The sequence below is a fragment of the Pleurodeles waltl genome, chromosome 6 (genome assembly GCF_031143425.1).
Source record: "Pleurodeles waltl isolate 20211129_DDA chromosome 6, aPleWal1.hap1.20221129, whole genome shotgun sequence".
Taxonomy (NCBI): Eukaryota; Metazoa; Chordata; class Amphibia; order Caudata; family Salamandridae; genus Pleurodeles; species Pleurodeles waltl.
Genome location: NC_090445.1, coordinates 1,722,156,231 through 1,722,300,409, shown reverse-complemented (window position 1 = coordinate 1,722,300,409; position 144,179 = coordinate 1,722,156,231). Strand labels below are relative to the sequence as shown.

The following is a 144,179-nucleotide window of genomic DNA, read 5'->3' as shown; positions in this document are numbered from 1 at the left end:
CGTGTGTTTGTACATGACTACAAACTAGAAACAAATTTATATAGAAAGCCAACAGCTACAAATAGTCACTTACGTGGCTCAAGTTTTCACCCTGGAGCTTTAATGAAGAACATTCCATATGGTGTATTCATTCGTACCAAAAGAAATTGCTCCTTTGATCCTGATGTGGACCTTCAGTTTAAAGAAGTCAAGAAAAGATTCTATAAGCAAGGTTATCCAGCAAGGTTTATTTAACAGGGAGCAGTCAGAGCCAGTAGCTTATCTCAAACAGACATTCTGATGGATAAATCGTCATTGATGTTGGATAACTCAGATGTTGTAAGTATGATAACTACCTACAGTAAGGAGCGTAATGACATCAAACAAATCATTCAGAGAAACTGGCATATTCTGTTGACTGATGGAGACATCTCAAAGATGATAGGACCTAGACCACAAATTACATTCAGGAAGGCTCCCTCACTTAAAGGTAAACTTTTTAGAAGTCATTTTGTAGACAAAACAATCTATCACATGTCTAGGAACACAAAATTAAGAATTTGTTGAGTGCCTCAATTGCAAAGCACGTAAGACTGGAAAAAGTGTCAAATATGTCAATGGTGCTAGATAATGATTGAACAGAGGATTACATGCGGAACTACTTATGTGGTCTATGTCATCGAATGCAAATGCGGCCTGAAATATATTGGTACAACTTGTCCAGTAAAGAAACGTATCTTGGAACATATACATTCAGTGGAACCAGTGGCGTAGCGTGGGGGGTGCAGGGGGGGGCGGTCGCACCGGGCGCAACAGACTCGAGTGCTAAAATCCACGGGTTAGGGAGCGCAAATTACTTGCCTTGCCCCGGGTGCTGACAACCCACGCTACGCCACTGAGTGGAACACTGAGATGGAAGCTACGCGGTGGCCAAGCACTTAATGGTGTCACAATGTGGAGATTGGCAATCCGCTCGATATTATGGTTTGGCACATGTGCCTTTAAATGAACAAGGAGGGGATCGGAGTCGACTACTGCGCAGACTGGAAAGTAGGTATATCATTAGATTACGGACTAAGATTCCAGAAGGACTCAATACCGATGAGGAACTTCATGTTCCTCTGTAGTAGCTATATAATTGATGCCATGGACTACTGGTAGATGACTATACAAGTCTATATGCCTATACAATGATAATAAAAGGGATCATTGGAATTAATAAGATAACGTGGCACTAAGCCATTATTCAATACTGTTTATGCTTATGGTCATATAGAAGGATATATAGACAATGTGAAATATATATATGAACAAGACACAAATGGCTGATTTATGGTTTGATGGATAATGTAAACCATTTTTCTTTGATCTGAAGATACATTGCAATTTTGTCTAATTAGATCGTATACTGCAAAAGATTGTATTATTGGAATGATATATGGTTTCACCTATTTGGTTTGATTTAATATGGCATTTAAGTTTACATTTCTTGAGTCTCCATTGGTTGTATTTTAATGTTGTCACACTACATGTCCCAGAATGACTCATTAAGGGCTCACTATGGTATTAGTATTTAATGAATACTGAAAAAGGACTCACCAGCCATGAACAAGACTCTTCGGAGTTGAAACGCGTTGGTGTTTGTTGGTATGGATTAAATACTGTGATTTTTCAGGAGAAAAAAAAGGTGTTTGTTGGCATGAATTAAATAGTGTAATTTTTCAGAAGAAACGGAGTGCAGTGGTTTTTTTCCTTGGAACTAGCATTTTGTGTGTTTCTGATTTATGACCAGTTGTGTTCTTTATATATATATATATATATATATATATATATATATATATATATATATATATATATATATAAAGTCTTAGTAAGTTCCTTTTCAAATTAGAAATCACAGAACAAAATAATCAACTCTCGATGAATACGTCTTTTCTTTGTCAGTTTGTCAGTTTATTGCCAAACTATTCTCGACGCTTATATTCTTCATTTCATTTTCTAGAAAAATGTGAGTCAGGACAATAGGGAATAACCCTGGTGTAGACGCTGCATTTTAGCTGTGTTTTAAAGGTCGCTCAGTAGCCTGTAGACAACGTGAAATCTACTAAAGCATGTGTGTTGTAATCTTAGGGTGGGCTGGGGAAGAGTAGACCTTGTGTGTCTCTATGGGATTTTTGAGAGTGGGGTATACCCTAGTCAGGACAGGGGACAGTCGGGGCACTGCATTGGGTGGCTAGTCCTGTTTTTAGACACGCAGGAGACACACCCAGAGAGGGGGACTTAAAACAAGTATTGGCAAAGCCAATAGGTCTCTGCAAAGGGGCAATTGGGTGGGGGGTGGTTTACAGGAGTGCAGTGGGGGTGGTGAATGGGAGGGCAGGTGGGGGTGTCTCCTGCGAGAGTGAGGTCTCTGGGGTCACCCTGGTCACTGAGAAGCCATGGAAAGAGTTGTTAAATACAGGCCTGAAGGAGGGCATGTGGGGTGGGGATGAGATGAAACAGGGGCGGGGCGGGGGTGAAAAGAAAGGACGGGTAACTGGGGGTAAGGAAAAGCAGCAACTAAGGCCAGGGATATGGCACACAGCATAATAACAACAAGAAAGGAACAGAACGGCACAAACAGGGCAAGAACCGAGCGGAAAGGCAGAAACAGAGGGCCAGAAATAAGCATAAAACAAGCATAGAGGCAGAAACAGAGGTTAATAAATGAGCCGAAAATTAGCAGAAAGGCAGAAACAGAGGTCATGAAACAATCATAAAATGAGCCAAAAGTCAGAAACAGAGGGCAAGAAACAAGAAGAACGGCTGAAACAGAGTGGAAGAAACAAGCTGAAAGGCGCAAACATAGGGCACAAAACAAGCAGAAAGACACAAACAGAAGTCAGGAAATGAGCAGAAAGGCACTAACCAAAGTCAAGAGACAAGCAGAAAGACACAAACAGAAGTTGAGCTATGAGCAGAAGGCAAAAACAGAGGGCAAGACATGAGCAGAAAACGAGCAGAAAGGCAGAAACAGAGGGAAAAAAACGAGCAGAAAGGTGGCAATAGAGGGATAGAAATGAGAGGAAAGGAAGAAACGGAGGGCAAAAAATGAGCAGAATGGCGCAAATATGGCAAGAAACAAGCACAAAGGCACATACAGAGCAAGAAACGAGCAGAAAGCCACAAACAGTGCAAGAAATTAGCAGAGAGGCACAACCAGAGGGCAAGAAATGAGCAGAAAGGCACAAACAGAGGGCAAGAAACGAGCAGAAAATGAACAGAAATGCAAAAAAGAGGGCAAGAAAGAAGCAGAAAAGCAGAAACAGGGCAAGAAATTAGCATAAAATGAGAAGAAATGCAGAAATATAGGGCAAGAAACGAGGAGAAAGGCACAAACAGAATGCAAGAAATGAGCAGAAAGGCAAAACAGAAGGCAAGAAACGAACGGAAAATGAGCTGAAAGGTACAAACAGAGCAAGAAACAAGCAGAGAGGCAGAAACAAATGGCCACAAATTAACAGAAAGGCCCCAGCAGGGCAGGAAATGAGCAGAAAGGCACAAACAGAGGGCAAGAAACAAGCTTAAAATAAGCAGAAACAGAGGGCAAGAAATGAGCAGAAAATTTGGGCAGGAAACGAGCAGAAAATGAGCAGAAAGGCACAAATAGAGCAAGAAACGAGCAGCAACGCAGAAGCAGAGGTCAATAATAGAGCATAAAACAAGCAGAAAGGCTAAAAAAGAGAGGGCAAGAAATTTGTAGAAACAGAAGTCAGGAAACAAGGAAAAAGGCACACACAGAAGTTAACAAGCAACCAGAAAAGGTAAGAACAGAGGGCAAGAAACAAGCATATAGGGAGAATCAGAGGGCTAACAACAAGCTGAAAGGCAGAAACAGAGGGCAAAAAACAAGCAGGTGCAAAGGGCCAGAAACAAGCAGAAAGAAACAAGCAGAAAATGAGCAGAAAAGCACAAACAAGTCAATAAACTAGCAGAAAAGCACAAACGGAGGGATAGAAACAAGCAGAAAGTAAGAAACAGAGGGCAAGAAATGAGTAGACAACAAGCAGAATGGCACAAACAGGGCAAGAAATGAACAGAAAGGCACAGACAGAGGGCAATAAACAAGCTCAAAATAAGCAGTAAGGCAGAAACAGAGAGCAAGAAATGAGCAGAAAATGAGGGCAAGAAACGAGCAGAAAATGAGCAGAAAGGCACAAGTAGAGCAAGAAACGAGCAGCAACGCAGAAACAGAGGTCAAGAAATGAGCAGCAACGCAGAAACAGAGGTCAAGAAAAGAGCATAAAACAAGCAGAAAGGCAAAAAATTTACAGAAAGGCACAAACAGATGACAAGAAATGAGCAGAAAGGAGGAAACAGAGGGTGAGAAATGAGCAGAAAGGAGGAAACAGAGGGTGAGAAATGAGCAGACAGGGTAAGACATGTACAGAAAGGGACAAACAGGGCAAGAAATGTACAGAAAGGCGCAAACAGATGACAAGAAATTAGCAGAAAGGAGGAAACAGAGGGTAAGAAATGAGCAGAAAGGAGGAAACAGAGGGTGAGAAATGAGCAGAAAGGAGGAAACAGAGGGTAAGAAGTGTACAGAAAGGGACAAACAGGGCAAGAAATGTACAGAAAGGCACAAACAGATGACAAGAAATGGGCAGAAAGGAGGAAACAGAGGGTAAGAAATTAGCAGAAAGGAGAAAACAGAGGGTGAGAAATGAGCAGAAAGGAGGAAACAGGGTGAGAAATGAGCAGGAAGGAGGAAACAGAGGGTAAGAAATGTACAGAAAGGGACAAACAGGGCAAGAACTGTACAGAAAGGCACAAACAGATGACAAGAAATGGGCAGAAAGGAGGAAACAGAGGGTAAGAAATAAGCAGAAAGGCAGAAACAGAGGAGAAGAAATTAGCAGAAAATGAGCAGAAAGGCAGAAACAGGGCACGAGATGGGTAGAAAGTCAGAGACAAAGTTCAGGAAACCAGCAGAAAGGCAGAAACAGGGCAAGAAATTAGTAGAGAAGCAGAAACAGGGGTCATGAAACAAGCAGAAAACGAGCAGAAAGCCAAAGACAGAAGTGAAGAAATGAGCAGAAAGGCATAAACACAGCGCAAAAAATGAGCAGAAAGGCAGAAACAGAGTGCAGAAAACGACCATAAAAATGACCATAAATGCAGCAATAGTGGGCAAGAAATGAGCACAAATGCACAAACAAAAGTCAAGAAACGAGCAGAAAGGCACAAACACAGGTCAAGAAAGAGGTAGAATAGCACAAGCAGAAGGCAAGAAACAAATAGAAAACAGACAGAGAGGCACAAAAAAGAAAGCAGCCATACGAAAAACTGAGCGACAGGAAAAATAGTGCTCCTAATGTGTGGCAGGTGCGATCTCCCATTGAAAACAAAATGAAAAAGTAGTCCCAAACAAAGGCTACAGACATGGACGCTGCGAATCTTTACAGTAGTTCCCGGTGGTCTTGGGGAAGGCTAGAGACCAATGAAGGCATGACGCATGCGTGGCTCTCACGAACAGGGGTTGCTGTAAAATGGAGTGACGATGGTGCCAGCAAATGGGAAAGCTGTGGGCAGACTGAAGCCAACGATGTAGACCCAGCAGTTCGGTCCCGAGACAAGGCATTCGTGCAGTCTAGAGCCGAGACCTAAAGACGGGTGTATTTGCCCTAGCACGGGTGGGCCTGGCCAGGCCTAAGCGAGGAGATGCAGGGGGAGTGCAAACAGCACTTCTAGTTTGCTCGCACTTAAATGCGAAATGAGGAGAGAAGAAAAGGCCACACTGCAGATTGACACAACAGCCCAAAATGCAGGTACGCCCTTACCTGATAGTGAGGAGCGCATAGCCCCTGGGGGTTGTGTTGGACAGCGTGGTGGACAGCTGTAGGGAAATGCGCAGGCAGTGCGAGGCAACGTTGGGAAGACAGGGAGGAGGGGAGCTGAACATGAAAGGGGGGGCCGCCTCTGCGCTGGCACGAGGCATAGGGGCACACCAAGCAGGACACTGAATGGCGCCAGAACACAGGGGAAGAGCGGAAGAGAGCACACTGTAAGGTGATCGGGCTTGTCACAGGGCGGCAGATCGGGCCAGAACAATTATAGATTTAGCATACAAGCATGGGCAAAGCCAAGAGGTTTCGGCAATGGGCGACCTATTAACTTTGACAATGGGGCAGGGATGGGGAATGGGAGTGCTGTGGAGGTGGTGAACGGGAGGGCGGGTGGGGTGCCTGCTGCAGTGCTGAGGGCGGATCACAGATGGGGCAGCGAGGCAATGAGACCGCGTCTGTATTTGGGCCCCAAAGATAGCCGCACTGTGGGAGTAAATGCTCTCGGGTGACCTGGGTCACTGAGAAGCCAAAGAAAGAGTTGTAAAGTCCAGACATAAAGGAGGGCAGGTGGTTGTGGGGATGAGATGAAACAGGGATGGGGCGGGCTGGGGTGAAGAAGAAAGGACGCCTGGTTGGGTAGCAGGGGAAAGAAGCTACAAGGGACGGGAACATGGCACATAGCATAAGAACAAGAAACCAGCAGAAAGTCACAAACATTGTGTCGCGTAGGCTCTCATTATTCTAATGAGACTACTGGATTTGAGCGGCAGAATCGCCTGCGACGTGGGAGACTGAGTCTGACCCACTACAGGTGACACCTGTTGCTCCAATCCGGGTTCTGCTCTGGCTGACTAGCAGTGCCTCATCTCTACCCAAGGGCGGGATGATTGGGCAGCCAAGCGCATGACACAATTGACTCCTCAAGGAAACCGTGGTCACTCAGGTCTCATCCTTTTCTCTCAGTTACATTAGTCTCACATATACAATGACAAATAGAGGCAGTATAGGTTTCAACAATGCTTTAATAAAGCGACTGCATCTTAGAAAGCAAAGCATAGACTGCAGTAACCAGGACGATACCGCATGACAAGATTAGAATGGTGACAAGGAGAGTGAAGCATAGAAATAACGCTACCATATTGTCACTTAGGGGGTTATTACAACTTTGGAGGAGGTGTTAATCCGTCCCAAATGTGACAGATATACCACCAGCCGTATTACGAGTTCCATAGGATACAATGGACTCGTAATACGGCTGGTGGTATATCCGTCACTTTACCGTCACTTTTGGGACGGATTAACACCTCCTCCAAAGATGTAATAACCCCCTAAGATCGTTAAGAATCGTTCCTACCTAGGTTATGATAGAACACAGTATGTTAAGCTCTAATTCTACCCTTCAGGTTCCCCTTGGAAGACATCATCCCCCATACCTGAGCAAAGGCCTGAAGTCTGCATAAGCATCTGTAGCGAAGCGTTCAGCAATCAGCATACAGTCGTGGTCATCTGGCTGGAATCTCCCTCTAACGTTTCAGGGACAGGGAAGTGTTTTTATCATAAAACAGCTGATGTTCTGAGAAACTGTCCCTACATAAGGATGTGTGTTTTTCTATGAACACCAGAGACAAAACTTTTACTACATTCACCGGCAACCCACCTTACTGCAGCCTTGAAAGAAGCACAGAGTGAGCAACAATGTCTCGTTTGAGAACGTAGTGCTGGCCTATGCAAAAACAGCGAGATAGAAATAAATAAAACAAGACCGCAAAAGTGGACATTCTTAAAATAATAAAGCTGAATAAAATATATCTAGGTTAAAGTGTACAGCGGCAGGCCTAGTATGCAAAAATAATGTGCATGGAGCTATAACTAAAATGGCTACACAACAATGGCAAGAAAATTGCATAACATGAGCAGAAAGGCAGAAACAGAGAGGAAGAAGTGAGCAGAAAAACAAGCAGAAATGCAGAAACAGAGGGCAAGAAATGAGCAGAAAGGCTCAACCAGAAGGCAAGAAATGAGCATAGAGGCACAGAGGGCAAGAAATGAGCATAGAGGCACAGAGGGCAAGAAATGAGCAGAAAGGCATGAACAGAAGGCAAGAAACAAGCATTAACTAAGCAGAAAGGCGCAAACAGGGCAATAAACGTGCACAAAGGTAGAGATGGGGGTAAGAAAAAAAGCAGAAAACGAGCAGAAAGGCAGAAACAAAGGGCGAGAAATTAGCAGAAAGGCAGCAACAGAGGGCAGAGACAAGCATAAAGGCAGAAAAAAGGTAAGAAACGAGCTGAAAGGCAGAAACAGAAAGCAAGAAACAAGCATAACAAGAGGAGAAAGGCAGAAATAGGGTGGAAGAAAGGAGCAAAAAGGCACACAGAGAGCAAGCAGTGAGCAGAAATGCAGAAACAGAGGGCAAGAAACAAGCATGAAGAGAGCAGAAAGGCACAAACAGGGCAATGAACGAGCACAAAGGCAAAAATGGAGGTCAAGAAACAAGCAGTAAACAAGCAGAATGCAACACAGAGGGCCAGAAACTAGCAGAAACGAAGGGGAAGGAACAAGCATAAAGGCAGATACAGGGCAAGAAACAAGCAGAAAGGCAGAAACAAAGGTCAAGAAACAAGCAGAAAGGCAGAAACAGAGGTCCTAAAACGGGTAGCAAGGCAAATACAGAAGTCAAGAAACGAGCAGAAATGCAGAAGCAGAGACCATGAGTTGAGCAGAAAGGCACAAACAGGGCAAGAAACCAGCAGAAAGGCAGAAACAGAGAGCAAGAAACAAGAATGAAATGAGCTAAAAGGCACAAACAGAGGATAAGAAACTAGCAGAGAGGCAGAAACAGAGGACAAGAAACAAGAATGAAATGAGCTAAAAGGCAGAAACAGAGGATAAGAAACTAGCAGAGAGGCAGAAACAGAGGACAAGAAACAAACATAACACAAGCGGAAAGGCAGAAAGGGGAAGAAACGAGCAGAAAGGCAGAAACAGAGAGTAAGAAATTAGCAGAAAGGTAGACAAGGCATGAAACGAGCAGAATGGCAGAAACAGAGGGAAGAAAACGAGCATAAAAAGAGCATAAAGCCAAAAACAAGTTAAGAACATGCAGAAAGGCACAGAGTAATAAACGAGTGGAAAGCCAGAAACAGAAGTGATGAAATGAGCAGACAGGCAGAAACCGAGGGCATGAAAGGAGCATTAAACAAGCATAAAGGCAGAAACAAGTCAAGAAACTGACAGAAAGGCACAAACAGAAGGCAAAAATCAAACTTGAAATAGGCATAGAGACACAAAAAAGAAAGCAGCCTTGCGAAAAACCAAGTGACAGGATCAGCTAGTGGTTTGCCAATAGTGTACTAGCCTTTTATTAGGTGCCCCATTCCATTTGCAGGGATCAAACTAGCAAAGTGTGATATAAAATTCACCTTTCGGTTGTTGCCAGTACATCCTATAGATTCCTCACCGCTGGGGATAAAGTTCGAAGGGAAGATTTTTGTTGAAGAATTCCTGTTTGTAGGGGTAGAAGTTTGGGAGCATGCAGCAAGGCAGTGAAATATTTTCTGTTTTTGATGGGAGAATTGGGGTACCATTGGCCACAGGCAAAGCTGAAGGTCCGGCGACTACATTGATACTCTTAGACATTGAACTACATATGGCAGCAATGGAGGCGAGATTACCATAAAGGAAGGAGGCCGAGCTAGTGAATTTACTAGACTGCAGTGACAGCTACGAAGAGGTACTGCGAGAAACACAACATTTGTTGGGACATCTGAATTTTGTCTGTAGGATGGTGAAAGCAGGAAGGACATTTTCTAGGAGGCCGGGTTTTGCAATGTCAGATGCCCAGCTCCCCTACCAATGGATCAGGATGTCAGCTTAGATAAGGTCAGATTTGAAAAGTGTTACTTTGTTTTTTAAGACATTTCTACTGGGTAATGCTGTGATCCGGGGAAGAGTAACTATGGTAGATTTAAATATTTTCAGATGTAGCGCAGGCTGATGCCTTTGGTCTCTTTTGGGAGGGTAGGTAAACTACGCAGGTATGTCTGCTGGGACGGCATGAGAAGGAGAGGAGTATTGAATTCTGGGAGTTTTTTCCACTGTTAGTGGCACTAATTTGGGGAGAGGGGCCCACTGGCCAACATAAGAGTCACTTCAATGTGCTCAACAAGGCAGAGGTGGCCAACAGGCAAAAGGCAAAGAATGTGAGACTTCTGGAACGACTGCAAAGATTTAGGGTGATCTGCTTTCATCGTGCTGTTTTGTTTTCTAAGCACGGCATGTGCCAGGCACAGATCTTGGCATAGCTGTTGCTTTGCTTCGTTCACAGTAGCAGAGATTCTGCGGGCTGGTGCCAGAAGCAAATGGACGAACGACGATGGTGCCTCAGGAAGGCAGATCGGTCGGAGTTTTTGGCAACAGTGCAGTTAGGCATATGAATGCGGAAGGTGCTATTTTTTAAATGTGAGAGGATGTGGTGCATTTTATCATCAACATGATAAATCAGGGTTTATCACCCGTAACACCAGCAGGCAAGTTGTCTGCATAGCTCTTTATGGCAAATATTCCTGGGGTTATGAACCTTCGGCTAGAGAAAGGGGAAACAGATTTTGGTAGGTCGGGCAAAGGCGAGAGGTGCTCTCGAGGAGCGAAGGTCTGTGATGGAGGATTTGTTGAAGAGATTGGTGGGTGCATTTGTCACCACGTTTCTCATAACTTGAAGTGCTGCTCTTTAAACTGTGCATGTTTGTGTTATTTTTCAGTGTGTTTAGGGTGCCTGGATTGGAGGGGGGAAGTAACAGGCATTTATATATCGGTGATGAAGGGAACAAATGGGGATTGCAGCTATGACTCAAGAAGTCTAAAGTAGCTAAAAAAGAGAAAAGTGAGGGATTAGTGATGGGCCAACCAGGACGTACATTGTGTCCAGTGGAAGAATGGGACAACTTTCAAGGTCTGGGGGGAGCAATGGGTGATATTTTTGTCATGAGAATGCGGACATCTTGACAGCATTTCAGGTGTTAGTTTTCAGAAAGGTGCTGGGGACCATGAGAACGGAAGTAAGAGTTTTTGGGGTGCATTCTTTTAGAATAAGTGAGGCTTCAGAGACAAATGGACTGGATTTCAGTTGTGGTTTGAGCCATTAACGATGAAACAAGATCTGGAGAGAAGAAAAGGTTTTTGGTAGGAGAGGCATGTGGTATGGACTCAGTTGGTGCAGAGATTGGTGTTGATGGGGTGATAAAACACAGTCAGTGGAAAGAGCGAGGTGTAAGGTGAGCAGAGGGGTGGGATGCTTTTGTGAGGTGAAAGATATAGGCTTAATTAAGCATGACATTATAGTCAGCCTAAACTTTGACCAGTGGACATCCTAAATCCCAAAGACTGGAATCGTAAGTCGTGTACTTACCTGTTTTCTGTACTAACACTTTTTCCCCCTTAGGACTCTATGGACTGCTAGGAAAATTGCTGTGTCAACTTTTGACATAGAAACTTGCTACTTACTTGTAAACTGCTTTATCTCCTAAAACCAAACAAAGTTCATTTGATACATATGCTTGATACCTACTTACAACTGTACTTACCTGCATCAAAGTTCTAGTTCTAGCAATAAAGTAACAAAATATATTTTTTCTATATAAAAACTATTGGCCTGGAGTTAGTCATTGAGTGTGTGCCTACTTTATTGCCTGTGTGTGTACAACAAATGCTTAACACTACCTTCTGATAAGCCTACTGCTCGACCACACTACCACAAAATAGAGCATTAGAATTATCTAATTTTTCCACTATCAACCTCTATGGGGAACCCTTGGACTCTGTGCACACTATCTCTTACTTTGAGATAGAATATACAGAGCCAACTTCCTATGGTCACCCAAGCACTGGCCTCTCTGCAGGAGGCATATATTTCAGTTGTGCAGAAAGAAGCTGGCTCTCTATATCATGCACTAAAAAGAAGTACACTGTACAGAGAGTTCAGTGAGTCGTGTTAGGCTTGTGATGTACTCACAGAGGCAATAAATGAGACACACAATGAATAAACTTGAGACAATTTAAAAAAAATAACATTTGCTTTTATATATTGTAAGGAAATGCCTCCTTGGCATGGTTACCCCCTGACTTTTTGCCTTTGCTGATGCCAGTTATGATTGAAAGTGTGCCGGGACCCTGCTAACCAGGCCCCAGCACCAGTGTTCTTTCCCTAAACTGTACCCTTGTTCCCACAATTGGCACGGCCCTGGCACACAGTTAAGTCCCTTGTAACTGGTACCCCTGGGACCAAGGGGCCTGTGACCAGGGAAGGTCTCTAAGGACTGCAGCATGTCTTATGCCACCCTGGGGACCCCTCACTCGGCACATGCACACTGCCTCACAGCTTGTGTGTGCTGGTGGGGAGAAAATGACTACGTCGACACGGCACTCCCCGCAGAGTGCCATGCCCACCTCACACTGCCTGTGGCATAGGTAAGTCACCCCTCTAGCAGGCCTTACAGCCCTAAGGCAGGGTGCACTATACCACATGTGAGGGCATATGTGCATGAGCACTATGCCCCTACAGTGTCTAAGCAAAACCTTAGACGTTGTAAGTGTAGGGTAGCCATAAAAAGTATATGGTCTGGGAGTTTGTCAAACACGAACTCCACAGTTCCAAAATGGCTACAATGAAATCAGGGAAGTTTGGTATCAAACTTCTCAGCACAATAAATGCACACTGATGCCAGTGTGGAATTTATTGTGAAATGCACCCAGAGGGCATCTTAGCGATGCCCCCTGAATACCAGTCCGAAACCTAGTGCTAGGCTGACCAGTTTCTGCCAGCCTGCCACAACCAGATGAGTTTCTGGCCACATGGGGAGAGTGCCTTTGTCACTCTGTGGCCAGGAACAAAGCCTGTACTGGGTGGAGGTGCTTCTCACCGCCCCCTGCAGGAACTGTAACACCTGGCGGTGAGCCTCAAAGGCTAATGCCTTTTGTTACAGCACCCCAGGGCATCCCAGCTAGTGGAGATGCCCGCCCCTCCGGCCACTGCCCCCACTTTTGGCGGCAAGGCAGGAGAGGATAATGAGAAAAACAAGAAGGGGTCACCCACCAGTCAGGACAACCCCTAAGGTGTCCCGAGCTGAGGTGACCCCTGCCTTTAGAAATCCTCCATCTTGAGTTTGGAGGATTCCCCCAATAGAATTATGGATGTGCCCCCCTCCCCTCAGGTAGGAGGCACAAAGAGGGTGTAGCCACCCTCCAGGACAGTAGCCATTGGCTACTGCCCTCCTGACTTAAACACACCCCTAAATTTAGTATTTAGGGGCGATCCAGAACCCAGGAAATCAGATTCCAGCAACCTACACAAAGAAGAAGGACTGCTGACCTGAAAGCCCTGCAGAGACGACGGAGACAACAACTGACTTGGCCCCAGCCCTACCGGCTGTCTCCAGACTTAAAGAACCTGCACAGTGATGCATTCAACAGGGACCAGCGACCTCTGAGGACTCAGAGGACTGCCCTGAAACCCCAGGACCAAGACACTCCAAGAACAGCAGCACTGTTCACCAACAGAAACATCTTTGCAACAAAGAAGCAACTTTTGAAGAACTCACTGTTCCCGCCGGAAGCGTGAGACTTCACACTCTGCACCTGACGCCCCCGGCTCGAGCACCAGAGAACCAACACTGCAGATAGGACTCCCAGGCGACAGCGACTACGGGAGGAACCAGAAACGACCCGCCTGCACCCCCACAGCGACGTCTGCAGAGAGGATCCAGAGGCTCCCCCTGACCGCGACTGCCTGGTAACAAGGAACCAGACGTTTGGACCAAGCCCTGCACCCGCAGCCCCCAGGACAGAGGGGAATCAACCTCCAGTGCTGGAGTGACCAGCAGGAGGCCCTCTTCCTAGCCCAGTCGGTGGCTGGCCCGAGAAGCCCCTCTGTGCCATGCCTGCATCGCCTAAGTGACCCCAGGGTCCCTCTATTGCTTTCAATAGCAAACCCGACGCCAACTTTGCACACTGCACCCGGCCGCACCTGTGCCGCTCAGGGTGTGTTTTGTGTGCCTGTTTGTGACCCTGTGACGGGCCGGCACTGCCAGGCCCGTCCGAGGAGGCAGCCTGTGCTGACGCTGCCACCTCCAACCCGGAATGGAAAAATGGAACAACCCGTCCTCTTGACTTCCGGGGCTAAAGGGGCAGCGCCAAATGATTTGCGTGCCTGGGACCGAAGAAAAGGAGGAGACCCCGGCAGAGAAGAGAGAGAGAGTGGGAGAAGCAGGAGTGACGAGGAAGGAAGATGTCGCAGCAACCAGTGAAGAGCCAGAACGTAAGTGGAGACCGGACACAGACGGAAAGTGCCCCGGAGGTTTCCACCGTTCCTCCAGCGGCGCAGGAGGCGCACCCGCTAAGTTTCCAGCCACGCTTCAGGAGAAGCGTGGCTCACCCAGGCGCATCTAAAGTGTAGCTTAAGGGGGAATCAAGGGTGGCCGGGAAGGAGAGTGGGAAGGAAACAAGAGAGAGAGCAAGAAGAAAACAAGAGGGAAAGCGAGAAGAAAACAAGAGGGAGAGCGAGAAGAAAACAAGAGGGAGAGCAGGAAGGAAACAAGAGGGAGAGCGAGAAGAAAACAAGAGGGAGAGCAGGAAGGAAACAAGAGGGAGAGCAGGAAGGAAACAAGAGGGAGAGAAGAAGGAAATAAACAAGGAAGCAGGAAGGACATACAGGGGAAACTAGAAAGGGGGGAGGGTAGGAGAGAACAAACGAGGACGAGACAAAAATAGAAAAGGACAACAGGAGAATAGAAAGGAAGCCAACAGACAGAGGAAAAACATACTAGAGACAGGAAGTCGTAAAAGGGGTCAGAAAGAGAGAAAGACCCAAGAGGCTAAAAGATAGAGAAGAAGAATAACCCAAGAGGGTCAATAAAAAGAAATAAATGCCTACAACAGGAAGTTGTGAGAAGCGAGATAGACCTCCCAGGAACCAGCAACGAAGAACAGAGGAGAGAAAAATAGGAGACAGAGGGGAAAAGTAAACAAATGAAACTCTTCAGACAACAGAGATAGGAAATAGGGAATAGGAGTAACACAAAGAACAAGAAAAGAACCAGAGAAGAAGGAAAGACACTTACCAATGCTTTCTCTTGTTTTTCCCCACATGCACCTCCTGTGAGCCCTGGAAGAGGGAGAGAAAGAGAATTGAAGTACAGTAGATGTCAGACGAAGACCGAACAGTACAACATATGTAACTTATACGCCAAGCCACAATAAAAAGAATTAAGAAACCTCACCTGAACTCATACCCCACTGCTTTTGTGTCGTCACTGACGTACCTGGTGACAGTCCCCCCCAGGGCTCTACAAAACCCCCCTGGGTCTTCTCCCCGAGGACGCAGGTACTTACCTGCCAGCAGACTGGAACCGGAGCACCCCTGTTCTCCATAGGCGCCTATGTGTTTTGGGCACCCCTTTGACCTCTGCACCTGACCGGCCCTGTGTTGCTGGTGCGGTGGCTTTGGGGTTGCCTTGAACCCCCAACGGTGGGCTGCTTATGCCCAGGAACTTGAACTTGTATGTGCTTTACTTACCTGAGAAACCTAACCATACTTACCTCCCCCAGGAACTGTTGATTTTTGCAGTGTCCACTTTTAAAATAGCTTATTGCCATTTTAACCTAAACTGTGTATATTACTGCTTTAATTCAAAGTTCCCTACTTACCTGTGTGGAGTACCTTGCATTTTATGTATTTACTTCAAATCTTGAATCTTGTGGTTCTAAAATAAATTAAGCGAAGATATTTTTCTATATAAAAACCTATTGGCCTGGAATTGTCTTTGAGTGTGTGTTCCTCATTTATTGCCTGTGTGTGTACAACAAATGCTTAACACTACCCTCTGATAAGCCTACTGCTCGACCACACTACCACAAAATAGAGCATTAGAATTATCTCTTTTTGTCACTATCTTACCTCTAAGGGGAACCCTTGGACTCTGTGCACACTATTTCAGAATCTCTGGGGAACCTTCAGAGGAGCAGAGGGCCAATTGCACTTGGGCAGTGGGTGTATGGTGCAGAGGTAGATCTGAACAATGTTTCGCAGTTCCTCGGGCAGAGTTCTCCTTCTTTTAAAATTTGTTTCTTCTTGAACAGGTCTGCTGTTCGTGGGAGATCTTGATCTTTATTGAAGGCAGGCAGTCCTCCCAAGGCTTTGGAGGTCGCTGCACTGCAGGATGGGCTTAGTGCAGGAATGTCAAGGGCTGCATACAGGCCAGTAGGACTGGGGCCAAGTCAGTTGGTGCCTGCAGTCTTCTCTGCTGATGCGACCCTGTAGTGTCTGGTTCTTGTCGTCAGGACACCCCTGGTTCCACCTAACTACTCAATTTAGGGGTGTTACAAGGAGTGCCAGTTGGTAGCCAATGGGCTACTCACCTTTAGGGTGACTACACCTTTCTTATAACCACTTGCTTAGGGAAGTGGGCATAGCCCTAACCCTATTGGCCTGATTCCTTCCATGCAAGATGGAGGAAAGGTAGTGTTCACTCCAGCCCGTCCACCCTAGGAGTGGGACTGGCATGAAGTGGCCACTCCTCGAAATCTGCCTATTTTTTCCACCAGTCCTGCTGCCAAAAGTGGGGTCAGGATATTGGGGTCGGACTCCTCCACTACGTGGAGAGGCCTGGGTCATATTTCAAAGGCAGCAAGGCCTTTGAAGCTTTCGACCCTGGAATGTCTGTCCTGCCTGGATAAGGTGTTATCTCCCCAGCCCAGAGCAGGCCTTTGTTCTGTGTCCTTGAGAGTGTTGGCTCTCACCTGGGGGGGCAGAATGGTGGCTGCACTGGTTTGTACCAGTTAGTGAAAACACCCGGAGCTGGTAGGTTTTTCAGAGAGCCCCTCTCTAAGGTGCACTCTGAGTGCATGTATCAATAAATCCTTAACTGGATTCAGTGAGAGTTTATAAAAACAGGGCTCTAAAAATCTACTCGCTATGGCAAGTCGTATTTGATCAGGTCGAGCTATGTTTAGGACTTACTTACCCCTTCTGGTGAACTGACAAAGAACAGGTGTTCTATTCAGTCAGAAAGTGGAGGAGCAATAAAAGACTCCTTTAAATATTGTTCTTATCACATTTGCTCTGTTTTCACAGACGGAGGTCAAAAGTCAGTTTGTCTTACAATTAATTTTTCTTCTGACTGCAGGGTTCCAGGACTTTTCAAAGTGAACTGTGTGACCTGCTGTTTAGAGTGTAAAATAACTCACATATTTGAAGGTGCAATCATATGTGAGAATGAAGAAAAAGGTGATTTTGTAAACTATTTGCCCAGGATCACACAATTTGAGACCCGTTTCTGGGTCAAGTACATTACAGTTAGGTCAAGTAGATTATTCAAGTTACTCGACCTACAGGTTTAGTAACCTTTTTATGAGGTTATGAGGCATGTAATACAACTCCTTTGATACTACACATCACTATCTTCAGTGAAGCCATCATGTAGCTGGTGAACTCTTAATGGCCAGTGTCCAGCACATGTACTTAACGGCTTCTCAGGTCACTTGCTATGTCTGAGATTCAACAGAGACATAACAGGGACCTAGTGGCTCATGCAGCTGTGCACACACATGTCACATAATGCAAACCTCCCTTAGGGCTGTAAGGCCTGCCAGAGGGGTGACTTACATATATTGTGTGCAGCGTTAGGGGACATGGCACACAGGCTATGTGCCACGTCATGTTTTCATTTTTCACCAAGACACGCAAATATATGTCTATGGTCACACCCAACCACTGCAAATGGCCGGTATCTTCACTATGTACATTTCTCACAAGACTACAGAACTCACAGCAAAAATCTACATGTCACAAGAGGGATCCAGATTCCTGTTCCGCTGTCAGATGGCACAAAGCCTGAACTTGGTCCTTTGCATTCAGTGACCACACCAGCAGCTTAGAAGACCTCACAAGTGAATTTGAGGTGCTGTTCAATGGCATAGGGTGCCTGAAAGAACCTCCTCTCCGACTGCACTATCAGTTAATCCGTCACCCCAGTTTCTCAGAGGCCAGGCAAGTGGCCTTCCGCCTCTGCCCAAAAATAGAACAAGAGTTGAAACTCCTGGAATGGTCTGGAATCATCGAGAGAGTGTCCGGGCCCACGCCCTGGGTATCACTAATAGTCTTTGCCAAAAACCCAAAGCAGCCAGATGCTGTACGCATCTGTGAGGATATGAGACTGACGAAGAAGGCCATCAAGGAGGAGAGATTCCTGACCCCGACTATTGACGTCATCACTGGGGAGCTCTCTGGCTCAAAATGGTTCTCCAAGATGGAGCTCGGATCCAGTTATCACCATATCCCACTTCATTCTGACTTCCGGTCGATAACCACCTTCTTCCACTCACACTGGCCTCTGGAGATACATATGTCTGAACTTTGATATTTTGAGTGTGCTACAGAGGTATTAACACATACAATCAAAGAAGTCTTGCAAGGTCTCTTGGTAGTCCTCAAGGTAAGAGATGATATTTTGGTACACGCCCCCACACTAGGAAGTCACCTGGTTCGCCTACAAAGTCTCTTTGTAAGGTTGAAAGAGTGTGGCGTAAAACAAAAATGTGAGTTACTAAGGACAGATTTTTGTTCCTTTGGATATCGACTCTCAGAAAAGAGAATTTGCCCAGATCCTGCCAATGTCAAGGACATTCAGGACGCCCCAGCACAAACCTCGGTCTCAGGGGTGCAGAGTTTTCTGGGCATGGTCACGAATTGCACACATTTGAAGAAAAACCTATGTGAGCTCACCAGCCTGTTGCAAGACCTGATGAAAGCCAACAACCCTTGGGCATGGGGTGAAGACCAACAATGTGCCTTTCAAAATACTGAAGACGCTCTCTCAGCTGACGCCACTCTAGCATATCTTGACCCTGAAGGTGAGTGCCAGCTGATGCAAGCCTCAGGGATTGGGCACTTTGTTTACACAGAAGACAGACTGCGGAGAGTGGGCACCAGTTGATGATGCTGTACGGAAGTGCCACTGTCTGTCACAAGTGATCAGCCTCATACTGGCAAGGTGGGTAACCGGGCATCAGCCGGTGGGCCTGTGCCTGAGGCCAGTTAATGGGACGGTTTTTCGTTCCATTAAACAGTGCAACCTGCTTTGGCCGTCTCGGGTGCCATCAAGTGCACAATGTGAAATGCTGTTTAAATCGCTTTTGCGTACATATACTGAGCCTGTCTCCATGCAAATGAAGTCAGGGCTGCTGGCTAATTGCTAGAGTCAGAATGACAATGGGCTGCCCGCCGCCCCCACTCTCTCAAGGTGTGACAGAGCTCCCGATGGGAAGCAGTTACCACTTGCTTTTCAGAGGATTGGGGCGTGGGAGAGGACATGAGAGTTGGGTGGTGGGGGTTGGTGAGAGGCACAGAGGGAACTCTGCAGTTTTATTTTTGTCCCCTCCCCTCATTGGAACAGGGTGGGATGAATTAATCTCTGCTGTTCTTCTTTGCCTGCCCCATATACGTTTCTGCTTTCAACCGGGAGAGGTTGTGGCCTTAGACTTTGTAACTGGGAAACCTGGGCAAATCATATAATTCACCTGAGCCTCAAAAGAAAGTATTCTGGCCTTCTGAAATGTTATCTATTGTTCTTGTAGAGCTCTGCAACACTCCTGTGCCACGTTTATGCTACATAAAGCTGCATGTTTGTGTGGAAACTGGCACTGTGTATATAGATTTTTGAATTTACACACAACCATGATTCCATTTGTTGGCACTTAAGCATGACGCTATCTGCAAGTAAAAGAAAAATCACGCTGCGCCTTTCGCCAGTCTCTGAACTCTACAAGGCCTCTCTCAAGTAGTGCAGACGTGCCCTGCCTATGTTAAAGGGCCGGGAAGAGTGCACAAGCATGAAGCGGGCTCTCGGGGCATCTTAGGGTGAGAGATTCTCCAAGAGCACCCCAGTGCAGGTGTTCCCAGTCTTGAGGAAAGTTACCGGCCCTATAAGCTGTAACATACTGTCATGACCGCAAGCGTTTCCCCACATTCGCTGCGGGTACTAGGTAGAGTGCTTTGGGAAAGGCTACGAGCGTATTTGTTACTGCCCGGGCCTTACAGTGGCCCTGAGAGCCACCCTGCAGGTGAAAGCACCTCCCGCAGGTGAGAGCCCCTGAGAGACCCCCCGCAGGTGAGAGCCCCTGAGAGACCCCCCGCAGGTGAGAGCCCCTGAGAGACCCCCCGCAGGTGAGAGCCCCTGAGAGCCACCCTGCAGGAGAGGGCCCCTGAGAGCCACCCTGCAGGAGAGGGCCCCTGAGAGACACCCTGCAGGAGAGGGCCCCTGAGAGACACCCTGCAGGAGAGGGCCCCTGAGAGCCACCCTGCAGGTGAAAGCACCTCCCGCAGGTGAGAGCCCCTGAGAGCCACCCTGCAGGAGAGGGCCCCTGAGAGACACCCTGCAGGAGAGGGCCCCTGAGAGACACCCTGCAGGAGAGGGCCCCTGAGAGCCACCCTGCAGGTGAAAGCACCTCCCGCAGGTGAGAGCCCCTGAGAGACCCCCCGCAGGTGAGAGCCCCTGAGAGACCCCCCGCAGGTGAGAGCCCCTGAGAGACCCCCCGCAGGTGAGAGCCCCTGAGAGCCACCCTGCAGGAGAGGGCCCCTGAGAGACCCCCCGCAGGTGAGAGCCCCTGAGAGACCCCCCGCAGGTGAGAGCCCCTGAGAGACCCCCCGCAGGTGAGAGCCCCTGAGAGACCCCCCGCAGGTGAGAGCCCCTGAGAGCCACCCTGCAGGAGAGGGCCCCTGAGAGACCCCCCGCAGGTGAGAGCCCCTGAGAGACCCCCCGCAGGTGAGAGCCCCTGAGAGACCCCCCGCAGGTGAGAGCCCCTGAGAGACCCCCCGCAGGTGAGAGCCCCTGAGAGCCACCCTGCAGGAGAGGGCCCCTGAGAGACACCCTGCAGGAGAGGGCCCCTGAGAGACACCCTGCAGGAGAGGGCCCCTGAGAGCCACCCTGCAGGAGAGGGCCCCTGAGAGCCACCCTGCAGGAGAGGGCCCCTGAGAGACACCCTGCAGGAGAGGGCCCCTGAGAGCCACCCTGCAGGTGAAAGCACCTCCCGCAGGTGAGAGCCCCTGAGAGCCACCCTGCAGGAGAGGGCCCCTGAGAGCCACCCTGCAGGAGAGGGCCCCTGAGAGCCACCCTGCAGGAGAGGGCCCCTGAGAGACACCCTGCAGGAGAGGGCCCCTGAGAGCCACCCTGCAGGTGAAAGCACCTCCCGCAGGTGAGAGCCCCTGAGAGCCACCCTGCAGGAGAGGGCCCCTGAGAGCCACCCTGCAGGTGAAAGCACCTCCCGCAGGTGAGAGCCCCTGAGAGACACCCTGCAGGAGAGGGCCCCTGAGAGCCACCCTGCAGGAGAGGGCCCCTGAGAGACACCCTGCAGGAGAGGGCCCCTGAGAGCCACCCTGCAGGTGAAAGCACCTCCCGCAGGTGAGAGCCCCTGAGAGCCACCCTGCAGGAGAGGGCCCCTGAGAGCCACCCTGCAGGTGAAAGCACCTCCCGCAGGTGAGAGCCCCTGAGAGACACCCTGCAGGAGAGGGCCCCTGAGAGACACCCTGCAGGAGAGGGCCCCTGAGAGACACCCTGCAGGAGAGGGCCCCTGAGAGACACCCTGCAGGAGAGGGCCCCTGAGAGCCACCCTGCAGGAGAGGGCCCCTGAGAGACACCCTGCAGGAGAGGGCCCCTGAGAGACACCCTGCAGGAGAGGGCCCCTGAGAGCCACCCTGCAGGAGAGGGCCCCTGAGAGACACCCTGCAGGAGAGGGCCCCTGAGAGACACCCTGCAGGAGAGGGCCCCTGAGAGACCCCCCGCAGGTGAGAGCCCCTGAGAGACCCCCCGCAGGTGAGAGCCCCTGAGAGACCCCCCGCAGGTGAGAGCCCCTGAGAGCCACCCTGCAGGAGAGGGCCCCTGAGAGACACCCTGCAGGTGAGAGCCCCTGAGAGCCACCCTGCAGGTGAGAGCCCCTGAGAGCCACCCTGCAGGTGAGAGCCCCTGAGAGACCCCCCGCAGGTGAGAGCCCCTGAGAGACCCCCCGCAGGTGAGAGCCCCTGAGAGCCACCCTGCAGGAGAGGGCCCCTGAGAGACCCCCCGCAGGTGAGAGCCCCTGAGAGACCCCCCGCAGGTGAGAGCCCCTGAGAGACCCCCCGCAGGTGAGAGCCCCTGAGAGACCCCCCGCAGGTGAGAGCCCCTGAGAGACCCCCCGCAGGTGAGAGCCCCTGAGAGCCACCCTGCAGGAGAGGGCCCCTGAGAGACACCCTGCAGGAGAGGGCCCCTGAGAGACACCCTGCAGGAGAGGGCCCCTGAGAGCCACCCTGCAGGAGAGGGCCCCTGAGAGCCACCCTGCAGGAGAGGGCCCCTGAGAGACACCCTGCAGGAGAGGGCCCCTGAGAGCCACCCTGCAGGTGAAAGCACCTCCCGCAGGTGAGAGCCCCTGAGAGCCACCCTGCAGGAGAGGGCCCCTGAGAGACACCCTGCAGGAGAGGGCCCCTGAGAGCCACCCTGCAGGAGAGGGCCCCTGAGAGACACCCTGCAGGAGAGGGCCCCTGAGAGCCACCCTGCAGGTGAAAGCACCTCCCGCAGGTGAGAGCCCCTGAGAGCCACCCTGCAGGAGAGGGCCCCTGAGAGCCACCCTGCAGGAGAGGGCCCCTGAGAGCCACCCTGCAGGTGAAAGCACCTCCCGCAGGTGAGAGCCCCTGAGAGACCCCCCGCAGGTGAGAGCCCCTGAGAGCCACCCTGCAGGAGAGGGCCCCTGAGAGACACCCTGCAGGTGAGAGCCCCTGAGAGCCACCCTGCAGGTGAGAGCCCCTGAGAGCCACCCTGCAGGTGAGAGCCCCTGAGAGACCCCCCGCAGGTGAGAGCCCCTGAGAGACCCCCCGCAGGTGAGAGCCCCTGAGAGCCACCCTGCAGGAGAGGGCCCCTGAGAGACCCCCCGCAGGTGAGAGCCCCTGAGAGACCCCCCGCAGGTGAGAGCCCCTGAGAGACCCCCCGCAGGTGAGAGCCCCTGAGAGACCCCCCGCAGGTGAGAGCCCCTGAGAGACCCCCCGCAGGTGAGAGCCCCTGAGAGCCACCCTGCAGGAGAGGGCCCCTGAGAGACACCCTGCAGGAGAGGGCCCCTGAGAGCCACCCTGCAGGAGAGGGCCCCTGAGAGCCACCCTGCAGGAGAGGGCCCCTGAGAGACACCCTGCAGGAGAGGGCCCCTGAGAGCCACCCTGCAGGTGAAAGCACCTCCCGCAGGTGAGAGCCCCTGAGAGCCACCCTGCAGGAGAGGGCCCCTGAGAGCCACCCTGCAGGAGAGGGCCCCTGAGAGCCACCCTGCAGGAGAGGGCCCCTGAGAGACACCCTGCAGGAGAGGGCCCCTGAGAGCCACCCTGCAGGTGAAAGCACCTCCCGCAGGTGAGAGCCCCTGAGAGCCACCCTGCAGGAGAGGGCCCCTGAGAGCCACCCTGCAGGTGAAAGCACCTCCCGCAGGAGAGGGCCCCTGAGAGCCACCCTGCAGGAGAGGGCCCCTGAGAGACACCCTGCAGGAGAGGGCCCCTGAGAGACACCCTGCAGGAGAGGGCCCCTGAGAGCCACCCTGCAGGTGAAAGCACCTCCCGCAGGTGAGAGCCCCTGAGAGCCACCCTGCAGGAGAGGGCCCCTGAGAGCCACCCTGCAGGAGAGGGCCCCTGAGAGCCACCCTGCAGGAGAGGGCCCCTGAGAGACACCCTGCAGGAGAGGGCCCCTGAGAGCCACCCTGCAGGTGAAAGCACCTCCCGCAGGTGAGAGCCCCTGAGAGCCACCCTGCAGGAGAGGGCCCCTGAGAGCCACCCTGCAGGTGAAAGCACCTCCCGCAGGTGAGAGCCCCTGAGAGACACCCTGCAGGAGAGGGCCCCTGAGAGCCACCCTGCAGGAGAGGGCCCCTGAGAGACACCCTGCAGGAGAGGGCCCCTGAGAGCCACCCTGCAGGTGAAAGCACCTCCCGCAGGTGAGAGCCCCTGAGAGCCACCCTGCAGGAGAGGGCCCCTGAGAGCCACCCTGCAGGTGAAAGCACCTCCCGCAGGTGAGAGCCCCTGAGAGACACCCTGCAGGAGAGGGCCCCTGAGAGACACCCTGCAGGAGAGGGCCCCTGAGAGACACCCTGCAGGAGAGGGCCCCTGAGAGACACCCTGCAGGAGAGGGCCCCTGAGAGCCACCCTGCAGGAGAGGGCCCCTGAGAGACACCCTGCAGGAGAGGGCCCCTGAGAGACACCCTGCAGGAGAGGGCCCCTGAGAGCCACCCTGCAGGAGAGGGCCCCTGAGAGACACCCTGCAGGAGAGGGCCCCTGAGAGCCACCCTGCAGGAGAGGGCCCCTGAGAGCCACCCTGCAGGTGAAAGCACCTCCCGCAGGAGAGGGCCCCTGAGAGCCACCCTGCAGGAGAGGGCCCCTGAGAGACACCCTGCAGGAGAGGGCCCCTGAGAGACACCCTGCAGGAGAGGGCCCCTGAGAGCCACCCTGCAGGTGAAAGCACCTCCCGCAGGTGAGAGCCCCTGAGAGCCACCCTGCAGGAGAGGGCCCCTGAGAGCCACCCTGCAGGAGAGGGCCCCTGAGAGCCACCCTGCAGGAGAGGGCCCCTGAGAGACACCCTGCAGGAGAGGGCCCCTGAGAGCCACCCTGCAGGTGAAAGCACCTCCCGCAGGTGAGAGCCCCTGAGAGCCACCCTGCAGGAGAGGGCCCCTGAGAGCCACCCTGCAGGTGAAAGCACCTCCCGCAGGTGAGAGCCCCTGAGAGACACCCTGCAGGAGAGGGCCCCTGAGAGCCACCCTGCAGGAGAGGGCCCCTGAGAGACACCCTGCAGGAGAGGGCCCCTGAGAGCCACCCTGCAGGTGAAAGCACCTCCCGCAGGTGAGAGCCCCTGAGAGACCCCCCGCAGGTGCTGACATGTCTGAAGGTGGGTGCTGTGATGCCTCTACTCTTATGTGCCCCTCGGGGTCCCCGCGCTGAGGGCTGTGAGGGAGTCTGCCCCCCTCCCCAGGGCGCACAGCTCGGACCCTGCACCGTCCGAGTCGGGTCGGCTGTGTTATGTGCGCATGCGCACCGGCGATTTTGACAATTTCGCCGTCTGGAACTGCTCCCCTCAACGGGCAGTTCTGTAGCGCATGCGCGATTTGCATTTTTAACGAGGATGACGCGCATGCGCGCTTTGAATTTTGAACGAGGATGACGCGCATGCGCGTTTTGCATTTTTTGCATTTTAACGCTCGGCATCGCCAGGGGCACAACGGATTGCGGTCGGAGCAGCAGTACCGCGGTACAGACTCGTCGGAGCGGCGCTACCCCTTGTTTAAGGTCAGTACTCGTGCCGATTATATATTCTATATATAGAATCTCGGCTTTCCTCTTTCAGTGACTTTCTTTTGTGTCACTGCCCTTCTACTAGTTACCTGTTCCTGAGCTGCGTCACGGCACCTCATTGGGCCGTTAGAAGCAGCTCGGGACGCCGCACGCATTTTGTGTGCACTAAATAAATGTCAGTACCACGATTAGCATTATGAAATGCGAGCCTCTGTTTAGGTGGGGCCAGGCTTCAGGCATAAATGTTACTGTGCCTGTAATTTGGCCTTGCCGCCCCTTGTCCGCGATGAAAGGGTTAAGGGACGGTATTTGTCCGTAATTTTAGCCTTTCACCAAAAGGACAACGGTGTCAGGGCCAAATTACAGGCAGATTAGTTTCCCCAACTGGACTGAAAGGCAGGGGGTCTCTTGTGCTCAGAGGCAGGGAGGGGCAGATAGATAAGACACTGCCTTCTTGCCAGGGGGTCTCCTTCCCTGAATAAATGCAAACGTGGGCAACTGGTAAATCTGCACACATAAAGGGGCTTGAAAACCTGCATTGACTTTAACCAAAGGAGTCACTTGAAGTTTTCTAATAGCAAAGATATTTTCTTTCAGAGAGATACTGTAATGGTGTTCCAAGGTGAGCTGTGGAGTGGGTGGTTTTATTAGACTGTTATAAATAATGTTAGTATTAGGTATAAACTATATATTAATCAAATCTGTATTTGAAAAACACTTTTTTTTTAAATTTAACTGGAATGTATTTGCACATTTTGTAGCAGCCTATATTATGATGTAATTGTATTTATATAACGTTTACTACCCCTGACGAGGCATCAGTTGCATGTTTAAAACAAGGACTTACACATTCACAGTTCTTTCAGGGACATCCTACCTCATAGTACTAACAGGCATTGGCAAAGCCAATAGGTCTTGTCTACGCAAGAGTTATTGGCTTTGCCAATGTGTTTTGACCAGAGTGGCTGCTGTTTAGCATGGCTATAAGTTAGTGGCATAGTGGCGTGAAGTTCATTTAGAGTACAGTGCAGTGGGGTACTGTGCAGTTGTTTATAGTGCATTTGCGTAGAGTAGAGTGGCATACAATAGAGTGGCAGAGTGCAGTAGTGTAGAGTGCTGCAGTGGCATAGAGTGCAGAGTAGACTTGTGTGGCAGTGCAGTGGCGTAGTGTTGAGTGGTGCAGTGCAGAGTTGATTATAGTGCTGTAGAGTGCAGTTGCGTAGAGTGGATTGATGTAGAGTGGCATAGAGTGCAGTAGCGTAGAATGCAGTAGTACAGAGTAAATTGCTGTACAGTGGCGGAGAGTGCAATGTTGCAGAGTAGAAGGTAGTGGTGTACAGTGTAGTTTAGAGTGCAGTGGCATGTGGTAGAATGGCATACAATAGAGTGGCAGAGAGTGCAGTAATGCAGAGTGGTGCAGTGTCATAGAGTGCAGAGTAGACTCGTTGCATAGTGCAGTGGCGTAGAGTGTTGCAGAGTATAGTGCCTAGAGTGCAGTGGCATAGGGTGCAGTGATGCAGTGTAGTGGCATAGAGTACAGTACTAAAGAATAGTGTGGTGTAGACCTCTGACCTGCTTTAGGTCTAGAGCTCACCCCCCACGTCCGCAGCACCACCCTGCTGTCTCGTGCCCCTGACCCCCGCCCACGCTGCTGCTAGCATGTTCGAGGCCCTCCTCCACCCGCAGGCATCCTCCTGCGCCTCATCCCTGGTGTCTAGTGGGCTCTGTTTAAGCTTCACTGGACCCGTGTGCCGCTTTTCGCCGTCCTGTAAGTGTTTTTTCCTTTTGTTTCAGCGCCTTGCCTCCTTGCGCTTCTACCCCCGATGTGCCCCTTCTGATTGCTGTACCCTGATTGTAATTTGTGCCAGAATTGTATTTTGTGACTGTTTTTTGAACTTTTCCTTACTGTTTGTGCCTTGCTTTTTTTCCCTGTTTTTTTTGCCCCTTGGGCGCTCCCCCTTGCCGATCCACCCTTGCCGCTGCCTCCCTGCAGCCCCGCTCCCCTCGTGCCCCCATTCGCCGCTCCCTCCCGCCCCCCAGCTGCTCCTCCCTCCCCCCTCCCTTCTTAATGGCTGGCGCTGCACGTCGTGAGTGAGCGACCTCTGACCTGCTTTAGGTCTAGAGCTCGCCCCCCACGTCCGCAGCACCACCCTGCTGTCTCGTGCCCCTGGCCCTCGCCCACGCTGCTGCTAGCGTGTTCGAGGCCCTCCTCCATCCGCAGGCATCCTCCTGCGCCTCATCCCTGGTGTCTAGTGGGCTCTGTTTAAGCTTCACTTGACCCGTGTGCCGCTTTTCGCCGTCCTGTAAGTGTTTTTTCCTTTTTTTCAGCGCCTTGCCTCCTTGCGCTCCTGCCCCCGTTGTGCCCCTTCTGATTGCTGTACCCCGATTGTAATTTGTGCCACAATTGTATTTTGTGACTGTTTGAACTTTTCCTTACTGTTTGTGCCTTGCTTTTTTCCCTGTTTTTTTTTCCCTGTTTTTTTTGCCCCTTGGGCGCTCCCCCTTGCCGATCTACCCTTGCCGCTGCCTCCCTGCGGCCCGCCCCCATTCGCCGCTCCCTCCCGCCTCCCAGCTGCTCCTCCCTCCCCCCCTCCCTTCTTAATGGCTGGCACTGCGCGTCGCGAGTGAGCGACCTCTGACCTGCTTTAGGTCTAGAGCTCGCCCCCCACGTCCGCTGCACCACCCTGCTGTCTCGTGCCCCTGACCCCCGCCCATGCTGCTGCTAGCGTGTTCGAGGCCCTCCTCCACCCGCAGGCATCCTCCTGCGTCTCATCCCGGGTGTCTAGTGGGCTCTGTTTAAGCTTCACTTGACCCGTGTGCCGCTTTTCGCCGTCCTGTAAGTGTTTTTTTCTTTTTTCAGCGTCTTGCCTCCTTGCGCTTCTGCCCCCGTTGTGCCCCTTCTGATTGCTGTACCCCGATTGTAATTTGTGCCACAATTGTATTTTGTGACTGTTTTTGAACTTATCCTTACTGTTTGTGCCTTGCTTTTTTCCCTGTTTTTTTCGCCCCTTGGGCGCTCCCCATTGCCGATCTACCCTTGCCGCTGCCTCCCTGCGGCCCGCCCCCATTCGCCGTTCCCTCCCGCCCCCCAGCTGCTCCTCCCCCCTCCCTTCCTAATGGCTGGCGCTGCGCGCCCGTGCCTGGATTGCGCCCAGCGCCAACCCCCCACCCCCTGGTCCTCACGCCCCCGCATCCCCAGCCTTCGCTACTCGGCCAGCGAACTCCTCGCCCTCAACCCTGGCCCATCCACAGCCTGCTTCAAGGCCACCCCGAAGCACACCAAAGGACACTTCTCCTGCCGCACCGGCAAGTTCACCTACAACAGAACAACGAAGCCTACAACAACCAACACCAACCACCTGAACTGCATCCTCCTCAACACACGCTCCGCACGGAAGCACGCCATCCAGCTCTGGGATCTGCTCGACACCACCGCCCCAGACGTAGCCTTCCTAACCGAAACCTGGTGGAACGACTCCTCGGCCCCAGACATCGCCATCCCTGACGGTTACAAGAGCACCAGAAGAGACCGCACCAACGGAATCAGTAGAGGGATAGCCATCGCCCACAAATCCACCCTCAAGATCCACACCCACACGGAAGACAGCCAAACACCTTCATTTCCAGAGCCACACGGACCCCAACACTACCCTCAGTGAAACCGTCATATACCGTCCTCCAGGACCAAGAGCCCCCTTCAGCGACACCATCTCCGACCTCGCGAGCACCCACGCCCTCGCCTCAACAGACTACATCCTCCTGGGAGACCTCAATTTCCACCTGGAGAACAACAATGACGCCAACACCGCATCTCTGACCTCCAACCTCGGACTCAGACAACTGGTCAACACACCCACCCACATCGCCGGTCACACCCTTGACCCACTCTTCTCTGCAAGCAACCACATCTCTTTCAGCCACACCTCCGAACTCCACTGGACCGACCACCACTGCGTCCATTTCACCTTCAAGAAAAACACCGAACACCACCGCACCCCACTACCGCCTCACTGCCCCTGGGGAAAAGTCACCATAGAAGAACAACTAACCAGCACCCTCGCCAAAAACCCACCAACCGACCCGGACTCCGCCGCCATCAACCTCCAACAATGGATCCTCAACTGCGCCAACATCCTAGCACCACTCAAGAGACCCACCGTCAACCAAGAAAAGAAAAAAACAGCCTGGTTCACAGACGAACTGATCACCTCCAAACGCAACTGCCAGAAACTCAAGAAAAAATGGATCCTCGAGCGCACACCCGACAGCCTTGCAACCCTCAAGGAAGCCAACCGCGAACACCACCAACTGATCCGACTTGCCAAACGCTCCCACTTCACAGAACGCCTTAACAACAACGCACACGACTGCAAGGAACTTTTCTGCATCGTGAAGGAGCTCTCCAACCCCAACGTCAACGACGTCCCACCATCCCAGAAACTCTGCGACGATCTCTCCACCTTCTTCTACCAGAAAATCGCAGCCATCCACAACAGCTTCAACACCTCACCTCCCCCTGACCCCCACCCCCAACAACTCCTCCCACGCCGACCGCCTCACCACCTGGACCCACGTAGACGTCGCCAAAACCCTAAAGACTATGAACTCCATCCACTCAGGATCTCCCTCTGACCCCTGCCCACATCACGTCTTCAACAAAGCCGACGTCACCATCGCCCCCCAACTCCGCAAGATCATCAACCTTTCCTTCAACACCGCTACCTTCCCGGACAGCTGGTAGCACGCAGAAATCCAACCCCTCCTCAAGAAACCTAAGGCTGACCTCAACGATCTCAAAAACTTCCGCCCGATCTCCCTCCTCCCCTTCCCAGCGAAGGTCATCGAGAAGATCGTCAACGCCCAGCTCACCCACTACCTCAAAGACAACTCCATCCTAGACCCCTCCCAATCCGGCTTCAGACGCAACCACAGCACAGAGACTGCACTCCTCGCCGCCACAGATGACATCAGACAACAAATGGACAACAGCGAACTTCAGCCCTCATCCTCCTAGACCTCTCCGCTGCCTTCGACACGGTATGCCACCGCACCCTACTAAATCGTCTCCACGAAGCCGGTATCCAACACAAAGCCCTCAACTGGATCTCCTCGTTTTTCTCCGGCAAAACACACAGAGAGTCCGACTCTCACCCTTCCGCTCCGAAGCCACCAACCTCATCTGCAGCGTCCCCCAAGGCTCCTCGCTAAGCCCAACGCTGTTCAATGTCTACATGGCCCCCCTCGCACAACTGGCCTGTCAGCACAACCTCAGCATCCTCTCCTACGCCGACGACACCTAGCTCGTCCTCTCCCTGACCAAAGATCCTCACATCGCCAAAGCCAACCTCCACGAGGGACTGAAATCCATCGCCGAGTGGATGAGCAACAGCCGCCTGAAACTAAACTCAGACAAGATGGAAGTCCTCATCCTCGGTCGCTCTCCCTCGGCCTGGAACGACTCTTGGTGGCCCACCGCCCTGGGCCCCCCACCCACCCAGCCACGCACGAAACCTCGGCTTCATCCTCGACTCCGCTCTCACCATGTCCAAACAGGTCAACGCAGTTTCCTCCTCCTCCTGTTTCAACACCCTCCGCATGCTCCGCAGAATCTTCAAGTGTATTCCAACAGAAACAAGAAAGACGGTGACCCAAGCCCTCGTCAGTAGCAGACTCTACTACGGCAACGCACTCTACACAGGCATCCCAACTAAAGACATCCAACGACTCAAACGCATCCAGAACGCATTCGCCCGCCTGATCCTCGACATACCCCGCCGATGTCACATCTCCCACCACCTGAAGGACCTCCACTGGCTCCCCGTGGACAAGAGGATCACCTTTAAACTCCTCACCCACGCACACAAGGCACTACACGACACTGGACCCACCTACCTGAACACCAGACTCAACTTCTACGTTCCCTCACGCCAACTCCGCTCTGTCAACCTTGCCCTCGCCATCGTCCCCCGAATCCAGCGCAAGACCTCTGGCGGCAGATCCTTCTCCTACCTCGCCGCCAAGACCTGTAACTCACTCCCGACCTCACTACGCCAGACCCAGGACCTCCTCACCTTCAGGAGACTCCTCAAGACATGGCTCTTCGAACTATAGCAGTCCCCCCCCCCCCCCTCACTCCCCCCCAAGCGCCTCGAAACCCTAACCGGTACATAGCGCACTTTATAAATCGAATGATTGATTGATAGAGTGCAGTTTTTTAGTGTCAGTGGAGTGGCATAGAGTACAGTGGTGCAGAGTAAAGGGCAGCGGCATACAGTGCAGTTGTTTAGAGTGCACTGGCGTAGAGTACAGTGGCATGGGACAGAGCAGTGTCATAGAATACAGTGGAATAGAGTGTATTGGTGCAGAATGTATTAGTACAGAGTAGAGTGGTGTAGAGTATGGTGGCGACCAGTGCAGTGTTTCTCAAAGATTCCAAAATTAAATGGCCATTTTTCAGAGGATCTATACAATCTTGTATTGTCTGACATCTGCCCCATTACTGTTTCTTTCATGGAAAGAAGAGTGACCTTCATTTGTATTACAGACATTTGAGATAAGTAGGTGAGGTACTGGTTAGTTGAGGTACATCATCATACTTAGTATAACTCGCATATAGTATAGCTCCCCTGTTAATATAGTTGATGTACAGTTAGCAGCTGAACTCAATTGTGTATGGGCAGTCAATTTCTTCTTTCAGTTAATTGGTTAGTCCAGTCTACTGGTATTTTGTACGAGCATCTATCCTATCTGCTCAGTTTATATTTTTTTCTGCAGGACATATTGTTACAGTGGTTCAAAAATGAGAATCAAATACAATATCTGTATGTATTTTGCGTTTTGCTTATTGTCAAATGTCCTTCTCTTAAGGTTCACCCCCAAATGTTGGCCTTCCTACTCTTTCTCAGACTTTTTCTTGTTGTCGGGCCTCTGAGCACTTTACCACTACTAACCAGTGCTGAAGTGCATGCGCTCTTGCCTTAAAATATGGTGATGTATGCTTAACACAGTTGGCATATTTCATTTACTTATGAGTCCCTAATAAATTGTACTTACCTATGCCCTTGATTTGTAAATTAAAGGCTACTAGTGCGCCCACAGTAATGATTGCGCATCCCAAGTAGTAGGTCAACATAACTTGCTTGTCATTCCAGAGTCTGTGTGTGCAGTTCTAAACTTCCATTTTGATCTGTCAAGTTAAATCTTTCCAGGTTCAAACCTTTATTTTTAAAACATATGTAACCCCTTTAGTGGGCCTGGGACAGATCAAAGGGCAGGGGCAAGTTGGACGTGTATTTTTAATTTTAACCTGTTGTGGTAATACAAAAACTATTACACTTGTCTTTCACCACCGCAAGGCCCAACTTTCACTTAAGCTAACATCAGGGTTACCTTGAAGCAGCCTGTCTATTTTCTAATTGAAAAAAACAAAATTTGGACTTTGGTGTCTATGGACTCGCAATTCAAAATCACAACTTATTGTCAAGTCTAACATTAATTTGTGTGGCTGAAAATGTCACATTAATAAATTTGCCGTTTTATTTTCTTAAATATTTACTGCCTACTGGCATGTCTACATGTTTGGGTGGGTGACGCATCATCTCTTGTGCATTCCCTCCAGACAGGCACACGCCAAGGGAGCTCAGGTGTGACTGGATCATAAATATCCTGATGGGCCATCCTGGGCAGGATGAAATGGTGCAGCTGGCACATCTAAATGGGCTGGCTATTCTTTCCACACATGGATGCCTAATCCCCCTTGGCGAGTCTGCAACTAGTCACTGCACTTCCTGTCCTATTTGCACTTTCTTCAAAGGCCTCTTTTTTTAAGTCTCCCCCATTTCAGAGGCACCACTGGGCATAATAATTGGACCTTTTTTTTCCCTTTCACTTGCTGCTTTTCTGTCCTTTTTTCGTTTTTTCCCTCTTGTGTTTACCCCGCAATGCTGGTGTCCCAGCATCCCCACCCACCCCATGCAAAGCGCTTCTCCCACCTCCTTATCGCTGGACCACCGCCTCCATACCTCTCTTCCTTAACGACGGCCGCCACGCTAGTGCGTCACAGGGAAGCATGTTTGTGCATGGACGCCACCCAGCACCAGGGACCCTGGTTCTCACCCCTTCTGCTGGTTTAACGCAAGCACTTTACGTGCCCTCAACCCCATAAGATCATCAGCATGCCACCAAGCTGACCACATGTACAAACATGGATCATTTTCTTGCTGCGCCTGCTCCAGCATACTCCCAAGTACCACCTCATGATTCCTCACTGCTTCTTAACACATGCTCCCTCGTCAAGCATGCACTACAAGTCTGAGACCTCGACTCAACAGCTCTGGACGTCACCATCTCGCTATGAGTTGGATCACCCCTGCAGCTACCACGGACATTGCCACGGCCATTACGCACAACTACAAAATCATACACAAGGACAGAGCCAACCTTCCTGGAGGTGTCATTGCCATAATCTACTAGAACAACCTCCGCCTTTCATCATCTAGTCACATTCTGTCAACGCATGAGCATCTACATTTCCACATCCTGACCAACCGAAACACCTTCCTACGTGGCACCCTCATCTACAGGCCACCTGCACCTCAACCCCAGTCTTTACAGGACATTGTCAACCTCATTGCCTCTCCAAGCACTCACTTCCTCCTGTTACATGCCACTCTGTGATCTCGATTTACAGCTTGATACCCTCAATGACCCCCAATACATCAAACATCCTGTACGACCCCACAATTCTCGGCGCCAAACAACTAGTCATCGTCCCTACCCACAAACCCCTTCACATCCTTTACGCCATTCTCTCAGCAGGGGACAACCTCACCTTCATCCACACCTCCAAACACTGTTGGCTTGACCAAGTGCATCTACTTAACCTACTCACACTGCATGCCACCACATTCCCTAACCCCCTGGCAAACATTGGGGTATAGTCACAGAAGCACAGATCACCAAACGCTGTCAACCACTCCAATGAATCTGCAGGCAAACTAAAGCGCTGACTCTGAATGTGCAGCCAATGTAGCCCCCCTAAGGAAATTGGCATGGAATCTACATAGCAAAACTCCCAAGTGGTTTACGCAAGACCTACATCAATCCAAGCGCGCCTGCAGACGATTGTAATGCAAATGGAGCCTCCGCAAATCCACCAAACCGCACCGCCTGCAAAAATACTGACACAATGTACCACCAGAACATACGAGCCACCCAAAAAGCTGCATTTCAAGCATGCCTCAACACCAGCACTCGCAATATCAAAGAGCTCTTCATCCTTGTCAAAGAGTTCACGAACCGCAGGGCAGAAACCTCATCCATCCCTCCCTCCCAAGACCTCCGCAACGATCTTCCCTACCTTCTTTCACTGTAAGATCTGGGACATCTACAAAGGCTTCAGCATACAGAGCCCGCCTTCACCGCTCAGCACCATGGACCTTGCTCCCCCACCAGATACGAACTGCTGAACCAAAATTACTGTAGAGGACACCCAAAGAATAATGAACTCCATCCACTTGGGAGCACCCTCAGATCCATGCCCTCATCACATCCTCAAGCTTGTCATTCCCATCATTTCACCAGAGCTTTGCTGAACCATCAACCTATCGTTTAAGACTGCCACATTCCCCTCAGACTGTAAACATGCAGAAATCCGCCCGCTACTCAAGAAACCCAAAGCTGACCCTAGGGAGCTGAAGAATTACTGACCCATGTCTCTGCTCACTTTCCCAGCCAAGGTAACGGAAAAAGCCATCAACTAGGAACTCGTAGAGTTCCTCGAGAGACACCGTATCCTAGAACTTTCCCATTTCCGATCTGGAAGCAATCACAGCACCGAAACTGTACTTTTGGCCACCACCAACAACATACGCATCATACTGCACAGCGTAGGCACTGCCGCACTCAACCTTCTAGACCCCTCTACTGCATTCTAGACAGTCTCCCACTTCAGCCTCTGTGACAGGCTGCTCGACGCTGGCATCTGAGACAAAGCCCTGAGCTGGATCTGGTCCTTCCTCACCAGAAGAACAGAGGGTCAGACTACCACCATTCACATCAGAACTTATACACTTGCTGCAGAGTAGCCCAAGGATCCACACTCTGCCAGAAGCTTTTTAACCTCTACATGGCTCGCTCGCTAAGATCATCAAACACGAGGTAAAGATAGTCTCCTACGACAATGACACCCAACTGATCCTCTCCATGTCGGACGACTCTGCTCAAGCCAAGATGCATTTTCCCAATGGGAGGAGAGCAGTCTGCCCTTGGATGGACGTCAGCTGCCTCAAGCTCAACTCAGACAAGAAATGCTTGTGATTGCCTACACCCCATTCTGCCTGGAACGACTCCTGGTGGCCCCCCCACTCATGTTAATGCCCCTGCCCACATTAACCAATTGCGTAACCTGGCCTTTACCCTTGGCTTCTCTATCAATAACACAACAAATTAACGCTGTCTCCTCAACAAGCTTACACACCCTCTGTAGGAAAATGCCTCCTTTTTGCAGTCCACAACCCCCACCTACCCCAAACACTTTTTTCCTGCTATTGATGCTGACTCTACTGAGTACTGAAGTGTGTTGAGATCCTGCTAACCAGGCCCCACCACCAGTGTTCTTTCAGTTAAAATGTACCATTATTTCCCCAAATTGGGACACCCCTCGCACACAGATAAGTCCCTGGTACCGACCTCCAGGACCAAGAGCCCCCTTCAGTGACACCATTTCCGACCTCGCAAGCACCTACGCCCTCGCCTCAACTGACTACATCCTCCTGGGAGATCTCAGCTTCCACCTGGAGAACGACGACGATAACACCGCATCACTGACCACCAACCTCAGACTCAGACAACTGGTCAACACACCCACCCACATCGCCGGTCACACCCTAGACCCACTCTTCACTGCAAGCAACCACATCTCATTCAGCCACACCTCCGAACTCCACTGGACCGACCACCACTGCGTCCACTTCACATTCAAGAAAAACACCGAACACCACTGCACCCCACTACCGGCACACCGCCGCTGGTGAAAAGTCACCGAAGACCAACTAACCAGCACCCTCGCCAAGAACCCACCGTCCGACCCCACCGACCCGGACTCCGCCGCCATCAACCTCCAACAGTGGATCCTCAACTGCGCCAACACCCTCGCACCACTCAAGAGGCCCACCGTCAACCAAGAAAAGAAAAAAGCAGCCTGGTTCACAGACTAACTGAACATCTCCAAACGCACCTGCGAGAAACTCAAGAAAAAATGGCTTCTCAGGCGCACACCCGACAGCCTCGCAACCCACAAGGAAGCCACCCGCAAGCACCACCAACTTATCCGACTGGCCAAACGCTCCCACTTCACAGAACGCCGAAACAACAACGCACACGACAGCAAGGAACTCTTCTGCATCGTGAAGGAGCTCTCCAAACCCAACGCCAACGACGTCCCACCATCCCAGAAACTCTGCAACGCACTCTCCACCTTTTTCTACCTTAAAATCGCCGCCATCCACGACAGCCTCAACACCACACCTCCACCAGACCCCACCCCCAACAACTCCTCCCACGCCGACCGCCTCACCACCTGGACCCACGTAGATGACGCCGAAACCCAAAAGACCATGAACTCCATCCACTCAGGATCCCCCTCAGACCCCTGCCCACACCACGTCTACAACAAAGCCGACTCCACCATCGCCCCCCAACTTCGTGAGATCATCAACCTATCCTTCAACACCGCAACCTTTCCGGACAGCTGGAAGCACGCCGATATCCAAGCCCTCCTCAAGAAACCCAAGGCCGACCTCAAAAACTTCCGCCCGATCTCCCTTCTCCCCTTCCCAGCGAAGGTCATCGAGAAGATCGTCAACGCACAGCTCACCCACTACCTCGAAGGCAACTCCACCCTAGACCCCTCTAAATCCGGATTCAGACGCAATCACAGCATCGAGACTGCACTCCTTGCCGCCACAGACGACATCAGACAGCAAATGGACAACGGCGAAACTTCAGCCCTCATCCTCCTAGACCTATCCGCCGCCTTCGATACGGTCTGCCACCGCACCCTACTAACTCGTCTCCACGAAGCCGGAATTCAAGACAAAGCCCTCAACTGGATCTCCTCTTTTCTCTCCGGCAGAACCCAGAGAGTCCGACTCTCACCCTTCCGCTCCGAAGCCACCAACCTCATCTGCGGCGTCCCCCAAGGCTCCTCGCTAAGCCCAACGCTGTTCAACGTATACATGGCACCCCTCGCACAGCTGGCCCATCAGCATAACCTCACCATCCTCTCCTACGCCGACGACACCCAGCTCATCCTTTCCCTTACTAAAGATCCACACACCGCCAAAGCCAACCTCCACGAGGGACTGAAATCCATTGCCGAATGGATGAGAAACAGCCGCCTGAAATTAAACTCCGATAAGACGGAAGTCCTCATCCTCGGACGCTCACCCTCTGCCTGGGACGACTCCTGGTGGCCCACCGTACTGGGTCCCCCACCTACTCCTGCCAACCACGCACGCAACCTCTGCTTCATCCTCTACTCCGCTCTCACCATGTCCAAACAGGTCAACGCAGTCTCCTCCTCCTGCTTCAACACCCTTTGCATGCTCTGCAGAATCTACAAGTGGATCCCGACGGAAACCAGAAAAACAGTGTCTCAGGCCCTTGTCAGTAGCAGACTTGACTACTGCAACACACTCTACACAGGCATCCCAGCAAAAGACATCAAACGACTCCAACGCATCCAGAACGCATCCGCCCGCTTGATCCTCGACATACCCCGCTGATGCAACATCTCCCACCACCTGAAGGACCTCCACTGGCTCCCCGTGGACAAGAGAATCACCTTTAGACTCCTCACCCACGCGCACAAAGCACTACACAACGCCGGACCCGCCTACCTGAACAACCGACTCAACTTCTACATCCCCTCCCGCCAACTCCGCTCTGCCAACCTCTCCCTCGCTCCCCGAATTCAGCGCAAGACCTCCGGCGGCAGATCCTTCTCCTACCTCGCCGCCAAGACCTGGAACTCACTGCCGACCTCCCTGCGCCAGACCCAGGACCTCCTCACCTTCAGGAAACTCCTCAAGACATGGCTCTTCGACCGATAGCACTCAGGGCATCTTAGAAATGCCCCCTGTATTTTACCCAATCCTTCAATGCAAGACTGACTGGTCTGTGCCAGCCTGCCACAGAGGGACTAGTTTCTGACCTCCTGGCGTGAGAGCCTTTGTGCTCTCTGAGGCCAGAAACCAAGCCTGCACTGGGTGGAGGTGCTTCACACCTCCCCCTGCAGGAACAGTAACACCTAGCAGTGAGCCACAAAGGCTCAGGCTTCGTGTTACACTGCCACAGGGCACTCTGGCTAGTGGAGATGCCCGCCCCCTGGACACAGCCCCAACTTTGGGCGGAAAGTCCGGCAGAGATAATGAGAAAAACAAGGATGTGTCACCCCCTCAGCCAGTTCCACCCCTAAGTTGACCAGAGCTGTAGTGACCCCCTCCCCCTCCTTGGAAAATCCTCCATCTTGTTTTGGAGGATTTACCCAATAAGGATAGGGATGTGCCCCCCTCCCCAAAGAGAGGCACAAGGAGGGTGTAGCCATCCTCAAGGTCAGTAGCCATTGGCTACTGCCCTCCAGCCCTAACACCCTCCTACACTCAGTATTTATGGGCGACCTTGAACCCAGGATTTCAGATTTCCTGAAAACCTAAAGGACTGCTGACCTCAAAACACCAGTGGAGAAGATGGAGACAACAACTGACTTGGCCCCAGCCCTACCTGCCTGTCTCCAGACTCAAAGAACCTGCAACAGCGACTCATCCTGCGGGACCAGCGACCTCTGCCGACTCGGGGTACTGCGCTTCAACCCAAAGGACCAAAAAACTCTAGTGAATATGGGCTCCGTCAAACAACAAGGAAGAAACCATCTTTAAAGTGACACCCACCTCACTCCTGAAGCGTGAGTCCCCACCACTCTGCACCAACGCCCCCAGCTTGTGTCCAGAGAAACCAACACTGCAGTGTGGACCCCCAGGTGACTCCAACGACGTGGCCACCCTGAGACAATCTCCCTGCATCCCCACGGTGAAGCCTGCAGAGAGAATCCAGAGGCTCCCCCTCACCGCAACTTCCTGGTAACAGAGATCCCAACTCCTGTAAGAAGCACTGCCCCTGCAGCCCCCAGGCCCAAGAGGCACCAACTACCGGTCCAGAAGTGACCAGCAGGCGTCCCTCATCCTAGCCCAGTCGGTGGCTGGCCCAAGAAGAACCCCATGCCCTGCCTGCATCACCAGAGTGGCCCCTGGGTCCCTACATTGATTTCTATTCAAAACCTGACACCTACTTTGCACACTGCACCTGGCTGGCCCTGTGCGCCTGTTTGGGACACCGCCCAACCCAGTGCTATACAAAACTCCCCGGGTCTGCTCCCAGAGGACGCAGGTAGTTTACCTGCTAGCAGAGGGGAACCGGAGCACCCCTTTTCTCCATAAGTGCCTATGCTACTTTGACCTCTGCACTTGACCACCCCTGTGTTGCTGGTACTGGGTGTTTGTGGTTGACTTGAACCCCCAACAGTCGTCTGTCTATGCCCTGGAGACTGAACTTGTAAGTGCTTTACTTACCTGCTAAATTAACTTCTACTTACCTCCTACAGGAACTGTTGAATTTTGCAGTGTCCTCTTTTAAAATAGGTTATTTGCATATTTGCCAGAACTGTGTACCTTACTGTTTTCATTCCAAGTTCTATATTTGCTTATGCCAAGTACCTTACAATTTATGTACTTACTTGAATTCAGAATCTTGTGGTTCTAAAGTAAATTAGGAGAAGAATATTTTTCTATATAAAAAACCTATTGGTCTGGGGTTAAGTCATTGAGTGTGTGTGTTCATATTTACTGCCCGTGTGTGTACAACAAATGTTCCATTTAATACTTGTCTTTTAATTAAACATCACACGCAAGATAGAACATAGTGTGGCAAAATAATAGTCTTTCTTAGAACTGTAGTCTACAACTGTTTGTGTGGGCTCTTTGTCTCTTACCCACTATTATTCCTCAGTCTAGTGTGGTGACATACAGCCTGCTAGTCAATATGAGTCTTTAAAGTCACAACATAATCTGGCTGAGGTCTATGCGTTTTTGTGCCCTCTGTTATAAAGTTTCAGTTTTTGACACCCGCAGGCTCTGCACCAGAAAGTTCAAGCTTGTACACACCATGGAAGATCCACAGGCAGCTATCAAAATGTTCTGCGCTTGTGTGACTAACGCCTCAACATTTGGTGCTGGCAAGGAAGATCAGGCTATGTGGGATCGGCTCTGGATGTGGATCTTCGCAGACTTGACGGTAAAGTGCCTTTGGCTTGGTATTTTTTATTTTTTCAGTGCCAAGGTTTGTGCTGACTAACAGAAATGGGAGGGAGTCATTGGGAGGAATGGAGATGGCAAAAGCAACAGCAGTGGTCATCTACGTTAAGAAACCTGCGAAGCTCATGACCTGTTGCTATGTTCATTCAGTGTCTAATGGAGAGCTAATCTTCCTTGCTCCAGCGGGTGTTTCCATCTCTCTTTATTGTGCACAAAAAAAACTAAAAGGTCCTTTTGGGTGGTCAGTCAACAGCTACCTCCACAAAGACAATTTCTAAATGCAAACCCTGGCTGAGGTGTTGTCAGTGCTCAAACAGGATACTTTATAGTAGTGCTGGACCTTCACAATGCTTATTCACACACCCGCATCCTGAATTTTTCACACGTTAACTGTGTTTCAAAGTGAGCAAGTAGCTTTTTAAGTTTACTGTGATCCTCTTTCGTGTCTTCACAAAACTGATGATGGTGGTGTCAGCTCATTGGCGTGGGACTATCGTCATCTTTGAGCACAAACAAAGGTTATCTTTCAGTGTTTCCAGCCTGTTTGCGGGTGCCTGACCGATCTTCCATGTTAGTCACCAGCCTTCGATAGTATTTCAAGCAGCTTGTTTCACTAGCAGCCTAAAAATGTTTTTTTAGAGCACACTGAAATCTTACATTTGTTTTTTGAGATTTTCTCGTGAACGCCATTTGAGCATAATCACTATGGCCCCCATTACAACATTGGCGGTAACACCAAAGGTCAGTGATAAACTTGCGATAACACACCGCCACGCTCAAAATACACTCTCTTACAAAACACAACCACATTGGACAATTCCAAATACACGCACCTTATACACATACACACACCACTCCCACATCACCCACAAACCCTTACTACCTGATATATTGACGAAGGCCAGAGAGACAGCACAGCAAAGATGACACCATACAGAGGCACAAAACACCATCACACACACACATCCACGCACAAAACACCACACACCCCTAAACATCACCTCAGACATCACCCACACCACCCCATGTTCACCGCAAAGACACCCCAGGTTTTCTGAGGAGGAGCTCAGGCTCATGGTGGATGAAATCATCCGGGTAGAGCCACAGCTATTCCGATCACAAGTGCAGCACACCACCATAGCTAGGAAGATGGAGCTATGGCGCAGAATCGTGGACAGGGTCAGCGCAGTGGGACAGCACCCAAGAACACGGGATAACATCAGTAAGAGGTGGAACGGCCCATGGGGGAAGGTGTGTTCCGTGGTCTCAAGACACCACATCGCGGTTCAGAGGACTGGCGGCGGACCCCCACCTCCTCCCCCACAACTAACATGGGAGGAGCAGGTCTTGGCTATACTGCATCCTGAGGGCCTCACAGGAGTAGCTGGAGGAATTGGTAAGTCAAAGCTTTCACTACTTCATCCCCCACCCTACTTGCATGCAATCACATACCCTCACCCTCACCCCCCATCACTCCAACTCCTCACAGATGTCCCACCATCTCAAACCACACATCCCAACACCAGGCCCTTCAAGCAACAACAAAGCATGGGTACCCATCATAAATGCATGTCCACTGCACATACCCACACAGACCCCTAAACATCAAGCGCACAAGCTCCTATACAGGAATGCAACCACTGGGGTACAGGGTCACCCACCCATTGCACACCATGGAACACACAGATAAACTATGCCTTTAAACCCCCTGCAGGACCCCTAACCAACGTCACCGGACAGGATGTTCCAGACATGTCCACTCCACCCACAGAAGAGGCCCACATTGATGACAGCAGCTCTGTCCAACTGGATCTAGATGACCAGCCCGGCCCATCTGGGACCTCAGGACAGTCGGTTCCCCTCACACTGGCAGAAGCCACAACAGAGCCTCCCCCCTCTGGAAACACCAACACCCACCGGGCCCATACCTCTGTCCCCATGACACGTCAAGCAGCAGTGTGTCCACCACTTCAGGGAACTCAGGCTAACCCACCACCCCAAGAACAGCAGGGACTTGGGGGCATTGGCAGTGGGCACACGGTTCATGGGACAGAGGCCCAGGAACACAGGGGAACTGGGAGGGCTGCTGGGCAACAGGGGAGGACAGGCCTAGGGAACCCACTCTCCATGAGGCCCTCCAACGTCATGGGAACCTACCACTATTCCCAGGAGACGATGGCAACAGTACTGTCCAAGTTTCAGGAGATCCAGCGGCTGCAGGAGGAACAGTATTTGGGGTTCAGGGAGGAACTCTGATCCATCAATACCACCCTGGGCACCATTGTAGGGGGTGCTGAAGGAACTCGTGAACACCAGGAGGGACACTGTGGCACAACAAGGGGCCCCTGACACTAGCCTGGACGATGAACTGCCCACCGCCGGCGCTAGTAGACAGGAGGCACCGCCACAGGACCTCGACACCAGCACCCCACCCCCTGCAGATGGAGAACCACCCCGCAAGCGGTCCCTGAGATCTAGGACAAAGACAGAGCACGATGCCAAGACCCCCGTCAAGAAATAAGACCACCCTGATTGTCATCCTTCTGTCCCACTTTGTCACCCTGTTCAACCACCAACTGCCCCAGCTCCACTTCCTGTGTCCCTTTGGACAATGCACCTGTGAAACAAATAGACTGGACTCTGCCATGGACATTCCTCCATCATCACCCCTGACCATTTTACAACCCCCTCCACTATTTAGCACTTAAATAAACACACTTAAATCACAAAACAATCTGGAGTCAGTCTGCTTTCACAAATGTGTATTTGCAATAACTGAGGAAAATAGCAATATCCATTGTATTGTCAGCATACCTATGTCACACAGCTCTAGTCCATGAGGAAACATAGCAGAGGTCACACAGTGGGACCCACATCTGTGAAATCGAAAGGGAAAGTGACAAATCAGGGTCCATACACTGGGTGAAAGTGACAGACAGATAAGAGGTAGAACAAGTGTATCAGATGTAGCAGGCAGTGATGTCGTCTGACCTGTGTCTCACTGGAAGTATTGATGAATCACCTTGTTTCTGTTGTCGATTTCCTGTTCTGCTTCCTCGTCTTCACTATCCACAGGCTCCACAGCTGCCACAAGACCTCCTTCAGGACCATCCTCCTGCAGAAAAGGCAGCTGTTGTCGCAAAGCCAAGTTGTGCAGCATACAGCAGGCCACGATGATCTGGCACACCTTCTTTGGTGCGTAGAATAGGGAAACACCCGTCATGTAGGCACCTAAACTTGGCCTTCAGGAGGCCGAAGGTCTTTCTCTATAACCCTCCTAGTTCGCCCATGTGCCTCATTGTAGCGTTCCTCTGCCCTTGTCCTAGGATTCCTCACTGGGGTCAGTAGCCATGACAGGTTGGGGTAGCCAGAGTCATCTGCAAATGTTGTTACAACTGTTAGACACACACTTACCCTTAGGGGCAACCCCATTCCCAGACACCTAGTTACACTATATAGGGTCCATGTCCTCACCTAATAGCCACACACAGTGCCTCTGGAGTTGCCCCATCACATAAGGGATGCTGCTATTCCTCAGAATGTAAGCGTCATGCACTGATCCAGGAAACTTGGCATTCACATGGGAGATGTACTGGTCGGCCAAACCCACCATCTGCACATTCATTGAATGGTAGCTCTTCCGGTTTCCGTACACCTGTTCACTCCTGCGGGGGGGGCCAAGGCCACATGTGTCCCATCAATGGCACCTATGATGTTGGGGATATGTCCCAGGGCATAGAAGTCACCTTTAACTGTAGGCAAATCCTCCATCTGAGGGAGCACGATGTAGCTGTGCATGTGTTTCAGCAGGGCAGACAACACTCTGGACAACACGTTGGAGAACATAGGCTGGGACATCCCAGAGGCTATGGCCACTGCCGTCTGAAAAGACCCACTTGCCAGGAAATGGAGTACTAACATCACCTGCACTATAGGGGGGGGTTCCTGTGGGATGGCGGATAGCTGACATCAGGTCTGGCTCCAACTGGGCACACAGTTCATGGATTGTGGCACGGTCCAGTCTGTAGGTGACAATTACATGTCGCTCTTCCATTGTCAACAGGTCCACCAGCGGTCTGTACACCGGAGGATGCCGCCATCTCCTCACCTGCCCCAGCGGACGTACTCTGTGGAGGAGAACAGCGAGCAAAGGGTCAGCCAACACTGATGTACGAAAACACAACTTTATTGCACATATTTTTCAGTCCGATATGTGCCTGTCTTAGTGTGTATGCGTGGCCTAGGTATGTGTGACGCATTTAAACATAATGCCATGTGGCCCCCTGAAATGGCGGCTGCCTGTCCTGTAAGGTGGGACAATGGGATATGAGGTAACTGCGCTGGCGTTGTACACCGTCGCAGTAGGCGGTCGAAGACCGCGGCGCAATCCTGCATTGGTTAACATTGGGCCCTATGGGTCCCAGGAGCCAATGACGATGTACGCTGGCGGTGACGGTACGCACCGCAGCGGACATGACCGCCATTTTCTATCTGTTCACTCACTTGATACCTGATGTTCAATAGGAGATGACCTACACTGCAAGTGCTGCTGTGACCTCAGTCTGGAAGAGACAATAGCTCATGTGTCTGGGGAAAGGGCCCCTGCCTTCACCACGGAGGAGTTGAGAAACTAGTGGATGGGGTCCTCCCCCCGTACACGCTGCTCTACGTTCCTCCAGACAAACAGGTAAGTACACTGTGAGCATCCTGTATGGGCAATGCCTGTGTGGATGGAAGATGGAAGGAGAGAATTAGGCGTGCATGAAACGACGGTGAGTGTATGTGTGTCATGGCAAGGGTAGGAATGCGGGCCAATGACTGTGACGGTGCGGACGGTTATATCTTCTCCTTTTCCCCTGTCCTATTCCTGTAGGTCAGCGCCCACCAGAAGAAGGATATTTGGCGTGTCATCGCCAAGGAAGTCAGGACCCTGGGTGTCCACCACAGACGTAGCACCCACTGCCGGAAAAGATGGGAGGACATTCGCCGCTTGAGCAAGAAGACAGCGGAGGCCCAGCTGGGGATGGCCTCCCAACGTGAAGGGAGGGGGGGGTGCCTGTCGCACCATGACACCCCTGATGTTCCAGATCCAGGTGGTGGCTTCCCCGGAGTTGGATGGGCGCTTGAGAGCATCACAGCAGCCACAAGGGTGCGAGTACACTCTCATTCAGCTGATTCAGCGCACATTGGAGGTGTCTGGTTGGGGAAGGTGGGCTGTGGGTACCCTTTGGCCAGGACGAGTTTTGTAGGCATGTTCCCTCCGTATGTCAGGCTATGTGGCACCCCACCAGTGTTAAGAGCCATCTACACCTAGTCAGGCTCCTGTGACTCATGTGTGCAGCAGTCAGGCATAGGCCTTGTACCCCATGTCCCTGTGATTAATTAGGAAACTCTAAGTGCATGGCGTAGTGCAGAGGGCTGCTGTGTCTGTAGTGTCCGCCAACTGTAGCGGTATTGCATGCACTGAACATGTCTTTCTTCTGTCTTCCCCACCTTTTTGTGGTCTACCTGTTCTTGTGTGCATTAGCATCATCAGGCAGAGGAGCAGTGGCACCGGAGCAGGAGGGAGGAGCTGCATCCCACATGGCCCTGGAGGGCGAAACGGTGGGCGAGGGGAGTTCCACAGTGGGGACAGGAGCAGAGACCAGCGACACGGACTCCTCCTCTGATGGGTGCTCCCTTGCGGTGGCAGGCCCCTCTGTGCCCCCTGCATCTACAGGTACAGCCGCCAACCCCCCCCCCCCCCCCACACACCAGCACCGCCCTCACAGCAGCACCTCAGCCCCTGCCCCTGTCAGCCCTGCTGCCCTCAGTGAGGAGGCCATTGACCTCCTCAGATCCCTCACTGTTGGGCAGTCTACCATTCTGAATGCTATCCAGGGTGTAGAGAGGCAGTTGCAACAGACAAATGAATACCTGGAAGGCATTCATTCTGGTCAGGCAGCCCAACAGCAAGCTTTTCATACGCTGGCCTCAGCACTGATGGCAGCCATTGTCCCGGTGTCCAGCCTCCCCCCTCCAACTTCCTCCACCCAGACCTAATTCCCTGCACCTCAGCCTATCCCAAGCACACCATCAGACCAGCATGCACACACCTCAACACACAAGGGTAGCTCTGGCAAACATAAGCACCACACATCCCACAGGCACTCACACACGCATCATACCCATGCAGACATACCAACATCCACTGTGTCCCCCTCCTCCTCGTCTCCCTCATCCCTCCCTGTCACGTCTCCACTCACACCTGCATGCACTACATCTTCAGCCACTACGTCCATCACCATACACCGCTCATGTGCACTCACCACACCACTACCAGTCACACATCCCCAGTTTCCTCTCCCAGTGTGTCTGTGATCCCTCCTCCCAAAGTACACAAACGCAGGCACCTACCCACCCAACACCCATCCACCTCAACAGCCTCCAGCCCATGCACCTTCACCCAAATTCAGCAGATGTACACCTCCTACAACCACTACCTCTTCCTCCACTCCCAAACCCCCTCCATCTACCCTTCCCAGTGTGTCTAAAACTTTTCCTGTCAAACCTTGACCTCTTCCCCCTCACCTCCCCCACCCCTTCCGTCCCGTATGGCACGGCTTTCCAGGTCACAACCCAGCACCTCAGCCACCACATCAACGGGAAAAGTGGTACCAGCAGTAACCGGCTTCTGGAGTGCACCAAGCAGCAGGGCAGCCAGTGTGCCAAGGAGCCAGACCACAGACAGTCCCCCACCTCAGAAACATAAGAAGTTGGCCACAGCCCGGAGGGAGAAGGGCAAAACACCTGCCACCAAGGGCTCTCCCAGGACTACAGTTGGGAGTGTGAAGACAGCTGCGCCACCATCCAAGGTGGGGAAGGGGCACAGAAAGAAAGGGAAGTCGCCGCCAACCTGCACGGCGGACAAGACCGCTTCCCAGGACACCGCCGCCACCAGCACTGCTTCCCAGGACACCACCAGCACCGCTTCCCAGAACACCGGCGCTACCATCACCGCGTCCCAGGACACCGCCGCCACCAGCACGCTCACTGAGCCACCCACCAGCACTGCAGGCCAATGATCGCCGCAAGCACCGCCGCTACTGAGGCTGCCACAATCACTGACAGTGGACACGCCACATATGCCAGTGGCACCACCGCAGATATGGCTGCCATCCTCCGTGGTGAGTCGTACGGAGCTGGTGGTCATTTTCAGGGGCCTGGACAGCTTCCATGGCCCACCGTGAGTGGAGATTCACATCCACTACCTCTGTCCTTGGCAGGATGAAGCACTCTGGGCACCAAGCCCCCTCCAGAACCAGTGGAGATTCACATCCACTACCTCAGTCCTTGGCAGGATGAAGCACGCTGGGCACAAAGCACCCTCCAGAACCAGTGGAGAAAAGCATCCACTACGTCGGTCCTTGGCAGGATGAAGCACTCTGGGCACAAACCCCCCTCCAGAACCAGTGGAGACTGTTATTCACTTGTGAGACACTGGCGTTGCACTCCCCAGGATGCAGCAGTGGGCAAACCACCCACTGAAAAGACTTGAGACTGTGGCGTTGCACTCCCCAGGATACATCAATGGGCATGGAGCCCCCTCATAGATCTGGCGTTGTGCACTCATCCGGCTGAGGTGCCCCCCCTTCCCTTCCCCCTGAGGTGCCTGCTGTATTTCGATCTGATGACCCTGCAGTGTTCGCTCCGTTTTGATTTGATATCTTGTGTGGGCTTCGCCCATGCATTTTGGGCCCAGTGGTCCACGGACTATCTATGTGCAGCACATGGACTTTAATTCTTGGTGTATATATTTGTTAATGGTGTGTATATATATTTATGAGTACTGGATTTTTATTGATCAGAATCGTTACAATCATTTCCATTGTCCTTGCATTCTTCCGGGGGCCTTGGGGGGTGTAACTGTAATGTATCAACATGTATTTGTGTATGTGTGCTGTAGTGGGTGGGGGTGTTGCGTGTGTGTGTCACTCTTTTCCCTCCCCCCTCCCCTGTGTCTTAGGTGCAATACTCACTGTGGTCTTCGCTGCTGGCGTTCGTGCTCCTGGTAGAGGAGCAGGAAGACAATGGCTGGTAGAATATGGAGTCCCGGCTCCATGGCATCCTGGTTCCTCGTATGGTGTGTAGAGGTGAGCATTTTTCCTTCCAAGTTCTTTTTCCGCCGTGTTTTTGTTCGCGTTGAATCCGCCCCTGAAAAAGTGGCGGATTGGCCTCTCATGATTCTGTGGGCGATACATTGTCTTCCGCCTGTCTGTTGGTGGTGACCACCATGCTGTTTGTTTGTACCACTGTGGCAGTCAGAGTGTTAAAGTGGCTGTCTATGTTGGCGGTTTCCGCCACGGTTGTGATTACATTTTTTTTACCGCCGGCCTGTTGGCTGTTTTACCGCCGCTTTAACACCGACCGCCAGGGTTGTAATGAGGACCTATAGGTTTGTTGACTATACAATATTCTTTTTTTCCCGTAATTACTTCTTACATAAGGGTTAACGAGCATCTAACCCTCTCTGTAGCCACACATTTAACTACCATCTATTGAGGCAAGCTGGTTCTCTTTTTCCAAAAGTGTTCACTCTTTCACGTTGGTCTAAATATTGTCCTGACAACTTTTTCTCTACCTCCTCATTCTTACATATATTTGACCCACAGCAGTCATTCATTGTACTAAACAATGCTAAATGGATGATCAGCTTTTTATTTGCTTAATTGCTGTGAAAATTAGGCAAGCTGATGAGCGAAGAGGACCATCTCCAACTATCTTTTTCTTCCTATTAAAAGGTGCAATGCCTTGGCGAAGAAGCAGACTTCTGATGGCTTATGTGCTCCTCCCACCAGAGCTGAGGCAGCTACTGTGGAGAGATATTCTTATGGTATCCATTTTCAAAAAACGAATGTGTGGGTGCAAATTGTCAATCAGAGGAACACATTATTTACCTTTGTTAACGTATATTCATCCATGTGATTTTATTTTTTTACTATTACGATGTTTAGATTTTCTTCAGTTTATATTTATTTTGTTATTGTAAAGAACAATGGATGCTACAAAGTACAACCAGATTCTGAATTTTATATACGCAGTAATGTGTACCCTGATGATTTCAGTAAAATAATGAAGCATGGATTACGGAGACTTTCCAAAAAAATCACCATTGATGGTAAGTTATTTTTCAAATTACTTTGGAATTAGAAAATTGTTATACATTCATACAATTTACTGTACTTGTTTGAATGAAGCTTCATGAATAGGTGATCCTTTCAATTATATTTATCTACCTACTTATGTGTTAACAAATATTGTTTAGTCTGATTCATTTCATTATATTTTATTTTTTTTAATGATTGTTAGCGTGTGTGTGTGTGTGTGTGTGTATGTATATGTGTGTGTGTATATATATATATATATATATATATATATATATATATATTTATATTTCTGATGGATACAACTACCTGTGGATTCCTCACCTAATGAATACTCCCATGGCGCCAGCATTCGACGGAAATCTTCTTCCTAGTCTCTGCACGTCGACGTCACTCCAGCCCACGCGACGCCGTCTGACGTCATACAGGCAATAAGAGGTCCTCGCCGACGTCAGTTCCCTTTTTTCCGTGCATTCGAAACGGTTATCTTCGAGGGAGAAACTGTTACTTTCGTGGTTACAGTGTATTTTTGCTGCGTAGTCCTTCGCTACAGTATAATGTCGCAGAGAAAGTCGGGTTTTAAGCCTTGTTGTGAATGTGGGGGCAAGATGTCAGTTACGGATCCGCACTCCGACTGCCTTTGGTGTTTGAGCTCCGACCACGACGTCTCGACTTGCGATTCATGCCAGCACATGAATCCAAAGGCCCTCAAGGAACGTGAGGCGAAGTTGTTTATGGCGAAGTCAAAGAAAGAAAAACATCGTAAGAAGTCTTCTTCGCCAAGGCATCGGCGTCATCGAGACTCCCGGCGCCGTAGAGAATCATGGCGCCATTCAAGCAAGGAGACTCGTTCCAGGTCTTCGGATCGGCGCCGGAGGACTTGGGAGGTCAGTCCCACGGTCACGCCGCATCCATCGACGCCGTTGCCCTCTCCGGCGTCACCGACTTCACCTGGACAGGCGTCGGTGATTGAAGTGGTGCAACCTCTGGTGTCGTCGCAGGCGTTGAGGCCGGCGTCGGGGTCGCCTTCGATACAGGCACCCCAGTACCCGGCTTTTCCCCACCCCTGGAGCCGATAGTACCGCATTCCTAAATGCGATGTATACCATCTTCCAACAGATGGCTCCAGGGGGTGCTCCGGCTGGCCCTTTGGCCTTTTCATTGGGTGATCCTGTGCCTCTACGGCCGGCACCCTTTATGCCCTTTCTCCCTTTTGGGAACGTGGGCTCGGCGCCGGTGTCGGCGCCGGTGGCCGCTCCGCTGATTTCGGAGGGATTGGCTCCGGAGATTTCCATCCCGTCAACGTCGGGATTTCGGCCTGTGACTCCGGTGGGTCCATCCGCTCTGAGTGCTCTTTCATCGGCACCGAAGTTACCTGTGGCGCCGGACTCGGCGTCGGTGGCTTCTGAAGATCGGCGCCGATCTTCGGCTTCAGCGGAGGCATTGTCGACTCCGCGTATCGAGCAGAGGCTTCATTCGAGGAGACGTGCTCTCCGTTTATTAGAGGAGCAGGAGTACCAACGAGTCCTGGAAGAAGGAGAACTAGAGGACTCGGGTGATGGACTGCATGGGCTAGATACAGCCAGTGGGCTGGACACTTCCCCTGAGTGGGATCTTTCGTCTCCAGGGGAATACACGGAGGAGGCTGCTTCCTTTCATGCAGTGGTACGGAAAGCAGCAAGTTTTCTGGACTTGCCTTTGCCGGTGGTAGAAGCAAAACAGAACCTTCTGACAGAGGTGCTACATCCGGCCTCAGCTGCGGCCGAGCCTCTCTTGCCGTTTAATGACGCTTTGCTGGATCCGGTGCTAGAGGTGTGGAAGAGACCAGTATCTTCCCCAGCGGTTCATAGAGCCATAGCCAGGAGGTATTGAGCTGCACCAACTGACCCTGGCTTTCTCTCTAGGCACCCTACACCAGAGAGCTTGGTGGTGCAGGCCTCCTGTTCATCCAAATCAGCGCCTGGTTCTTTCCCGACGGTGCCTGGGGACAGGGACTCAAAGAAACTGGATGTGCGTGCAGTCCAAGAAAATCTTTTCGTCCTGCAGCCTGGCGTTGAAGGCCACCAACGCAACTTGTATCCTGGGGAGATATATTCATGCTCTTATGGATGACATTTCCTCCTCATTTACGGAGCTTCCCCAGGGTCTTTTGGATGTTGTTTCAGATGCCCAGGCTGCCGCGACCCAGATTATTCAGACTGGACTAGACACAACTGATTCGGTGGCCAGAGCAATGGGCACGACTGTGGTGGCAAGGAGACAGGCCTGGCTCCGTAATTCGGGGTTTTCTGCGGATGTGCAGTCAACCCTATTGGATCTCCCTTTTGATGGGGACAAGCTGTTTGGGGCCAAGGCGGATTCGGCCTTGGAACGTTTTAAGGAGAGCAGGGCCACAGCTAAATCGCTAGGACTCCAAGCTCCTTCTTCCACTGCCTCTTCCAGATTTTTCAGGAGGTTTCGTGGATTTGGGCGTGGCTCTTCCTCCTCTTCCTTTCGGGGGAGATTCCAGCAACCTGCCTCTTCCCATCCCTATAGATCTTTTAGAGGGAGAGGTAGGGCCCGCACCAGAGGAGCCTCTCAGCAGCACTCTGCCTCTTCCTCGTCCTCTGGAGGGGTGCAGCAGGGGAAGCAGCCTTAGGCTTCCACCATTTCCCACTCACTCCTCTCCTGTAGGGGGGAGATTGCAGCATTTTCTCAGCAAGTGGAAGACTGTTACAACGGACACTTGGGTTCTCAGTATTGTGGGAAAAGGCTACATCCTTCCCTTTCGGGAGTTCCCGCCCCCCATCCCGCCTCGCCCATCTTATTGTTCAACACCTCCTGTTGCTAGAACAGGAGGTACAAGTCCTCCTTTCGAAGGGCGCGGTAGAGTTGGTCCCAGAGCAGGAAAGGGGTCGAGGTTGTTACTCAAGGTATTTCCTGATTCCCAAGAAGGATGGTCGGTTGAGACCAATCCTGGACCTGAGGATCTTGAATTGGTTCCTCAAACAGGAGAAGTTCAAGATGCTGACCCTAGCTCAGGTGCTTTTGGCGTTGAACAAGGAAGATTGGATGGTGTCTGTCGACTTGCAGGATGCTTACTTTCATATCCCGATACTCAAGTCACACAGTAAGTATCTCCGGTTTGTGATAGGATCGCAGCACTATCAGTTTGCGGTCCTTCCGTTCGGTCTTACTTCAGCACCTCGTGTCTTCACGAAGGTGATGTCGGTGGTTGCTGCAGAGCTCAGAAGGAAGGGGATAGCGGTATTCCCTTACTTGGACGACTGGTTGATCAAAGCCAAGTCTCTGGAGCTTGTGTCGCATCATCTGCAGTCAACAACTCAATTGTTGTTCGACCTGGGTTTTTCGGTAAATGAGCCCAAATCTCACCTGGAGCCCTCTCAGCGCCTCCTGTTCATAGGGGCAGTACTGGATACAACATTGGGTCGAGCCTTTCCTCCGCCTCAGCGGATTCGAGATATTCAGGAATTGGTTCCAATGTTTCGAAATGGAGCGGTAGTTCCAGTCCTCAAGGTCCTTCGTCTGCTCGGTCTGTTTGCCTCCTGCATTCTGTTGGTCACGCATGCTCGCTGGCACATGAGGGCTCTTCAGTGGTGCCTCCGAAGGCAGTGGTCTCAACACGAGGGAGATCTAGAAGGTGCTGTCAAGATCTCCAGAGATGCTGCTGTGGACTTGAAGTGGTGGATTGCGAGCAACAATCTTTCGCAAGGAAAGCCGTTCGCGCAGTCGCCACCAGTGACCATGGTCATAACGGATGCTTCCACTCTAGGGTGGGGAGCTCATCTGGGGGATCTGGAGATCAAAGGCCTTTGGTCTCCAGAGGAACAGATGTTTCATATCAATCTGTTAGAGTTACGGGCTGTACGTCTGGCTCTCCAGGCCTTCCTCCCTTCCCTTCGTGGTCAGTCGGTACAGGTCCTGACGGACAATACTACCACGATGTGGTACATAAACAAACAGGGAGGAGTAGGGTCGTACCTTCTCTGCAGAGAAGCTCTTCGACTATGGTCCTGGGCAAAGGACCATCAGATTTGCTTGGTAGCAAACCATCTGGCCGGAGTCTTGTGCGTGCGGACAGTCTCAGTCGCCAATTCTCGGCAGACCACGAGTGGCGTCTCCATCCAGATCAAGTCTGTTTAATCTTCCAAAGGTGGGGGTTTCCTCGGGTAGATCTGTTTGCCACTCTGGAGAACGCGCATTGTCCGTTATTCTGCAGCCTCCAGTATCCGATGCAGGGAGCGTTGGGGGACGTGTTTCAAATAACCTGGTGCGGCCAGTTGCTTTACGCGTTTCCTCCCATACCCTTGATTCCTCGAGTATTGAGGAAGATTCGCCAAGACCGGGTTCTAGTCATCTTAATAGCTCCGGATTGGCCAAGGAGGGTATGGTACTCCGACCTTCTCCAACTCTCAATGTGCCCTCCGCTCCGTCTCCCTTTCAGGGCAGACCTCCTCTCGCAGTCGCAGGGGCAGGTTTTACACCCCAACCTCCAGAGTCTGCGCCTACATGCCTGGAGATTGAACGGGGCAACCTGAGTTCCTTCTCTCTCCCGCCTGAGGTAGTGGATGTTATATTAGCGGCCAGGCGACACTCCACTAAATCTATCTACGCTAATAGATGGTCTAAATTTGTTGCGTGGTGTGGAGAGAGGCAGATTGATCCCTTACATGCTCATCTATCGGACGTTTTGTCTTTTGCTCTGTCTCTAGCGCAGAAAGGTTGTGCAGTGGCTACCATTAAAGGTTATTTATCGGCCTTGTCAGCCTTCATATGTCTTCCAGACCAACCATCTTTATTTAAATCCCCTATTGTTATCAGATTCTTGAAAGGTCTTCTAAATAAATATCCTCCAAAGCCATTTGTTATGCCGCAATGGGATTTGTCCTAGGTCCTGACTTTCCTTATGGGGTCCCCTTTTGAACCTATGCATTCTTGCCCCTTAAGGTATTTGGTTATAAAAACAGTCTTCCTGATAGCTATAACATCAGCAAGGAGAGTGAGTGAGTTGCAGGCCTTATCGGTAAAGCCCCCTTATACAACTTTTTATGGGTATAAGGTGGTGTTGAGGACCAAGGCTGCTTTCCTCCCGAAGGTTGTTTCACCTTTCCATTTGGCTCAGGCAATTACTTTGTCCACGTTCTATCCTCCGCCTCATCCTTCCAAAGAGGAAGAAAGACTGCACCGTCTGGACCCAAAGAGGGCGTTAAGCTTCTTTATTGATAGAACAAAGGATTTCAGGCTGGAGGATCAGCTGTTTATTGGATACGTGGGCAAGAGGAGAGGAAAGGCAGTCCACAAGAGAACACTCTCCAGGTGGGTTGTTCTTTGCATTAAAATCTGTTACTCTTTGGCAAAGAAGGATCCTCCTGAGGGCATTAGAGCTCATTTCACCAGAGCTAAGTCGGCCACTTCGGCCTTGCCCAGAGGTGTTCCTGTGGTCGACATCTGCAAGGCCGCAACTTGGTCATCCCTTCACACTTTTGCAAAACATTACTGTTTGGATTCTGAGGTTAGAAGGGACGGCCATTTTGCACGGTCAGTGCTGCAGGATTTCTTGGTTTGACCATTTAGGCACCCACCGCCGGGCGTGGTACTGCTTTGGGACTCTATTCATTAGGTGAGGAATCCACAGGTAGTTGTATCCATCAGAAGAACGAGTTACTTACCTTCGGTAACGACTTTTCTGGTGGATACATTAGCTACCTGTGGATTCCTCACGGTCCCACCCGCCTCCCCGTTGCCTTTCTGGTCTTACCAAGTAATCCTTGAGTGTGCTCCTCTTGGTCTTCAAGGGTGCAATAGATGTTGTATATATGTATACTTGTGTATATTTATCTATATATATATATATATATATATATGTATATATCTTTGTGTATATACATGATTTGCATATATTTAAAAAGAGAGTTATATATAAAGAATTTACAGCTATTCATTGCAATGTTGTGTATTTTACAATCTTATGGGATGTTGCCTTGCTCTTTCATTGCATTGGCTTGTTGTTCTCATGCACGTAAAAAATGATTGGTACTGACGTCGGCACGTCGTCGAGGACCTCTTATTGCCTGTATGACTTCAGACGGCGTCGCGTGGGCTGGAGTGACGTCCTCGTCGACGTGCAGAGACTAGGAAGAAGATTTCCGTCGAATGCTGGCGCCATGGGAGTATTCATTAGGTGAGGAATCCACAGGTAGCTAATGTATCCACCAGAAAAGTCGTTACCGAAGGTAAGTAACTCGTTCATTACGTGCTTTTAATGTATCTCTCGTGCAACATCTGCAGTAAATAGAAATCGCCCTTTAAACGTTCTCATGTTTTTTTGGCTAATTAGGTGAAAAGGTGTTCTTTGTAGGAAAGGGGAAGAAGGCACAAGTTATCGTTGGTGAAGAATTGGCAAAGCACATTTTTAATAAGTTACATTCTTCACTAATTGGAGGTCACTCTGGAACTAACAAAACTAAAAAGAGTATTGGCAGCCATTTCTAGTGGCCAAACATGACTGATATTGAACAGTGGGTGAGTTATGTGTTGCTAATCTTTCAAAATAACTTCTAGGTAAAACATTTCTTTTCTTTTATGTTTTTATTGAGACATACTTGTAAAGCTATTGTTAGGCAAGTTTTTCATTCCTAATAAAGGTATTTTTGCACACATCAGTCATTTGAGCAATCAGACGCTTTTAAAGGGCGGCTTATCACCCATGGAGGCTCATAGCTGTTGCGGACGTGCTGACACTCTGCGATCCATGTCTTTAGATCCTTTGTGAGCTGGTTCAGTGAGTCTGCATGTCTGAGTTTGAGTGGAAGCGTGTTTGACTGGGCTACAAGGTAAGAAAAGCATCTGCCTTCAGATGTGCTCTTCCTGATTCTGTGGATGGCAGCAAGGGTGGGTTTGGAGGATAAGATCTGCCTGGTGTTCTTTCCCTAACTGGTACCCACAATTGGCACTGCCCTGGCACACAGTTATGTCCATTGTAAATGGTACACCTGGTACCAAGGGCCTGTTGCCAAGGAAGGTCTCTAAGGGCTGCAGCATGCCGTATGACACCCTGGACACCCCTCACTCAGCACAGACACACTGCTTGCCAGCTTGTGTGTGCTGGTTGGGAAAAAATGACTAAGTCGACATGGCACTCCCTCCAGGGTGCCATGCCAACCTCACACTGCCTATGGCATAGATAAGTCACCCCTCTAGCAGGCCTTACAGCCCTAAGGCAGGGTGTACTATGCCACAGGTGAGGGAATAGCTGCATGAGCACTATGCCCCTACGGTGTCTTAGCAAAACCTTGGACATTGTAATTGCAGGTTAGCCATAAGAGTATAAGGTCTGGGGGTTTAACAAGCACAAACTCCACAGTTCCATAATGGCTAAACTGAAATATGAGAAGTTTGGTATCCAACTTCTCAGCACAATAAATGCACACTGATGCCAGTGTGGTATTTGTTTTAAAATACACCCAGAGGGCATCTTAGAGAGGGACCCGGAATACAAGTCCGACTACTAGTGCTAGGCTGACCAGTTTCTGCCAGTCTGACACAACCAGACGAGTTTCTGGCAACATGGGGAAGAGTACCTTTGTCAATCTGTGGCCAGGAACAAAGACTGTACTGGGTGGATATGCTTCTCACCTCCCCCTGCAGGAACTGTAACACCTGGCGGGGAGCCTCAAAGGCTCATGCCTTTTGTTACAACACCCCAGGGCATCACAGCTAGTGGAGATGGACCCCCCCCCCCACTTTAGGCAGCAAGGCTGGAGGAGATGATGAGGGAAAGAAACAAGGAGGAGCCACCCACCAGTCAGGACAGCCCCTGAGGTGACTCTTAACTTTTATAATTCCTCCATCTTGAGATTGGAAGATGCCCCCATCACCTCAGGGTGGAGGCACCAAGAGGGTGTGGCCACCCGCAAGGGCAGTAGCCATTTGCTACTGCCCCAAGACCTAAACACACCCCTAAATTGAGTATTTAGGGGCGACCCTGAACCCAGGAAATCAGATTCCTGCAACCTGCACAAATAAGTTCTGCTGACCTGAAAGCCCCGCAGAGATGACGGAAACACCAACTGACTTGGCTCCAGCCCTACCGGCCTGTCCCCAGACTCAAACTGCACAGCGACGCATCTGTCTGGGAACAGCGACCTCTGAGGACACTGCAACATTTTTGCAAGTTTTGAAAGAACTCTCCCTTCCCGCCGGAAGCGTGAGACTTCTCACTCTGCATCCAATGCCCCCACCTCGAGCTCCAGAAAACAAATACCGCAGAGGGGACTCCCAGGTGACTGCGATAACGTGAGTAACCTGAGTTGAATCTTGTGGTTCTAAAATAAATTAAAATATATTTCTGATGGATACAACTACCTGTGGATTCCTCACCTTGTAAAGCCTGCTTGAGTGTTGACTTACGTATACCATCGGCAGTGGTTTGTGGTGTGGCACACTGAGAGGTGCAATGTCAAATTTGCCTTTTTCTCAGCACCAGCGCACACAATCTGCAATGGCAATGTGCATGTGCTAGGTGAGTGGTCCCCAGGGTGGCATAAGTCATGCTGCAGCACTTGGGGACTTTCCAGTTAACAGGGCCCTTGGTACCGTGGGTACTTTTTACAAGGGACTTAACTGTGTACCAAGGGTGTGCTGTTGTGTGGACACAATGCTTCAGTTTTGGGAAAGCACACTAGTGCTGGGGCCTGGTTAGCAGGATCCCATCACGCTCTGTCAAGTTATCACCAATATCAGACAAAAAGTGGGGGGCAACCATGCCAACAAGGGCACTTTCCTACACAGATTCTCTGACTTTCTTCCATGACACAAAAGGAGTGTGCAACAAGACTGCAAAACCATAGACCTAAGAAGCACGACTGTAGTGGTGCCAAGCCTGCTGCGCCTGGCCCTTGAGGAGCATCTGACCTGTCCTTCCACTGCAGGTTCCAAAAATCAGGGAGCGCTGTCCGTGCTTCACAAATCACCAAGAAGAACTCTTTTGGATTACATGAGCTGCTGCCCTGCATCTGCAGGCACCCAAGGAAGAACCATGAGGACCTTGACTGCCAAAAACCCAACACTGGGCAACATCACTGCAGCTGAGCTGCCTAGCCCGAGTTGAAGTGGGCCAGTGGTGTCACCATGGTCCCCAGGCGTTTCAGACACAGCCTACCCAGGGCTTGCCCTATGTGGACTTCCTGACAGCATTTGCAGCCTGATTCTGCAGACCCCTAGCAACAGTGAGTGACAAAGACCCCATGTCTCAGGACACCTCTGCACCCGTCTGCCCTGGGCCTAGGAGAAGAAGACCAAGGCTGTCCCCACATCTCTCTGCCTCGTGAGACCTGAGGCCACTTGTTGGCTTGTTCGGACTAAACCCCAAGTCGATGCCTATAGACTGTTTCTGCGGGGCTCCTTACAACCACAAGGAACTCCAGCACCAGACCTGATGCGATAAAACACCACTGCACCTGCACCCCACAGCCTGAGGTGAAGTGGATCGGTGGTGTCCCTACGTGCCTAAGGGTCTCAAGGTTCGAAACCCACGTGGACTCCCAATACATCCCTCAAGCAACTTTGTGACCAAACCGGTCCCCATAGACTTACATGGGGCACTTGACGCTGAGCTGTACCCATGCACCCTGCTGCCTGAGGTGAATGGTCCGTGTGGCTGAAGTCCAGGAGATTGATCACGTAAGTCGCTTTACTATACATGTATGCAGTGCTAGTTCTTCCTTCGTAGGATAACTTTACCACATCTGAAAAATGCACTGTATCAAGTTTTGCAAGCTGTAAAAATTAATAAATCAAAATATCAGACTTTATATAAAAGTACATGTTATTACTATAAATCGGTGTGATTTCTTTCAGTGTGTGTCTCACTTACCGTAGGAGTCGCGTGACCACACTACCGAAAAAAGGAGCATTTGGGATGTAATTTGTTCCTCTGATTGCTTTGACTTTTTGCGCAGTGTACCTCGTTTTGGTTCACTATATATGCTGCTTCCTACAATACTCACATACTCATGCACCCAGTAATACACCCACAGAGGCACTTGTGAACTCACACAGACCTGCTCAGATAATCCCCAAGCACTCACACTCACTGAGGTACTCATGCGCACACTCACAGAGCCACTCAGACTCAGCGACTCGTGCACCAACTGAGTCTCTCAGACCCAAACAGAGACCGGTAACTCCGCTCTGCACAAGTTGCCCTTGCTGCCACCCCTAGAATTGGTAACAATGCAGCCAGAGGGAGATCCTTTTCCTACATCGCAGCACAGACCTGGAAAATGCTACCTCGCCAACTCAAGTCAGTCCCCCTCACTCTTTATATACTATATCAAAATGACATGCACAGACTCCAGGTGTTCCACAGAGGCTAAAGTAGATACTACAAATGCATTTGTTCTACACACAGACACAATAGAAGAAGCACACACTTAATGACTAAACTACAGACCAGTAGGTTTTTATATAGAAAAATAAATTTTGTTTATTTCTAGAATCACAAGATTCTCTTTGCATGTAATTACATCAATAGATATTATTTCACATATATATCAATAATAATACTTTGAATGGAATTCATATAGCATACAGTTTTTGAATAAATGCCAATAAAGCTATTTTAAATGTTGACACTGCAATTTTCAGGACACATCCTTGGGGAAGAAACTAAAGCACAGTTTTAGAGGTAAGTACTTGACTTAACAGTTTCAGTCTCTGGGGCTTAGGAAGTCCACAGCTGGGGGTTCAAGTGAACCCCAAGCTCCCAGCAACACTGGGCCGTTCGGGTGCAGAGGTCAAATTTGAGCCATTTTAAAGTGGGCTCCTACGGAGACAGGGTGCACTCTGAATCGGATCTCCCAGCAGAAAAGTACCTGTTCTTTGGTGGGCAGACCTGGGGGTAGGAGGGGGAGGGTTAGAGGGGCACTGTTGGGGCCACAAGGAGGCATCAAACGCACACCCTCAGTGGCACTATGGCAGCTGGGTGCAGGATGCAAACAAGGCATTGGTTTTCCAATAGATCTCTGTGAGGAGACCCCCAGGGTCACTCAGATGCTGCATGTGAGGACCAGGGGGTCCCCTGGAGCAAACCCTAAGCTAGACAGGGAGGAATGTACCTGTGCTGGAGGTCGGGTTCTCTGGGGGCTGCGGGTGCAGTGGTCTTTTAGGCATCTGTAGGAGGCTGGCCTTCTATGCAGTGTGCAAAACTAGTCACACTATGCACTGGGTCCAGGCGACCACACTTTGGTTTCCATGAGCAAAAATTAGACCACTTAATGCTACAATTTTTAAGGTAGCTGGTCGAGCAGTTAGGCTAATCCAGGAGATGTACTAAGCATTTGTTGTGCTCACAAAACCAATCATGCAGCACATGCACTCAAAAAATAACTCGAGACCAGAGTTTATAAAAATACTTCAGTTTTATTTAATTTTTAAGACCAAGATCTTTCAAATACTTTTTTATATATTAGTTTTAAAAGTTGTAATAAAGTTAGTCTTTCTGCTCATAATTACGCATCATTGGAATCAATGTACAGTTACCATTCAAAATCGTACAATTGAGTTACCAGTCTCTTTTGTGTTTTTTTTTTTTTTTGTTTTTTGCAGGGTGGTCGCAGCAGTCAGTAGGCACCTTGCACCAGCCGGAGAGCCTCTTGCGGCTACCGTTTCAGGCGGGAGCAGTGTAGGAAACACTTTTGGCACAGGGCCACCTGTAGGGGCCACTTGGAAAAGATGGTTTCTGGGGGTCCCCTTGGGCTGTCGAGGTCGCAAGGGTTTGGGGATCAGTGGAGCACAGCTGGTTCCTTGTTGCGGGCGCAGAGCGGCCGGATGCGGGGTGAGATCCAGAGCTGTGCGCAACTGAGTCCTTTTGGAGGTGAGTCTCTCTGGCTGCTTACAGGACACTGTGAGCATTCTGGTGGTAGGTCCCAGGGTGTTGTTAAAGTCCCTCTACAGGAGCTTCCTCCTGATCCTTTCAGCTCCTGGGGAGCTGGTTTGAGGTTGTCCCAGGGAATTGGCGTAACTCGGCCTCTGGTGGCACTGTGCCCTCCAATCTTGGCACACTTGTAGGTCACATCCGGGACGGTAGTTAGTGTGTTGTGGGGTCCGGCTGCAAATTCCGGTTGTGGACATATTGGCCAGCCAGTGAAGCGACCTTCACTGGCTTATTGGATCTTGCTTGGTTTTTGAGTGGTGCCTCCACTCAAAAGGGATATCTGGGGTGATTCTTTAAGCCTGGATATTACCTGGGTTTCTTGGGCTCGGTCCAGTGTCCAGCTCCTCCACAGCAGCAATTTGCAGGTCCTGGGTGCAGCAGGCAGGGTTTTGCGCCTTTTCTTGTGCAACAGGTCTGTAGTTCTTTTGCTTTGGATCTTCTTTGGTGCAGGTCTTCTTTGTATTTTGAAATCTGATTTCTTGTTCTAGGGATGTCCAATAAATACAGAATTTAGTGGGCGTTCTAGGGGAAACCTGGTAATGTCCAATGGGACACCTACCTACCTATGGGTGGCTCCACCCACTTTAGTGTCCACTTCCTTTGGGAAGGGTGACTTCCCTAAACTTGATTGGCTAGTTTCCTTCATTTCAAGATGGAGGAAACTGAATTTGAGGGTCCACTTCGCAGACAACACCTTAGAGGTGGTGCATGCTAGGCCGCCACTCCTAATCTTTGTGTGGTTTCCCACCTTTGCTCACTCAAAAAGTGGGTGTTTTGCAAAGTGGCAACCCCTCAGATGCTAGTAGCAGGCCTGGAGGCTCGAGTTTCAGGGGCTGTAGCCCTTTGAAGCTCACTACCGGGGTTTTGCACGTTCCTGGGGGAGTGGATGATTAGCTCCTCCACCAAGGGAGGGCATTGGTTTACGAACCAGGTAGACTGGGCTCTCCACCAAGGTTTGTATATGGACTGTGTGGGTGTGGCAGGCTGGATGAAACCAGTCAGAAAATATGCCAGGATAGTTGGCTTTTGCAGGGGACACCTCTAAGGTGATCCCTGGGTACATTTTATTATAAATCCAGTACTGGTACCAGTTTGAATTTATCATTTGGAGTGGTTTGATACCAAACAACCCAGGGTTCAGAGTAGCCATTATTTTTCTGGGAATCTCGTGTTGGCCAGTGTCCAGCACATACATTAAATTGGCAGCTCTATCCACTCACTATATCCCAGGTTTGCCAGGGACACGGTGGGAACATACTGCTCATTCAGCTGTGCCCTCACATATAGTATGGAGTATCCTGCCTTAGGTCTGTAAGGCCTGCTATAGGGGTGTCTTACCCATAGTTAATGCAGTGTACGGTGGACCGGGCACACAGGTAGTCTGCCAAGTAGAGTTTGTATTTTAGGTTTGCAGCAGGAGACTGTCTGCTATGGCAGTGCTGTGCACATCTTGATGCATGTCCCTTGAGGTTGTCACAATCAGTGCCACTGCCACCAGGGGCTTATCCAAAGTACTGCATGCCCTGGGTACCTAAGTACCTTTTTACTAGGGACTTGTAGTGATAGCTAAACATGTATCCAATCACTTTTAAAATGTTTTATGTAAAGAACACTGGTACCGGGAACCTAGTTAGCAGGATCCCAGTGCACTCCAGTCCAAGTTGCATTCGGAAACCAGGCAAAAATGTGGGGGTGTACTGCAATAAGGTGCCAGTCTCTCACAGTGCGGGTATATTCATCCAGTGCTTTCGCGTTCAGGGGTCGGGGTCCTCGGTCTTCCCTCTGCAGGTGTCTTTGTGGGGGGGGTCGAAAGGTCAACCCAGGGTGGGCACTTGATCACAATCACCTGATGATTCTTTAGCTGGTTGGTCCACGTGGTCACCGGCCGTAGGGTGTCTGGTGCAGGGTGGTCAGGACTCGCGTGTCTGGAGGTGTGCCAGGGTCCCTGGATGTTTCCTTCTTGGACAGGGCCACTGTCCACTGCAGTTCTTGGTCCTTTTGGGTGCAGGACAGACTTCTATAACTTGGTCGAGGTGGCTGGCCCCGCTGGATGCCTCACTGTTTTTGTGCAGGTTTTTTGAGGCAGTCAGTTGTCGTTGTCTTCTCTGCTGGGGGTTCAGCTCAGCAGTCCTTCTTCTTTCTTGTCAGGTCAGCCTGAATCTCATGAGCTGGGTTCAGGTAAGCCCTTAAATCCTGGATTTAGGGGGGTTACAGGGGTCAGAGGGCAGTAGCCAATGGCTACTGTCCCAGAGGGTGGCTACACCCCGTTCTTGTGTCCACTCCCTTTGGGGAGGGGGACGCAAACCTAACCCTATTGGTTTCTGTTCTCCAAACTAAGATGGATGATTCTGCAGGAGAGGAGAGGGGAGGGGGGGGGCGTCAACCTCCGCTCTGGACACCCTAGGGATGGCCATAGCTTTAGATGGCAGGGGGAGGGGTGAGTTTTTTGGGGGGTCACTCCTCCTTGCTTTCCATAATTTTCCTGATCACCTTGCTGCCAAAAGTGGGGCTTTGTCCGTGTACGGACAACTCCACTAGCTGGAGTGCCCCATGGCACTGTAACAAGAGGCTTCAGCCTTTGAGGCTCACCATCAGCTCCTGCAGGTGTGATATTGGAAATGGCCCTTTTTGCAGGGTTATCCCCAAACGTTTTGCTGCCTTCCTACAATATTTTTCTGGTCCGTTTTTGATGGTTTATTGTCTGTGCACTTCACCACTTCTAATCAGTGTGCAAGTGCTCCCTATAGAGCTTGTACCGTTTGGTTTATCCATGAGTGTCATATTTGATTTACTGGTAAGTCCCTAGTAAAGTGCACTAGAGTTGCCCAGGGACTGTAAATCAAATGATACTAGTGGGCCTGCAGCACATTAGTAGCCCTGTAACCATGGCTCGGACCTGCCACTACAGTGTTAGTGTGTGCAGTTTTAAACTGCCAATTCGACTTGGCAAGCTTACCCACTTGCCAGGCCTAAACCTTCCCTTTTTACTACTTGTCGGGCACCCTGAAGGTAGGCCCTTGGTAGCCTCATGGGCAGGTTGCAGTGTATGTTTAAGGGAGTACATGTATGTAGGACCTTGACTCTGTATATACTATTTCAAATTGAGAAGTAGTGTGCACAGAGTGCAAGGGTTCCCCTTAGAGGTAAGATAGTGGCAAAAAGAGATAATTCTAATGCTCTATTTTGTAGTAGTGTGGTTGAGCAGTAGGCTTATCAGAGGGTAGTGTTAAGCATTTGTTGTACACACACAGGCAATAAATGAGGAACACACACTCAGACTTACTCCAGGCCAATAGGTTTTTATATTGAAAAATAGCTTATCTTAGTTTATTTTAAGAACCACAGGTTCAAGATTTACATCAAACACTTTAAATGCAAGGTACTTCACATAGATACTTTAGGAACTTTGAATAAACACAATATCATGTACAGTCTTTGTAGAAATGGCAATAAGCTATTTTAAGTGGACACAGTGCAAAAATCAACAGTTCCTGGGGGAGGTAAGTAAAGGTTAGTTTTGGAGATAAGACAGACACTTACAAGTCTCAAGTTTGGGGCATAGGCAGCCCACCATTGGGGTTTCAAGGCAACCCCAAAGTTACCACACCAGCAGCTCAGGGCTGGTCACGTGCACAGGAAATAGGTATCCAAAACACATAGGCGTCTATGGGGAACAGGGGTGCTCCGGTTCCAGTCTGCCAGCAGGTAAGTACCCGCGTCCTCTAGGGGGGCAGACCACGGGGGTTTTGTAGAGCACCGGGGGGGGAGGGGGGGGGGGAACACGAGAAGGCACACAAGGTACACCCTCAGCGGCACAGGGGCGGCCGGGTGCAGTGAGTAAAGCAGGCATCGGGTTTTAGGTTGAAAACAATGGAGGAACCGGGGGGGAGGGGGTGTCTCTCTAGCGTTGCAGGCAGGCACAGCGGGGGCTTCTCGGGACAGCCACCACCTGGGTGGGCTCGGCAGAGGGTCACCTGGGAGGCGCTCCTGCATTGAGGTTCGATTCCTTCAGGTCCTGGGGGCTGCGCGTGCAGTGTTGGTTCCAGGCGTCTGGTCCCTTGTTACATGCAGTTGCGGTCAGAGGGAGCCTCTGTATTCTCTCTGCAGGGGTCACTGTGGGGGCCCAGGGGGGTCGTCTCTGGCTACTCACAGGCTAGCAGTCGCCGGGGAGTCCTCTCTGTGGTGTTGGTTCTCTGCATCTCGAGCCGGGGACGTCTGGTGCAGAGTGTAGTGTCTCACCCTTCCGGCAGGAAATGTGCAATCTTTGGAAGTTGTTTCTTTGTTGCAAATAAGTAGCTGGTTTTGAACAGGGCTCCTGTTCACAGGAGGTTCTTGGTCCTTAGGTTCAGGGCAGTCCTCTGAGGCTTCAGAGGTCGCTGGTCCCTGTCGGATGCATCGCTGTTGCAGTTTTCTTTGAGTCAGGCGACAGGCCGGTAGGGCTGGGTCGAACGCAGTTGTCGTCTCCGTCTTGTCTGCAGGGCTTCAGATCAGCAGTCCTTCTTGGTTTAGGTTGCCGGATTCTAGTTTCCTAGGTTCTGGGGAGCCCCTAAATACTGAATTTAGGGGTGTGTTTAGGTCTGGGAGGGCAGTAGCCAATGGCTACTGTCCTGGAGGGTGGCTACACCCTCTTTGTGCCTCCTCGCAGTGGGGAGGAGGGCACATCCCTAATCCTATTGGGGAATCCTCCAAACTCAAGATGGAGGATTTCTAAAGGCAGGGGTCACCTCAGCTCAGGACACCTTAGGGGCTGTCCTGACTGGTGGGTGGCTCCTCCTTGTTTTCCTCATTATCTCCTCCAGCCTTGCCGCCAAAAGTAGGGGCAGTGGCCGGAGGGGCGGGCATCTCCACTAGTTGGGATGCTCTGTGGTGCTGTAACAAAAGGGGTGAGCCTTTGAGGCTCACCTCCAGGTGTTAACAGTTCCTGCAGGGGGAGGTGAGAAGCACTTCCACCCAGTACAGGCTTTGTTCCTGGCCAGCAACATGTCTGGTCTGTGGCAGGCTGGCAAAAGCTAGTCCGCCTACACTAGAATTCTGGTTGGCATTCAGGGGGCATCTCTAAGATGCCCTCTGGGTGTATGTTACAATAAATTGCACACTGGCATCAGTGTGCATTTATTGTGCTGATAAGTTTGATACCAAACTTCACAGATTTCAGTGTAACCATTATGGAACTGTGGAGTTCATGTTTGACCAACTCCCAGACCATATACTCCCATGGCTACCCTGCACTTACAATGTCTAAGGTTTTGCTTGGCCACTGTATGGGCATAGTACTTATGCCCTCACCTGTGGTAGAGTGCACGCTGCCTTAGGGCTGTAAGGCCTGCTAGAGGGGTGACTTACCTATGCCACAGGCAGTGGGAGGTAGGCATGGCACTCTGAGGGGAGTGCCATGTCGACTTAGTCATTTTCTCCCCACCAGCACACAAGCTGTGAAGCAATGGGCATTAGGGGCAATAGGATTAGGGATGTGCCCTCCTCCCCACAGGGAGGAGGCACAAGGAGGGTGTAGCCACCCTCCAGGACAGTAGCCATCGGCTACTGCCCTCCCAGACCTAAACACACCCCTAAATTTAGTATTTAGGGGCACTCCAGATCCCAGGAATCAGATTCCTGCAACCTGAAGAAACGAGGAGGACTGCTGACCTACAGGCCTGCAGAGAAGACTGGCGACCACAACTGCTTTATCCCCAGCCCTACCGGCCTGTCTCCAACTTCGAAAACCTACAACCAGTGGCGCATCCATCAGGGACCAGCGACCTCTGAAGCCTCAAAGGACTGCCCTGGACTAAAGGACCAAGAAACTCCCTTGAACAACGGCCCTGTTCAAAACCAGCTACTTCTTTGCAACAAAGAAGCAACTTTCAAAGACTTCACGTTTCCCGCCGGAAGTGTGAGACTTCACACTCTGCACCAGACACCCCCGGCTCAAGATCCAGAGAACAAACACTACAGGGAGGACTACCCGGTGTCTGCGAGCCAGTGAGTGACAAGAGACGACCCCTCCCTGAGCCCCCACAGCGATGCCTGCAGAGAATCCAGAAGGGCCCCCTGACCGCGACCTCCAACAAGGGTCCGGCGCCTAGAACCAACACTGCACCCTCAGCCCCCAGGACCTGAAGGAACCAAACTTCAGCGCAGGAGTGACCCCCAGGTGACCCTCTGCCTTGTCCAGGTGGTGGCTGTCCCAAGAACCACCCCCTGTGCCTGCCTGCACCACTAGAGTGACCCCCAGGTCCCTCCATTGAAACCAGATGACTGCTTTGCACACTGCACCCGGCTGGCCCTGTGCTGCAGAGGGTGTATTTTGTATGCCTACTTGTGCGCCCAATCCTCCCTCCCTGCCCCCCCTCCATCCCCCCCCCCCCCCCCCCCCCCCCAGTCTGCCCCTAAGGACGCAGGTACTAAATTGCTGGCAGACTGGAACCGGAGCACCCCTGTTCTCCATAGGCACCTATGTGTTTTGGGCACCACTTTGACCTCTGCACCTGACTGGCCCTGAGCTGCTGGTGTGGTAACTTTGAGGTTGCCTTGAACCCCCAACGGTGGGCTGCCTATGCCCCAGAACTGAGACTTGAAAGTGTTTTACTTACCTCCTAATCTAACCTTTACTTACCTCCCCCAGGAACTGTTGATTTTTGCACTGTCCATTTTTAAAATAGCTTATTGCCATTTTTACAAACACTGTATATGATAGTGCTTTTATTCAAAGTTCCTAAAGTATCTAAGTGAAGTACCTTACATTTAAAGTGTTAACTGTAAATCTTGAACCTGTGGTTCTTAAAATAAAATAAGAAAATATTTTTCAATATAAAAACCTATTGTACTGGAGTAAGTCTTTGTTCCTCATTTATTGCCTGTGTGTGTACAACAAATGCTTAACACTACTCTCTGATAAGCCTACTGCTCCACCACACTACCACAAATAGTGCATTAGTATTATCAGATTTTGCCACCATCTTACCTGTAAGGGGAAACCTTGGAATTTGTGCAGACTATTTCATACTTTGAAATAGTATACACAGAGCCAACTTCCTACACATGGCCCCAGAGGTTCACACTCCTACTAAAGTCTTCTGCCCACCTCAAGGACCGATAGGTTTTGTGAATCCTAAGGACTTGCGGTTCCTACTCCCTATCAGTTGGTGGATACTGCTCAGAACTCCGAGGCTACAGCTCACTGTTAGGTGCCTTTGGATTCCAGCTCACCTTCTGATCACCTGATTTCATTGGGCTGACTGGATAAGAACCAGTTATTTCATCCATACAATGTGAGTCATAAAACTTCTTGGTACTAGAAATTGTTTATCCTCCAAATCCAGAGGGTAAAGTACATTGCGTATTTTGTTCATCATCAGACAACCACATGAAGTCTTGTGTTTTTCCTTCACTTTCTTCTGCCTGTCATTGAAAGTCTTACTGTTACTGAAGCGACAGCCTCCACTTCATATGTTCTGGAGAACGTAGCAAGGGTGAAAAGGACACTGTGATTTCATACCTGAAATGCCCAAAAAAGGCTCAACCATGTTGGCATTCTAAAGTCTGACCTAAGCAGGGGAAAAGGCTGTAGAGTGTTGTTTGCTGCCCCCAGTTCCCATCTCAACCAGACCTGTATTTTCCTACTTGTATCTTGTTGTATCATACAAAAGTTAAGTACTTCGAAATTGACTGAGGTTTACCTTCCATTAGAGAAACCTTTCAAAAGTCTGTGTATGGATACCTACCTTCCATAAGCCACTACTTTGCCATGCAATCATCCAAAACATTTTAGTTCCACTACTTGAGGAAATCGGCGTAGTGACGTCCGTTCTTTTCTGTGCCACACGCTGATGTGGAGAAGAGATACCCTGTTAATTTTTTAAGTGTATTGGACCTTTTTGTCTGTTTTTTGTGTTGACCCTTGGCGCATCATGATGTCCCCGAAGAACGGGTTCAAGCCTTGCGAGGCCTGTCACCATATGATGTTGGGGACAGATCGGCATCCGGTCCGTTTGTGTTTGTAGTGCAACCCGAAGTTGTGCTTTGAGTGCCAGGCCATGCACCCGAAGGCTTTGAGGGAGCGGTCCCTAAAGCTCATGAAGGCCCGACGCTCGACTTTGCATCGTTCATGGTGTCACTCATGAGGAGTGTCTTGAGACTGTTCGAAGTCACCACCACTCATCATAATATTCGTGTCATTCAGGTCAGAGAAAGAAGTCGTCAAAGAAGGCCAGGCGTTTTCCAACATCACCGCATCGCTCAGCCGATGCGACGTGGGAGGAGTGTCCTTGCTGTGCTCCGCACCTCCCCAATTTTCCGTGAGCCAGGGCGACCCTTGCCAAACTCAAGGAGTTTTGAGGCCATGCGCCTCATATTTGGTCATTCTGACCCTTCTGTGGCACCTTCGAGGCCTAGGGGTTCATATGAGGGCCCTTTTGGTTCCACGCCAGCGTCTTTGGCCTCTGCCCCCAGTGGTCCCTCCGGATCCTTGCTGACCCTGGTTGTGCCATCGCGACCTTCCCTGACACCAGCTAGGTCATCAGTGCTTCTGACATTGGTGGTGCACATGATCGACGTTGACCCAATTCTTACCCACGATGACCCGGAGAAAGAACGGTTCCTGCCGACGCTGCTTCTGACTTCGATGTGGTTCTCACCCCAGATTGGGTTTGGACCCTTATTACTATGGGTACAAATACAAGGAAGGATAGGAGGGGACGCTGGACCCTTTAGAATACCAGCTAGATAACCCTGATTTGGACTGGGCACAGGAATAGGGTGAAGCTAATGGTCTAGATACTTCTCCAGATGCTGGCATGCATTCTCCTCCTACCGTGGCTACGGCGGAGGGAACCTCTTATTCGGTTGTGGTCAGTAGGGTGGCTGAGGTCATTGACATAGAGCTGTCCACTGTAGCGGTCAGGACGAATCTCCTGACGGAGGTGCTTCAAGCTGGGGCTTCTACCGCCAAGCCTCCCCTTCAATGAAGCCCTCATTGATGTCCTTCCGGGTACTTGAGGTTCACTATAAACATGCCAAAGTCTCACCTGACTTCCTATCAGATGCTCTGTTTAATCGGGGCTGTTCTGGACACAGTGCAGTTTCGGACCTATCCTCCCAAAAAGCGAATCAAGAATATTCATGCTATGATTCTGATGTTTCAGCCTCTATCCTGGCTTTCAGTGAAAACAACTCAGAGGCTGCAGGGCCTCATGGCGTCCTGCATCCTGCTAGTGACACATGCCAGATGCCATATGCGGGCTCTTCAATGGGACTTAAGTTCCAGTGGGCACAGCATCAGTGTAATCTCTCCAACATGGTCTAGATCTCGGAGGGGACTGTGAAAGATCTGCTGTGGTGGCTTTGGAATCTGGATCTCTTGCTTCCCCAACCAGATATCTCAGTAGTGACAGATGCCTCACTACTGGGATTGGGCGGCCACATAGGAGAGGCGTAGATCATAGGCCTCTGGTCTCATGCGGATTCTGGGCCCAACATCAACCTTCTGGAGCTCCAGGGAATCACGCTTGCATTGAAATCCTTCCCTCTCTCAAAGGGTAAGTAGTGCAAGTGTTCACAGACAGCACTACTGGCATGTGGTACTGCACCAAACAGGGTGGAGTAGGGTCCTGGACCCTTTATAAAGAGGCTCTGTGATTCTGGACATGGCTGGCACATCAGGGCATATCACTGGTGGTTCAACATCTGGTGTGATCCCCAAGCGTCAGAGCAGACAAATGCAGTCATTGAGTCAGTCGATCTAGAATGGCGTCTACATCTAGAAAAGGTGCAAGGTCTCTTTCACAAATGGGGAGAGCCTTGGTTATCTGTTCGGCTCTGTAGAGAGAACTCAATGTCAGCTGTTTTGCATGTTGAAGTTTTCATGACTGCACTCGCTCTGCAACGCTTTTAGTCTTGAGTGGATCTCTGGCTTCCTTTACGCTTTCCTGCCAATACCACTTCTGGCCCAAGTAATCTTTGTGGCTCCAGACTGGGCACGGAGAGTACAGTATCCAGAGCTATTGAGCATGGCCACCGATCTTCCAGTCAGACTGCAAATTAGGGAGGCACTTCTGGTGCAGCAGCAGGGGATGGTTCTCCATCTGAAGCTGTCCAATCTTCGCCTTCCATGTGGCGATAGAGCGGCGGCAGTTGACGACGGCTTTTGACCTTCCACACGAAGTCTGTGAGTTTATCTTGGCAACCAGGAGTCCCTCCACCAAAATGGTATACGCTTGTCGGCATCAATTTGTGTCATGGTGTAGAAACAAGTCTCTTGATTTCCTCCACCGACCCCCCCCCCTTCCCCCACCCCCGCTTCTTTCTCTGCAGTTCTTTGGTTCATCATATCTTTCACCCAGTAGGGCTCTGCATTGGCACTGTTTAAAGGTTACTTGGCAGCTCTCAGCTTCCCTAATGTTGGCGGACAAACATTCTCTTTAAGTCTCCTCTTGTGGGTAGATTACTTAATGGTCTTACCCATTTGTAAACCCCCCCCCCCCCACTTTATCACGCCTCAGTAAGACCTTAATGTTGTTCTTACTTAGCTGATATGTGCTTCCTTTGAGCCATTACACAGCTGTTCTGTGCGGCTCCTTTTTCTTAAAACTGCATTTCTGATGGATACAACTACCTGTGGATTCCTCACCTAATGAATTCTCCCCATGCGCAGCATTCAACGGAAACTTCTCTCTAGCTCTGCACGTCAGCGAGGCCATCACAATTGCCCGGCTCCGCGTGATGTCATCGTGGCAATAAGAGGTCCTCGCCGCCGTGCTGACGTCAGTTCACTTTTTTCCGTGCCTCCGATAACGGTTACTTTTCTGTTACCTGTATCATTAGCTCTTCGGAAGGTATACTTTGTGTATTTCCAGGATGTCGGCTCCGAAAAAGTCGGGGTTCAAGCCTTGCAGGTTGCATGTCTGTGACTGATCCGCACAACGATTGTCTTTGGTGCCTCAGTTCCGATCACGACTTCCAAGAATGCGGATCCTGCCAAAAGATGAATACGAAGGCATTGAAGGAACGCGAGGCAGCTTTTCTTGGCAAGGTCCAAGAAGGAGAGGAAGCGGCACCATCGGTCCTCTTCTGTAAAGTCATCCCATAAGAAGTGACGTCATCGTGACTCCCGACGTCAGTCCAGAAGTCGGTCGAGGTCTCCATCGTCCTGGCACCAAAGGTCTTGGGAAGTGAGTCCGACTGTGTCCCCCTCAACCTGCGATGCCGCAAACGTCCCCGGCCCGTCAGTCTTTGAAGTTGTGGATCCTCAGTCATCTGGCTTCGCCGGTGCATCCTGAACCTGAAGAGTCCAGCCCGGCACCGGGTACACAGGCTTATCCTTCGTTCCCGGCTCCGGGTACGGATCCTGAGGCATTCCTTAATGCCATGTCCAGATTTTTCAAAATATGGCTCCCGGGAGGTGGTGCGCCGGCTGGTCCCCTGGCTTTCAATCTCGTTCCAGCTCCATATAAACCGATGCAGTTTATACCATTTTGTTTGGCTGGAGATTCAAGTCAGGCCCCTCTGCCGACAGTGTAGCCCTCGACGTCGAGGGAGAGACCTTTGATGCTGGTGTTGGAGGTGATGGGGTCGGATGTCGTCATCGGATGCGGGTGCCTTCTCCATGGCGCTGATGGATCCATCTGCGGCGTCGGTGGATCCGGAGAACCTGTCATGACGCCTTCCCGGCGACATTCACCGACGTTGCTCTGCTCCATGACTTAGACTTTTAGAGGAGAGGGAATATCAGCAGCAATTCCTCGAAGAAGGGGAGATCACTGACCCCCAGGGTGATTTCCCTGGGTTGGACACAGCAAGTGGTCTTGATACCTCTCAAATATGATCTGGCCTCCCCTGATGAATATACAGAGGAGGCAGCCTCTTACCAATCTTATTAGGAAGGCCGCAGCATTTCTGGATCTTCCTTTACCGACGGCGCAGGTGAAGACCAACCTTTCGACTGAGGATTTGCATTATGCTACAGCCGTGGTGGATCCTCTTTTACCATTTAATGAAGCCCTGATGGATCCGATCGAAGAGGTTTCGAAGAAACCTGTTTTTTTCTTTGGCTGATAGTAGGTCGGTGGCCAGGCATTATAGATCTGCAGCTGGGGAACCGGAGTTTTTATCCAAACACCCTTCACCAGAGAGCTTGGTGGTGCAAGCATCCTGCTCTTCGAGGTCGGCCCCTGGTTCGTTTCCGGGAGTACCCTCGGACCGGGAATCCAATCGGCCAGGAAGGTGTTTTCTTTTTGCAGCATGGCTTTTAAATTGCCAATGCAACATGTATTCTGGGCAGGTATATCCATGCCATAATGGATGCGACGAAGACTGTACTTCCGGATCTGTGCCAGGACTTGTGTAGTCTTCTTTCGGACGCTCGGGTGGCGGCTACACAGGTTATTCAGACAGGGCTGGATACCACGGACTCTATTGCAAGAGCCATGGGGACTTCTGTTGCCTCCAGACGGCATGTGTGGTTACGCACTTCCGGATTTTCGACAGACATCCAGTCTATGTTGCTGGATCTGCCCTTTGATGGGGCAAAACTGTTTGGTTCAAAAGCGGACTCTTCGCTAGAGCGCTTTAAAGAATGTAGGGCCACAGCTAGATCTTTGGGTCTGCAGGCTGCTGCTACCCCATTTCGATCTCTTAGACGGCTGCATGTTTTTGGAAGAGGTTCTTCCTTTCGTGGGAGATTGCAGCAGTCCTCCAGCCTCCCTTATCGCTCATACAGGGGGCGGGGTAGAGTTGGCACAAGAGGTGCCACCCAGCAGCAGCACCCTTCCTCTTCCGCTGGAGGGTTACCTCAAGGAAAGAAGCCCTAGTCCTCTCACCATTGTTTCTTATACCTCTCCGGTAGGGGGGAGGCTTTCACTCTTTCTTCCCATATGGGAGTCCATAACAACAGACTTCATCAGTTTGGTGAGAAGAGGTTACGCCCTTCCCTTTCGGGAGATTCCGCCTCACTTCCCTCCCCGTCTTTCCTTTTTTGTTCTGAAGATCATCTCTTGCTGTTACAACAGGAGTTTCTCTCCCTATTATTGAAAGGTGCAGTGGAGTTGGCTCCAGAGTAAGAAAGGGGTCAGGGGTGTTATTCCAGGTACTTCCTGATCCCCAAGAAGGATGGTCATCTGAGGCCTATTTTGGACCTGAGGATTTTGAATTGGTTCCTCAAACAGGAGAAATTAACAATGCTGACTCTATCACAGGTGCTTTTGGTGTTGGACAAGGAGGATTGGATGGTGTTGGTCGGCTTGCAGGATGCTTATTTTCACATTCTCAAGTCGCACAGGAAGTATCTCCGGTTTGTGGTAGGATCGCAGCACTACCAGTTTGCGGTCCTTCCTTTTGGTCTTACTTCTGCACCACGGGTCTTCACGAAGGTGATTGCAGTTGTTGCAGCACACCTCAGGAGGAAGGGAGTAGCAGTATTCCCTTACCTGGACGATTGGTGGATCAAAGCCGAGTCTCTGGGGCTTGTGCTGCGTCATCTGCAGCTGACAACCCAGTTGTTGTTCAGTCTGGGTTTTTCAATAAATGTGCCCAAGTCTCACATAGAGCCCTCTCAACGTCTCCTGTTCATAGGGGCAGTACTGGACACAACATTGAATCGAGCCTTTCCTCCGCCACAGCGGATACGGGACATTCAGGCGCTGGTTCCAATGTTTCAAGAAGGAGCAGTAGTTCCGGGCCTCAAGGTCCTTTGTTTGCTCGGTCTGTTCGCTTCTTGCATTCTGTTGGTCACGCATGCACACTGGCATATGAGGGCTCTTCAGTGGTGCCTCCGCAAGCAGTGGCTTCAGCACAGAGGAGATCTCGGGGAATCGATAAGGGTCTCCAGAGACACTGCAGCGGATCTCCGATGGTGGGCTGTGGAAGGCAACCTTTCTCAAGAGAAGCCGTTCTCGCAGCCAACTCTGGTGGCCACGGTGATAACGGATGCCTCCACCGTAGGGTGGGGAGCTCATCTGGAGGATCTGGAGATCAAGGGTCGTTGGTCTCCAGTAGAGCCGAGGTTTCATATTAATCTGCTGAAACTGCAGACGATTTGTTTGGCCCTCAAGGCCTTCCTCCCTTCCCTTTGCGGTCAGTCAGTTCAGATTCTGATGGACAACACAACTGCGATTTGGTATATCAACAAACAGGGGGGGTGTAGGGTCGTACCTTCTTTGCAGAGAGGCTCTGCGACTCTGGTCCCGGGTGCGGGACCATCAGCTTTGTGTAGTGGCAAACCATTTGGCCGGGGTCTAAAACGTACATGCGGACAAGCTCAGTCGCTTCTTCTCGGACAACCACGAGTGGTGTCTGCATCCGGATCTAGTTCTTTACATCTTTCGGATGGGGGTTTTTCCCTGAATAGACCTCTTTGCCACTCGAGAATGCGCACTGTCGGTCGTTATGCAGCCTCCAGTATCCGATGCAAGGAGCGTTGGGGGGGGGCGCGTTTCAGATGTCCTGGTGCGACCAGTTGCTTTACGCGTTTCCTCCCATACCCTTGATTCCTCGGGTTTTGAGGAAGATTCGGCAAGACCGGGCCCCAAGTCATTCTGAAAGCTCTGGATTGGCCATGAAGGGTGTGGTGTGCAGACCTTCTCCGACTCACTGTACCCGCCCGCTCCGTCTCCCTCTCAGGGCAGACCTCCTTTCGCAGGGGCAGGTTCGACACACCACCTCCAAAGCCTGCAGCTTCATGCCTGGCGCTCGAACGGGGCAACCGGAGTTCCTTTTCTCTCCCACCGAAGGTGGTGGACGTTCTTTTATCAGCCAGACGACACTCCACCAAGTTGGTCTATGCAAGTAGGTGGGCTAATTTTGTTCGTTGGTGTGGGGAGAAGAAAATGTATCCCTTAAGTGCCCATCTTTCTGATGTTTTGTTGTTCGCGTTGTCATTGGCTCAGCGTGGTTGTGCTTTGCCCACGGTTAAGGGCCATCTTTCGGCCCTTTCGACTTTTTTTATATCTTCCAGATCAGCCCTCCCTATTCAGATCTCCTTTGGTTGTTCGATTTTTGAGGGGGCTTACTAATACATTTCCTCCCAGGCCTTTTATTATGCTGCAGTGGGACTTGAATTTGGTGTTGACTTCCTTGCTGCCCATTAGGATATTTGTTTTTCAAAACGGTGGCCATCACTTCGGCTAGACGTGTTAGCAAACTGCAGGCTCTTTCTGCTCACCCGCCTTTCACCACTTTTTTATAAGGATTAGGTGGTTTTGAGGACCAGGGTGGCTTTCCTCCCCAAGGTGGTGTCTCCATTTCACTTGGGACAATCAATAACTCTCTTGACGTTCTACCCTCCTCCGCATCCATCTAAGGAGGAGGAAAGACTCCGTCGTCTGGACCCTCAGATGATGAATCAACACTTTATTGGATACGTGATGAAGGGAAGGGGGGGAGAGAAACTTTGTGGGGAACGTGAGGTGAAGGGGAGGCCGTCCACAAGAGAGCGATCTCCAGGTGGGCCGTTCTTTGTATTAAAGTATGTTACTCATTGGCAAAGAAGGATCCCTCCTGAGGGGATCAGGGCTCATTCCACCAGGGCCAAGTCAACCCCATCGGCTTTGGCCAGAGGTGTTCCGATGGTGGACATCTGCAAGACTGTGACTTAGTCTTCCCTCTACACCTTTGTGAAGCATTATTGTTTGGATGCAGAGGTGCAAATGGATGGCAATTTTGCGCGGTCGGTGCTGCAGGATTTCCTAGTTTGACCAGACGGACACCCTCCGAGGTGGTACTGCTTTGGGACTCTATTCATTAGGTGAGGAATCCAAAGGTAGTTGTATCCATCAGAAGAGCAAGTTACTTACCTTCGGTAATGCTTTTTCTGGTGGATATATTAGCTACCTGTGGATTCCTCACGGTCCCTCCCGCCTCCCCCGTTGTCTGTCTGGTCATATCACGATCGGCTTGGGTGTGCACTTCAGTTTCAATGTTTCTACATATGTATATATGTTTATAGTTCACATTCAAGTTATTTTCAAGTTTGCAAACCATTCATGTTGGTATGTGCCCTTATTTAAAGAACTGTGCAAAAGTTTTTAGATGAAGATTCTCTATAAAGTTTATTCTTGTTAATCTTAAAGGGTGTAGATTGTCGATGTTCTTTATATGTTTCAAAGGCACCTAAAACATTGCATGAACTGACGTCAGCACGACGGCGAGGACCTCTTATTGCCACGATAACGTCAAGCGGAGCCGCGTGAAGTCGGGCAATTGTGATGTCCTCGCCTGACGTGCAGAGCTAGAGAGAGAAGTTTCCGTCTAATGCTGCGCATGGGGAGAATTCATTAGGTGGGGAATCCACAGGCAGCTAATGTATCCACCAGAAAAAGCATTACCAAAGGTAAGTAACTTGCTCTTCTGTTGCCGTGATCTGTGCTCGCTGGGTGAGTGAGCTTCAGGCTCTTTCTTCTAAACCCCCGTTGTTGTCTGTTTTCCCTGACAAGGTGGGGCTCCATACGAGGGCCTCATTCCTTCACAAAGTGGTCACGCCCATTCATGAAGCCCAATCCATCACTTTCCCTTTTTATTCACTCCCACATTCTTCTCACGAAGAGGAGAGACTCCACCGTCTGGATGCAAAAAGAGCCTAGGCATACTACCTCAATCTTACCAAAGATTTCGGGTTGGATGATGAACTCTTTTTTTGGGGGGGGGGGGGGTACGAAGAAAGGGAAGGCGGTGCAGAAGTGTAACATCTCACGATGGGTGCTTCTTTGCATCAAAAAGTGCTACGCTTTGGCTAAGAAGTTTTTTTAAAAAAAATACGTATTTATTTATATTTTTGCCAACTTTATAGGGATTCGAGAGGTACCCATAGTTTGTGGGTTCCCCTGGAGGAGAACAAGAATTTATCCCAGACGACTCGGAGAGGCATCGGTCGACTGCACCATCGGCTTCAGTGGGGCCTATTCACCCAAGGTCTGATTCGGAACCTTTTTCCTATGTGGAGGAATTGGATGGATCCCTGGACCATTATGAATACCAGGATGACCATGCTGTGGACTGGGAACAGGATTTGGGCGAAGCCAGTGGTCTGGATACTTCTCCTGACGCTGGCATGCTGTCTCCTCCTACTGTGGCTACGGCGGAGGAAGCAACTTACAGTATGGTGGTCAGTAGGGCAGCTGAGGTCCTCAGCCTTGAGCTACCTACTGTGGAAGTCAGGTCTAATCTCCTAACTGAGGTGCTTCAGCCTGGGGCTTCTACTTCAGAACCCCTTCTCTCATTCAATGAGGCCCTCACAGATGTCCTTTTGGGTACATGGTCCAAACCCAACACAGGGGCTCCTGTGAACAGGACTATTGCTAGCCGCCATTGGCCTGCACCGACGACCCAAAATTCCTGTCCCAACACCCCACTCCTGAGAGTCGTGTTATCCAGGCGCATTCCCTTCCGTACCCCAGGATAGTGAATCCAAAAAGCTAGAACAATTTGCCAAGAAGTTGTTTTCTTCCTGCAGCCTCGCACTGCGGTCTGTGAACACTGCATGTTTTTTGTGACGTTATACCCACTCCCTGTGGGTTACAGTTGCGCAAGTCCTGCCGCAGATACCGGAGGAGGCCCGTGCTATCGTCTCCCAAGCAGTGAAAGATGGGAGAGATGCAGAAAAGTTCACTATCCGTTGTGGGCGGGATACAAGAGACTTTCTGGGCAGATCGGTTGCAACAACAGTGGTCTTGCGGTGCCATGCCTGGTTACGCACTTGTGGCTTCTTGGGGGATGTCAAACAGTCACTCATGGACATGCCCTTTGATGGCACCCGTCTCTTTGGAGACAAAGCGGACTCTGCCTTGGAGAGATTCAATGATTCCCAGTCTACGGCTCGGACCCTTGGTCTTTCCTCCGCCACTCGTCCACCGCATTCAGCTTTTCATCCATTTCGTGGAACACGGAAGGGGCACCCTGTCATGTCCTCAACCCAGCCATCGTGCCACGCACGCTGGGCAGCCTATGCATGGCCGAGGTCGCGGAATTCCACGTGGCTGTGAGACAGGGAACCATAGGTCTGTCCATTCCACCTCTGCCCCCCCCACCCCCCCCCCCCCCCCCTGCAGTCTCCAAACCCTCCTAGTCCGTCCCGTCACTCCTACCCAGTTAGGGGCAGGATCCGCCATCACCTGCCCCACTGGGAACTTATCACCACTGATGGGTGGGTTTTGCAGATCATTCGGAAGGGCTACTCCTCCCCACCCTCCTTTGGAATCTGCAGCACCACACATGCCACCATCCTTCCATCATCTTCCGGAGGATCATTTTGTGCTTCTCCACCAGGAAGTCATGGCTCTCTTGGCCAAGGGAGCTATAGAAAGAGTCCCTGTGCCAAAAGTGGGTTGTGGTTGTTATTCCTGCTACTTTCTTATACCAACGAAGGACAAGGGCTTACATCCAATCCTAGACTTTCGGGTCCTGAACTACTTCCTCAAGAAGGAGAAATTAAAAATGGTCACCCTGGCTCATGTTCTTTCTGCCTTAGACCCATGAGACTGGATGGTAGCGTTGGACTTGCAGGATGCTTATTTTCACATCCCCATCCTGCCTGCCCACAGACGTTACCTACGATTCATGGTAGGTCACGAGCACTTTCAGTTTACCATGCTCCTTTTCGGCCTTACCAGCGCCCCTCTGGTGTTCACAAAAATGATGGCGGTGGTTGCAGCTCATCTGTGCAGGTTAGGGGTCTCAGTTTTCCCCTACCTCAATGACTGGCTCTTGAAGGCGCCTTCTCCCCAGACAGTCGTCTCTCACCTTCAGACTATGGCGAACCTCCTGCACAAGCTTGGGTTCACTATAAACGTGCCGAAGTCACACCTGACTTCCTCTCAGACGCTCACTTTCATTGGAGCTGTTCTGGATACAGTGCAATTTCTCGCTTATTCTCCAGACAAGCGAGTCCAAGACCTTCAGGCTATGATTCAGATCTTTCTTTCAGCCTCGGTCTTGGGTTTCGGTGAGTGTGAGCCTGCTGGGCCTCATGGCCTCCTGTCTCCTGCTAGTACACATGCCAGATGGCATATGCGCACTCTGCAGTGGGACCTAAAGTTCCAGTGGGCGCAGCATCAGGGAAATCGCTCAGACATGGTCCAGATCTCGGAGGGGACTGCGAAAGACCTGCAGTGGTGGCTTTAGAATCCAAATTGTGTCAACAGCAGATCCCTCTCCATTCCCCAACCAGATCTCTCTATAGTGACAGATGTGTCACTTGTGGGTTGGTGTGGACACATGGGAGAAGCAGAGATCAGAGGCCTCTGGTTTCCGGCGGAGTCGGGCTCCACATAAAAATGCTGGAGCTCCGGGCTCCGGGCAATCAGGCTTAGGTCAAAAACATTCCTTCCCTCTCTCAAAGGGAAAGTGGTGCAGGTGTTCACAGACAACACTACCGCCATGTGGTACTCCAACAGACAACGCGGGGTAGGGTCCTGGACCCTTTGTCAGGAAGCACTACGCCTCTGGACATGGCTGGAATATCAGGGCATTACGCTGATGGTTGAACATCTGGCAGGCTCTCAACGCCAGAGCAGACAAACTCAGCCGCTGACGCACAGTCGATCACGAATGGCGTCTCTATCTGGAGGTGACGCAAGGTCTCAAGTGGGGAGAGCCTTGGTTTGATCTGTTTGCCTCCGCAGAGAACACGCAATGTCAGCTGTTTTGCACGTTGGAATTTTCGAAGACTGCACTCGCTCGGAGACGCTTTTCATCTCGAGTGGAGCTCCAGCCTCCTGTACGCCTTCCCGTCTAGCCCTCTTCTACCCAGAGTTCTCAAGAAAATCAAGTACGACCGGGCCCAAGTTATCTTGGTGGCTCCGGACTGGGCTTGAAGAGTGTGGTATCCAGAGCTATTGAGCATGTCCATCCATCCTCCACTCAGACTGCCTCTTTGGGCAAATCTTCTGTCACAGCAGCAGGGGACGGTTCTCCATCGGCACCTGTCCAACCTCCACCTTCATGCGTGGAGATTGAGCTGCAACAGTTGAATGCATTTGCCCTTCCACCCAAAGTCTGCAATGTTTCTTGGCAGCCAGGCATCCATCGACTAAAACTGTATATGCCTGTCGTTGGAATAAATCTTGTGGCATGGTGTACCAACAAATCTGTTGATCACATTTGTGCCCCTCTGTCAGAGGTTCTTCTGTTCATTATTTAGCCCAGCAGGGCTCTGCTTTGGGCACCCTTAAAGGTTACTTGATCAGCCCTCACTCTTTAAATCTCCTATTGTCAGTAGGTTCTTAAAAGGGCTCACCCACTTATTATCTCCCACTCCATTTATTATGCCTCAGTGGAATCTTAATCTTGTACTTACTTATTTAATGTTTACCCCCTTTGAGCCAATGCATAATTGTCCCTTGCGGATCCTCGCATTCAAACTGTCTTTCTTTGTCGCTATCACCTCTGCTTGCAGGGTGAGTGAGCTCCAGGTGCTTTCTTCAATGCCTCCAACCTTGTCTGTACACCCTGACAAAGTGGTGTTACGCATTAGAGCTTCATTCCTTCCTAAGGTATTTACACCATTTTATGTAGGCCAGTCCATCACTTTGCCTACCTTCTACACACTCCCACACCCTTCCCATGAGAAGGGGAGAGACTCCACTGTCTGGACCCAAAAAGAGTGTTGGTGTTCTACCTCCATTGTACTAAAGATTTCCAGGTGGACAATCAACTCTTTGGCTATGTGGGTGCTAAGAAAGGGAAGGCAGTGCAAAAGCATATCATCTCTCGATGGGTACTTCTTTGCATCAAAATGTGCTACACTTTGGCTAAAAAGCAACCTCCTGAAGGCTTGCGTGCTCATTCCACCAGAGAAATTGCGGCTTCCACTGCGTTAGCACGCGGAGTTCCTGTCCTGGATATCTGTCGGGCAGCTACATGGGCATCCCTGCACACGTTTGATAAGCATTACTGCCTGGATAGTCGGGTCCGTCGAGGCGGCTACTTTGGTCGTTCAGTCCTGCAAGACTTTCTAGTATGATCTTTGTTCGCAGCCCACCACATAGGATGGCATTGCTTGGGTATCAATTCTAAGGTAAGGAATCTGCAACTAGAAGTCTCTATCAGATGTACAGGTTAGTTACCTTCGGTATTTGAAATATCTGGTGGGAGACACATTCTAGTTGCAGCTTCCTTACCGCCCACCCATCCACCCCGCTTTGCGAAATTATTTCTGGGGACAGGTGTTCCACCCTTTCAGGTCCTTAGCTCTGTCGCACCAATCTCAGTGTTCTTAGCGGCTCTGGCGTGGAAAGTCGGTAAAAGAAACTGACATCACTGCGCGAGGGCGGCGTCAATGTACTACTCCAGACGTCACCAAGGCATCAGTCGATGCCTGCGGAGTCGAACGCCACCTACAGATGCCCAAGGGTATTGCTCGAAGAAAAATCTCCAGATACAGTCTAACGCCTGGGGGGAAATTCTAAGGTAAGGAATCTGCAACTAGAATATGTCTCTACCAGATATTTCATTACCGAAGGTAAGTAATTTGTACTTTAGGCCATTTGGGAGCTTGCATAAGGGGTCGCACCCCTTATCAGTATAAAGGTTAAAAAAAAAAAAACAACAAAAAAACCCTGGTTTCTAGTGGCTTCTGCACCCCACCCCCTGCCAAAAGGGGCAGATCGGCCTAATTAATAAAGGCTAATCTGCCCCCTGGGGGGGGCAGAAATGATCTTTTAAAAAAATTGCTTGAGGGGGGGGGGGGGAAACAACCCTTGCCTAAGGGGTCACTCCTGTTCTCAATATAAATAAAAGCATCCCTGGTGCCTAATGGCTTCTGCCCTCCCTGGGGGCAGATCAGCCTATTTCTGATGGATACAACTACCTGTGGATTCCTCACCTAATTAATACTCCCATTGTGCCAGCGTTCGACGGAAATCTTCCTAGCTTCTGCACGTCGACGAGGATGTCACAGTTGCCCACGCGACGCCGTCTGACGTCATACAGGCAATAAGAGGTCCTCGCCGACGTCAGTTCACTTTTTTCCGTGCCATTCGAAACGGTTATCTTCGAGGGAGCTACTGTTGCTGTTCGACAGTTACAGTGTGTTTTTTGGATCTATTTTTTTCTTTGAGATTACAATGTCGCAAAGAAAGTCAGGATTCAAGCCCTGCCGTGAGTGTGGGGGCAAAATGTCGGTAACTAACTAAGACTGTTTGTGGTGTCTTAGTTCCGATCATGATGTTGACAAGTGCGATTCTTGTCAACATATGAATCCTAAGGCCCTGAAAGAGCGCGAGGCTAAGCTTTTTCTGGCGAAGTCGAAAAGGAAGGAAAAGAGACCTCATCAAAAATCCTCGTCACCGAAGTCTCATCGGCGTCATCGGGACTCCCGGCGTCATCGAGAATCACGGCGCTGGTCGAGTAAAGAGAGGTCGAGGTCACTATCAACTCGACGTCGGAAGACTTGGGAGGTCAGTCCCACGATCACTCCCCATCCGTCGACACCGTTGCCTTCTCCAGCCTCACCGACTTCGCCCGGGTCATCGGGCCAACCACTTTCAGTGTTTGAGGTTCCGCAGCCTCAAATATTTTCTCCGTCGTTGCAGACGTCGAGGTCGGTGTCGCCTTCGAACCAGGCCCCCCGGTACCCAGCTTTCCCGGCCCCTGGAGCTGATAGTACCACATTTTTAAATGCGATGTTTTCCATCTTCCAGCAGATGGCTCCAGGTGGTGGACCGGCTGGTCGTTCGGGCCCTTTGGCCTTCAACATGGGTGCTCCGGCTCCGCTTCGACCGGCACCCTTTATGCCCTTTCTCCCCCTGGGGAACGTGGGCTCGGCGCCGGTATCGGCTCCGGTGGCTCCTGAGACTTCGGCTCCGGCAGCTTCGATGTTTCAACCAGTGGCGCCGTCTAGACCTCCTGCAACTCCGAAGCAGTCTTCTCTCCATGCGACTTCTCGATCGGCGTCGTTCTTCATCATCCGCTGACGCCATGTCGACGCCGAGGATAGAGGAGAGGCTGCACTCGAGGAGGCTTGCTCTCCGCCTCCTTGAAGAGCAGGAGTACGAGAGACAAAACATGGAGGAAGGAGAGATTGAGGACTCTCGTGAGGGTCTCCATGGGCTGGACACTGCTAGTGGCCTAGATACTTCCCCCGAGTGGGACTTGTCATCTCCTGGGGAGTATACAGAACAGGCGGCCACTTTCCATTCTGTTATCAGGAAGGCAGCTAGCTTCTTGGATCTTCCTTTGCCGGTAACTGAAGCCAAGCAGAATTTGTTGACAGAGGTGTTGCACCCGGCCTCTACATCGGCAGAACCACTTTTGCCGTTCAATGAGGCTTTGCTGGACCCTGTTTTGGAAGTCTGGAAGAAGCCGGGGTCTTTTTCAGCTGTCAATAGATCTGTGGCTAGGAGGTATCGGGCTGCACCGGCTGACCCTGTTTTTCTTACCAGACATCAAACCTGAAAGCTTGGTGGTCCAGGCTTCCTGCTCGGCAGGGTCTGCTCCTGGCTCTTTTCCATCTGTGCCCTCAGATAGAGACTCCAAGAAGATGGACATGGCATCCAAAAAGGTGTTCTCTTCGTGTAGCATGGCATTGAAGTCCACCAATGCTACATGTATTTTAGGAAGGTACATTTATGCCCTGATGGACGAGATTGCATCAACGCATACGGAGGTCCCTCAGGGGCTGTTAAATCTAGTATTGGACGCTCAGGCAGCTGCAACTCTGGTTATCCAATCTGGGTTGGATACAACTGACTCCATTGCTAGGGCAATGGGCACTGCTGTAGTTACGAGGAGGCAGGCTTGGCTTCGTAACTCATGATTTTCCTCTGATGTGCAGTCGACCCTACTGGACCTTCCTTTTGATGGGGACAAGCTCTTTGGTGCCAAGGCGGATTCGGCCTTAGAGAGGTTCAAGGAGAGCAGGGCCACGGCCAAGTCGCTGGGCTTGCAAGCCACTTCTTCTGCCTCCTCCAGATTTTTTTAGGAGGTTTCGAGGATTTGGTCGTGGCTCCTCCTTTCGAGGGAAATTCCAGCAGCCTACCTCTGCTCTCTCCTATAGATCTTTTAGAGGGAGGGGTAGGGTCCGTACCAGGGTAGCCTCTCAGCAGCACTCCTCCTTTTCCTCTTCCTCTGGAGGGGTGCAGCAGGGGAAGCAGCCTTAGGCTTTCACCAATTCCCACTCACTCCACTCTTGTAGGGGGGAGGTTACTGAATTTTCTCCACAAGTGGGAGGTCATAACTTCAGACTCCTGGGTTACCAGCATTGTGAGAAAAGGCTACACCCTTCCCTTTTGGGAGTTTCCGCCCCCCATCCCGCCCCGCCCATCTTATTGTTCAGAAGAACACCTCCTGTTGTTGGAACAGGAGGTTCAAGTCCTCCTTTCAAAGGGCTCGGTGGAGTTGGTCCCAGAGCAGGAAAGGGGTCAAGGTTGTTATTCAAGGTACTTCCTGATTCCCAAGGAGGATGGTCGGTTGAGACCAATCCTGGACCTAAGGATCTTGAATTGGTTCCTCAAACAGGAAAAGTTCAAGATGCTGACCCTAGCTCAGGTGCTTTTGGCGCTGAACAATGGAGATTGGATGGTGTCTGTCGACTTGCAGGATGCTTACTTTCATATCCCGATACTCAGGTTGCACAGGAAGTATCTCCGTTTTGTGGTGGGGTCGCAGCACTATCAGTTTGCGGTCCTCCCGTTTGGTCTTACTTCAGCACCTCGAGTCTTCACGAAGGTGATGTCGGTGGTTGCGACAGAGCTCAGAAGGAATGGGATAGCAGTATTTCCTTATCTAGACGACTGGTTGATCAAAGCCAGGTCTCCGGAGCTCGTGTTGCATCACCTGCAGTCGACCACCCAGTTGTTGTTCGACCTGGGCTTTTGGGTAAACATGCCCAAATCTCACCTAGAGCCCTCTCAGCGCCTCCTGTTCATAGGGGCAGTACTAGATACAACATTGAACCGAGCCTTTCCTCCGCCTCAGCGGATTCAGGACATTCAGGCGTTGATTCCAATGTTTAAAAGTGGAGCAGTCATTCCAGTCCTCAAGGTCCTACGTCTGCTCGGTCTGTTTGCTTCTTGCATACTGTTGGTCATGCATGCTCGCTGGCACATGAGGGCTCTTCAGTGGTGCCTCCGAAGGCAGTGGTCTCAACACAAAGGGGATCTCGAAGGCTCGGTGAGAATCTCCAGAGATGCTGCCATGGATTTGAAATGGTGGATTGCGGACGGCAATCTTTCCAGAGGAAGGCCGTTGTCGCAAGCTACGCCTGTGGCCACAGTAATAACGGATGCTTCCACTCTAGGGTGGGGAGCTCATCTGTGGGACGTGGAGATCAAGGGACTTTGGTCTCTAGTAGAACAGGTGTTTCATATAAATCTGTTGGAGTTACGGGCTGTACGTCTGGCTCTCAAGGCCTTCCTCCCATCCCTTCGTGGTCAGTCGGTTCAGGTCCTGACGGACAACACTACTGCGATGTGGTATATAAACAAACGGGGAGGGTTAGGGAAGCTCTACGGCTATGGTCCTGGGCAAAGGACCATCAGATTTGCTTGGTAGCAAATCATCTGGCCGGAGTCTTGAACGTACGTGCGGACAATCTCAGTCGCCATTTCTCGGCCGATCACGAGTGGCGTCTCCATCCAGATCAAGTCCGGTTAATCTTCCAGATGTGGGGGTTTCCTCGGATAGATCTGTTTGCCACCCGGGAGAACTCACACTGCCCGTTATTCTGCAGCCTCCAGTATCCGGTACAAGGAGCTTTGGGGGATGCGTTTCAGATGACCTGGTGCGACCAGTTGCTTTACGTGTTTCCCCCCCATACCCTTGATTCCTTGTGTGTTGAGTAAAATTCGCCAAGACCGGGCTCAAGTCATCTTAATTGCTCCGGATTGGCCAAGGAGGGTGTGGTACTCGGACCTTCTCCAACTCTCACTGTGCCCTCCGCTCCGTCTCCCTCTCAGGGCAGACCTCCTCTCGCAGTCGCAGGGGCAGGTTTTACACCCCCACGTCCAGAACCTGCACCTTCATGCCTGGAGATTGAACGGGGCAACCTGAGTTCTTTCTCTCTCCTGCCTGATGTAGTGGATGTTATCTCATCGGCCAGGCGACACTCCACTAAATCTATCTACGCTAATAGGTGGTCTAAATTTGTGGTTTGGTGTGGAGAGAGGCAGATTGATCCCTTACGTGCTCATTTGTCAGATGTTTTATCTTTTGCTTTGTCTTTAGCACAGAGGGGTTGTGCAAGGGTTACTTGTCTGCCTTGTCAGCCTTTCTTTGTCTTCCAGACCAGCCTTCTTTATTTAAATCCCCAATAGTACTTAGATTCTTGAAGGGCCTTATGAATAAAATCCCTCCAACTCCTTTCGTTATGCCTCAATGGGATTTGACCTTGGTTCTAACTTTCCTTATGGGGGTCCCCTTTTGAGCCTATGCATTCTTGCCCCATAAGATTATTGGTTCTTAAAACGGTTTTCCTGGTTGCAATTACCTCTGCAAGGAGAGTGAGTGAGTTGCAGGCTCTATCGGTAAAACCCCCTTATACATCTTTTTATGGGGATAAGGTGGTGTTGAGGACGAAGGCTGCTTTCCTTCCGAAGGTTGTTTCACCCTTTCATTTGGCCCAGACAATTACTCTATCCACGTTTTATCCTCCGCCTCATCCGTCAAAGGAAGGAGAGACTACACCGCTTGGACCCAAAGAGGGCGCTAAGCTTTTATATAGACAGGACAAAGGATTTCAGGCTGGAGGATCAGCTTTTCATCGGATACGTGGGAAAGAGGAGAGGAAAGGCAGTCCACAAGAGAACACTCTCCAGGTGGGTTGCTCTTTGCATTAAAATGTTTTGCTCTTTAGCAAAGAAGGATCCTCCTGATGGTATAAGAGCTCATTCCACCAGAGCTAAGTCGGCCTCTTCGGCCTTGGCTAGGGGTGTTCCTGTGGTCGACATCTGCAAGGCCGCAACTTGGTCATCCCTTCATACTTTTGCGAAGCATTACTGCTTGGACTCTGAGGTCAGAAGGGATGGCCATTTTGCACGGTCAGTGCTGCAGGATTTCTTGGTTTGACCATTCAGGCACCCACCACAGAGTGCGGTACTGCTTTGGGACTCTATTCATTAGGTGAGGAATCCACAGGTAGTTGTATCCATCAGAAGAACGAGTTACTTACCTTCGGTAGTGACTTTTCTGGTGGATACATTAGCTACCTGTGGATTCCTCACGGTCCCACCTTCCTCCCCGTTGCCTGTTTGGTCTAAACAAGTAATTCTTGAGTGTGCTCCTCTTGGTTTTGAGGATTTGTATATATTATGTATATATGTTTATATCTCTCTCTCTCTCTCTCTCTATATATATATATATATATATATATATATATATATATATATTTATTTACTTGTTTAAAAAAAACAAATGGTAGGTTGAATTCTCAGAATGATGTGTTTGGAATATCATTAAATATTACTATTGTTCTTTCATCTCAATGGCCTAATATTCTCAGGCACGTAAAAAATGTTGGTACTGATGTCGGCGAGGACCTCTTATTGCCTGTATGACGTCAGACGGCATTGCATGGGCAACTGTGACGTCCTCGTCGACGTGCAGAACCTAGGAAGAAGATTTCCGTCGAATCCTGGCGCAATGGGAGTATTCATTAGGTGAGGAATACACAGGAAGCTAATGTCTCCACCAGAAAAGTCGCTACTGAAGGTAAGTAACTCGTTCTTTAATAGCATTATGTCCATGGCAGTGAAGGGGTTAAGGACATGAAGACAACACCCGCTTTAGCAAGAGGTTTCTGTTGACCCGGTGACAAAGTTGATGCATGATACATTTGGGACTTTCCTATGGTAGTAGTATGACTATTTTGCCATTATCATGCTTTTGAATACTGTATTTGATATTTAACGTGACATTGCTATTTGCGTGCCCTCCACTTGAACGTCATATTGGTTCTGCATGGAATAGTTACAAGGTGTATTTTCTCTTCTAGGGAATGACGGCTCCAAACGGGAATGAACAAGAAGGAACTGACCATTTTTATCTCACGAAGAAAAAGGGGACATAAACATGGACTATGTTATGAATTTAGAGTTTGATAGGTTATGTGGAATACCCCTTCCCTAAGATTTCTGTGAAATAAAGGTTTTTTTTCTAATTGTAAAGGCTGCTGATTAATAAAATGGACAAAGGAGATGCATTTTCCATGGCTCCGGTCTTGAGATTGAATCATAGTTCATAATTTCAATAATTATCAAAAGTAAATGTGCTTTGCTAATGTGTCCCTCATTAGTGCTGACCTACCATTAGTATTTTTTAGTGAAAGCTAACTACCCAACTGCCTCTCCAATAACTTTTTTTAACCAGTTTTAAATTGCATTTTCAATATCACAATCTTGAATAAATTACATCTATGAAAGTTACATTATCATTAGTAAAATCCGCAATCCAGCTACATCGTCATTAATAAAATAGTTTCACATCAGTATCAGCAGGAGCCCTTGGTTCAGTCCTTAAACAGCAACATTGGTAAAAACAAGTCATGTGTCGATGTTAACTCACATTCTGCCATTACCATAAGTGCTATTCAATCTTGCTATCTCAAGCAGGTACTGCAAACATTGAAAATCAACAGTGACATCCATGAAGCTATAATGGCCACTAGGAAGCTATTCGGGGACATCAAAGGGTGTAACAGAAGGGTGTTGTCACTCACCCATGGACAGGCTGGAAGGGGTTATGATGGAGGTGTGGGAATGTGGATAAAAGGGGATGGGGGGGGGGGGGGTGGGGGTGTTATGTCCCCGCCAGGGTAGGTTTAAGTACGGGCCACCAACTCTTGAATGTGTGCAAGTCAAGTAATAGTGCTTCCCATTCCACATTTCTGGGGTATTTGCGTAGTCCTCATATTTCTTGCCTCCTGAGCTCCTCTCCCTGTCCCCACTTCAGTATTGCCGCACACCAGTGGGCTATATCTAACAATACCTGGGCTTTCCAGTGCATGGCAATTAGTCTGCATGCTATCAGCAATGTTTGGTTTATAAACCGGTTCGCAGCTTTATCTGTTTTTGAGCACCTGAACAATCCCAACAGTGCAACTTCCATTGTGAACACATCCAGTCACCTCTCAGCAAGTTGGACACTGACACCCATAAGGTTACAGACTGAGCAACTCCAGAATACGTGCATCGTGTCAGCACCTGCATGTTGGCATCTCGGGCAAACAGAGGAGGACCCAAACATTTAGGACAGAGTTGCAGGAGTGAGGTAAGCTATATGAAATATATTATGCAGAATCTACTGAACTTGGTATTCTGCATCATCCTGGGGTATGTAAGTACTGTTTCCAGTATTTCCTTGTCGACTCGCCACCTAAGCCCCACTCCCTAAGGACTACATTTAACAGGTTGTGTGCGGTGTATGCTAGTGCACAAACAAAGCAGGTGACAAGTCTACAGCCTCAACCCATTATATACAGTGTGTGTATGAGAGGGTGCTTATGGGGTTGCCATGGAGCCAAAGATGGCAGCCGTGGAGTAACTTTGCTCCAGGACCTGAATGCCGCAATCAACATTAATCCTGCCATTACACACACACACACACACACAGATAGACACAGTGCTGCATCAGACTGTCGACTGGCCAGAACCAACCTTGCATACCATACCGGGGCATGCCCAGCAGAGGGGGAGGGGGAGGTTGTAGGGAGCTGGCTACTACAAAGACCACAGCTGACACTAGCAGACTTTTACCCCACGGAACATGATTTTAGTCATCCTGCATACAGTGATCCAGCAACGTATTGGCGTGGTAGACTTGGAACACGCCATGGGTAAACCGAAATCACCAAAACCTCACCCCCGTCCACCCTATCCCACACTCCATCATGGGGAGGAGCCTTGACACAGGGCAAAGACCTCCAGCTCTCCACAGGACTTGTGTGAAAAACAGGCCACCATCCTACTTACCAATAAATCCTCTTGCTCATTAGTAGAAGCGCACATAAAGGAGATGTGTGGAATTTGGTCTCCTTCAGAAGGACCTGTGAAAACTGGCTTCCCGGTTCACCAACACAGAACGTAATATCACAGAGATGGTACCACAGCTGAAGACCCAAAAACAGACCACCCAAGACCTTATGGACAAAGTGCACTTGTTAGGTACATGCTGAGTCATGCCAGGCTAACGCCAAGTGAAGCATGCCAATGAAACTCATGACCAGGTTGTGACCCTGCCATTAGCAGACTACCTGTAAAAACCAAAAACCACTGGCCAGCCCAGCTACTTCTTTCTTCAACACTGTAGGCGGCTTTTTAATCAGTCTGCTCCACACTATTAACGAGGGCTTTCTGAGGCACCGTACTGCAGTATCTCTCAGATTGCCAGCCTAACTCTAGCAAATACACAGCTCGAATCCACTCATAAGGGGACAAACCTTGATAACTGCTGGTATGGTGGTCCCCTACAAGAACAGAAATCACCCTGCCTACAGGCTGGATATTACAATTGCAGTCTGCCATTCTTCAGTATGTATCACTCTGACCTACACAGCTAACTGGCCACCCCTATAATATCTGTCGCCTATTCAGTGTAATAGACCAGGCATCCTCCCTATATACTAGATCAGCCTAATAGTCTGTATTGATTGAGTCTTATGGAGCACCTGTTTGCGACCCTATCATCCTTCGTTCTAGGTCCATGCCTCTTAGCTTACAACAAACTACTAAACATAAACCTCCCTTCAAGGGTCCAAGTGGGCTGCCTAATATTGCCCCCCTTTCCTGTTGGTCGTGGTTAAACAGGGTTGTCCCATCTCCCCAATCCTGTTTGACATCTGCCTTTCAGGACTTCGAAGCGGTGACTGGGCTCCAAGTTAACTAGGGAAAATTCCATACTTTCTTGTTCCGAGGTGAAACCCCACACCGCCAGCATTGCCCCTACACCCTTAGCTTGGAAGTCCACAGCCTTCCGTTACCTGGGGTTCCACTTCACCACTTGCAGGAAGACCAATTTGAGGGCAACTCTGTCAGCAGCTCCCCAGAGCCCTCACCGGCAAGATTGCATTCTCAAAGATGATAATCCTTCCCCAATTGCAGTATTTTGTCAACGTACCAGCCTTTTCACCATACCACTTCTGTGATCTAGATCATTTGATGGGGGATACAATCTGGAATGTTGGGTTGACAGTGGTTCAGGGAGGTTTGAGGGGACCCATGTTTCGAGTCTTACTACCTGGTGGCACAGCTTGATTGGGTGGCTCGATGGCTGGTGGGCAAAAACACATTCAAGATCACCACTGATGATGCCCTGCTCCTTTCCTGGATGGTTGCTGTGGAAATGTCTAACCAGAAACTTTCGCCTAACAAACAAACCAGATTGCTCCATATGCCCCTAACATTGCAATACAGGGCCTCACCAGCGTGTAGGGCTCATTGACAAGAGAGCAGCTACCAGACTGGCAGGCACACTCATTTGACACAGTGGAAGACCTCTTCCAGGACGGCCAGCTTTTGACCAGGACTATGCCATCTCCCAGGACAATTCACATACTGATGCCTGCTGCCTCAATGGACTCCCTATGGTAAATCCTTACAGAAAAAACTAGACACAAAGTTGTTTGTACAATATATCAAATGGTACACGGGTGACATCTTATCATTTGGCTTTGTAAAGCCATTGGAACACTTCGACATACCCCTGATGCAACTTAGGCAGTTCTGTACGGAGAACCACAGGAGGCATTTTCATGATCATCAATGTGCCAGGGCCCTGGAATCACATAAGATGGTAAGACATAAAGCATGCTACAAGAATAACCAATAAGTGCTTCTACATAAGGGCTACCTCAACCCCTCCAACCCCCCTTAACAGAATATTGCTAGTGGCACACCTCACCTGCCTGAGATGCTCTTTCCCAGTGGTGCACCTTCAACACATGCTCTAGTCCTGCTCCACATTGGCACACTTTTGGGACAAGCTGCATAGCACTTTGGCCACAGTCCCATAACTTAATGCCACCGCACTAGGATTATTCCCATTGATGGAACCAACACAAAGTACAAGCCAAATTTGCTAAGCTGGCCCTCTTATTGGCCAAATGCCTCCTCTCTTTGTATTGAAAGGCCCCGCAACCGCGTCGCAGGCCCATGGCAATTGGCAGTGTCCTGCTAGGATGAGGCAGATAGGCTTGCACTACACTGTTTGTAGGCCGGCTGTATCAGACAGTGCACCATCGCAGCAGCATGGGATGTGATGTTGCTACAATATAAGGCCCTTACAGCAGGTGCTTCCCCTTGAAAAACCCATAACTCACTAAACCACAGCCTTACCCAATGACAAAGTGGAACCTTACCCATGCCAACGGGAGGCCCCATATTGATGAAGGCATCACGATTTCATCAGTTTACCCACACAACACCTCTCAATTCCCCAGTCAGATGAGAACTTCTCTTGCAATCCCCCTATGCAGGTGTACACATCACAAAGGAGAACCGCCACCTTTCTCAATCAATCCACCCATTCCCTCCTGTTAAAGCAACCTCTCATGTAACTACCCTTTATGTGCTCACTGTCACCAGGAACTTCATACAATTAAGAAGCAACCGACACATGGCCAAAGTTTGCCTTTCTGCTCCCAATTAGAGAGTTCAGCTCTTTTCCAAATAATTATTTCTGTTTTATTTCCCAACACAGCACTTATTATATACAGCGTAACTCTGAGTGCTCCTGAATTCCTTGACCAGCAGCCTTCCACCATAGTTAGCCGCCCTCAAATTGCAAATCGTACCAGGCAATTTCCACTGCCCCAACCAGACAGCCCTCACAATGCAGTGCACATGATACCCCAAGCTGGAGTACGGCCACCCTCGAGTGACGTTCCCATGCACACGAGATTGCAAGGTACCTACATAGCTGATAGCTATGTATTGCATGATGTAATTCACTGCCAAATTTCCTTTTCCACTGTATAAACTATGTGTAATGTGTTGTTTGTTGCTCTACTGGCATATTGGCCCTCATTACAACTTTGGCGGGCGGCGGAGGCCGCCCGCCAAAGTTGCGCGTCGAGAATACCGCTCCGCGGTCTAAAGACCGCGGAGGGTATTCCGAGTTTTCCCCTGGGCTGGCGGGCGACCGCCAAAAGGCCGCCCGCCAGCCCAGGGGAAAACTACCTTCCCACGAGGACGCCGGCTCGGAATCGAGCCGGCGGAGTGGGAAGGTGCGACGGGTGCAGTGGCACCCGTCGCGTATTTCACTGTCTGCAATGCAGACAGTGAAATACAAAGTGGGGCCCTCTTACGGGGGCCCCTGCAGTGCCCATGCCATTGGCATGGGCACTGCAGGGGCCCCCAGGGGCCCCACGACAATCCCTACCGCCATCCTGTTCCTGGCGGGCGAGCCGCCAGGAACAGGATGGCGGTAGGGATTGTCAGAATCCCCTCGGCGGCGCAGCAAGCTGCGCCGCCTTGGAGGATTCTAAGGGGCAGTGGAAAACCGGCGGGAGACCGCCGGTTTTCCCTTTCTGACCGCGGCCAAAGCGCCGCGTCAGAATGCCCCGCGGGGCACCGCCAGGCTGTCGGCGGTGCTCCCGCCTACAGCGGCCCTGGCGGTGTTACACCGCCAGGGTCGTAATGAGGGCCATTGTCTGTGATGGCCCAGAGTATTTCTACGGTGGCCCAGCAAGCGCCTGTATGCCAAGAAATGACCTGCTGGAAGGACATGTTCCTCCTGTAAGCATTTATAAGAAAATAATGTACCCTCCTGATACAAAGCAACTAGTGTACTTATGCCTGCCTCTACCCAGGCCCTCGTGCCCACGCTACCAAACATTTTGCTGAATGAGGTTATGTAGCTCAGTGGTATCTCAAGCAAAGAATCTGCGTGATGTATCGCAAGCTCTGATTAAAACTCTCATGTGATCAGCAATAATCCATTAGCATCATGTGAAACCTTGTCCTGGGGGAGGAAGATCCGCTAGACCACAAAGTGTACTCGGGCTGCTGTGGGAGATTCAAGTTCTTCTGTGTGATGGCCTGACAAACAACTTGCCGACCAATGCACCTGGGCCGCCAACTAGTAATGTTCAAAATCTGGAGCACCAAATACCCCTTAGTCTAGGGACAACTGTAGTTTACGGAGTGCAATGTGGCAACTCCCCTTGTTTTGAATGAAACTCCTTATGGCCAAGTGTAATGGATGGGATGTGCCTCTGGGTGACACAGACCAGGAGGTTATAGGAAAAGTAAAGTAGCAGAGGGAGCATTACCATCTTAGATAGGGACACTCTACCTTGCAAAGTGCTCCAAAAAGCCATGTGGGGATGGGGGTTGCTATGCTTCTTATAAGGTTGTCATCTATTAGATACTTTGGGGGTTATTCCAACTTTGGAGGAAGTGGTAATCCGTCCCAAAAATGACGGTAAAGTGACGGATATACCACCAGACGTATTACGAGTCCATTATATCCTATGGAACTCGTAATACGGCTGGTGGTAAATCCGTCACATTTGGGACGGATTACCACCTCCTCCAAAGTTGGAATAACCCCCTTTGTCTCGTGATAGATGTTTATGCCAAGGTATCAAAACGTGCGGGGCTCCTAACACAAAGGATTGGAATCCACAATGAAATGCTGCTGGGGACAGTTCGGGTGCAGCATAAACAGGCATGATTTGGCACAGGTCACCCCCAGGCCAGAAGCAACATGAAACTCCAGGGGTATGTCTTGGATATCAGCTATGCCCTACTGTATGTTTCAGATGTAGAATAATGCATCATCTGCATACAACAAGACTACATGGATCTCCCCAGACAATGGGATACTCCAGGAACGCTCCTGCTGTTGGAGCCTCAGGGATAAGGCTCCGTTGCGAGGCGAAAGAGCAGAGGGGACAGCGGACAGACTTGCCACATTCCTCTGCTCACTCATAAACAGGGGAAGATACACTGGCCAATATTCACCCGCACTGTGCGTTCAATGTATATGAGAAAAATTAACGCATCTAGTCATCCCTTGATGCCAAAAGTAGTCATGGTCAAAAACGGGCAATTTCAATCCACTATATCAAATGCTTCATGCAAGTCCAGCACCAAGCATGCAGCAAATGGCCACTGGACCAGAGGAAGCTTTATTACCCTGTGCAGAAGGTGTATATTTAAAGTGGTGGTGGACCTACCTGTGTGCACCAGACGTGGCATGTTTTCACACAGCCTGCCCGCTATAACCTTGTTCAGAATTTTATAATCAGACCTCAACATAGAATGCGGGTATTAAGAGGCAAGCTCCATGGGGTCTTTCACAGGCTTGGAAAAGGATACTAAGATTTGCGGAGGGTGGGCAGAAGTCAACTGTCCGTTTGGAACTCTTGTTAAGGTTTGAGGAGTTTCAGGGCTAAAAGGTGCTTGTAGGCTTTGTAGAATTAGATTTGGAATCCATACCCAGTGTTTTATGAGTTGCTGTGCCCCGCCTGACACCGTCTCTTTCTCTCATGAAAGGGGTGCGTTAAGATCTTCCCTATCTAGTGGACGACGGACTACTAAGTTGACAGACGCAAGAAAGTGACATATTGCAACCTGACTGTCCATAATAGAGGGTCATATGCGGTCTGATAATGCATAGTAAATGCCTTGTGAATCTGACTGATTTGTGACAATTGCTGGTGAATCCCTGATTATCGTGATCTGTGTGGGCAGGTTCATGCTGCGCAGGAGCCAGGACAATAAACATCTGCATACTGCTTCGCTTGGTACGCACGGATGTCGAGGTGTTGTAGTTGCTCACTCATTTGAGCATGACTATGCAGTGCCTTAATCATTGCACCCAGCATTGTACAGTCAGCTTGGGCCGTAGTTTGCAGTGCACCCAGGGATGTCTAAATACAGGACGTCACTGTGTGGGCCTGCCTTCACCCCTACAACCGCATGGATGCAGTGACCTCTGAGGATAACTTTCATCGCTTCCCAGTCAATTACCTTGGACACAGATGTTCCCCAGTTGTCGAGTAGGTTATGGGAGAGTGTCTCTGCTGTTGTGTCACAGAATACCTTATCTCCAAGCATGGTGGGCTGTAAATGCCTAGTGGGAACCTGTGACTATGACACACCCCACTAAAACTGTACCTGGAGGGGATTAATGTTGGAATAGGTCTTCCCCCAGATATTCTGCCCTTGATGCCAATAGCCTAGTAGCTGTGACACAGAGTATCCAATCGAATCGGATACGCAAAGCATGTGGGGGGGGGAGCGGGAGAATTAAAGGAACGTTCCCTAGAGTCTGAGTTCAGCAATCTCCTTCAGTCCAACAAAGTCCAGTGTTGAAGCCTACACCGGGGAGTATGGGAGTTGTAGGTGGGATCAATCACGCTGTGGGTCAACTACACACCTAAAGTCAATGATACAGGGGATGTGGGCCCATTTAGTGAATATGGAGAACAAACGTGAGAAGTAGGCCTGCTATGTTGAATGGAGAGCCCTAAATGCTTCCTAACAAGACCGTCCTCCCATCTAGTTGCCCCTCGACCAGCATGGGACCGCCCTTCAGGTCAATTTTGATTACTGTGAGCCTGAAGAGAACACCTGGTCTAAGCAAGATTATGGCTCTGCAAGCAAAGCCAGACTATGTGGTATAAAACATTTCCTTCTACAGCATTTTTTAAAACGGGAACCCTCCTCTCCCATGATATGAGTCTCTTATAGCAGTGCAATTTGAACACTCCATCACCTAAGATACTGCTTAACCGCATGTCTGTTACGTGTGGAGCCCATACCATGGACATTCTACCTGATTATGCTTAAGTTTAGACATGTCAGTATCCTAAGTGGGGAGAGTGTGGGCTCTGTAGCGGATCATAAGCCACATCATCACAGTTATGCAAAACTGTAAAAAAAAAAAAAATCCCTACCGTGGACAGCCCTCAAACATTCTGATCACCTAAACAGTAAAAAAAAAAAAAAAAAAAAAAAGGCCCATGGATGAAAAGGTCCTGCATGTTACCAGCATGCATCATGTTTGCTAGGCAAGGGGGGTAGCCAGGCTGTCTTCAGTTTCCACAGTGTGTAAGCAGTCTGCAGTTCTACTCTCTCTGGGTCAGTTGGGACAACCTGTTACTACAATCTGATGAATACAGATTACTTTACCTGAGGTTCTTGTTGTGATATAAGCTCCTCTGCTGTTTCCCTTGTCAGCTCCTGCAGGGTTGCTGAGACCATGCTTTGACATCGGCTATGCCATCGTCTGAACAGTAAACAAGGGGTGAATGCAGTCTGCCCACAATGTAACCTCCTACCTAAAGTCTGGGTTTGTCCCTCCTTTGCCTGTTCTGGGGTATATGCCCCTTTGAATCCAGCACCACCATATTTGCGTGCCCAGTGCTTCTGGCGATGCGATGTTTGTGCCTCATGTTGTCGGCATGGCAGTGAAGGGAAAGCGGATGTCTCAACCCAGTCCCAGGCATCCATGGGCTTGGTAAAGCAGTAACTTTTAATTCAAACCATGGCCTTCAGTTTAACTTGAAAAAGGAGGGAATAGTGGAGGTCAGCCTGCCTCAATCTGCACGTCACCCCCAAAAAGGGAGCCCTGCGGCACTGCACTGTTATAATCCGGGAAGAGGAATACTGGCATTTTTGTAACGGAATGGCTTTGCTGTTCTAGCTGAGAGCCTGTGCACACCACTTGACCAGCAGCAATGTCAGCCCCTGCTGCACTCTACACCCAGTATTATATGTTGTAAGACCCGGATTACCCCACGTAGCAGAGGGGGACAGGCAGTCCCAGTGCTGCACTGGCAAATACTCAAGTGTGGTCACTATAGGCCCTGGGGAAAAAATGGGTGGTAGCCCACACCCACTTTCAGTCTGCACTCCTTCGTGAAGCCCGCAGTGGGGTTGTTGGTCGAAGTTCAGGCCCACTGGGTCGCCGGGATTCTCAGTAACTGGTATCAACCAAAGTCTGTTCACTGATGTGTGGTGCAAGCTCCAATGCTACGGCAGTTCTATGTAAGATGCTATCTAAGGTCGCCTAAGCCCTGAACTCCCCCGGTATCAGGCCTTGCTGTGGCCAAGAGTTTTGTGGTGGCGGGTGGGTCGCAAAAGGGAAGCGGCCTGCTTGGTCAGTTAGCATGACACCAGCACACTCTGATCCCCAAACATTCCATTTCCTGCTTGGGGGTCAACAGCGGATTTGTCAATAATCTCCCACAACTAGTCTGCTTTACCAGCAGAAAAAAAGATGTGGAGGGGTATATGGTGGAGAGGTAAGCCAGTGTATAATACCATTGAAAAATTATCATATAAGCTATTTTACAGTGGGATAAGCTTTCTTAAGTTTTAGGTATGTCTCGCCAAAGGGGTTCCAATTGCTTAGACAAAATGCCATCTGCAGTGGTAGTCTGCCTGAAAGTTTGAAATGTGTGGGTTTGAAGAGGTGTAGAGTGTTGAATGGTCCGGTATGTATTGGAGATTAGTCCTTTAGAGCCGTCATATGCGCTCACTAATTTTTCAAGTCAGTATAGGATATGGTAGCCCCAGAATAATTGGAGGGGTGCAATGCCCAATGATGCATCTGGCAGTACTGTAGCCTTGTTGTTTCAGGGAGTGAGTAATAAGCCTTACACTGTTCAAATGACTTAATGGAGGCTCCCGCAAAGAGGTCTGTTAATTTCCTACACTCCTCTGCCTCCAAGCTAGTAAATAATGGAGGCAGTAGCACAAGAGTGAAATCCCGGTTGCGTGCAATTGGAGTGTTGGAGGAGGGGAAGGTAGTAAGCCCTCACCTGATTCCCAACCTGTCTCATATGTCAAGTACCGTCCTAATGGGGGGTAGCTATGTAGGTGCTGAACAATGAAACATGCTTGGGTAGCCAGGCTAGAACCCAGAGGGGCTAGCAGTCCACTGACAGATCCATGTGAAACCAGTGTTGCGGCCAATTGGCCTGCGTCCAAGGTGGCAGTGTGGGAGTTAGGTTAATACCCCAATATCTTATTGTGTTAAGAGCCCATTGGATCTACTAGGGCTTGCATATCAGGGAGGTCCTTCTTGGGTATAGTTAAATTGAGCAGTATTCCATGTAGGGGCGTGTGCATGGATGCAGCCCCCCTCCATATACGCAAGACTCCATGTTCTCATAATTTACTCAATGATGGGTTGGCCACTAATTAAACCGGGCCCTTAGTTGAGTGAAACAAGTCCAGTGCAGAGCTTCTTAGCAACATAAAAAACTCCAGTTGTCTGCACATAGGATTCATTCTGCAATCTCATTTTGCACTTATCAGATACAATCTGTGACAGATGATTAGCCCTATAATAAAAACACATTTTAGGAGACGCAGGCCTTCAGCCTCTGTGTGAGCCTACAGTTTAGTCCTCCGGGTCCTAGGTTTAGTTGACCCCCAGTACGAATTGTTTTATCATTCTTTCAACACTCGGCAATAAAGATTTAGCAATTGTAAGCCACAGCATACCATGGACATAACTAAACCTTGATGAAAAGGTAATTTTTATAATCCTTCCATGAGTTATTCTTTCCGGGGGGAGGGGGGTGGTCTTGATTTCTCTTTGCCATGTTCTAGCAACAGGGCATCAAAAACTCTACCTAGACCTTTTCTGCCAGAGCATCCATGTAATGTTAGGTAATAGGACGTTTGAGTATTGCAGATTTAGAATTTCAGAGGGCTCACACAATAAGGCTCTGTAATGTACCCTGGCAGTCAGACTCACCGAAGAACAAAATAGCCATCTGACATGACATCATCATGTCGGAAATATTTTACAGATTGCCCAAAAAAGTGAGGCCTATTAATATAGGATGGACATAATATGTATATCTCCACGGACTTTCAAATTGGTTAGCTTCTACTGTAATCTGGAAATATCTGTACCCCAATCAGGCGGTTGACCATAGACATGATATATTTCATCTTTACTTTTATTAGTGTTATCTACATGTTGATGAATAAAAATCAGTTCTAATATGAAATATTTTACATTGGGTGCCATGTCTAGTAGAGTAGTGTTAAAGGTTGAGATCTTCATATATAATTAACTTCCTAAAGAATCATGGCAAGTGTGTCTGTTTCTGCCCTTGAAAACACTAGACCACCTTCAGCCATATTTTGAACACCTGTATTGACGTATGAAAGTTTACGGTTAGCCTCTAATCTGACATGTATATTTTGCTCCACAACAAGTTAAACTCTGATTTAACTTAAAAAGAGAACAAATAAAAACATTTAAAATGATATGACGCAAACACATGTTCACCAATAAATGAAAATGAACACACAGTCTCAGCATCAGTTGCTGCGAATACAGTTATCAATGATATTGGAGGATTACCCACAGTCCAACCGTCATGATCTCTGGAGGTGGGGGCGTGAGGGGTGGTTAAAAACCCATTGCACTCAAAGATGCATCTAAAAATATGAAAGTAAAATATGTTTGGATACCGCCCGCCTCAGACCAGAATTCCAGCCCCTTGGACTCTAATGGTCCTTCTCACTCACCCGTGGGAAAGACTGGAAGATCTGCCCTCATTATACCTCCAGAGAACACAAAGATTATGGGACACCAAAGGTGTTGCAAAACAAGCATTGGCAAAATCAATAGATCTCACATATGCAGGGGTGGAACCTCCGTTAGGTCGGAGGAGCATCGCACCCGCCAGCAGCAGCTGCCAAACCTCTACAATACAGCAATAATGAACTATGTTTATTATTGTTGTATTGTAGAAGGGGTGGGGCCACGGACCCTGACGAGCACAGAGGGGGAATACTCAGTACTCCCCCTCAGTACGCATGTATGTTTAGCCGGCCGTCTCAGGCTGGGCAAACATACATGCGCACTAAGCTCTGTCCAGTCCAGCAATGCAGTGCTGGGTTGGAGAGAACAGGCAGACTCTCGCAGTCTGCCTAGGAGCACCCTGGCTTGGCACTCCCCCAAATCTGAACACTTGTGTCATGATGGTAACATTTAGATTGGCCGCAGGGCAGGCTGGGAGCCTGTGCCTGTTGCCAAGGAAAGAGGTGATGCTTGGTGGTGGTGATGGCGGCAGCGCATTCAGGTAAGTTTTTTTTCTTCAATTATTAATTTTTCTTCACCCCCGCACCAGCCGCCCCCGCCACGCACTGCTCCTGCACATATGTAAACTATATTGATTTAGAAGGAGTGGAGTGGCATTGTGTTGCATGGCACTGTGTGGAGTGGAGTGTAGAGGAGTGACATTTTATTAAGTGGACTTATGTTATGTTGCAAGAAGTATAGTGCACTGACTGAAGTGGAGTGCCTTGGCTTGGGGGAAGTGTCATTTTGTGGCCTGGAGTGTAGTGTATTGTCATTTAGTGGACTGGCATGGTTTGAAGTAGCATTGTGCAACATGTAAAAGAGTAGCATTGTGTGGATTAGAGTAGTGTGGTACATTGTGGGATGGAGTGGCACTGTGTGGCTTGGAGTGTACTGGAGTGGCATTAAGTGGTGTGGAGTTGCACTTAGAGGAGTGGAGTACGGTGCCATTGTGTAGAACAGGGGGTCTTTAAACTGGGAGGTGGGTTCCCCTGGGGGGGCCTCAAATGATCCCAGGGAGGTGAGGCACCAGGCTATGGCCAAGAGAAGCATTATGCTGAGAACCGTGCTGTGTCTTAAGCTGAAGAAAATGAGCAGTACATGCCTGACCAGAATAGTATGGTTGGCATCATGTATTTGTTTGCATTTTTTATAAGTAACACAAGTTATCTGCAATATTTAAAAAAGTTTAAACATTGCACATTTAATAGAATAATTGTGAAAGATTTGGTGTGGGTGTGTGTGTCTGTGTGGGTGTATGTGTCTGTGTGGGCCTGGGGTTAAAAAGTTTGAAGCTCAGTGGTGTAGGGTGGAGTGGCTTAGTGCTGGTGGAGTGGAGTTGGTATTGTGTGGTGTGGTATTAAGAGCGGTGTAATTGTGTGGTGTAGGGTGGCATTGTGTGGCTTGGAGTATAGTGGCATGGAGTGTAGTCATTATGTGGTGTGAGGTGTGAAGTGGTGAGGCACTGAGTATAGTGAAGTGGCACTGTGTGGCTTGCAGTTGCCTTGAGTGGAGTGGAGCCATACTGGAACCCACAGATATACATGGACTTATGAGAAAAAGAGGAATAGCAATATTCCGGCCATAGACATAGAGGAGTACACCAAGTACAAAAGAAGACTACATGTTGGAATTTGAATAAGACACTATTAAGTCAATGCAGTAGCAGTAGGACAACAATAAAAGGGCAAAATAAAATGCAAAGAGTGCAAAAGAAACACACAGACCCACCAGCCAAGACATAACCGACAACAAGCATCGAGTGACAGTGCCTAGGGGCCGAGCTGAGCAATGAAAAGGGCAACTGCAGACCAAAAACGGTGCTAGGAGATGGTGGGGCAGAGAAGGAGCCCTGCTAAACAACAAATAACAAGGCATCAACTGGACTAGCAAGAACAGCTAGGGTCACACAACCAAGGGCAAAAAGAGGCCTACCTCTCTATGTGAAGAAAGTTACATAAACACAAACCAGGCTTGGCTACTATTGAGTCTCCAACAAGGTAAGTGCAAGAAATGCATCCATGCAAGAGTGAGCTACACACTAATGAAATATACTATCATGAGGTGTGAATAAACTGTCATACAGCATGAGCATTGATACATTAAGACAACAGCTCAGCTATATAAGTAAAGATAGATGCAAATGAAGCACCTTGCAGCTGATGCACGTCTCAAAGGAGTAAGTCTGTGTTGATTGCGGTAGATAGGATTGAGGTATATCCGGGTAGGATGCAGTAGAGTGGACTGAGATACACTGGAATGGGCTAAATTGGGGAATAGTGGATTGGGGTATACTGGAGTATATTGGAGTGGAGTAGTTTGAAGTGGGTTAGATTATAGTGGAATAGTGTAGGTTGGAGTGGAGAAGAATGGGGTATAGTGGAGTAGATTGAGGTGAAGTAGATTGTAGTGGAGTATACTGCACTAGACTAATGCCGTAGATTGGGGTGGAGTGGGTTAGATTGCAGTGGTGTGTGGTAAATTTTTAGTGGGATTGATTGAAGTGAAGTGGGGTAGATTGGGGTTAAATACAGAGTGGTAAAGGGGATTAGAGTGGAGTGGGCTAAATTGTAGTGGAGTACAGTGGGGTGGATTGGACTGAAGTAGAGTGGTGGTAGGTTAACGTGGAGTGTGATACACTGGAGCAGAGTAGATTGGGTAATTTAGAGTGTGGTAGATTGAAATGGAAGGTTTGAGTGGAGTGGCATAGATTGTAGTGCAGTGGAGTGGGGTAGATTGGGTTCTATTGAATTGGAGTGGAGTGGGGTATAATGGAGTGTAGCGGTGTGGAGTGGAGTAGCGAGCCGTGTCATAAAAAGTATTACAGTGGAGTGTCTTGGAGTGGAGTAGCATGCCATGAAGTGAGGCTTGCATGGAGTAGAAGGGCATAGAGTGGAGCAGAGTGTTGCAGAGTGAAGTGATGTAGAGTGTTGTAGGGAGGAGTAGTGTAAAGTGGAGTGGTGTGGTGTTGCCCTACGTAGGAAGCTTATGCCCAGATGTTTATCCTGTGGTCACTGTGCCACTGAATTCAAGCTAGCCTGGCCCATAGGTGGTGATACCCTAAAAACGGTCCCAGAATGCTTGTTTATGGTCCAGGGAGGATCTGGCCTGGCATTTCAGGCTGGACTGTTCCTTGAGCAGTAGGGTAAAAACTGCTTTGCATATGGCAGGTTCCAAACTGGGGTGATATGGTGGCATGGTGGGCAAAAGAAATGTTGTAATGGGATGCTGCCCGAGCAATTTCCATGGGCTGGGATTAATTCAAGCATTCCATCCATCACCTTGTCGTTTTTGCGTCCGGTCCAACAGCAAGCAATAAATAGGCTACAAACCCCAAAAGGTAAGCTGTATATATTGCAGTGGCAGTAAATGCACTGTGGGCAGTGCAGACCTAAAAATGGAGAGGAGGTGACCCCTAAGACATCAGACGTACGTACACTCCTAAATCCCATACATTCTTTCAGGCACCTGTGTAATTCAGCTTCCCAGAGTCCCAATAAAAACATAAAAAGAAAATGTAACAGGATATGTATAGTCTAACATACTAGCTTTGGTCCAGGGGTCCCTCTGGGACCCCACCAGGGCTTAAAGATATTTTGTTTTTAAATCTCTGCAAAATCTGCGGCTGGATCTGTAGATTTTGCAGAGGTTTAAAAAAATGGTCTCCCAAGTTTCACAGTTATTTTGCCCCAGGGTTGGCCAGGTCCTCAGGGCATTATGGCTTACAAATAGGATGGGGGCACACATGATCCCCCTTACTAGTTCTTTTAGAAGCCCCAGAGACCACCACCTCCCCAGGGCTAAGCTTAGTAACTATGCAAGGGCTGTGCCTAGCCCCACACCCTGGAGACCACCACTTCCCCAGGGCTACAAGTAAAATAATATGATAGGTTAAATATAACTTGTGCACTCGCCGTGCGCTGATAATTAACCCAGATATTACAGCACTCATTACAACTGTTATAACAAAATTGATGTGTGGCCATAACATTTGTAGGAAAATGTTCGATGACATAACTGCATGGCAGGGCGGAGGTTCTAGTTACTGTAGCACGGCTGGGTGCGTCGCGCTGACTGTGGACTGTACAGCCTAATGGGGGAACAAAACCTCGCTGCAGCAAGCTGTACAGTTAACTAGTGCGCCAATACCGCGCAGGCCGGGCACCTCTTTATTTTATAACCTCCGCCCCGGACAACGTATGGTGTCACGGAGCAGGCAACATTGTAGGGGAGAGCCCGGGTGATTGTCTACTTCCCCCCCCCATGTTTTAGTGAACTACTACAAAAACATTCACCCTCGAACAAGGCATATGAATAACAATAACAACCAGGGATACAAAATAAAAGAGAGAGAAAGGAAAAGAAGATAACAGCAGGAGTTATTGGCTGTACACGCACACCAGTCACTTTTCTTTTAAACACCTGAAGTCTCTTAAGACTTTGGCTGGGTTCAGGGTTGGGCAGCAGGTGGTACCTTTCACTTCTCCCGCTCTGCTTCAGCCCTCGTGCGGGTCCCCGATATAGGGAACAGGACCCTTCGAGATCTCTGCTGGGACCTACGTCACTTCCTGGTCAGCATTCATCTGGAGAACTTGGCTGTGAAACATAGCCTCCTTCAAGCTCTTGGCCACTCTCCTCCAGCGGGTCAGCTCCTGAATCACCATCCCGAGGCTCCACCCTCCAGAACCACGACACATTCCGGGTCACCTGACGCCCCACTTTTGTGGCAGCAGCGATGGTCCCAGGGATCTTCTCGACTATCTAGATGTCAGGTTCAAAAGGGGTACGGAACTTCCAACCTGGGTGGCGATCCTTCAGAATGATGGATTCCCCCACTTTTAGGCCAGAATGTTTCGCCCTTCTCCTCTTGCTGGCCTAGACATTGGTCTGTTTTCGCTTCTCCTGCGTCTTGAGTATATCCAATTCAGTAGGTTGCAACTGCTCATCAGCGTATCTGCAGTCCTGTGGTGGCGAACGAAACATCAACGCTGCCGGGGCACACCCCGTCGTGCTATGGGGTGTCTGCCGGTATGCCCTCAGGAACGCATGCAGGCATATCTTGGCGTTCTCTTGTTGACTTACTCCAGTTCGTAAAGCGGGGTTCAAGGTCCACATGAAGTGCTCAAAATCCCCGTTTGCCTGGGGATATTGAGGGGTAATTCACCAGTGTGATATGGCGAACGAAACCTGAAACTCCTGGCCGTGAAATGGAGGACCATTGTCCATTGTTATGTCCTCCAGCAGACCCAGGAGAGCGAAAACCTTCTCCAAGACAGGATGTACATGCTCAAATGCCGTGGACGTCACCAGTTCCACCATCGGGAACCGGGCGCACAAGTCAGTCATGACAGCCGTCAGCCAGCCATCAGGAAAACTACCAAAATCCAGGCTTACCCGGGGCCATGGTCGAGTGCTGGGCGGTTTGGTCATCACTGGAGCAAGGACGGTATCTCGAGAGGTGATCGCACAGGGATCACCTGTTGGCATCAGGTCATCTACCATGGCGTTCATCCTGGGGAACCACACCTTCTCACGCAAACAGGCCTTAGTCTTTGCTGTCCCCTGATGACCCTGGTAAGCTAATTCTACAACTCTAAGGTGTAGACTGCAGGGTATTACTAAGCGCTGGCCCTGGAGAGGAAGACCTTCTGGACTCACAGAGAGCTCCAGCCCTCACATTCCAAATCCACTGCATCGTCTTGCGCTCCTCAGAGTCAAAATCGTGCTTCTTGTCAAGGAAACATTTCCATGACCGATTGGCTCAGCCGATGACTGCATCTCGGATTGAGGCGTCAGTGATCTCCGTCACCATCAGCGCTGTGGGACATGCTAGGTTCACAATCATGTTTACGAAACTCTCTGTGCGTCCATCCTCCTCCTCTTCTTCTACCTGCGAGCGTGGCCGCAACGGATGGCGTGATAAGTAATCTGCAGGATTGTTGACTACAGGCCAGTAGACAATGTAAAACCGGTAGGGCTGGAGGAGCACCGCCCACCTTTCAATTCTTGGCGGGGCAATTCGGGCCGTGCCCGCAAAGAGGGATAGCAGTGGTTTGTGGTTGGTAACCATCATAAATTTGTGCCCTCAAAAATACAAGTTGAAATGCTGACAGGCCCGTTGTATGGCCAGCGCTTCCAGCTCAATTTGCGCATACCGGGCATCTGTTGCCGAGAGGGCCATGTTGGCATAGGCCACTGGCGTCCACTGCTGGTGGCTCTGTCCTGCAGCAATACGGCTCCGAGCCCAATGGGGCTGTAGTCCACCATGACTTCCGTTTTCTTGTGCGGGTTGGAAGTATGCCATGACCACAGAGTCCAACAGTGAACTTTTGACTGCTTGGAACGCCTTGTCCACTTCTATGCCCGACTCCCACGGGGAGTTGGCCTTCGTGAGCTGTCGAAGAGGTTCGGCAAGTGTGGCCAGATTGGGGATGAACCTCCCATAGTACGTTGCCATACCGAGGAAGCTCCTGACTTTAGTGGCGTTGCGAGGTAAGGCTGCTCCTTGGATGGCCTCTACTTTCTTGGGATCAACCTTCAGAACTTCCCTTGAAAAGATGTAGCCAAAAAAGTCAATGGAGTTGTGGTACAAGGCGCATTTATTCTGGTGCAACGTTAGTCCTGCTTCTGCTAACCTCTGGAGAGTGGCTCTCAGCTGTTTTTGATGTTCCTCTAACGTGTTGGAGAAAATTAAGATGTTGATTAATGACGCCGGTCAAACCGGACAGTGTCTCCCGTATGGCATTGTGGAAGATCTGCACGGCCGAAGAGCCCCCAAAGCTAAGGCACTTGTAACGTCGCAGCACCACCTGGGTTGAGAATGTGGTGATGTTACGGCTTTCTGGGGTTAGCTCCCGCTGATGGTATCCCGAGTATAGGTCCAACTTAGAGAACCACAGGGCCCTGTTAAGATCCACAACAATATCGTCCATGGTGGGTGTGATGTGGCGTTCTCAATTTATGGCAATGTTGGGAAGGCGCATGTCCACACACAGGTGAATGGTGTCAGGCTGCTTAGGCTTTGGGGCGATGACGAGTGGCGACACCCAGGGTGTCGGGCCGGTCACCTTCTCTATGACCCCCACTCCTCAATTGTCTGTAGTTCACTCTCCACCTGGGGTCGTAAGTGGAAAGTCACCCGCCGGTGCCTTAGGGGAATGGGTCGTCCTGCAGGATCAACATGTAACTGTAACTACTTTCCTTTCAGTTTTCCTAGCCCCTGAAACAACTCCGGGAAATGGGCCAGCACCGCCTCAGCCAGGGAGTCGTGGACTTGCCGGGCGAAAAACACTAGCTCCAGGTCTTCCACCGTGTGGCATCGGAGAAGGGTTCCTTTCTTGCCTTCCAACACATGGCATTTGGCATGTGTCGAACGGCGCTCACTACCAACAGTAACCTCTATCGCCCCTCGCCGGGGTAACGGGTCCACGCCTCTATAGGCATATATCTTGGTCCAGCATGGTGTGAGCTCTGGTGGGGGAGATATCTTGCTGTATTGTTCCACATCCATAATTTTTACCGACGCCCCAGTGTCTATGAGCACTGTCGTGCCATTTACCATTATGGTACACATGGGTGGTGGCCTCCACCTCTGGTCCAACCTGTCAGCAAACGAAACAACAAATATCTCCTTATCTTCATCATACTCGTAGGGTTTGTTGCCTGGGTATGCGTCCACCGCCACCATCCCAGTGCCATCGTCTGGCGTAACTTGCTTTATTGCCGCCTTCCGGGCCAACGTGGTCACGGATCTGGGCCACCTCCCTCGGAAAACTTTGGCAAAATCGTTGGGCTTATCACATTTGGAGAAGTTCTTTCCCTTGACAGGGCATATTCCTGGTATCCTGTGCTCTAGACCACAGCTAACGTACCTCTTTTCCTCCAGTCTCAGTGGTCGAGCCACATGCGGCTGATTGTAGCATCCTTGGACGGCGTCAACCCGTTCTTCCTTTACTGGGCCCAATTTGGCCTGGCCTGGTTACGGAGCAGATCGCGCTAGGGCAGCATCCATGTCCTCTGCGACTATTGGACAGATTGTGTGACCTTGCAAGGATAAGTATTTCATCCAGCGATATGCCTGTATAATATCACGTTTGGGGAGGCACCGACAGACGTACAAGCTCAAACATACAGGCAGCAGCGGTATTCCTGAGCACCCTCTGACATCAGGGGGAGTGAAGACAGACGGGGATGCGCAGACAGACGGGAATGCGCAGACAGCTAGAACACCGGTAAAGAAATGCTTTTGCATTTCTCTTCCGACCGGGAGGTGGGGCGGGGGGGACAAGAAAGGAAAGGAAAGACCTTACCTTTCTTGTCTCTCACAGCATTTCTGCTGTTCGATCGCAATGCGATTGGGCAGCCGAAATGACCACTAGACACCAGGGAATATTTTTTTAGGTACTGTCAATAAGGGGAGCAGCCCCTTGGGCAAGGATCGCTCCCTAGGGGTCCATACTATTTTTAGGCCATTTCTGCCGCCCCTGGTGGCAGATCGATCTCATATAATTAGGCCGATCTGCCCACGGGGGGCAGAAAGCCCCTAGACACCAGGGATAATTTTTTTGTTTATTTATTTTTTTTTATGTGTGGGGAGCAACCCCTTAGGCAAAGGTCACTCCCCGGGGAGCCAAATTATTTTTTGGCCAATTCTGCCCCCTGGGGGCAGAAACCACTAGACACCAGGGAATTTTTTTTTTTTAACATGCTGACACATAAGGGGAGCGGTCCCTTGGGCAAGGGTCGCTCCCTAGGGGCCCATAATATTTTTAGGCCATTTCTGCCCGGTCCCACCAACCACATGGGGGCAGATTGGCCTAATATAAGCCCCTAGACACCAGGGATATATATATATATATATATATATATATATATATATATATATATATATATATATATATATATATATATATATATATATATATTTTTTTTTTTTATATGTGGGGAGTGACTCCTTAGGCAAGGGTCACTCCCTGGGGGGCCAAATTATTTTTAGGCCATTACTGCCCACAGGGAGGCAGAAACCAATAGACACCAGGGAATTTTTATTGTTTTTATAGTTACTCAGAAGGGGAGTGGCCCCTTGGGCAAGAGCCGCTCCCAAGGAGGGGCAAAACATTGGTAGGCCATTTCTGCACCCACGGTGGCAGATCGGCCTAATATAATTAGGACGATCTGCCACCAGGGTGGGCAGAAAACCCCTAGACACCAGGGATAACTTATTTTTTTGTTTATTTTTTATTTTTTATATGTGGGGAGCCACCCCTTAGGCAAGGGTCACTCCCGGTGGGGCCTAATTACTTTTAGGCCATTCCTGCCCCCCCACCCCCAAATTATTTTGGGTCTTGGTTTTACGTTTGGGCCATGAGAGCTTGGTAACTCTCAAAAGTGTGCCACTTGGAATGTTGAGGTCTGCGATTTTCGGAATTTGGAACGCTCTATTTAGAAACATCCACAACACCTAGACACATCTGAAAACTAAACATCTAGTTGATTCCAGGATAGTGTGCTTCATATACACCCCACACCATTTTCTTTCCCACAATGCCTTGCAAACCTCCAACTTTTCTGGGAATCACACATTTCTACTACATTTTTGTGATGGAACCTTCCGGAATCTGCAGGAATACACAGACCTCCTACCTCTCAACATTGTCTCATCTATACCGATAAAAATTATGCTGCATTTGTCAGACTAAATTTTTTTTATTTCATACTGCCTTTTTGGACCCGCTTTGGGCCCCCCTCGATTTCCACATGTTTTTGGCTCTTCCCTATCACAGGCACTTGGCCCACCTACACAATTGAGGTATCATTTTTACCGAGAGACTGAGGGGAACATTGGGTGGTAGGAAATTTGTCCCGGTGGGGTGATCCCAAACAGAAATGGTGGAAAATTTAGATTTTTTAGCTAAATGTGAGGTTTGCTGAGGATTCTGGATAAGAAAACATTGGAGGATCCACGCAAGTCAAACCTCCCTGCACTCCCTCTAGTGTCTATTTTTCAGAAATGTCTGGGTTTGGTAGGTTTTCCTAGATGGCTGCTGAATCCAGGAGCAAAAACGCAGGTGCCCCCCCTCCCCACCAAAACAGGTAGTTTTGTATTTGATAATTTTGATGTGTCCAGATAGTGTTTTGGGGCATTTTCTGTTGAGAGACCTAGGAGTACCCACATAAGTGAGGTACCATTTATATCGGGAGACTTGTGGGAAATGCACAGGTTTGGTAGGTTTCCCTAGGTGCCGGCTGAGCTTGAAGCCAAAATCCACAGCTAGGCACTTTGCTAAAAACAGCTCTGTTTGCTTTAGGAAAATGTGAAGTGTCCAAGTTGTGTTTTGGGGCATTTCCTGTTGCGGGCGCTAGGCCTACCCACACAAGTGAGGTACCATTTTTATCAGGACACTTGGGGGAACGCTGGGTGGAAGGAAATTTGTGTCTCCTCTCAGATTACAGAACTTTCTGTCACTGAAATGAGAGGAAAATGTTTTTTTTTGGACAAATTGTGAGGTTTGCAAAGGATTCTGGGTAAAGGAACTTGGTGAGTGCCCCACAAGCCATCCCATTCTGTAATCCCATAGGTGTCTAGTTTTCAGAAATGCCCTGGTTTGCTAGGTTTTCTTAGGTGCTGAATGAGCTAGGGGCCGAAATCCACAAGTAGGCCCTTTGCAAAAAACACGTCAAATTTCAATGTAAAAATGTGATGTGTCCATGTTACGTTTCCTGTCGCAGGCACTTGGCCTACCCACGCAAGTGAGGTACCATTTTTATCAGACTTGTGGTAAAACAGAATAGAAGAACAAGTGTTATTGGCCTTTGTCTTATTCAACATTTTTTCTTTCCAAATGTAAGACAGTGTGTAAAAAAGACATCTATTTGAGAAATGACCTGTAATTCACATGCTAGTATGGGGACCCCGGAATTCAGAGATGTGCAAATAACCACTGCTTCTCTACACCTTGTCATGGCCCATTTTGGAAATACAAAGGTCTTCTTGAATCCTATCTTTCAATCTTTATATTTCAGCAAATGAATTGATGTACGCCCGGTATAGAATGAAAACCCATTGCAAGGTGCAGCTCATTTATTGGCTCTGGGTACCTAGGGTTCTTGGTGAACCTACAAGCCCTATATATCTCCGCAACCAGAAGAGTCCAGCTGACGTAACGGTATATTGCTTTCAAAAATCTAAGTTCGCAGAAAAAAGTTACAGAGTAAAACGTTGAGAAAAAACAGTTGGTTTTTTTGGAGGTCAATTTTATTATTTTTTATTTATGTTGTTATTTCTGTAGGAAAACACTGTAGGATCTACACAAATGACCCCTTGGTGAATTATACATTTTGTCTACATTAAAATGGGGTATGTCCCAGTAAAATGCCAAAATTGGGTTGAAAAACTGCGTTTTTTGATTCAAGTCTGCCCGTTCCTGAAAGCTGGGAAGATGGTGATTTTAGCACCGCGAACCCTTTGTTGATGCCATTTTCAAGGAAAAAACACGAGCCCTCTTCTTCATGCCTTTTTTCCCTTATTTGAACAAACGAAATTTTTGCTGCATTTTGGCAATTTTCTTTGTCTCCTTCAGGGGAACCCACAAAGTCTGGGTGCCTGTAGAATCTCTGTGATGTGGGGAAAAAAGGACTCCAATTTGGCTTGCGTAGCTTATGTGGAGAAAAAGTTATGAGGGCCTAAAAGCGAAGAGCCCCAAATAAACCAAAAAATCCCTGGCAACTGAGGGGGGAAAAGCCTGGCAGCGAAGGGGTGAAACACCTCGTTTGAATCTGTGCTGCTGTGAGCGGTCGCGCATGCGCAACATCGCGTCGGGGAGCGGAGACGGACAGGCGAGCTGAAAAATGCAGGAAGCAGCTGAATGAACAAGCCCCCTCTGACGTAGGGGGTGCAGATTCGGACGGAGGAGCGTCAAGAGGCAGTACAAGTGTTGCAAGCTCGGAGATTGAAGTTTCCCGGGGGTTCTTAGTGACCAATCACCTCACCCTGGGACGGGGCGGGGCGACGATTGACCAATCACCTCGCCGGGCGTGTGCGTGACGTGCCGCGGCTGCAGGAGGCGGGGACAGATGGCGCGGGCTCGAGACCTGTGGCGGCTGCTGGTGGTGGTGCTGCTCCGGTGCACGGGTGAGGACCCCCGGGGAGGCCCACCGAGAGACCCCGCCCCCAGAGCCACCCCCGAGGACCCCCCGGGGAGGCCCACCGAGAGACCCCGCAGCCCCCCCCGGTTTACACCCCCTGACAGCTGCCCCCCCGAGGCGCCCACCAGGGGAGGCCCCCCCCGTGACACCCCCTGAGGCCCCCCCATCCGAGTACTTTCTCCGTTCATCAGTGAACGTCCCCATTAAAAAACTTCATGACTTTTGTCGCTTTAAAGCCTAGGGGGGAGGGAGTGAAGATGTGAAGTACCTCCCTTTGCTCCCAGAGTGTCCTATAGGACTGATGCTGCTCCCTCTCCGCACCTGCACCCCTCTCTCCACACCTGCACCCCACCCCCTCTCTCCACACCTGCACCCCACCCCCTCTCTCCACACCTGCACCCCCACCCCCTCTCTCCACACCTGCACCCCACCCCCTCTCTCCACACCTGCACCCCTCTCTCCACACCTGCACCCCACCCCCTCTCTCCACACCTGCACCCCACCCCCTCTCTCCACACCTGCACCCCACCCCCTCTCTCCACACCTGCACCCCTCTCTCCACACCTGCACCCCACCCCTTCTCTCCACACCTGCACCCCACCCCCTCGCTCCACACCTGCACCCCCACCCCCTCGCTCCACACCTGCACCCCCACCCCCTCTCTCCACACCTGCACCCCTCTCTCCACACCTGCACCCCACCCCCTCTCTCCACACCTGCACCCCCACCCCCTCTCTCCACACCTGCACCCCCACCCCTCTCTCCACACCTGCACCCCTCTCTCCACACCTGCACCCCTCTCTCCACACCTGCACCCCTCTCTCCACACCTGCACCCCCACCCCCTCTCTCCACACCTGCACCCCCACCCCCACCCCCTCTCTCCACACCTGCACCCCACCCCCTCTCTCCACACCTGCACCCCACCCCCTCTCTCCACACCTGCACCCCTCTCTCCACACCTGCACCCCACCCCCTCTCTCCACACCTGCACCCCCACCCCCTCTCTCCACACCTGCACCCCCACCCCCTCTCTCCACACCTGCACCCCTCTCTCCACACCTGCACCCCTCTCTCCACACCTGCACCCCACCCCCTCTCTCCACACCTGCACCCCCACCCCCTCTCTCCACACCTGCACCCCACCCCCTCTCTCCACACCTGCACCCCTCTCTCCACACCTGCACCCCACCCCCTCTCTCCACACCTGCACCCCCACCCCCTCTCTCCACACCTGCACCCCACCCCCTCGCTCCACACCTGCACCCCCACCCCCTCGCTCCACACCTGCACCCCCACCCCCTCTCTCCACACCTGCACCCCACCCCCTCTCTCCACACCTGCACCCCTCTCTCCACACCTGCACCCCCACCCCCTCTCTCCACACCTGCACCCCACCCCCTCTCTCCACACCTGCACCCCCACCCCCTCTCTCCACACCTGCACCCCACCCCCTCTCTCCACACCTGCACCCCTCTCTCCACACCTGCACCCCACCCCTTCTCTCCACACCTGCACCCCACCCCCTCGCTCCACACCTGCACCCCCACCCCCTCGCTCCACACCTGCACCCCACCCCCTCGCTCCACACCTGCACCCCCACCCCCTCTCTCCACACCTGCACCCCTCTCTCCACACCTGCACCCCACCCCCTCTCTCCACACCTGCACCCCCACCCCCTCTCTCCACACCTGCACCCCCACCCCCTCTCTCCACACCTGCACCCCTCTCTCCACACCTGCACCCCTCTCTCCACACCTGCACCCCCACCCCCTCTCTCCACACCTGCACCCCCACCCCCTCTCTCCACACCTGCACCCCCACCCCCACCCCCTCTCTCCACACCTGCACCCCACCCCCTCTCTCCACACCTGCACCCCTCTCTCCACACCTGCACCCCACCCCCTCTCTCCACACCTGCACCCCACCCCCTCTCTCCACACCTGCACCCCACCCCTTCTCTCCACACCTGCACCCCACCCCTTCTCTCCACACCTGCACCCCACCCCCTCTCTCCACACCTGCACCCCCACCCCCTCGCTCCACACCTGCACCCCCACCCCCTCGCTCCACACCTGCACCCCCACCCCCTCTCTCCACACCTGCACCCCACCCCCTCTCTCCACACCTGCACCCCTCTCTCCACACCTGCACCCCACCCCCTCTCTCCACACCTGCACCCCACCCCCTCGCTCCACACCTGCACCCCCACCCCCTCTCTCCACACCTGCACCCCACCCCCTCTCTCCACACCTGCACCCCTCTCTCCACACCTGCACCCCACCCCCTCTCTCCACACCTGCACCCCTCTCTCCACACCTGCACCCCACCCCCTCTCCACACCTGCACCCCCACCCCCTCTCTCCACACCTGCACCCCCACCCCCTCTCTCCACACCTGCACCCCCACCCCCTCTCTCCACACCTGCACCCCTCTCTCCACACCTGCACCCCTCTCTCCACACCTGCACCCCCACCCCCTCTCTCCACACCTGCACCCCCACCCCCTCTCTCCACACCTGCACCCCCACCCCCTCTCTCCACACCTGCACCCCACCCCCTCTCTCCACACCTGCACCCCTCTCTCCACACCTGCACCCCACCCCCTCTCTCCACACCTGCACCCCCACCCCCTCTCTCCACACCTGCACCCCACCCCCTCTCTCCACACCTGCACCCCACCCCTTCTCTCCACACCTGCACCCCCACCCCCTCTCTCCACACCTGCACCCCACCCCCTCTCTCCACACCTGCACCCCACCCCCTCTCTCCACACCTGCACCCCACCCCCTCGCTCCACACCTGCACCCCCACCCCCTCGCTCCACACCTGCACCCCCACCCCCTCTCTCCACACCTGCACCCCACCCCCTCTCTCCACACCTGCACCCCTCTCTCCACACCTGCACCCCACCCCCTCTCTCCACACCTGCACCCCACCCCCTCGCTCCACACCTGCACCCCCACCCCCTCTCTCCACACCTGCACCCTACCCCCTCTCTCCACACCTGCACCCCTCTCTCCACACCTGCACCCCACCCCCTCTCTCCACACCTGCACCCCCACCCCCTCTCTCCACACCTGCACCCCCACCCCCTCTCTCCACACCTGCACCCCCACCCCCTCTCTCCACACCTGCACCCCACCCCCTCTCTCCACACCTGCACCCCTCTCTCCACACCTGCACCCCTCTCTCCACACCTGCACCCCCACCCCCTCTCTCCACACCTGCACCCCCACCCCCTCTCTCCACACCTGCACCCCACCCCCTCTCTCCACACCTGCACCCCTCTCTCCACACCTGCACCCCACCCCCTCTCTCCACACCTGCACCCCACCCCCTCTCTCCACACCTGCACCCCACCCCCTCTCTCCACACCTGCACCCCACCCCCTCTCTCCACACCTGCACCCCCACCCCCTCTCTCCACACCTGCACCCCACCCCCTCTCTCCACACCTGCACCCCACCCCTTCTCTCCACACCTGCACCCCCACCCCCTCTCTCCACACCTGCACCCCACCCCCTCTCTCCACACCTGCACCCCCACCCCCTCGCTCCACACCTGCACCCCCACCCCCTCGCTCCACACCTGCACCCCCACCCCCTCTCTCCACACCTGCACCCCACCCCCTCTCTCCACACCTGCACCCCTCTCTCCACACCTGCACCCCACCCCCTCTCTCCACACCTGCACCCCACCCCCTCGCTCCACACCTGCACCCCCACCCCCTCTCTCCACACCTGCACCCCACCCCCTCTCTCCACACCTGCACCCCTCTCTCCACACCTGCACCCCACCCCCTCTCTCCACACCTGCACCCCCACCCCCTCTCTCCACACCTGCACCCCCACCCCCTCTCTCCACACCTGCACCCCCACCCCCTCTCTCCACACCTGCACCCCACCCCCTCTCTCCACACCTGCACCCCTCTCTCCACACCTGCACCCCTCTCTCCACACCTGCACCCCACCCCCTCTCTCCACACCTGCACCCCCACCCCCTCTCTCCACACCTGCACCCCCACCCCCTCTCTCCACACCTGCACCCCACCCCCTCGCTCCACACCTGCACCCCACCCCCTCTCTCCACACCTGCACCCCTCTCTCCACACCTGCACCCCTCTCTCCACACCTGCACCCCCACCCCCTCTCTCCACACCTGCACCCCCACCCCCTCTCTCCACACCTGCACCCCTCTCTCCACACCTGCACCCCTCTCTCCACACCTGCACCCCACCCCCTCTCTCCACACCTGCACCCCCACCCCCTCTCTCCACACCTGCACCCCCACCCCCTCTCTCCACACCTGCACCCCCACCCCCTCTCTCCACACCTGCACCCCACCCCCTCTCTCCACACCTGCACCCCTCTCTCCACACCTGCACCCCTCTCTCCACACCTGCACCCCCACCCCCTCTCTCCACACCTCCCCCCCCACCCCCTCTCTCCACACCTCCACCCCCACCCCCTCTCTCCACACCTGCACCCCCACCCCCTCTCTCCACACCTGCACCCCCACCCCCTCTCTCCACACCTGCACCCCACCCCCTCTCTCCACACCTGCACCCCTCTCTCCACACCTGCACCCCACCCCCTCTCTCCACACCTGCACCCCACCCCCTCTCTCCACACCTGCACCCCCACCCCCTCTCTCCACACCTGCACCCCACCCCCTCTCTCCACACCTGCACCCCCACCCCCTCTCTCCACACCTGCACCCCCACCCCCTCTCTCCGCACCTGCACCCCACCCCCTCTCTCCGCACCTGCACCCCACCCCCTCTCTCCACACCTGCACCCCCACCCCCTCTCTCCGCACCTGCACCCCCACCCCCTCTCTCCACACCCCCTATCTCCGCACCTGCACCCCACCCCCTATCTCCGCACCTGCACCCCACCCCCTCTCTCCACACCTGCACCCCTCTCTCCACACCTCCACCCCCACCCCCTCTCTCCGCACCTGCACCCCCACCCCCTCTCTCCACACCTGCACCCCCACCTCCTCTCTCCGCACCTGCACCCCCACCCCCTCTCTCCACACCTGCACCCCCACCCCCTCTCTCCGCACCTGCACCCCCACCCCCTCTCTCCGCACCTGCACCCCCACCCCCTCTCTCCGCACCTGCACCCCACCCCCTCTCTCCGCACCTGCACCCCACCCCCTCTCTCCACACCTGCACCCCACCCCCTCTCTCCACACCTGCACCCCACCCCCTCTCTCCACACCTGCACCCCACCCCCTCTCTCCACACCTTCACCCCCACCCCCTCTCTCCACACCTGCACCCCCACCCCCTCTCTCCACACCTGCACCCCCACCCCCTCTCTCCACACCCCCCTTCTCTACACATCTGCACCCCCACCCCTCTCTCCACACCTCTTCTGTGCAGTGTGTGTACTGTATCTCTTCTGTGTACTGTATCTCTTCTGTGCCCAGTGTGTACTGTATCTCTTCTGTGCAGTGTGTGTAAAAGGCGTGTGTACAGTGGGTGTGTAGCATGTGCATAAGATGTTTACAGTGTGGTGTTTTGTTCTGTCTTTACAGTGTATGTATAGTGTGTGAGTTGTGAATGGCCTTTGGTGTCATTTAATCCTGTCTCATCTTCTCTCAGCCTCAACAGATGCTGACATACCCCACAAGACCCTCCCTGCGGGGTCTGACTTCTCCATCCCAACACAGAGGTTACCACTGGTCTCTTTGTTCAGGAACCAGACCCACAACCACAGGGAACACATCGCATTCTTGGCAAATGGAACGGTCACCCTCTTCTCCTCCAACTTCAGTGGACGCCTGATCATAAACCTGACTGACTTCCTTACCATACAAGACCTGCGGCCTGAAGACAGCGGACTCTACGTGCTGCAGGACGAGCCTAACAAATCTATTATACAGAAAATCTATCTGACTGTGTCTGCCGGTGAGTACCCCAGGGTACCCCTTGGTGTGTGAGTGCTGCTTCTGCCAGCTTCGCGGCCGTACACATGTGCTATCAATCAGGCTGACTGTGTCTGCCGGTGAGTAGCCCAGTGTAGGAGGCTGGCCTAGCTTACAGTGGGTACCTAGTGGTACTTACACCTTCTGCCAGGTCCAGAATTGTATTGGGTGACAATTCCATGATCCTAGACCTGTTACATGGCCATGTTTGGAGTTACCATGGTGATGCTACACATAGGTAGTGACCAATGTGTAGTTCACACGTGTAATGGTGTCCCTGCACTCACAAAGTTTGGGGAATTTGCCCTGAACAATGTGGGGGCACCTTGGCTAGTGCAGTAAGTAACTTGGCACTTAACCTTCACCAAGTGAGGGTTAGACATATAGGTGACACATAAGTTACTTATGTGCAGTGTAAAATGGCTGTGAAATAACGTGGACGTTATTTCACTCAGGCTGCAGTGGCAGTCCTGTGTAAGAATTGTCTGAGCTCCTTATGGGTGGCAAAAGAAATGCTGCAGCCCATAGGGATCTCCTGGAACCCCAATACCCTGGGTACCATATACAAGGGAATTATAAGGGTGTTCCAGTGTGCAAATGCAGTGCTAGGGGCACTAGGGTTTGATGTATTAGTGGTAGTAGGCTCAGGGGGTTTACCTGGACAGGACTTATCCCCTGGCGTATGGCCTTATTTTTACACACATAGCACCAAGGCTTTTTAATGTGTGTATGTTGTGAAGAAGATGATTTACCCCCCTACCCCCTGAAGAGTGTTTAGGATTTGAAGAAGGGTCTTTAGTTTTACCCTTATTCCCATGCTTATCCTGAGATCTCTCACCATCTTTCTTCTTGCCATCCTTGTCACCCCCTGAATGAACTTTTCTGTTCACTCTTGTTGTGACCCATTTGTCTGCCTTCTTTCCCAATTCTTGGGGAGAGGTCAGATCAGAGTCCACTAGATATTGGTGTAACAAGTCAGACACACAATTATTCAGATTATGCTCTCTCGGGATCAGATTATACAGGCTTTCATAGTCCGATACTTTACTGCCATGCAACCAACCCTCCAAGGCCTTCACTGAACAGTCTACAAAGTCTGTCCAGTCTTGAGAGGACTCTTTTCTGGTGTCTCTGAAATTAATCCTGTATTGTTCAGTGGTTAAGCCAAATCCATCCAAGAGTGCATCCTTAAAAACTGTAAAATTGTTAGCTTCACTTTCTCTAACAGTAAGGAGCCTATCCCTACCCTTACCAGTGAAAGATAGCCACAATAGAGCAGCCCAGCTTTGAGGGACCCCCTGTACCACACAGGCCCTCCCAAGTGCAGCAAACCACTTGTTAATGTCATCCCCCTCTTGTAAGGGGGGCTATCTTATGTGGGTTTCTAGAATTTTGCTCTCTAACAGGATTACTATCTGAAACACTGCTGCTGCCACCATGGGGAACTAACCCCATTCTCTGTCTTTCCCTCTCTATATCTAGGGATCCCCTGTCTAAGGCTAGCTGTTGCTTTTTAAGCTTCAGTCTGGTCTCTTCCAACCTCAGCTTTCTGAGTTCCCTTTCCATTAAGTCATCCTCAGGGTGGGAGGCTTGGGAATGTTTGGATACGGAGGAGATTTGGGAATTGGCAGAGAGAGACCTGTCCCTAACTGGCTGGACCCTATTAACCTGGCCTCTAGGAGTAAAAGATGCCCTACTAATGTGTGACCCCCTCCCACTACCAGTGTCACTAGGTGGCCTGCTAGATGGCAGGTCTCTGTAAGAACCCTCCCCAGCTTCTTCAGGGAACTCCTCTGTGTCTGACTGGGAAGCTTCCCCTCCTACCTCCCTTTTCTGAGATGGGCCAGACTGGTTCTGGTCATCCTCTAAGAGCAGGTTAAATAGAAACTCTTTTGTTGGATTCTTACTAAGGCTTAAACCTCTTTCTAAGCAGAGACCCCTCACACTTTTGTAGTTTAAACTCTCATAAGTTGCGTGAACAACTTTGGAAGTAGCCTCTACTGAAGACATGATAGAAAAGGTTTAAGACGGAGAGAAAAAGTTTTAGAACTTTTGAAAGTACAGAGATAAAAATATTTTTCAAACTTTTGGAAAACTTTTTAAAGTTTTCAGAACTTTTCAGAAACTTAGTAGAAAGGTTTTTTTAAAGCAGAAAAGTAAACTGTTTTGGTTCAATGTACATATACTGAACTATTTCATATAAGATTTTCTTATGAAAAGCACCAGATGAGAAGGTGGTAAAGCAGTTGCAAGTCCTTATCCCTCCGCTGCACCACCAATGTAGGACGCTGGCCTGGCTTATAGTGGATACCTTGTGGTACTTACACCCTGTGCCAGGTCCAGTATCCCTTATTAGTAGAATAGAGGTGTTTCTAGCAGCTTAGACTGTTAGAGGTAGCTATGGCAAAGCAGCTTAGGCTGAACTAGGAGACATGCAAAGCTCCTACTATACCACCTATATCATATACAACAATATAATAAGAAAACACAATACTCAGTTAATAAAAATAAAGGTACTTTATTTTAGTGACAATATGCCAAAAGTATCTCAGAGGATACCCTGACTTAGGAGGTAAGTAATATACACAAATTATATGTACACAAACCCAAAACAGGTAAGTAACAGTAAGAAAAGTGCAAACAATGTAGAATCACAATAGAATGCAATAGGTAGACATAGGTCTAGGGACAACACAAACCGTATACTCCAAAAGTGGAATGCAAATCACGAATGGACCCCAGACCTATGGGACGTTGTAGAGAGTTGCTGGGACTGTAAGAAAACAGTAAGGGTGTCCAAAATACCCGACCCTGAAAAGTAGGAGTAAAGTTACCCTACTACCCCAGAAAGACAGTATAGTCATGATAGGGGATTCTGCAAGAACCACAACTGCTACCAAAGCACTGAAGATGGATTCCTGGACCTGAGGACCTGTAAAGAAGGGGACCAAGTCCAAGAGTCACACAAGTGTCCGGGGGGGGGGCAAGAGCCCACTGAACCCCGGATGAAGGTGCAAAAGGGCTGCCTCCGGAGTTACCATTGTGACGTTACTCATAGGTAGTGACTTATGTGCCGTGCACATGTGTAATGGTGTCCCCGTACTCTCAAAGTTTGGGGAATTTGCCCTGAACAATGTGGGGGCCCATTGGCTAGTGCCAGGGTGCCCACACACTAAGGAACTTGGCACCTAACCTTCCCCAAGTGAGGGTTAGACATATAAGTGACTTATAAGTTACTTATGTGTAGTGAAAATGGCTGTGAAATAATGTGGACATTATTTCACTCAGGCTGCAGTGGCAGTCCTGTGTAAGATTTGTCTGAGCTCCCTATGGGTGGCAAAAGAAATGCTGCAGCCCATAGGGATCTCCTGGAACCCCAATACCCTGGGTACCTTGGTACCGTATACAAGGGAATTACATGGGAGTACCAGTGTGCCAATCAGAATTGGTAAAATTAGTCACTAGCCTACAGGGACAATTTTAAAAGCAGAGAGAGCATGAACACTGATGATCTGGTTAGCAGAGCCTCAGTGATAGTTAGGCATCACACAGGGAACACATACATATAGGCCACAAACTTATGAGCACTGGGGTCCTGGCTAGCAGGGTCCCAGTGACACATATCAAACACACTGACAGCATAGGGTTTTCACTATGAGCACTGGGGCCCTGGCTAGCAGAATCCTAGTGAGATAGTAAAAACACCCTGACATATTCTCACAAACAGGCTAAAAGTGGGGGTAACAAGGCTAGAAAGAGGCTACCTTCCTACACTGCCCCTTCGCCCCCACTCTAAAGGTGTGACAGAGCTGTCCAGTGTGTACTGTATCTCTTCTGTGCCCAGTGTGTGTACTGTGTATCTTCTTTGCCCAGTGTGTGTACTGTATCTCCTTACGGAGTTCTCCTGTGTGGAGAATCAGCTCTCTTGTTTAGTCTATCCTTAAATTCTTTTTGTTTTTCCCAGAGCCCTCTTGAGCCTGCTTTGTACCTTCCTTACGGGTAGTACTTTGTAATTCCAGTTTCTTTGGTTTGGCTCCTTAACTATCCCGCCCTATACTAGTATAGGTATAGGAAGTTACTTTCGGTAGCTGTCTCTCCTGTTCCAATTGTGAAGTTTCCTGGAGACGCTGGTGTATTGCCTCCCCTTTAATGTTACTGAGTATTATTGAGGAAACTGCCCAAGTTACGCATTAATTTCATCCCCAGATCTAAGGCTGATTCATTCTGAATTTGTTTTAACACTTCCGGTAAATTGGCAAGTATCACGGTACCATATGTGGTAGTGTATTTATATATATATATATAGCAGCGAAGACTGTACCCCATGTGGTGCATTCATCCACTGAGGGAACCACCCCGAAGGGCAAGCACATTGTGAGAAGTCTCTTTTTCCTGTGGTCCCGTATGGGGAAACACAGCTTCCAGCTGATATGTTTTCTGGGCAATCCAGAACGGTATTTTCTTTAGTTCTGTGGGTATTTTACCCATGATACTATGCACTGCTCGTGGATTAATCCCAGTAGCCAATTGGTATCCACCAGGTGCTGGTGGAGCTGGACTCGCTGGCGTTATGTTCAAAGTTCGCATTACAAACTGAACTATTCATCTGTATAATGTCACCAATTCATTATATAAATCTTGCAGATCTGCAATTGGCATGTTCTGTATGCCTGGGTGAGGTGTGTATGTGGCAAACATAGGCCATGTTGGTCCGTCATTACTTAAAGGACCTAGTCTCACCCTTTGTAATACATGTGGTGGGGGCGCCTTCAAACCAGTTCTGGTGCTCTTGGTATGTGAGCGATATTTCATGATACTGGGATGCTCGGTACCGTTGAGGTACGTTTGCAATTTCATATGTGTGGAATGTATGAGTTCTTTGGTCCACCTCGAGAAAGGTGACCCAACAATAAAATGTTTCTGTTTGGTATGCTTCATTAGCTTCTATTATGAGTGTAACATCCCGCCCTCATCTGTAAGGCCATGCGCTATTAAGTGTTGTGTTAATGCATGTCTAGCATTCACAGGAATTTCTATGGAGTTAGCCATATTTGTTTAGAGAAACGGAACACCTAATGGGGAGTAAAGTCCTTTTATGAGTTACCGCTCGAACAACCTACAGCCTAATTAGGTGTTACCTGTTCAGCTGAGGAAGATCTTCCCAAAGACCACGGACGTCTCCGTATAACGGTACTTAGGGTACCTGTTGTCTGTGAGACAGTTATAGTCATGGTATCCGTAAATTAGTGCCTAAATACCATCGTTGGTGGCGCCATGTTGTAGTTTGGACTCTTGCTCTGGGCAAGACTGCTGGTTTAAGGATGACAGTACTTATGTTTGTAGGCGACTATGCCTGTCCTACAACAAGTCGCAACTGTCGCCCCAATTCTTCTGGCTCACTAGCAGAACCTCACCGAAAATCCAAACAGTAAAAGGTGATTTGTGGCAGCCTTTACGCATGCACTCAAAAGTATGACATCTCGGAGTGTCGTGGTTAAATGGAGATTACTGCATGTTCGTTATTGCCTGTGTTTGTGTGAGACATGATATATCTGTGAGAAAGGGGTAAAGTTTAAATGGTTTTTACTTAATACAACTGCAATATGTTGCATGGGCTGCAATGATTAGGATAATGAACAGTGCAAGAAACAGAATTGTAAAGACAAGTCATTATTACAAAGACCCCCACCATCTTGCAATTACATGAAAAGACATAAGGTGTGTAATATGTCCTAATTCCCTATTATAATAGGCCTAACCTCCTACCTACAGGAAACCTGGTATGTTAAACCTAATCTGCCAATACCATGTCCATGAGAGGAGGCCCCAACCCTCGTTACCTTGGAATGAGGTCTCTATCTCTGACTCCGCAGGGACACAAAGACTGGGTCAGCGTCAAGATGACTGCAGCATCGGTATCAGCGATGGTGGCGATGCCCTCTGGTCGGAATCCCTCTGATTATCTGTCTAAAGTGCAATGTATTTATACAGATCTACAAGGACCCCTGACGTAGGTATGTTCCCAAACAATAGATAACAGACATGCTTGGGACGGCAATTAATAGAAACAATCCCTCGAAAGTATAGGGAGGGAAAGTCCCTAAGTGTGAACACCTACTGTTTGTTTGTTTTTGGTGCTTGATTTTGACGCCTTAGCGCGGTTGCACTGATAATGCAAAGCATAACAAGTGGCCTAACTATAAACAAGGCAGCCATCTTAGAAGAGTTAAGTAATTAAATAAGCTAGGACAGAGCAAGCTAAGTAGGTTAAAAGTCACTAGGTGACAGGGGCACGAGTCTGCAAGCCTACGGCTAAGCTAACTTCTGTTCTCCCATTAAAACAAACTAGGATTCACTACAAGGAGAGCAGGGTTGTGTATTGTATTGTATTGCAATAGTATTTATATAGCGCTTGCTACCCCTGATGATGCGTCAAAGCGCTCTTTCGGTGAGTAGCAGGCTACTCTGGAACCCAACAAGAATTAGTGATGGATTAGTATCAGAAAATAATGAGTACAGTTTTAGTATAATAATGAGTTAATTTGAGCCGCGATATGAGTGTTTGTTAGTTAGATTGACTGGAGTAATGGAGGGGTGGAGGAGGAAAGAAATCCAGAAGTGTTAATTAGGAGTATATCCCTCATTTACTCAACCCAAAGGCTTGGGATGAGTAAAGGGGGATGGAGGAGGGAAGAGTCTGTGGAAGGGATAGGGAGATCACAGTAGCAGGGTGAGATAAATGAGGGCGAATTTAGTAGGGTTGTGTGGGAGGTCACGGTACTAGAGTGAGGTTTGGTGAGTTAGATGTGGAAGCGGAGGGAAGAGCTTAGGCAGAGTTATTTAGGAGATGAAAGTAGTAGAATGGATTTGGGATGAGTCAGAGTGGGAATGGAGGATAGTTTGATAGAGACATGACATATGATGATGGGTAGATAAGTGTGATACGATGAGAGCAGGAATTCATAGATATCTAGTATAACAACCCACCCAGGAGCCATGCAATGACCACGAACATGCCAAGCACATGGACAAAATATACACACATATATATATATACACACACACACACGTGCACATACAATACATTATTAGAACCATGGGTAAAATATACTTAGTCAAACAGGTTTAAAGAGTGTGTGTGTATTGTTATGACATAGTAGCGATAAATATTTTCTAAAGAACTATAAAAGAATAGAAATATACACATAATCTGAAAAAAATATTTATCAACCTAGGCATGTGCAGTCCATAGTTATTTGAATATGGTGGTTATGAAGGAAAGAGCCAACTCTTGAGTAGTTTTCTGAAGACAAGAAAGTTATCTGTGGCTCTTAAAGTTGGGGGTAATGAATTCCATGGTTTGGCTGCTTGAACGGAGAAGGGTGTACCACCGATAGTCTTTTTCTTGTCTGGTGGTGTTCTAAGGCAGGGTTGCCAATCTTGAGCGGAGGTTTCTTTGTTGGATGTATTTGGTTATTTTGTTTCTGATAAAAGCGGTCCTGTTCCATGTATAGCTTTGTGGGTGATACAAAGCAGCTTGAAAGTGCATCTTCTGGCAACAGGTAACCAGTGTAGTGCTCTCAAGGCAGGGGAGACGTGGCCTGGCTGCTTTACATGTAATAGTAGCCTGGCTGCAGAATTCTGGATACATTGTCTTTTTTTCATAATAGAGATGATCCATGGTAGAGGCCATTGGCAGTTTGGATAATACAAGCAAGATAGTAGCCTGCACCTTGTGTGGAAATCCGAGGTGGGGGAAGATGCGTCGTAAAGTCTTCAAGGTGATGAAGCTTGTGCGTGCTAATTTGTCCACTTGGGCATTCATAGTTAACTTGGAATGTGTGTGTGTGTGTGTGAGGAGAGCAGGGTTGTGTGTGTTTGTGTGTGAGGAGAGCAGGGTTGTGTGTGTTTGTGTGTGAGGAGAGCAGGGTTGTGTGTGTTTGTGTGTGAGGAGAGCAGGGTTGTGTGCGTTTGTGTGTGAGGAGAGCAGGGTTGTGTGCGTTTGTGTGTGAGGAGAGCAGGGTTGTGTGTGTGTGTGAGGAGAGCAGGGTGGTGTGTGTGTGAGGAGAGCAGGGTGGTGTGTGTGTGAGGAGAGCAGGGTGGTGTGTGTGTGAGGAGAGCAGGGTGGTGTGTGTGTGAGGAGAGCAGGGTGGTGTGTGTGTGAGGAAAGCAGGGTGGTGTGTGTGTGAGGAAAGCAGGGTGGTGTGTGTTTGTGTGTGAGGAGAGCAGGGTTGTGTGTGTTTGTGTGTGAGGAGAGCAGGGTTGTGTGTGTTTGTGTGTGAGGAGAGCAGGGTTGTGTGTGTGAGGAGAGCAGGGTTGTGTGTGTGAGGAGAGCAGGGTTGTGTGTGTGAGGAGAGCAGGGTTGTGTGTGTGAGGAGAGCAGGGTTGTGTGTGTGAGGAGAGCAGGGTTGTGTGTGTGAGGAGAGCAGGGTTGTGTGTGTGTGTGAGGAGAGCAGGGTTGTGTGTGTGTGTGAGGAGAGCAGGGTTGTGTGTGTGTGTGTGAGGAGAGCAGGGTTGTGTGTGTGTGTGTGAGGAGAGCAGGGTTGTGTGTGTGTGTGTGTGAGGAGAGCAGGGTTGTGTGTGTGTGAGGAGAGCAGGGTTGTGTGTGTGTGAGGAGAGCAGGGTTGTGTGTGTGTGTGTGAGGAGAGCAGGGTTGTGTGTGTGTGTGTGAGGAGAGCAGAGTTGTGTGTGTGTGTGTGTGTGTGAGGAGAGCAGAGTTGTGTGTGTGTGTGTGTGTGAGGAGAGCAGAGTTGTGTGTGTGTGTGTGTGTGAGGAGAGCAGAGTTGTGTGTGTGTGAGGAGAGCAGAGTTGTGTGTGTGTGTGTGTGTGAGGAGAGCAGAGTTGTGTGTGTGTGTGTGTGAGGAGAGCAGAGTTGTGTGTGTGTGTGTGAGGAGAGCAGAGTTGTGTGTGTGTGTGTGTGAGGAGAGCAGAGTTGTGTGTGTGTGTGTGTGAGGAGAGCAGAGTTGTGTGTGTGTGTGTGAGGAGAGCAGAGTTGTGTGTGTGTGTGTGAGGAGAGCAGAGTTGTGTGTGTGTGTGTGTGTGAGGAGAGCAGAGTTGTGTGTGTGTGTGTGTGAGGAGAGCAGAGTTGTGTGTGTGTGTGTGAGGAGAGCAGAGTTGTGTGTGTGTGTGTGAGGAGAGCAGAGTTGTGTGTGTGTGTGAGAGGAGAGCAGAGGTGTGTGTGTGTGTGTGAGGAGAGCAGAGTTGTGTGTGTGTGTGTGTGAGGAGAGCAGAGTTGTGTGTGTGTGTGTGAGGAGAGCAGAGTTGTGTGTGTGTGTGTGAGGAGAGCAGGGTTTGTGTGTGTGTGAGGAGAGCAGGGTTTGTGTGTGTGTGAGGAGAGCAGGGGTGTGTGTGTGAGGAGAGCGGGTGTGTGTATGTGTGGAGAGCAGGGTTGTGTGTGTGTGTATGTGTGGAGAGCAGGGTTGTGTGTGTGTGTGGAGAGCAGGGTTGTGTGTGTGTGTGGAGAGCAGGTGTGTGTGTTTTTTTATGTCCCCTAGGCTTCAGATCAGGAGGCCAGCTAGCCCGTGGAGTCTCTCTGGGTTCAAGTGATGCAGGTCCAGTCCTTCTCACCAAGCCAAGAGAGCAGCAAGCAGCGGGGTAGTCCCAGTAAGGCAGGAGTTCAGCAAAGCAGCAGTCCGAGTGGCAGTCCTTCAGCAGCACAGAAGTTCTTCCTGGCAGAATCTTCACAGGTCCAGAAGTGTTCTTAAGTAGTGTCGTCAGAGGTCCAGTACGTTATAGCCATTTTGTCCTTTGTAGCTGGGGAGACTTAGTGCACAGAGACCCTGCCCTGGCTCCAGAGTCGCTTTGAGGGTGGGGGGGGGCTCCTTCTCCCTCCCACCCTGCCAGGATGGCCCATCAAATCACACTCAAGCTCCCATTGTGTATGGCTGTCTAGGAGGAATACACAAAGTCCAGCTGCTGCCCCTCCCTAGACGTGATCAGAGACAGGTTGTAGGCACCATATGGGTAATGTTAGAATGTCAACTTTCGTAAAGTGACACTTTCAGAATTACAATTTAAAATACGACTTCACCATGAGTTGCGAATTTACCTTGTGATTCCAGGTACGCAAACTCATCCTTTCCTGATTGTGAATTACACTTATAAAATGAAATTAGGTGATCCCAATGTTAGCCTATGGGAAGGGCCATGCAATAGTGAAAAATGAGTTTTGGAGTTTTTCAATACCAGGAGATGTAAAACTTAAAACTACATGTGCACCTTTTTCAATACATGGCACCCTGCCCTTTGAGCTGTCCAGGGCCTACCCTGGGGGTGACCAACATGTATGAAAATGGAAGCTTTAGGACTGGCAAAAGGGTTATTTTGCCATGTCGACATGGCAGTGTAATGTGCCCACACAGCCTCTGCGGCAGTGGGCCTGAGGCATGGTTAGAGGGCTAGCTAAGCGGGAGGAACAATCGGTGCTCGAGGCCCACAAGTAGCATTTAATTTACAGGCCCTGGGCACCTGTAGCACACTTTACAAGAGACTTCTAGGTAAATTTAAATATGCCAGTTGGGTGCAATCTAGTGTCCTCGTGTTTTAGGAAAAGAGCGCAAGCACGTTAGCACTAGTTAGCAGTTGTACAGTGCGCAGAATCCTAAGGCCAGCAAAATCAAATTCGGCTAAAGATTTAGGATGCGGGTGACCCTGCTGAAAGATCGATTTACAACAGTGACGTTGCACACCTGCTTGTGACCTACACCAGCAAAGTAGAAACTGAAATAAACTATGGGGGGAGCTCTTACACCCTTAAAATCTGTCAACTGTGAGGTTACCTACCCTGAGGGCATGAAAGAAGTTATAGAATTCTCCGTTCACTGATTTGTAGAGAGGTTAGAAGTGTAATTGTATGTGTTTGTAGTATCTTTGGGGAAAAGTTTTAAACTAAAGGTGCCAGTGCTCCAGGATTTGATGGAAAATGGTTGAGGAAATGCAATTCTCCGACATATGCCAACACTAGAGAACTGTTGTTGCTGGTGGATCATGCATTTCTTATGAGCAATGACTTATGTCTCAACTGTTGCACTTTCCCATAAGTGACTGTATTTCATCTTCTTTGTCTCCCTTCCAGAGCCCACTACACCTGCTGTATATTCCAGTAATACAACTGACCCTAAAGGTGAGAGTACATTAAGGCTTTAGTTCTTCAGGAATGGCAAATCTGCTGTTTTGAAAGGGTTAGAATGGATGGTGGTACATGGGCAGGTCATGTGAGGCTTGGTATCGATTTGTGACTGTTTTTACCATTAAACAGTAGAAGAAAAAGGGTGCATGTGACTGAGCATCTCAGTATTTTGATGGACACAGCAGATAAATCGACTAAATTAAACTATTTTAAAATGTTCTCCTTTTTTTAACTAGAACCTACTATCAGAAAAAAAGGCTGGTAATTGTTTTTATAAATTCTAGTACACTGCTTATGGTGAGATTTTTGAGATTTACAGTTGGTTACTCAATTCCCAGGTCTGCAGCTCTAGTTGCGAAGCCATCTCATTGGTTTACGGTTTGGCACTAGACCAGACACTACATAGTAACGTGTGTCCAAGGTCACATAGACCCATGGATGATCATGTGTGAGAAGGTAGCCTCTTTTTAGCATGGTTGCCCCCACTTTTTGCTTGTTTTGTCAGTGTGTTTGACTGTCACTGGGATCCTGCTAACCAGAACCCCTGTGCTTATGTTCTCTCTTTTCCCAAATTTGTCACTACGTAGTGGTAACCCAGTATTTCATCCCAACTTGGCATACTGGTGTCCCCCTTATAAGTCCCTAGTATATGGTACTTAGGTACTCTGGGCATTGGGGTTCCAGGAGATCCCTATGGGATGTAGCATTACTTTTGCCACCCATAGGGAGCCCATGGAAAGGCATCTACAGGGCTGCCGTTGCAGCCTGCGTGAAATGGTGCATGCTTTCTGAGGTTTTCCAGGCTGCCCCGGCTGCTGCCACCTCACAGACCGCTTTCTTCCCTCCTGTTGCTTGAGCAGCTGAAGCCCAGGAACCAGAACAAAGCATTTCCTTTGGGAGGAGGATGTTACACCCTCTCTTCCTTTGGATATGGGCATTACAGGCATGGGAGGGTGGTGTGTGTGTGTGTGTGGGGTACCCACTACAAGCCAGGCCAGCCTCCTACATGTTAATTAGAACTATGTGGTGACGCAGTAGTCCATCACCTTGCAGTTAGCTTAGACTGCTGTGGATATTGATAGTATTTAGTTTACTCAGACTATCAGACTTTATCCTCGCATGTCTGAGGTAGATAGTGTGATCTTAAAGAAAATGTGCTCTTATTTTAGGTTTTGGAGCACCCTTCGTAACCTCTGAGACAATCCAGATAGAAAACAATGTTCTCTTACACATGGTTCATCAAATTCCAGCAGAGTTTGGCATTCTTCACCGGGGACAATCACCTTATAACTCACCAGAATTACTAAAATGAGTATAATGCCACCAACAAAGGATTTATATTGTGACTATAATGTATCATCCTTTACCTCCTATAGACTTCAAGGTGCAGATTCCTTACCTTAATCTTGAGCAGTATTTCTTCACCTTGTTTGGTTTTGTTGTTCGGCTCTTCGTCTGCATCATCTGAACTTGTTATCTTTTTTCAAAGACTTTTTCAATACTTTAGTTTTGGTTTGCTTGGGATGTCCCTAAACAAGTGGGTTCAAACCCTGTGGTGCCTTTCAGAGGCAGATTCTGTGACAGACGCCCCCAGGGGTGTTTTGACACTTAGAGCGGGACCGCAACTCCAAGACATAAGAGGAATGCTGTGCCATGAATCCTAAGGTTCTGCAGAGCTACTTCAAGTCCAAGTCGTTGGGGAAGTTCCACAAAAAAGTTTAAGAAGTCAGTGCTTTTTGACTTGACAGTGCCGGCCACAGTTCATGAACCAGTCACCTCAGAGCCTCTGCCTTGGTCTGCTCCTTGCTTCCTAGAGTTTCCCAGTGCTGGAGCTATCGCTGCCTAACTCACAGTTCTTTAGGCTATGCACTTCATATTTGGTTGGCCCGACCCCTCTGGAGTGCTTTCTAACCCCTTCGTTATGGAAGGGGCTCATACTGGATTCCCGCTTGGCGGAGTCTGCTTTCTGTACCATTTGGGCCCCTTGGATCCAGTGCTGCATTCAGAGCAGCTCAATCAGCAAGGCCGTGACCTTCGGCACAGCCCACTCTACTGCAGTTTCTGGCTCTGCATCCCAAACATCCTCCTCCCCCACACGGTGTACAACCAAACCAATCCTCATTCCAGGATCTCGTACAGAGCTGGATTGGCGACATCAGCCACTACATGCCGTCTGAGTCAGTAACATTTTAATTTGATAAGCATGGAGTGGGGAACAATTGGGAGGGGTCTGAGGACTCTTATGCATACTATCACCCTCTCACCAACCAGAGGAACTGGTAAATACCCGTGGTTTGCTTTAACCTCCCAGCATGGCTACGAAAGAGGGAACTGCATGCGTCGAAGCAAGCGCCAACGATGGCAAAGAACTTTTCAACATCGGTAAAGAGTTCTCCAACACCAGAAAACAACTTCACCCTTCAGAAGAGCTCTGCAACAATTATGCTGACTTCCATAAGATTGCAACCATATACAAAAATCTCTTCTCTCTCTTTCTCTTCTCTCTCTTTCTCTTCTCTCTCTTTCTCTTCTCTCTTTTTCTCTTCTCCCCCCCCCCCTTCAGCTGACAAGCCCTAATTGGAACCAACTCTCCACCCACGATACCACCTCCATCATAAAATCACCCACTCAGGAGCACCCACAGACCCATGCTCGCATTACATCGTCAACCTCAGAAGCCCCAGGAACTCACTGCCCTGCTCAATTAGTCGATAACCACCCACACTTTTCCCAAAGCCTGGAAAAATGCAAACGTTAAACCGCTCATGAAGCCCTCTGCCTACCCCAACAAACTGAAAAACTACTGGCCTATTTCATAGCTTTTGTTCTGGCAAAGGTTCTGGAAAAGACTACTGCCAGAAAACCTGCGAAACACCTTGAACAGAACCAGCTACTCAATGTGGAATCCAGTTTGGGAGGCAGCAATCACAGTACCAAGACCTCCTTACAACCGAGCACTCCTTGACTGAAGAGAAACGGCAGCTCTGATCCTCCTCGACCTCTCTGCAGCTTTCAACGCCCTGTCCCACCATAGGCTGATCAAAACACTGCACCACATCTGCATCCAAGGAAACCAGCTCAGATGGATCGCCTCCTTCCTCACCGGAAGGACACAGAGGGTCCGCCTACCACCTCCGAACCCAAGGATATCATCAGTGACATCCCCCAGGGCTCAGCCCTACTTTCTTCAACACCTACATGACCTCACCAGCCAACATAGTCCGAGCACACTGACTCATAATATCCTATGCAGACGACACTCAGCACATCCTCTCCCTCGCTGATGTCCCGACCGGGACCAACTTTTTCAGAGGCATGACCAGCATCGCTGACTGGATGAAGAACTGTCTGAAGTTCAACACAGACAAGATGGAAGTGCTGATCATCTGCAATGTATGAAGCTGCACTGGTGTGTGGTGGGTACCTAAGCTGAAGTCTCCAAGTCCTTGCCCAAGAGACACTCCACAGGTAGGTCTGTGGACACTACAACTTTCCTTGGGCCAGTATTTTCCCCCCTGCTGAAATCAACATCTGCCATGGGGTGGCAGACAGTGTTGTGGGCATGAGTCGCAACCAAGTAGGTGTTGCTCAGGGGTCACCAGTTTTCAGTCACCGTAGTGACACTGGCAGCAAGGGTGATAAGATCAATGCCCCCATCTACGACTCAAACAGCCTCCGTGGTCTCCCTAACTAGTCCAGCCCCCACCACGCTTCCTAAAGTGAGCCCAGCTACACCCTTGGATTGGCTATTGTTACCTGACCCACCGCTACTGGTGTTACTAGGGGCACTAGTGGAAGAGGTGGGGGTTGTAGTGGTGGGTGGCTTGGTGCCTTTCTTAGGGCAGGAGCTGTCTCCTGGCCTATGGCCTTTGTTTCTGCACACATACCACCAAGGCTTTTTGTTATGGGAAGAGGTTTTGGACCCACCCCCCCAGAGGAATTTTGTGGGCCTGGTGAAGACTCTTTAGGTTTGTTGTTGTCCCCACCCTTGTCCTGAGACTTACCTACTTCAGTTTCATGTCTGTCACCCCCAGTGTGAGCTTTTCTGCTCATCCTTGTTCTGACCATTTTGTCCTCCTCCTTTCCCAATTCTTGGAGAGGTCAGATCGGAGTCTACCAAGTGCTGGTGCAAAAGATCAGACACAAGGTTAAGTATATGCTGTCTCAGAATCAGATTGTATAAGCCCTCATACTCAGTAAGTTTGCTGCCATTTAACCAGCCTTCCAAAGCTTTCACAGAGCAGTCTACAAAATCAACCCAATCCTGGGGGGACTCTTTCCTGGTCTCCGTGAACTTTATCCTGTATTGTTCAGTGGACAAACCCATCAAAAAGAGCAGACTTCAACAGAGTAATTATCATCCATTTCCTCTGACAGTAAGGAGTCTATCCCTTCCTTTTATCAGAGAAGGAAAGCCAAAGGATAGCAGCCCACTGTCTCCGGGGGACCGTCTGTACTTTACAGGCCCTCTCCAGAGCAGAGAACCACTTGTGGATGTCATCCCCCACCTTATAGGGGGGAACAACCTTACTAAGGTTTCTAGAAATCAACCATCCTCTCTGACCCTAGGTTCCCTGAAACCAAAGTTGCTGCTGTCACCATGGGGTGCCAACCCCTGCTCTCTCTCTCCTCCCCCCTCTCTCTCTCTCTCTCTCCTCCCCCCTCTCCCTCTCTCCCCTCTCTCCTCCCCCCCCTCTCTCTCTCTCTCTCTCTCTCCCCCCTCTCTCTCTCTCTCTCCTCCCCATCTCTCTCTCTCTCTCCTCCCCCACCTCTCTCTCCTCTCTCTCTCTCTCTCCTTCTCTCTCTCTCCTTCTCTCTCTCTCCTTCTCTCTCTCTCTCTCTCTCTCTCTCTCTCTCCTTCTCTCTCTCTCTCTCTTCCCCCCCCCCCCACTGCCAAGGCTTCCCTATCTAGGGCTAGCTGTTGTATCCTCAACTTGGCCTCCTCCAGCCTCAGTTGCCTGAGTTTCCTATCTAGAGGATCTTCTCATGGAGTTGTGCAGTCAGTCCCCTCAGATACTGAGGAGATGTGAGAGTGGGCAGAGGAGGATTTATTCCTATTCTGGGGCACCCTCTGAACCAGCCCCCTAGGGACGAAGGTGGACCTTCTGTTAGGACCCCCTTTACACTACTGACAGTGCTCCTAGCAGGACTGTGGTTTCACCTAGGCTTTGCCCTGGGTATGTCCTGACTCACCTCAGTAGCTAAAATGTCTTTCTCTAGCACTGGGGGAAGGGGGGTGTCAGAGTCCACTTCACCATCATCCTCCTCCTCCTCCTTCCGGCTATCAGCATGTTCCTAGTCATCTTGGAGGAGCAGGCCTAGAAGCAGTGTATTGTTGGGATTTCTCCCAGTCTTAAGATTTCTCTTCGCACACAGCTCCATAAGCTCTTGGACGGTCATTTCCTCATAGGGAGATTCCATTACCTGAGGTATGTGCTCTGCTGAAGACATGTCAGCTAGCTAGAATGGTGTAGGATCCCTAACTACGCAAAGTCCTCAAAAAGAAGTTTGGAGTGAGGGCTATACCTAGACCCTTGTGTTACTCAAACCTGAGAGACTGTTTCCTGAAACTAGGTATAAGTGTAGACCCCTAGCTAGTAAGTGGTTGTTCCTTTGGAAAGTACCAGGTGACCGTGGTAAGGCAAGTGCTCATCCCACTGCAGCACCTCCAGTGTAGGAAGCTGGACTGGTGTGTGATGGATACCTTGGGTATTTAGACCTTATACCATGCCCAGTTATCACTTATTAGTGTAGAGTAGGCAGTGTCTAGAAGCCAGGCTCCCGAGGGATAGCTGTGGATGAGCAGCCAAGGCTTATTTTGGAGACCTGCAAAGCTCATGCAATACCACTGTAGTCACACAGCACTTACACATGAATGAAAACACCCAGTTGTGTTCCAAAAATAAAGTACCCTTATTTTTGTACAATGCTACAAAGTACTAGAAGGGCAACTCTCCAATAGGAGGTAAGTAATTCACTAATTATATACACTAGTAAACAAATAGGCATAGTAAAGGTTACAAAACAGTGCAAATAGCAATAACCAATAGTGACCCTAGGGGGAGCCCAAACCATATACCAAAAAATGGAATGGGAACACAGGACCCCTGTAGGAAAATGGCTCCCTGTTGCAGTTACCGCCCACTTTTTGCCTGATACTGATGCTGACTTGACTGAGAAGTGGGCTGGGAACCTGCTAACCAGGCCCCAGCACCAGTGTTCTTTCACTAAAAATGTACCATTGTTTCCACAGTTGGCACACCCCTGGCACACAGATAAGTCCCTTGTAAAAGGTACCAGTGGTACCAAGGGTCCTGTGACCAGGGAAGGTCCCTAAGGTCTGCAGCATGTGTTGTGCCACCCTACGGGACCCCTCACCTAACACATGCACACTGCCATTGCAGATTGTGTGTGTTGCTGGGGGAGATAAAGGCAAAGTCGACATGGCATCCACCTCAGGATGCCATGCCCACAAAACACTGCCTGTGGCATAGGTAAGTCACCCTCTCGCAGGCCTTACAGCCCTAAGGCAGGGTGCACTATACCACAGGTGAGGGCATAGCTGCATGACCAATATGCCCCTACAGTGTCGAAATCTATTCTTAGACATTGTAAGTACAGTGTGGCCATATTAAGTATATGTCTGGGAGTTTGTCAAAACACACTCCATAGCTCCATAATGGCTACACTGAATACTGGGAAGTTTGGTATCAAACTTCTCAAAATAATAAACCCACAGTGATGCCAGTGTTGGATGTATTACAAAATGCACACAGAGGGCATCTTAGAAGATGCCCCCTGTATTTTACCCAATCCTTCAGTGCAGGACTGACTGGTCTGTGCCAGCCTGCCACTGAGAGACGAGTTTCTTACCCCCTGGGGTGAGAGCCTTTGTGCTCTCTGAGGCCAGAAGCAAAGCCTGCACTGGGTGGAGGTGCTTCACACCTTCCCCCTGCAGGAGCTGTAACACCTGGCAGTGAGCCTCAAAGTGGAGATGCCCGCCCCTGGATACAGCCCCCACTGTTGGCAACAAGTCCAGAGGAGATAATGAGAAAAACGAGGAGGAATCACCTACCAGTCAGGACAGCCCTGAGGTGACCCCTGCCTTTAGAAATCCTCCTTGGTTTTGGAGGGTTCCTATAGGAAAGTACCATTTTGCCTGGCATGTTACCCCCATTTTCACTGTATGTATGTTTTAGCCCTTGTGTCACTGGGATCCTGCTAGGCAGGACCCCCAGTGCTCATAGTATGTGTTAGAAATGGGGTTTTTGGTTGGCAGTCAGGTTCACCTCTGTCCAAGCAAGAACCCTCACTCTAGTCAGGGTAAGTCACACACAATCCAAAATCAGCCTGTGCTCACCCTCCGGTAGCTTGGCACGAGCAGTCAGGCTTAACTTAGAAGGCAATGTGTAAAGCATTTGTGCAATAAATCATACAACACCATAGCATAACACCACAAAAATACACCACACAGTGTTTAGAAAAATATATAATATTTATCTGGGTATCTTCAGGTCAAAACGATCAAAGTTGCAATATGAATTTGTAAAGATATCACTGAAAAGTGATATAAAGGGGGTCATTCCGACTCCCGCCGGATGCGGTAACCGCGCGCCCGGCGGGAGCCGCCAAAATACCGTACCGCGGTCGGAAGACCGCGGCGGGTATTTTGAGTTTTCCCCTGGGCTGGCGGGCGGTCTTCCAAAGACCGCCCGCCAGCCCAGGGGAAAACTCCCTTCCCACGATGACGCCGGCTCGTAATAGAGCCGGCGGAGTGGGAAGGTGCGACGGGTGCAGTTGCACCCGTCGCGTATTTCAGTGTCTGCTTTGCAGACACTGAAATACTTTTAGGGGCCCTCTTACGGGGGCCCCGCGGCACCCCCTACCGCCATCCGGTTCCCGGCGGGAGAACCGCCGGGAACAGGATGGCGGTAGGGGGAGTCAGAATCCCCATGGCGGTGGAGCGCGCTCCGCCGCCATGGAGGATTCTATTGGGCAGCGGAAAGTCGGCGGTACACCGCCGGCTTTCCGTTACTGACCGCGGCTGAACCGCCGCGGTCAGAATGGCCAGCGGTGCACCGCCAGCCTGTTGGCGGTGCTACCGCGGTCGTTCGCCCTGGCGGTTTTTACCGCCAGGGTTAGAATGACCACCAAAGTGTCTTAAGTCTTTAGAAAGTAAACAAAGTGTCTTTCAAGCACAGAGTACATGGTTTCTGGTGGGAACTCTCCTCAGAGGGCCACAGGAGAAGAGATACGTGGAAAAATGGTGTGTGCGTCGATTTCTCCTCAGCACACACGGACTTGCGTCGTTATTTTTCACGCGGGGAAGTCGGGCGTCGTTTTCCGGCGCGCGGACAGTCTCTTTCCGTGGATCGCGGGAGTACCAGATGGCCCGGGTCTGTGCGGGGATTTTCCTGCTTGTTTTCCGGCTGCGCGTCGTTCTGCGGGGCGGCGCGTCGAAGTTTTGATTTCACGGCAGGCGTCGCGTCGATTTCTCCTTGGAAGTCGGGCGGCTAGTCCTTGCGAGGCCGTGCGTCGAAGTTTTGGTCTCACGGCAGGCGTCGCGTCGATTTCTCCTTGGAAGTCGGGCGGCGTTGTCCTTGCGAGGCCGTGCGTCAAAGTTTCGGTCGTCCCGAAGGCGTCGCGTCGATCAGCGTCGGTGTGCGGCGTTTTTCTTGCCGCGGAGCAAGCTGTGCGTCGAACATTTCGGCGCACGGAGCGTCCAAGTGAAAGTGAGAAGTCTTTTTGGTCCTGAGACTTCAGGGAACAGGAGGCAAGCTCTATCCAAGCCCTTGGAGAGCACTTTTACAGCCAGACAAGAGTTCAGCAAGGCAGCAGGCCAACAGCAAGGCAGCAGTCCTTTGTAGAAAAGCAGACAGGTGAGTCCTTTGAGCAGCCAGGCAGTTCAGCAAGGCAGCAGGCCAACAGCAAGGCAGCAGTCCTTTGTAGAAAAGCAGACAGGTGAGTCCTTTGAGCAGCCAGGCAGTTCTTCTTGGCAGGATGTAGTTTCTGGTTCAGGTTTCTTCTCCAGCAAGTGTCTGATGAGGTAGGGCAGAGGCCCTGTTTTATACTAAGTTGTGCCTTTGAAGTGGGGGTGACTTCAAAGAGTCTCTAAGAAATGCACCAGGCCCCCTTTCAGCTCAATCCTGTCTGCCAGAGTCCCAGTAGGGGGTGTGGCAGTCCTTTGTGTGAGGGCAGGCCCTCCACCCTCCCAGCCCAGCAAGACCCATTCAAAATGCAGATGTATGCAAGTGAGGCTGAGTACCCTGTGCTTGGGGTGTGTCTGAGTGAATGCACAAGGAGCTGTCAACTAAACCTAGCCAGACGTGGATTGAAGGGCACAACAAGATTTTAGTGCAAAGAAATGCTCACTTTCTAAAAGTGGCATTTCTAGAATAGTAATATTAAATTCAACTTCACGAGTCAGCAGGATTTTAGATTACCATTCTGGCCATACTAAATATGACCTTCCTGCTCCTTTCAGATCAGCAGCTGCCACTTAAAAAATTTATGAGGGCAGCCCCAATGTTAGCCTATGAAGGGAGCAGGCCTCACAGTAGTGTAAAAACGAATTTAGGAGTTTTACACTACCAGGACATATAACTACACAGGTACATGTCCTGCCTTTTACCTACACAGCACCCTGCTCTAGGGGTTACCTAGGGCACACATTAGGGATGACTTATATGTAGAAAAAGGAGAGTTCTAGGCTTGGCAAGTACTTTTAAATGCCAAGTCGAAGTGGCAGTGAAACTGCACACACAGGCCTTGCAATGGCAGGCCTGAGACCAGGTTAAGGGGCTACTGAAGTGGGTGGCACAACCAGTGCTGCAGGCCCACCAGTAGCATTTAATCTACAGGCCCTAGGCACATATAGTGCACTCTACTAGGGGCTTATAAGTAAATTAAATATCCAATCATGGATAAACCAATCAATAGTACAATTTACACAGAGAGCATATGCACTTTAGCACTGGTTAGCAGTGGTAAAGTGCCCAGAGGTCAAAAGCCAACAACAACAGGTCAGAAAAAATAGGAGGAAGGAGGCAAAAAGTTTGGGGATGACCCTGTCAAAAAGCCAGGTCCAACAGTATGTGCCCTGAATGTGTTCCCTGTGTGGTGCCTAACTGTATCACTGAGGCCCTGCTAACCAGAACCTCAGTGTTTATGCTCTCTCTGCTTTCTAAATTTGTGACTGCAGGCTAGTGGATAAATGTACTGATTCTCATTGACACACTGGTACACCCATATAATTCCCTTGTATATGGTACTTAGGTACCCAGGGTATTGGGATTCCAGGAGATCCCTATGGGCTGCAGCATTTCTTGTGCCACCCATAGGGAGCTCAGACAATTCTTACACAGGACTGCCACTGCAGCCTGAGTGAAATAACGTCCACGTTATTTCACAGCCATTTTTCACTGCACATAAGTAACTTAGAAGTCACCTATGTGTCTAACCCTCACTTGGTGAAGGTTGGGTGCCAAGTTACTTAGTGTGTGGGCACCCTGGCATAGCCAAGGTGCCCCCACATCGTTCAGGACACCATTACATTCGTGCACTATACATAGGTCACTACCTATGTACAGCGTCACAATGGTAACGCCGAGCATGGCCATGTAACATGTCTAAGATCATGGAATTCTCACCCCAATACCATTCTGGCATTAAGGGGATAATTCCATGATCCCCTAGGTGTCTAGCACAGAACCCGGGTACTGCCAAACTACCTTTCCGGGGTTTCTACTGCTGCTGCTGCCGCCAACCCCTCAGACAAAGGATTTCCTCTGAGAGAGGGTGTTACATCCTCTCCCTTTGGAAATAAGTGTGAAGGGCTGGGGAGGAGTAGCCTCCCCCAGCCTCTGGAAATGCTGAGATGGGCACCGATGGTGCCCATCTCTGCATAAGCCAGTCTACACCGGTTCAGGGATCCCCCAGCCCTCCTCTGGCGCGAAACTGGACAAAGGAAAGGGGAGTGACCCCTCCCCTGACCAGTACCTCCCAGGGGAGGTGCCCAGAGCTCCTCCAGTGTGTCCCAGACCACTGCCATCTTGGATTCAGAGGTGTTGGGGGCACACTGGACTGCTCTGAGTGGCCAGTGCCAGCAGGTGACGTCAGAGACCCCCTCTGATAGGCTCTTAACTCTCTTGGTAGCCAATCCTCCTTTCTTGGTAGCCAAACCTCCTTTTCTGGCTATTTAGGATCTCTCCTCTGGGGTATTCATCAGATAACGAATGCAAGAGCTCACCAGAGTTCCTCTGCACTTCCCTCTTCGACGTCTGCCAAGGATCAACTGCTGACTGCTCCAGGATGCCTGCAAAACCGCAACAATGTAGCAAGACGACTACCAGCAACATTGTAGCGCCTCATCCTGCCGGCTTTCTCGACTGTTTTCTGGTGGTGCATGCTCTGGGGGCTGTCTGCCTTCACCCTGCACTGGAAGCAAAGAAGAAATCTCCCGTGGGTCGACGGAATCTTCCCCCTGCTAAAGCAGGCACCAAAAGACTGCATCACCGGTCCTCTGGGTCCCCTCTCATCCTGACGAGCGTGGTCCCTGGAACACAGGAACTCTATCCAAGTGATCCTCACAGTCCAGTGATCCTTCAGTCCAAGTTTGGTGGAGGTAAGTCCTTGCCTCCCCACGCTAGACCGCATACCTGTGTTCTGCGTTATTTGCAACTGCTCTGGCTTCTGTGCACTCCTCCAAGGATTCCTTCGTGCACAGCCTAGCCTGCGTCCCCAGCACTCCGCCCTGCAGTGCTCATCCCTCTGAGTTGGACTCCGACGTCGTGGGACCCTCCTTTTGTGACTCTGAGCCAGCTCCGGTTCACAAATCTTCTAAGTGCCTGCTCTGGTACTTCTGCGGGTGCTGCCTGTTTCTGTGGGGTCTCTCTGAGTTGCTGAGCGCCCCCTCTGTCTCCTCCTCCAAGGGGCGACATCCTGGTCCTTCCTGGTCCCCAGCAGCACCCAAAAACCTCTACCACGACCCTTGCAGCTAGCAAGGCTTGTTTGCAGTATTTCTGCGTGGAAACACTTCTGCTACCTCCAGCACGCAGTGGGACATCTTCCACCCAAAGGAGAGGTTCCTAGCTCTCTTCGTTGTTGCAGAATCCTAGGTTTCTTCCATCCGGAGGCAGCCTTCTTGCGCCTTCATCTGGGGTTTCCTGGGTTCCTGCCCCCACTGGACACTATCGCGACTCTTGGACTTGGTCCCCTTGCCTTGCAGGTCCTCAGGTCCAGGAATCCGTCTTCAGTGCTTTGCTGGTGTTTGTGGTTCTTGCAGAATCCCCCTATCACGACTATTTTGTCCTATTGGGGTAGTAGGGGTACTTTACTCCTACTTTTCAGGGTCTTGGAGTGGGGTATGTTGGACACCCTGACTGTTTTCTTACAGTCCCAGCGACCCTCTACAAGCTCCCATAGGTCTGGGTTCCATTCGTGATTCGCATTCCACTTTTGGAGTATATGGTTTGTGTTGCCCCTATACCTATGTTTGCCTATTGCATCCTATTGTAATTATACACTGTTTGCATTACTTTTCTTACTGTTTATTTACCTGTTTTGGGGTTGTGTACATATAACATGTGTATATTACTTACCTCCTAGTGAGGGTATTCTCTGTGATACTTTTGGCATATTGTCATAAAAATAAAGTACCTTTATTTTTAGTATATCTGTGTATTGTGTTTTCTTATGATATTGTGCTATATGATATAAGTGGTATAGTAGGAGCTTTACATGCCTCCTAGTTCAGCCTAAGCTGCTTTGCCATAGCTACCTTCTATCAGCCTAAGCTGCTAGAAACACCTCTATTCTACTAATAAGGGATAACTGGACCAGGCACAGGGTGTAAGTACCACAAGGGATGCAACCCCCTCCCGGGAGGGTGTAGCCACCCTCAAGGACAGTAGGCATTAGC

At 50.4% G+C, this 144,179-nt stretch overlaps 1 long non-coding RNA gene across 1 annotated transcript; it reads left to right on the top strand.

The window, feature by feature from the left end:
* Positions 1–24,997: 24,997 nt before the first annotated feature.
* LOC138301454 (uncharacterized) lies at positions 24,998–89,703 on the top strand. The gene is made up of 3 exons (XR_011205112.1): positions 24,998–25,131; positions 40,323–40,485; positions 89,497–89,703. It is a non-coding gene; the product is annotated as an uncharacterized lncRNA (long non-coding RNA).
* Positions 89,704–144,179: the final 54,476 nt, after the last annotated feature.